The sequence below is a fragment of the Beta vulgaris genome, chromosome 6 (assembly GCF_026745355.1).
Source record: "Beta vulgaris subsp. vulgaris cultivar EL10 chromosome 6, EL10.2, whole genome shotgun sequence".
NCBI classification, from domain to species: domain Eukaryota; kingdom Viridiplantae; phylum Streptophyta; class Magnoliopsida; order Caryophyllales; family Amaranthaceae; genus Beta; species Beta vulgaris.
The window spans coordinates 6714207-6858385 of NC_079207.1; the positions used below are offsets into that span (position 1 = coordinate 6714207).

At 35.4% G+C, this 144179-nt stretch overlaps 6 protein-coding genes across 7 annotated transcripts; 2 read left to right on the forward strand and 4 right to left on the reverse strand.

Annotated features, from left to right (window-relative positions):
- Positions 1-24147: 24147 nt before the first annotated feature.
- LOC104895328 (uncharacterized) lies at positions 24148-29276 on the forward strand. 2 transcript variants are annotated; one of them, XM_019250124.3, is made up of 5 exons: positions 24148-24522; positions 24675-24916; positions 25032-25137; positions 25891-26100; positions 28703-29276. In XM_019250124.3, the coding sequence occupies exons 1-5, from the start codon at positions 24432-24434 to the stop codon at positions 29002-29004; spliced, it is 951 nt and encodes a 316-aa protein (XP_019105669.1). In that variant the 5' UTR covers positions 24148-24431; the 3' UTR covers positions 29005-29276. The 2 variants fall into 2 exon arrangements, with proteins under 2 accessions (XP_019105669.1, XP_010680100.1); XM_010681798.4 differs by having other exon boundaries at positions 24149-24522; positions 24678-24916.
- A 141-nt stretch (positions 29277-29417) lies between these two features.
- LOC104895604 (uncharacterized) lies at positions 29418-33220 on the reverse strand. The gene is made up of 2 exons (XM_010682165.2): positions 32366-33220; positions 29418-29492 (listed from the first exon to the last, which is right to left on the reverse strand). Exons 1-2 carry the CDS (start codon positions 33218-33220, stop codon positions 29418-29420), a joined length of 930 nt encoding a protein of 309 aa, XP_010680467.2.
- A 13742-nt stretch (positions 33221-46962) lies between these two features.
- Positions 46963-48060, reverse strand: LOC104895329 (non-specific lipid transfer protein GPI-anchored 15). The gene is made up of 2 exons (XM_010681799.4): positions 47615-48060; positions 46963-47182 (listed from the first exon to the last, which is right to left on the reverse strand). Exons 1-2 carry the CDS (start codon positions 47946-47948, stop codon positions 47166-47168), a joined length of 351 nt encoding a protein of 116 aa, XP_010680101.2. The 5' UTR covers positions 47949-48060; the 3' UTR covers positions 46963-47165.
- A 629-nt stretch (positions 48061-48689) lies between these two features.
- Positions 48690-57399, reverse strand: LOC104895330 (probable potassium transporter 17). Its single transcript, XM_010681800.4, has 8 exons — positions 56950-57399; positions 53699-53918; positions 52048-52269; positions 51894-51944; positions 51168-51428; positions 50870-50922; positions 50157-50526; positions 48690-49874 (listed from the first exon to the last, which is right to left on the reverse strand). Exons 1-8 carry the CDS (start codon positions 57064-57066, stop codon positions 49021-49023), a joined length of 2148 nt encoding a protein of 715 aa, XP_010680102.1. The 5' UTR covers positions 57067-57399; the 3' UTR covers positions 48690-49020.
- A 4219-nt stretch (positions 57400-61618) lies between these two features.
- On the reverse strand, positions 61619-87361 carry LOC104895331 (sodium/hydrogen exchanger 8). Its single transcript, XM_010681801.4, is given in 24 exon segments — positions 61619-62251; positions 63307-63602; positions 63693-63957; positions 64789-64995; positions 65082-65300; positions 65388-65519; positions 65998-66095; positions 67214-67516; positions 68664-68904; positions 69640-69747; positions 69869-69916; positions 70169-70353; positions 73368-73423; positions 78873-78917; positions 80102-80167; positions 80243-80295; positions 80659-80776; positions 80863-80964; positions 81130-81251; positions 81253-81288; positions 81937-82014; positions 83020-83111; positions 83234-83284; positions 86906-87361. Coding segments are annotated over 24 exon segments (3489 nt in total). The 5' UTR covers positions 87153-87361; the 3' UTR covers positions 61619-61930.
- Positions 87362-111606: 24245 nt separating this feature from the next.
- LOC104895332 (uncharacterized) lies at positions 111607-121001 on the forward strand. Its single transcript, XM_010681802.4, has 7 exons — positions 111607-111866; positions 112707-112787; positions 113908-114026; positions 114308-114450; positions 117299-117446; positions 117560-117719; positions 120511-121001. The coding sequence occupies exons 2-7, from the start codon at positions 112775-112777 to the stop codon at positions 120600-120602; spliced, it is 675 nt and encodes a 224-aa protein (XP_010680104.1). The 5' UTR covers positions 111607-111866; positions 112707-112774; the 3' UTR covers positions 120603-121001.
- The last annotated feature ends 23178 nt before the right edge of the window (positions 121002-144179 follow it).

A 144179-nucleotide genomic window follows, 5' to 3' on the forward strand; every position in this document is an offset into this window, starting at 1 on the left:
CCAAACTAGATGTGTTGAATTTCCTTAAATATAATATTTAGATTTACAAAGTTATAATACAACAAGGATTGCAAAAAGTAAAAGGGTTAGTTCAACAACAATTAATTGTCGCACATATCTTTTACTTTAGATAACACGCGTGATGTTCAGTCAATGAAGTGTACACCAACATCAGATAGGTTAATTGATACTATATCACAAAAGAGAAGGGTTGAGCGAGCCTATGGAATTCGGGAGCGAAAATGATTACATGAAGGAGTGTCAGTATTAGTATAAATTGTTATTTTATCTGAACCTTTGAATGAAGCAATGGGTTAAGTGAATACGTTTTGATTAGATATATCGGTTGAACTATAGTGTTAGAGAATCTTATAAATGTTTCTACAATCTTAAATAAAATAACAACCAAAGTGATACATTACTATACGATACAATACTAATTTGTTTTTTGTTTAGTCCTTATTAAAAACAAAAAAGTTCAATAAATTCAGTCAAATTCATATAAGTTCACATAAAATCTAATAAAAATTAATATGCTCGGGTAAGTACAGATATAGTTAGTTCAGCAAAAATAAGAAGAAAATAAAGTTTGATTTACTCATAAAATAAGGTCTAACAAATTTAGATTTGTTCAAATACATTAGGTTGAGGTCTAATTTAATAATGATTAATAAGTCAAAAAGGTAGGTCTATTTCGAAATGTAAAAAAAACGATTGATTATATTATTTAGACATTCACGTAATCCTATTAATCATGCTATATAAGTTTAAACAATCATAAATCCAAACTTGATGTGTTGAATTTCCTTAAATATAATGTTTAGATTATAATAACAATAGTTCTAATACTCCCTTACTTTTTTTTTATTCTACACACTTTACTTTTTGATATCTTTCTTTTTAATATAACATTTTTGCATTTTTAATTCTTGAGAACATGTTTCATCAAACTTTCTCCTCTTTTGGGAGTTATAGGTAAGAAGATATATGAAAAAAATAAGAGGTAGTATTTGTAATTTTTGGTGTGTCATGATTACTTATAATAAAGAAATGTATCAAGTAAAGGAGACTAACATTATTGAAATTTGTAACAAATAAATGTCTCAAGGAATCCAAAAGCTATAAGTATTAGTTCAACAACAATTAATTGTCACAAATATCTTTTATTTTGGATAACATGCACGATGTTCAGTCAACGATGTGTACACCAACATCAAATGGATTAATTGATACTATATCGCAAAAGAGAGGGGTTAAGCACGACGAAGGAATTCGAGAGTGGTAATGCACGATGTGTACACCAACATCAAATGGATTAATTGATACTATATCGCAAAAGAGAGGGGTTAACCACAACGAAGGAATCGAGAGCGGTAATGATTGCATTAACGGGTGCCAGTAATACTGCAAATTGTCATGTTATCTTAACCTCTTAATGAAATAATGGGTTAAGCGAATATTTTTTCATTAGATAGGTTGAACTAGAGTGTTAGAGAATCTAATAAATGTTTCGACAAACTTAAATAAAAGAACAACCAAAGTGGTACACAGTACGATACAGTACCATTCTGTTTTTTTTTCCGTATTAAAAACAAAAAAAATGAATAAATTCAGTCAAATTCATATAAGTTCACATAAAATCTAATAAAAATTATTAAGTCTGGGTAAGTTCAGAAAAGTTAGTTTAGCACAAATAAGTAAAAATTATAGTTCGACGTACTCATAAATTAAAATAAGGTTTTATCAATTCGGATAATTTTGTTCAAATAAATTCGATTAAGGTTTAATAATGATTAATAAGTTCACAAAGGTAGGTTTATTTCAAATGTAATAAAATCGATGATTATATTATTGAGACATTTAAGTAATTCTATTAATCATACTATATAAGTTAAAACATTCATAAATCCAAACGTGATTTGTAGAATTTTCTTAGATATAATATTTTGATTTACAAAGTTATAATACAACAAGGATTGCAAAAACTATAAGTGTTAGTTCAACAACAATTAATTGTCACGAATATTTTTTATTTTAGATATCATGCGCGATGTTCAGTCAATGAAGTGTACATGGACATCATATGGGTTGATTGATATTATGTCACAAAAGAAAGGGTTGAGAAAGACTACGAAATTCGAGAGCGGTAATGGTTGCATTAACGAGTCCAAGTAATAGTGCAGGTCGTCATTTTATCTGAACCAGAACTCTTAATGAAGCAATGGGTTAAGCCAATATTTTTCATTAGATAGGTTGAACTATAGTGTTAGAGAATCTAATAAATGGTTCGACATATTATCCATATATAAACTTTTCTCTTCTTGCAACATTATGTGGAATACTAAATGAGCTATTGTTAAAATAAATATCTTAACGTCATACTAGGAAAAAAGGAACTTATATTGACAAAATAACGTGAAAGGTTTTCAAATTCCTTTGATAGCTAGCAAGGAAGGAACAATTTATCACATATATGTCAGTTTTCCTACATATATTCTATATGTTTCGTATAATTATAGAGATTGGCAGAAACTGTAGATAAAGTAGGAGAGACATAAGGAGATCATTTGGGTAAATTATTTGTATTACATATGAACTCAAAATAATTATTTTGAAGTCATGGTAGAATAATGTCAAAACAATCGAGTATAATTTAATCGGTACATTCTATATGATATTCTATGATATTTATCATTTTTTCATAAATAAAATATGATAAAATTTTAAAATTAGGAGAAAAATTGATAATAAATTGGTCTTTATTTGTATGAGGCATTAGGAAAGCATATAGCTTCCTACTTATGTGATATTAAACTAATCAAACAAATATAAATTTTAATTATATTATCATACACGTGATCTTGCCTTTTTACTACAAAGAATTTTATATTATCCAAAATTATGTTATAATTTATATGATGATTGGGACGTAGCATATTAGTTAATAATAAATTATACTATAATGTTCGAAAATCAAAATGTATTACTTAATGGGAGAATTCATTTCTGGAAGGATGTGTATACGAAGTTCAATCGATAAGATATAATGAGCAAATCTAGGGAAGGATGTATCATCATATAGATTGAACTTCGTTTATTGAGCAAAGCCAAATTCCAAATTATGCAAAAAAAAAAAAAAAAATCATAACTTGCTTATGTAGCTTCCATCAATCAAGGAAATAATTTGCATATATGATATAATTGACGTATTGCTTATGGACTAAAAAGGAAACAACTAGTGAGATAATATAATTTGTGTATGTGTTTTAGGGAGTTGGGGTTTACATATCAACATTTATTTTTGAAAATTTAACTTTTTTTTCTGAATAATTTATTTACCGAAATTAAAAAATTATACAAGGATCTATCATATGTTAATGCGTGATCACGGACCATTTTGCAAAAAAAAAAAAATGACATTTTTCATGCAGCTTGATTTATGTGCCACATATATGCCATGTCAGTTAAACAATATTACTAGGGAACTCTTTGAGTCTCAACAAGAGAAAAAATAGGCAACTATTAAGTTAAATAAAGCTAGGAGTTAATTAGGTGACCAGTCAAATAATGAAGTATGTATTAAGAAAATAATATGAGAGAGTATTATACTTATTATTCGAAATAAGTCATAAGTCAAAATCGTATAACGCATTTAGTGGCGGATCCAGGATTTTACAATTGATGAGTCACCATCGTCTACAACAAAATGTCAATCAATTATCAATGCATGAATTTAAAACTTCATAAAAAGTTTAATTTCACTCTAGAAGTAATACTCCGATCCAATTTTTCGAGATTTAAACCATATTCAAAAAATGTATTTTCACTAAAAGAAACATAATAAAATTAAAGACGAACTAATACAAGATCCTCAAAACATGAGTTTTCAAAATATAAAACTAAAGATTATCTTATTTCAAGCCAATGGGTACATTAGTACCACAACTTGAAGTTATTTACCGCACCCATCTAAAATTCTAATTTTATCAATTAAAACTCATTAGGATATACCTCCTTGCAAATTAACAAAAACCCATCAACAAATTACAAATTTAAAAAAAAAAATTTATGCAAAGTGAATGGCAAAAAAAAGGTACATATAAATTATCGCAAACAATGGTGTTCACTGGGTGGCCTAATGCAATGGTAGTGCAAGGCAGCAAGATAGGTAGGTGAGAGGGATTGTAGTTAGCGGGAACAAGAGTGTCTCAATGACTGAGTACGAGATGTGGTCAAAATGTATGATCTAATCTAATCCTTTAAATTAAATGAAGTAGCAGGCAAAGCGCAAAAAATCAATTTTTCAAAAAAGATTAATAATGGGTCACGTGATCCACAATGATATTAACTACATCAACTGCTAAACACAAGGGTCATAAGCAATTCTCTAAGTAAATAAATACATGATTATAAAACTTTAAATTAGAAGATACTACTTATACAATAATTTAAGAAAAACAACATAAAATCTTAAATTTATGGAACAAATTTTTCCATGCAATTTGCACGGATCTAATAGCAAATCAAAATTTACATTTATGTATATACTTCTTTTTTTATTCCTAACTTTTATATCATTTATTTGATAGATGAACATGTTTAATAGTTTCACCCCCTGATTTTAGGGGAAATAACATAAAATCTTAAATTTATAAAAGAAAAAACTCCCCATGCAGTTGTACCAGTGTAAAATGAAAATCATGACTAAGTAGGCAGCTACCACTAGGTGGCCAAATATGATGCATCGATGGTGCAAGAAGGTAGAATATGACTTCCATAAGTGGTTGTTGAAACCGGCGTATGGTTGAGTGTTATTGGTGGTGCGAATTGTGATTTTATCTGAAACTCTATGAGAAGCAATAGACAGAGCAAATACTATTTTTTATCAATTTTTTAAAAAAATATAGGTGGGTCATGTGATCCACCATGGCATTAACTACATCATCTACTGAACACACGGGTTATAAGTCAGTTTCTAAAAATAATCTCAATATATGACTATGAAATCTTAAATCACAAGTTAATATTCACTACCATGATTTTTAGCAAAAAACTTCTTAAAATCTTCAATTTAATAAGACAAAACATTTACCGTGCAATATGCACGATGCACGAGAAGTTACTATTATTTTCGAAAGCAATGTTGGAGAAAAAAAAATGTACTCCAAGAATGACATTAACCCTGTTTGACTTCACTAAATTTCCTATCAGATTCAGAGACGATAATTTACTTTAATTAATGATTTGTTTTGCTGTGACTTTAAATAAAAGTGAAGGACAAACTCTATATCATGTAGGTAGTATCTTCAATACATGTTTTTAGAGGACAATTTTATGTTGTCGTTTCCAGAGTTACGAGCAAAAAAGGTCTCAAGATCTTTGTTGGATGAAGAAAATTGTTTGCGTGCAAATACGCCAAATGTAATTTACAAGGAAGCGTTCGCAAACATATAAATTGATTTGGAAATTGCATTTGTAATTTTTTTTCATCACCACTCATACTTTTATGTTTTATGATTTTGTGTAATATGGGAAGTTAAGTCAATGTTATTATGTGACTTCTTTTATATATGTAATAAAACAATAAATACTCCCGTGCATTATGCACGGGTCTTAATACTAGTATAGATTACTGAATCAATTATATGCGTGATTAAGGGAAGGATATGCGTGATTATGGAAATTTCACACTCTTTGATTACCTCGCCACGTGGACACTCTCATTGAGCTTCGAAAAAATACTGATCAACGGAGCATGCCACATCATGCCACGTGGGATTGAAAGCTCTAACTTTGCGACACGTGGCCTGAAGGATTCTTCTTTAAATATATATATAGATAGATGTCTTTAGTAGGCGCATGACCGTTTTTCGCGTCCAAGCTTTGACTTTTAGGCAAATTTTCTAGTATCAGTATGGTTTCCGATATTTTCCATTGTTATGTTTTTTTTATTACGAGGAGTTTCACATCGCTTTCGATGAGTGGACTAATTTCTTATGTGAGTTTGCATGGGTACCTCAAAGGCAGCCTCCCTCCTGATTGGGATTTTTTCCATACCCAATGCTTGAACTCAAAACCTTAGATGAGGATAGAGATTCCCTTAACCACTCACTCCAACCCCAATTAATGTTGGTTATATTGATTGTTATAAGTTTATGATATTTTTACTATTAGAGGGGTCTTAGACACATGAGCAGAGAGAGTGAGCGATTGCTCAGGCCCCCAATGTTAAGGGGCTCTACCTGTATTTTATTTTAATTACTTATTAGCTTATATGAGTTTAGATGGAAAATACATTTGATAATCCAAAATTTTTACTCCTAATCTATATACTTTTTTTTCATATTTGATAGCTTATTTTAGTTTAATCTTTGATATGTCTTTACTATTATGTTAAATTCAAGGTGTCTCCTTGCTAAAAATGAAGTAACATTGAAGTACTTTAGAAAGTTGATCACTTTTACAATCATTTTTAATAAAAAAAATATTAAATTAGGTATTAGTAATATGGGATTATGGATCTATTTCAATAGCCTTATAGGATCCATGTTTAATATCCCGAAATTGTCTGAGACGTCTCTGTTTACTGTTCTCCAACCTTGAATATAGTAATTTTTCTCCAACACCAAAATTTTCTTTTGAATGGTGTGTGTTTTTTTTCCGACAAAGTCTTCAAGATTTTCAGCAGGGTGGCCAACAATGGCGATCTTAGACGACCGTAGTTTGGTGGAAGCACCATGGTGGAAAGAAAAGAGGGAAAGAGGAGAAAAAGGGGAAAGACTAGAGAGAGTGAATGACATGATCAGAAAGAGATATAGAAGTGTATAAAAGTACGTGTGATAGTAAAAAAAAAAATAGGGCGGAAAGTAGCAATACCCTAAAAAAGAGGTGGTGGGGTAGTAGCATCGCTTCCCACCTCATATCTCTGAGATCCAGATATCAAACCTTATAGGATTTATTTGAGCATTTTCTCTTATTCTCCTTAAGTGAGTCTCCTTCATCTTATCTTAAAAATAAATAACCATACCCTTGATAAAAACATAGCATGTTACTAAATGACGATTTTTTAGTGGTCAAATTACGAGCGTCACATTCCATGACTTAAATTTCGTTTGGTACTCACTATGGTATATAATGATCACTTCTCTAGAGCTTCCTCAAATTGCCCGACAAATGTTCTCACTAGTTTGTCCTTAAGCATATCCCACATGGTCCCAAGGTCAACAAATCTCCTCACACTTAATTCAAACATCTCTATGCTAGTACGTTTTCAATTCTATATAATTTGTCACTTCTCTATTTCAAGTATTATCAAAATAATATGGTCATCACAATATTAATAATTAAGCTATACTTCGAAATAAACAGATTGCTTTTAATAAGAATCTAACTAGAAGTTTCTAAACAAATCTATCTAAATATATTAAAAATTGAATTACGATAACAATTACGTTATTGTAACTTAATACTTTGAAATCGATATTGTAAAATGTCAAGTGTTTGGGCTTATTTCCTGAGTTAGGCCTACCAGGGATAATTAAGCCCAATAAAGGCCTTAAACCTCCAGAGGGCCCCACCTGTGATGGTGCATCCCAGCTGTCAGTGCCCCCAGCTGGCCTACAGTTGGGATATCCCAGCACTATAAATACTCAACCCCCTCATCAATGAGAAGGTATTGAATTCTTACCTAACAAACCAGAGCATCTCTCTCTAGACTTTATCTCTCTAAGCTTGATCACTGACTTGAGCGTCGGAGAGGCGATCCCGGAACAACCCCCGGGGCAGTCTAACCGTTACTTTTGCAGGATTCCGGCGTACGGACTTTGAACTCAGGACATTCGAATCTGACCCGGTACTCCCTAAGCAAAGGAATCAGAACCCTTAATTTCTAGACAGAAACAGTTTGGCGCCGTCTGTGGGGATAGTACAAAAAGTTACTTCGCCACCACTCACTCAGATTTATTCACTCAGCTACTCAGCTCAGAACGCCAATTGACATGGCACCAACCAAAAACACTCGCGGCAAGCCAGCCTCGACAGGTCTCGGCCAGAGAGAGGCCACTCGCCCGCGACATAATCGGGATCCCCCAATCCCCGACCGGAGCGAGGTCATTCGCCTGCGCATAACCGGAGGCCGAGCGGACTCCCTCACCGGCTCGGAGGTCACCTACCGTCCAAACTCGGACCCTCGGTCAGTATCCCAGCATATTCAGCATGTGGAGCCTCAGCCGCTCTTTGCGTCTGACCTGGCCCTTATCACGGCTCAGCTCCAGGAAACTTCCAAAAGGGTATGATGGACATGATGGCCATGCTCAGCAGAGGCAGCCACAACAAGTCGTCCCGCTCAATCAGCATGACCCAGGGAGCGCACGGTCGTCCGCTCTCAGAGGGACAACTCTCGTTCTAATCGAGACCGCAGCCTAGCCGGCCACGGTCCGATGCGAGAGACCCGAGCCACCGGGAAAGAGAAAGTCAGCGCGACAGGGGTCGGCCCGTCAGCATGCAGAGACCCATGTATCTAAATCCCCAAGGGGGGGTGCGGGTCGGAAACCCCAAGATGCCCGAGATTTCCTTAACAACAAGAAGCACCTCAGCCAAGGCTATGACGCTCGGGAGTTCCTCAGGAAGAAAGCAAATGACCGAGAGGGCCAAGGGGACTCGGCTCATTCTCAGCCCCTAGGCTAGCTGGAGGAGGGCTCAAGTTCCTGATCCCCTTCAGTCAGGAAATCCTAGGGACCAACCCCGGGTAAAATTAAAACCCCCCTGATCGAGCCATTTGCGGGCCTAACCGACCCAGATGATCATATGGCTAGTTACAAGGCTCAAATGAGCGTGCAGACAAGCTGCGAGGCCACTTGGTGCGCTTCTTCCCTACCACCCTCAAGGGTTGGCTCTGAATTGGTTCCAAGAACTGCCGGCGGGGGTCATCACTGACTTCGCCATATTGGAGCACCTCTTCATCCATCAGTTCGTAGCGGAAAGAGGCAAAGAAAAACCAGCCTTCACCTCATGGGGGTGAAGCAAGACAAGAATGAATCCTTGTCGGACTACATAAGAGGTTCAACGAAGAGTCTCTCAAAATAACCGACCTACAGGACGCTGTAGCCTTCGCTGCCCTCATGTCCGGCCTCCAACCGGGTCGGCTCAGATGGTCATTGGCCGAGAATGAAGTCAAAACTTACTCGGAAGCCATGGCTCGGGCCAAAGATTCATCCAAGCAACGGATATCTGCCGTTACTCGGACGAGGGTGGCAAGAAAAGGAAGGATGAAGGGAATCACGCGGGTCAGCCTAAGCATCAAAGAACGGGGGGCCGAGGGGATCGGCTCACCGATAATGGCAACGACCCCCGATTCAATAAAAACCGGAAGGAAATCTACTTTGACATCCGGAATAAAATTGGCTTCCCAGGCCAACGCCCATCCGGACATCATCGTCTCGGAGGGAAAGAGTTTTGGTGTGACTACCACAAGGAATGTGGACACACCACCAACGACTGTCGGGAGCTCAAGAAATCCTTGAACGGTTGGCCGACCAGGGCAAACTCAACCACTACCTAAAGCGTCGAGCGAAGAAAAGGGAAAGCAAAAGGTGGGTCAGTCGAACAGGGGACACGAAGGTTCATTGGTGTCATCGCTGGAGGATTTGCGTCGGGAGGCCTAACCGGCCGAGCGCGCAAGGCTCACCTCCAGAACCTTAAACATCAGGTCTTGATGTTCAGCTCCCCGAGCAGCTGCCCCGTCATGACATTTGGGGAACCTAGTCGGACGTTGCGTGTTCCGCACGACGACCCCTTGTCATTGAACTCAAGGTAGCGAATACAAAGGTGAAGAGGGTATTGGTGGATAGTGGGTCATCCGCTGATATAATCACCCTTGACTGCCTCAAAAAGCTGAAGTACACCGAACGGGATGTTACCCCCATGGCTCAGCCGCTCATAGGCTTCGGGGGCAACTCTGTCCACCCGGTCGGATCAATAAAATTACCCACTCGGATGGGTGAAAAGGGTAAGGGGAGAAGCCTACCGATCGACTTCTTGGTGGTAGACATCCCTTTGCCTTACAACATAATAATGGGGAGGCCCATGCTAAACAAGGCCAAGGCCGCCATCTCCACCTACCAGCTCCTCTTGCAGTTTGAGACTGATGACGGGAAGGTAGGAAAAATTCAAGGCGACCAACAGGCCGCAAGAGAGTGCTATGTGAATAGCCTCAAAAATACGACGTCCAAAAGGACTCGGACAACGACGTCCAAAAGGACTCGAAAAAAGAAAATAGAAGGGGGTCAGCCCTCAACAGCCTCGGGGTGTACATAACTGAAAACCCCAAGCAATACGAGCGTCCTCAGCCAGCCGAGGATGACGAAGAAGTCGCGATCGGCCAGGACCCCGGTCGGACTGTCAGGGTAGGCAAGGCCATGGACCCAAACAAGGCAAGATATCATCCAAGTGCTCACGGAGTACCAAGATGTCTTTGCCTATGAGGCCACAGAAATGCCGGGGCTCGACCCGAAAATCATGTGCCATGAGCTTAACATCAAAGAGGGGTTCAGACCATCAAGCAGAAGCTCAGGCACCAAGGTCCCGAAAGAAATGCCGCGGCAGCAGCAGAAGTCAAGAAGCTGCTCGAAGCGGGTTTCATAGAAGAGTGTCAATACTCGGATGGCTGGCCAACGTGGTCTTGGTCAAAAAGCCGAGTGGGGCATGGCGAATGTGTGTCGACTTCACCGACTTAAACAAAGCCTGCCCAAAAGACAATCACCCTCTGCCAAAGATCGATAGGCTGGTCGATTCAACGGCAGGGCACGCCCTTCTCAGCTTCATGGATGCAAATGCCGGCTATCATCAAATTCCCATGGCCGAGAAGGATAGGGTTCATAGCATTCATCACTCCTCAGGGTGTCTACTGCTACAAAATGATGCCTTCGGCCTCAAAAATGCCGGGGCGACATATCAGCGAACCGTCAACAAAATCTTCAGCGACCAATTGGGTCGGAACATTGAGGTATACGTTGACGATATGATAGTAAAAGCAAGGCCCAGTCGGATCACCCTGCAGATCTGAAAGAAACGCTGAGCACCCTAAGGAAATACCGAATGATGCTCAACCCTAAAAAATGCGTCTTCGGAGTTAAAGGGGGAAAGTGCCTCGGATTTCTAGTAGATGAGAGAGGTATAGAGGCCAACCCGGACAAAATCAAAGCGGTCTTAGAAATGAAATCGCCTCGGAATGTTCGGGAAGTACAGCGCCTAACCGGCTGCTTAGCGGCACTCGGTCGGTTCCTCTCCCGGTCGGCCGATAAAAGCTTGTTGTTCTTCAAGGCCCTGAAGCGAAAAGAGTTCGCATGGGATGACGAAGCCGAGCAAGCCTTCGCTGACCTCAAGAATCACTTGGCATCTTTGCCCAAACTGATCTCCCCCTTGCCGGGGGAACCCCTGTTTATCTACTTGGCTGTCTCGGACTACGCTCTTAGCGCCGTCCTGATAGCCGAGCGAGAAGGAAAGCAACATCCTGTTTACTTCATCAGCCACGCCTATAGGGGGGCCGAGGCAAAGTACAGCGATGTTGAGAAAATGGTCTTTGCCTTGGTGATGGCGAGCCGGAAGCTCAAGTCCTATTTTCAAGCACACCCCATCAAAGTCCTAACCGGACAACCCGTCCGGAAGCTTATTGAGAATAGAAATCACTCGAGTCGGATGAGTGATTGGGCAGACCAGTTAGCAGATTTTGGGCTCGAGTTCGAACCCCGAAGAGCCATCAAGGCCCAAGCACTCGCTGACTTCATCACTGAATGCGCAACTCGACCCCCGGTCGGTTCGCAAGAGGAGTGGGAGTTGCTTGTTGATGGATCATCCACAAAGAGTGGTTGTGGAGCCGGATTGGTCATCAAACCCCAGGTCGGAGAAAAAATTGAATATGCTGTTAAGTTCGAATTTCTCGGATCTAACAATGAAGCCGAGTATGAGGCTCTATCCTCGGAATACAGCTATGCATCCTAGCTGGGGCAACTCAATCATAGCCAAGTCCGACTCACAACTCATAGTGGGTCAGATTTCCGGAGACTATGAGGCCAAGGAGGACAACATGAGGATGTACTTGGCCAAAGCCCGAGCTGTCATTGCAAGGTTGTCCGGATTCCGGATTACCACATTCCTCGCTCGGAAAATCAGCAAGCGATGCACTGGCTCGGATGGCTAGTTCTGCTGAGGGTCGGCCCCCAGAACCATAACTTGGGAAGTGTTGAAGGAGCCTAGCATAAATGCCAAAGAGCAGCTCGTACTCAATCGATCCTCAAACTGGATGGGTGAAATTGTGGAGTACTTGCGAGACGGGACCTTACCCAGGATCCTAAAGAAGCCGACCGGTTAAGCATAAGTCAGGTTGGTTCCTTTGGCATGAAAGGCAGCTCTATAAAAAGTCTTTCACTCATCCCCTCCTCAAATGTATAACTCCCGAGGAAGGAAATTATGTCCTCCGGGAAATACACCAAGGAGCCTGCGGAAGCCATCAAGGGGGTCGAACTATAGCCGGAAAGGCGCTAAGAGCAGGTACTATTGGCCTACTTGAAAGCTGATGCCTCGGACTTAGTCCGCGGTGTCCCTCCTGCCAGATTCACTCGGAATCCAAGGGCGCCTGCCACCCCCTCACCACCATTCAAGCAGTCCTGCCCTTCGACAAGTGGGGCATGGACCTGCTCGGACCTTTTCCCCCGGCTTCTGGGCAAAGGAAGTTCCTAATTGTGGCTATTGATTACTTCACCAAGTGGACCGAAGCCGAGCCACTGGCGTCAATTACTGACAAGCAGGTTCAGTTGTTCATATGGAGGAATATCATTACCCGGTTCGGAATTCCAAGAGCCTTGGTATCAGACAATGGCCGACAGTTCAACAGCGGGCCGACTCGAGAGTATTGTGCCCGGTTCGGCATTCAAACAAGGTTCTCGGCGGTCTCCCGCCCTCAGACCAACGGTCAAGCCGAGTCGGCTAATAAAATTGTCCTAAAGGGTATCAAGAAATCCCTTGATGCAGCTAAAGGGGCATGGGTAGACGACCTACCTGGAGTACTCTGGTCGGCTCGAACAACGGTGAAAGAAGCCACGGGGCACTCTCCTTTCGGCTTGGTCTATGGAAGCGAGCTGTCCTTCCGGTCGAGGTGGGAATCCCTCCCCTCGGATGACATTCTATGAGTTCGACCAAAATGAAGAAGAAAAGCCCGTCAACTTAGACCTATTGCCAGAAACCCGAGGCAATGCTTTGCTACAAGCCATCCGGTACAAGCAAAGAATCACAAGGCACTTTAACCGGCGAGTAAAGCCTCGGCCAATCAGTCTAGGCGACTGGGTCGTCCGAAAGGTCGAAGCCACCGGACTTTCCCATCTCAAAGGGAAGTTGGGGGCAAATTGGGACGGCCCTTACAAGGTTACAGAAATCATCAAGCCAGGGACATTCCGACTCGAATCTCCCGAAGGGGTCCCCCTGGCTCGGCCTTGGAACCTAGACAATCTCAAAAGATTCTATGTGAACTTCTTTTTCGTTACTTGCACTAGGGGCATGATGTAAGGCCAGCACTACCTGGTCGGTTTAGCAAGCAATCAATTGTAACTCGGACTTAACCATCCATGTACTCGACTTAACCAGTCTGTACAAGTCGGTTCTACCCCAGAAATAAAAAGACTTAGCCAGTCTCATTTTTTGATCAAAAAAGCAAAACTTAACCAGTTTATCTATTATAATGTGTAATATTGCAAATAACGAAAAATATGCGACAAATGACAAGTTGCAAAATAGTAGTTGTATTCCAATTGATCAAAAGTTGTAAAATACAACCAAAAGTTTACAAAAACAACAGGGTCGAAAGCAGAAAAGCTAAAAGGCCGACAAGGCCAAAGCTAAAAAAAAAATCCTAAAGCAGCTAAGTAGAAGGACCGTGCAGGTTGCTCAGCAGCAGGTTGCTCTGGTGGAGGTGGCTCGGTGCTACCAGCATCTTCTTCTCATCATCAGATCGCTGTCCGAGCTCATCTCCTCAGCCATTTGGCTTTAATCTCAGCTCGGCCTCGGACCAACTCCTGGTAGCGAGACCAGACTGAATTCCAGTCGGCCTCGGGACAGGAATCAGCCAAGGCTACCTTAAGCCTAGAAGCGCCTCGTCCTCGCCCATCTTATGGGAGATTGGCCCACGTCGGCGCAGAAATCGGTACAGTCATCCGACTTCTCAGGCGTTGAACCATTCCTCCTGAGACGAGAAACGGCCGCTTGAGCTTCCTTCAGTTGGCCTCGGCCGCCGCAGAGTTTGAGCTTGACCTCCTCCAGTTCCTTCTCGGCCTGAGCTGCTTGGTTTCGGCCGACCTTGGCCGACTCAGCATTCTCCTTAGCCAAGGAGAGGTTGGCCTCTCTTCCTTCCACTCCTCTGCTCCTTCTGCCAGGCCTCCTCGCCCTTCCGATTTTCTCTCCGCCTCTTCCTTGCCAGCTCGGCCAATCTTTTGTCCTCTTGGCTGTATAGCTCGTCAAAATGTGACCGAGCCGCGTCCTTCAGCTCCTGGACTTCTTGTACAAAGCGAGCCGGTCCTCGGCCACTTTAGTCATCCGGATGGAAAACTGCAAAACAAGACCAGTTAAAAGGGCAATAAGAGTAAAAAGAGGAGTAAGGCAAAAACTTACGTCCATCCAGGAGCGAAAGAGTTCGCTCGATTCGTTTCTCCCATTACCGCGTTGATGTATCTCGGTCGGTTGGGTAACCAGTATCTCCAAGGCACTGGCAATCCTTCTCTCTTGTCCGTCTTGGACATTTGAGTAAAGGGGACCGGCGCCTCGGATAAGGTCTGCTCGGTATGCGAGGTCCCCTGTGCATGGCTCGGACTGCGCACAGGCTCGAAAGTCCTCCGGATGAAGGGAGAATGTGGTATTTCATCCCCAGAAGCCTGGCAGGGCTGTTCACTCCCCGAAAGGCTCTTGCCTCGCCTTCTTGGCCGAGGCCTCCGTTTCGGCTCGGGCCTTCGCCAAGGCCTTCTCCGTCATCTCCACCCTCTCCTCAGTGCGCTCCTTGCGCTTCCTCGGCTTAGGGTTGGAAGGATCCTCAAAACACATTAAAAGTTGGTGAGAAATAGAAAATCTAAAGCTAAACCGGGTCGGATGAAAAGGGGGCTCACCTTTGGCTTGGAAGGCTTGTTAATCTTGTTGGCCTTCATCTCGGCCCTAATCCGAGCCCTTCAGAGCAGCGGAGGTCATCGTTCGGCCATCTCTTGGTCGGTCTCTTTAAGGAAGGCTAGGAGGCTTCTGCAAAAGGAAAAAAGAGTTAACAAATATGTCAAAACAAGCATAAAATAAGTCAACCGGACCCCCTCTTGCCGAATTACCCTTAGGAAAGGCCGGACTCAAGCCGAAGGCCGCCAAGAAATGCTCGTTCTTGAACAGTTTGCAGCTCGGGAGCCAGTTCCCCGCTACAAAACACTCGCCACCTCGACTATCTTAGCCTCCACTAAAGTAAATAGCGGCCACAGCTTCCTCGTCGGATAGCTCAGGCACCTTGAAATTCAAGCAGTGGTTTGGCTCGGCTGACGAGGGCACGATGGGGATGCCCCATTCCCCACCATGGTACACAAAAGCGAACCCTCGGCGGAACCCCTTCTGAGAAGTGGGGAGATCAAGGACTGTACGGTAGCCCCGCCGAGCCTGAAAGCACCACCAGCCCGGACCATGATCCCCGGCTGGCATTTCGAACAACTTGTACATATGCCGCCAAAGGGTAAGGGTCGGCTTGACACCGATGATGTCACAGATCACCTGAACCGCTAAGATGCCGCCCCAAGAATTTGGGGAGAGCTGACCCAAGCACAAGTTGTAGGCGTTCAGAATGTCTTTCTCAAATTGGGTCAGCGGGAATCTTAAGCCTAGTTCCATTGCCTTATAATAAAATGCCGTGCAACCGGCGGGTGGAGACAAGATGGTATGGCTGGCATCGGGTCGGACCAACAGATAGGGGTCCTTTATTTGGAACTTTGCCGCTTGGCCTCGGGCATCCTCCATCAAGGCCTTTATTAGAGAGGGAAGTGGAAATTTTGCGTCCCGGACCGCCTTTGGGGTCGATCTGGATACGCGAGCCGACCGGATGTAGAAGCTTCGCCTTCTTCTCCCGGCATAGCTATCCAACTACACCATCAGACATATTTGTCTAAGTAACTCCTCGAAGAGGATAGGCCAGGGACACCTCCCAGGGTAGGGGGATGGCACCCTCGGCTCCTCCTCCTCGGCTTGCGAAGGAGTACTCGGGAGGGAAAGCGCCTCAGGCACAGCCGAGGGATCCGGGCAACTTATTAAAGTTGACACCAATACCATTCCCATACCCCTCACTTCCTCGGCTAAATTATAAGGAGGTGAGGAGGGGTGTCACTGACTCGGACGAGCTCCCCATTATTTATCAACAGAAGGGGGTCGGCCGATTTTATTAAAAGAAAGAGAAGAAAAACTTAGCGAAAAAACAAAACAATGGCGTACCTGGTCGGACGAAGAAGATGAAGCCCGGACTTAGAGAGAGAAAGCGCTCTAAAGTAGAGAGAGAGAGCAGAAAACTCAAATTTAGAGAGAGAGAGAGAATCGTAAAGTGACAAAAATCTCTCCCCTCTCTCCTACTTATAGGCAGATTCCTCGGTCTCCGTGTCCCGCGTCACATCTTGGACCGGGCTCCGTGCTTCCACCACCTTAATGGGCCTCCCAAATGCCCAAAACTGTTCAAAAGACACAACTCCCGGAATATCAATCGTCACAAAAGCCATAAATGTCCAGAAGTTGAATCGCCACCATGTTTTCAAGCACCCCAATAATCCACCGTTGCCACGTGGCATTTGGTGTTTCAAGAAGCTATTAAGTTCACCAGCTCAAGATTGCCAGTTCATCAGCTCAAGGTTACCCACTCGGTCACCTCAACCAGTGGTCCAAAACCTTAGGCACCGGCTCGGATAAGCATGGGGCTCATTGGCCCCTCATCCGAGCCGCGTCCAACTAGCTCAGCCCAGGAGGCACTCCTCCTTGGTTGAGTAAGTCTCCTAAGTCCCAGATTGACTTAGCGAGAGCAGGCACCGGCTCGGACAAGCATGGGGCTCATTGGCCCCTCATCCGAGCCGCGTCCAACTAGCTCAGCCCAAGGAGGCACTCCTCCTTGGTTGAGTAAGTCTCCTAAGTCCCAGATTGACTTAGCGAGAGCAGGCACCGGCTCGGACAAGCATGGGGCTCATTGGCCCCTCATCCGAGCCGCGTCCAACTAGCTCAGCCCAAGGAGGCACTCCTCCTTGGTTGAGTAAGTCTCCTAAGTCCCAGATTGACTTAGCGAGAGCAGGCACCGGCTCGGACAAGCATGGGGCTCATTGGCCCCTCATCCGAGCCGCGTCCAACTAGCTCGGCCCAAGGAGGCATCCTCCTTGGTTGAGTAAGTCTCCTAAGTCCCAGATTGACTTAGCGAGAGCAGGCACCGGCTCGGACAAGCATGGGGCTCATTGGCCCCTCATCCGAGCCGCGTCCAACTAGCTCGGCCCAGGAGGCACTCCTCCTTGGTTGAGTAAGTCCTAAGTCCAGATTGACTTAGCGAGAGCAGGCACCGGCTCGGACAAGCATGGGGCTCATTGGCCCCTCATCCGAGCCGCGTCCAACCAGCTCGGCTTAAGGAGGCTCTGCTCCTTGGTCAAGTGAGCTTCCTAAGTCCTAGTTTGACTTAGCGAATGTGGATACCGGCTCGGACAAGCATGGGGCTCATTGGCCCCCGGTCCGAGCCGTAAACTAACCACACACTTCCATATCTTTATGAGACTAGGTCGGCACTAGCCACCCCTCTCCTCGAGGAGACCGGGTCGGCACATGCCACCCTCTCCTGAGGAGACCGGGTCGCACTGCCCCTTCTCTCCCAGGAGACTGGGTCGGCACTAGCCACCCCTCTCCTCGAGGAGACCGGGTCGGCACATGCCACCCTTCTCTCCCAGGAGACCGGGTCGGCACATGCCACCCCTCTCCTTGAGGAGACCGGGTCGGCACATGCCACCCCTCTCCTTGAGGAGACCGGGTCGGCACAAGCCACCCTTCTCTCCTTGGAGACCGGGTCGGCACTAGCCACCCCTCTCCTTGAGGAGACTGGGTCGGCGCGTGCCCTCCTTGTTTGCATAAAAAGCAGATCAGCCTGGGTTCAAAATTGTCTAGGTTCCGCCACGAACGGGAGACACTTCAGCAAGGCATCGATGTTTCCCATTCCTGGCGTGGGGCTAATTGTTTGGGCTTATTTCCTGGGTTAGGCTACCAGGGATAATTAAGCCCAATAAAGGCCTTAAACCTCCAGAGGCCCCACCTGTGATGGTGCATCCCAGCTGTCAGTGCCCCCCTGCTGGCCTACAGTTGGGATATCCCCAGCACTATAAATACTCAACCCCCTCATCAATGAGAAGGTATTGAATTCTTACCTAACAAACCAGAGCATCTCTCTCTAGACTTTATCTCTCTAAGCTTGATTACTGACTTGAGCGTCGGAGAGGCAATCCCGGAACAACCCCCGGGGCAGTCTAACCGTTACTTTTGCAGGATTCCGGCGTACGGACTTTGAACTCAGGACATTCGAATCTGACCCGGTACTCCCTAAGCAAAGGAATCAGAACCCTTAATTTCTAGACAGAAACATCAAGTATAACCGGAGGATCTTAAGAAGGTTCGACTTGTTGGCCAAATTCTGAGTTATAGACGTGTGTCTAAATTAGATTTCTAATAGATCATACTTGCTTCTAAGGATTTCCATTTACTCCTTAGAGTGCGCCCCTTAATCTTACGTAGTAGGTCGATATTATATAGTCATGTACTTTATTATTTTTACCAACAATGCTATTTACCCTTTTTTAAGTGGAACATAGAGAACGTAATTGAAAACAAGGTTTTTAGGGAGAGAAATTGGGAATGTTTTAAGAAGATATTGGATGAGTTAAGTAAAAGATGGTGGTCTCTTTGTCATGTTTAAGAAAGTTAGAAAGTTGAAACAACATGTTTAAAAAGATAAGGTAGATTTTTTTTGATATATTCGGTCATGTGTCACTTATTACGATATTTCCAAATGAAAAGGGTACTCCCTCTATTTATTGTGAAATTCTACTCACTATCCTTTCAGTTTGCTCTGTGAAGTTTTACTCACTTTACTTTATTCCTAAATTGACATAAGAATTATTCTTAGTTACTTACCTTATGATCCACTTTTGTTTGCTATTTATATTGATTTAATACAAGTGAACTGAAAAAGTTGTTCCAATGTTCTTTCACCTAAAATATTCTTACTTCCTTCGAATCTTTGCAACACTTTCCATTCAGGGGTGTTTCAAAATAAATGCAACACTTTTTTTTTGTTTCCTTATTTAGTAAGTTTTAGGGGGTGAAATGACCATATTACCCACACTTAAAAAATAAAAACTCATTTGTGAACCTAATTTAATCCTTAAACACAATAGCCTTATTTAATTATTTGGACACCAGCCACCACCACAATACCATTTCTAATATGGTCCTTCCTCCCTTCCTCCCTCTCTCCCTAGCCAACCACCACCTCCCTCTTTCCCTCGCCAACCACCAACCTACCCTCATACTCCCTTTCTCCTTCGCCGACGGTTGATCTCCTTCTTTCTCCCTCTTTTGTTCTCCTTCTTTATTGCTCCTTTGATCTGCTTCTTACTCTCTCTTTCGTTCACCTCTCCTTCGATCTCCTTCTTCTTTATCTGCAATTTCAGTAGTTTCACGGAGCTTCGGGTGGAAAGACGTGCGCTCGGAGTCAGGGACAACTGCGATCATCTCGACGAGCTTTGGTGCACGGATGAGGCTGTATTTGCAGCACACGGTGGATTTGATGAAAAATGCTGCGGGAGAATCTGGGGTGTGGTTAGATATGGGGTTTTGTTTAGGGTTAACGGTAGAATCATTGGAGAATATGAGATTTTGTTTTGCGATGTTGTGGGAGGAAGATCAAAGATGGGGTATGGCTAGACCTGTTTTTTTTAATAATTTGGTCACATACAAAATGAAGATCTTGGTGAATTTTCGTGAAATGGAAGATGGTGGTGGCAGGGTGGTTGTGGTGGTGGTTCTGTTGGTGGTGGCGGGATGGTTGTGGTGGTGGTGTTGGCGGGGTGGTTCTGGTGGTGGTCGCGACTGGTGGTGATAAGGTGGTTATGGTGGATCCTAATTCCTAGGTGTTGATATAATGTACTTGAAATATTATTAGTGGTCTAATTACATATCTCTTTCTATCTAATTGTATATTAAGAAAAATTATCTCGAAAAAGTGTTGCAAATATTATGATACGGAGGAAATATATGTTTGATGAGAGTGGACCCAAAATGTATACTCTATCTCTTATTGTCTAAAATACCGTGTCTATAGTAAGTGAGTAAAACTTCAATAAACGAAAAGAGTATTATTAGAAAAAGACAGAGCAAGTACATCCTTCATCATGGATGCCATATGGCATATGTGCACTACTAGTCAATCAATAAATACTTGTATAAGGTAACATAAAAGTAAAATCTACAAGCATTAAGCATAAAATATAGTCAAAAGGAGTAGCAAGTTGAATGATATATAAAGGTGTCCCCACTTCATCATGCCAAATTGCCAATACAATGGTGTCACCTTTTTTTGTACGCACAAAATAGTGTGAGAGAAAAAGTGAAGAAAGACATAAAAAGGTTCCTGAATTACCCCGAACCATAAAATAAAACAAAATTTGGTTGGTAACCAAATTCATCTCAAATATTTTTGGGAAATTTCATGAAATATCTGTAGATTTGACTTAATTTTCAAAATATTTTTATTAGATTTTGAAGTTCAAAATTTAAGTTTTAGGATATCTTAAGAAATTATGTAGTTGAATTTCGATGTATGATAAGAGTATTTTGAGTTCAAATACAAAAGTTTAGGAATATCTGAAAAACTCTCCAAATTTGAGAATCACGTCAAACCTCAAAATACCTGCGGAAATTTTTCAATATTTTTTTAACTTTTTTTTTTAAAGAAAGGGCATTAGAATTTAGAAAGCAAAAGCCGAAATTTGAATTGTCTTTCACTGTCTATCACTCAGTCCCTTGGTTCTTGCTGTCTAGTCTAACAACCTAAAGCATGTTCTCTTGTCCTTGATGATTTTTTTACCTTTTGCCTGCCTTGGCATACCAAAACATGATATTATTAGCCCCTCGTCAATTATTTTAGTCCCCCACAGGCCCACATCATATCTCATTCATTAGTCACACGACACCCTTGACTAAATTTACCAAATCATTAGTAGAAATTAAAGAAGCACAATAAAGTTTTTTATTTGCTAATTAATTAAGAGAGTAGGCCATGAAACATTTCAAATTTGAATGGTTTAATTATTAATTTACACAATTTTTATTTTTTAAATTGTGAAGTACCTGCTTAATTATTGATTTTTTATAAGTTGGTAAGATAAAAGATCCTACTAAAATGACACATTGCACAAATACAACCAGCCATGTTTGCAGGTTAGATTCCTTGGAGGGAGGGAGGTGGTAAGGGAAACCTCACCCCCAAAGAGTCCCTAATGGGATTTTGATCTCATTATCTTGAAGTCATGAGGCCAAATCTTTACGACTAGGTCAAGCCTTGATTGGTTCTAATTATTGAATTACATAGGTTATATTTTTAAATTATGAAGTACTTCTCAACATTTTTTATTATCTTTCCTACTCTAACGGTATGTTTTTGTCAATATACTTCGTTAACCTTATATATCTTTCATCACATATAGCAACGACCCTTGAATCCAATGACATGACTTCCTATTTTACACATGGGAGACCAAGGTTTAAATCTTGGTGGAGGAAAAAAAAACTAATATTGTTGGGGGGTTGGGGCCTGTAAAGGTGAGACCATGTGCGATAGCAGCGTAGAGGAAATTCATCTTACCACGGCCCACGGGGTTCTTGAAAGAGGCCCTGAATAAAAAATCTTTCATCACATATTAGTAAAAATTATAAAAATAGAAGATTAATAAAGTACTAATAGGGATGAAATATATAAAACCCTACATGACTACTCCCTCCGTCCCAATTTATTTGCTATATTTTGCCATTTAGGTGTTTCCCAATTTATTTGCTACATTTGCAAATATTTCCATATATAGTCCATAGGTCCCATACTTTATTTACATTTGCCATCACTCCCTCCTTGTTTTTGTAAATATTTTCATATATAGTACATAGGTCCCACAATTTACCTATTTGCTTTTTTATTAATTCTTGTTATGGCAATTGTCCCCACTTCCTCCTTGGTCTTTGTGATAAAGCAAATGTAGCAAATAAATTGGGACGGAGGGAGTATATATTTTCTTACATATTGAAAAAAATTTAGAAAATTTTACGTAACTGTGAATAGTATCAAGATTTCAAGTGATAAAGATAAAAGACTTCTAGAGAAAACTATTTTGAATTACAAAATAAAGTATTGTGCCAAGAAAAATAGCAAAGTAAAGTATATAATTACCTTTTTTTTTTCATTTACAAACTACAAGAGATTTTACTAAATTTTAAGAGCACAAAAATTGAAAATTCCTAACATCTCATAGTACCAAAAAGGCAAAAAGGAGTATGTGGATTCATTATGCCTTAGGACACCAAAGTGATTTTTTTTCAAAAACATTTAGAAGAGTATTAGACAAGGCAAGTTGCAAACCAATTCTCTTCTAAATCAGAACCAAAATCCAAATGTAGTATTTTTTCTGTTTTTTTTTGTCGTTCTCATTTAGAATCTTGACACTATTTATATTTAAAGATAATCTTCTCAATTTTTTTCAATTTATAAGGAAAAATATACTCATGTAGTTTGATTCATCTCAATTAGTACATCATTAATCTTCAATTGTTATAATTTTTACTAATATATAATGAAAGATATTTAAGTTCAAATATGTGTATTGGGAGATGCGCAGAGGAAAGTGAGAATTTTTTTAAAAAAAATCAGAGAGAATAGACTTTAACATAAATGTATCTAAAGTTATTCAAAGTGGATATATAAATAATTGAATAGTTAATAGTGGAACAATATACAGTATGTATAGGAGTATACCAAAATTTAAGTATAATTAAAAATGTGGCAATTTATTTTTTAATTTGGTTGTACTTTGATCTTTTGTACCTTCTTTTTATCCATCCAAATAATGTGAATACAATAAACCAAAGATTCAAGGAAGGAGAAATCAATCATGTAGTACTATGTTTTTTTTTAAGGAGAGATAGATATACAACTAATGAGTTTGAACGAGTTCCATGTAATGAGTCAAGAGCAGACAAAAGAGAAATACAAAGTTATGTTACAAGGTATAACTCGAAAATGGGTAGTTTAGTAACACATTACTCGTAATTCAATATCTCATTCTTTTTTTTCCGTCGTTTGTTTTCCATCGTTTTCAATGAAATTATTAACCACTTAAGTTTTACAATTGCATCCTAGTTAAATTATGAAGAGGTTGATATTTTTAAAACAAGAGTTGACACGATTGAAAAAATCAAATCTAAAAACACTCATAATCTATTGATGAGATTTTATATAATCAAGTCCAATTATGCAATTAAGATATTTCATTAAAAGAAAATAAATAGGGTTGCATGTAAAATATTGCTAGAGAAAAATTCAACATACTTCCTTCATTTTTATTCGTTACAATATTTGCCTTTAACGACTTATAAATGAGACACTTGACCATCTTTCATAATCACCTATGCAATTATTGATTTTGTGTCATTGTATATATTTTAAAGGTCAATATTTTATACATCTTTCATAATCACTTGTACAATTGTTGATCTTATAATTATATGTCATTGTATATATTCTAAAGGTCAATATTTTATATTTGTAAAGAAATTTATAGTCAAAATTTATGAGTTACAAATTGTGAAAAATCAATTCCAACTAAGGATGGAGTAAATAAAAAAAAAATAAAAAATTTTGACCTAAAAACCGATGTCCATTAACCTCAAAACTTACTATCCACTAGTGTAAAATGACATCATACTTATAACAAGATCTACCAAATCAACAATAAAAATAACAAAAAAAAAAAACTCTTCGTACAAGGACACACTAACGAATCCCAATAAAAACATGGCATGCTTTTTTCTTTTCTCTCTTTATAATTTTCTTCCAATTCTCTCTCTTTCTTTTCCTCTTTAATTTCTTATGGTTGACTGACCATTTATTAGCTAGACTATTACACTTGTTGAAAATATCATTCACATTTCTCCATTTTTCCTCCCCATCTATGTACTACATATTTTTTCCGTTGTAAAATAAGTGAAACACTTCCTTTTTTATGTGAGAGTTTTTTGCGACAACTATTTCACTTATATATATATCCCTCTATTTAAAAGAAACCGTTGCCTCTTTTTCTTCCTCAATATATTTTTCCAAAATGGCATACACTAACAGCCTCCATAGCTCTTCCCTAGGTTTCTGGGATCTACACAATCTTGGATTTCTCAACGCAGACATAACATCTTCTTGTACGTAATTTTTTTCTACTTAAATCTTCTTTTTCTTTTATCATTCTTTAACTTTCTCTTTTAATCTTCTTTTATTTCTTTTTCCTTCTTTTTTCCTACTATATATAGTGTTAACAATTTGCTATTTTTCTTTTCAAATAATCTAAATTAAGCAGATCATATGGAGAACAATGCAGCATCATTAATGTTACCAACTTCAGATTATAATTACTCTAATAATTTCCTCTCAACGGGTTACTTAGAAGATGCTTTGTTTGAGTTTAGTGTTCGTTTTAAAAGAAGACGAGTAATGCTTTCTTCAAATGTTTATGGTGATTATGATCAACATCATCAACATCATCATCATCATCATCATGATCATCATGATGATGAACATACTCACTTTGATGATCTTGTAAGTGCTAATAACTAAATTTCCAATTTCTACAAATTAAAGTTGTGATTTTTATTTTCTTTCTAGGAGAATATATATAACTAATGTTTGTTGTTTATTTTTGTTGTTCTTGTAGAGTTATTGGAGTAATTGGTTTGCAAACTATAGCATGCAAACAGAAGGTCAAGAATTCAGCCATGCAAGTTTGCTTACTCATCATGATGACATGCATTACTCCTTAGGTAATTATTTTGATTTTTTTAGTCATAATTCCTCGTACTAATAAGAAAATGTACTTCTATTAGATAATCATTCTCTTATGTATAAATTACTCTTTCCTGTCTTTATTAATTTATCCCTTTATTTTGTATAGAGTTATAGGAGAAATAATGTTGTAAGTTATAGAAAGAAAGGAAATTATAATTTTATATTAAAGTTGAATGTACGTGTAATTAAAAGTTAGTGGCCCTATTCCAAAAATAGAAACAAAAAAAGGGGTAAACTAATAAGAAACATCCCAAAAAAGAATACGGATAAACTAATAAAGATGTCAAAAATTATGTTAAAAATTCTCCGTACTAAAAGTTTATGATTTTGATTTTTTTTTTATCCATATGAGCCACGAAGGCGGTACAAAGTACAAAGAAGGGGAGGGGGGATTCGAACCTGTGACCTATCGTTCACAGCACCTCAATCTTAACCACTAGGCCAAGACATCCTTGGTTTATGATTTAGATTATTGATAGAGTATAAAACCCTTTATGGGCCGAGTCTCAACAATCAGATTAAATTTTTGGCTGAGTTGATCATTTGATCATTATTATTACACAAACTATGTTTTTTCTTGTAGTACTATCCAGGACATTCATATATAATTATATATTTATTATTTATATATTCCTAGAATTACAACATTAGCAAGGCGTCATACTTAATTATACAGATTATGTGAAGAAGATGTATTTAACAAATTGAATTTTATGCATGGATTGCAGGGGAATTTGTGGAGAAACCAGTGAAGGGAATGTACGAGGAAGTAGTAAATTATCAAGAGACGAACACATTACTACTAGAGAAAGCAATTACGAGTTCTCCAAAGATTATGGACTTGTCTTCTTTCTCCAAAAGAACTTCTTTAAAATCAAAGTTCACAAACTTTGCTTACAATAGTGACACCAATTCTACTGATTCTTCTTCTATTTCTGGTACTTATCTTCTACTCTTCTTTCTCTTTCTATGATTTGTTCCTTTAATGTATTCTAATTTATGTCTTTGATCAATAAAATGATAATAATAGTACTATATATAAGACTCGATCCTATAATCTCTTCACTCGATGTATTTTACAAAGGGAGGGAGAGGGGAATTCCGAACTCGCCAACTCGGAATCCCTCTTACTAAGAATGAGAGTCGATCCTATAATCTTTTATATTATTGAAAATAATGTCAATACCCTATAATATCGTTTATTGCTCATAAAAACTAAATATTGCCACTAATAATATCGAGAGAAAAAACATGTCTTACGGTACTAGTGTTTTAAGTTTAGTGGTATATAATGTGGGGTTCTTTTAATGTGTGCTAAAAGATGGGCCTCTAATTCGGGCCTACTTTCCTTAATTATGGGTCGAAATCAGAAAAAAGTTATTTTCTAGATAAAGACTGCAGTTTGAATCAAGAATGTTTTGATCGACTTAGTGAGTAAGATTGAGGTACTGTGAATGATAGGTTATATGTTTGAATTCCTCATCCCCTTCCCAAATTCTCTCCAATTTACCATATAATTACTATAGTTAAGTTTTATAAAAAAAATCGCTATTATTTATTAATAAAGAACGGAAGAAGCATACTATCTTAATAGTACTTTTTATTAAGCACATGAACTATACTTCTAATAGTTTACTAGTTTATATGATGTCAGTCTACGTTGATTTATTATCAATTATAAAACTATAAATATGAAGAATAAATTGTACTATTGGCCAAAAGTTCTTCTGAAGTGAACTTGTACCAAATATTCAGTTTTGGTATCGACAAGTCCCGAATTTCTGCGAATATAGCCAAATTACATTTGAGAGTTGAGGCCTTTTCCCCTAGTAATTTCTTGTCAATTACCATAAATTACCACGCATGTGCTGTGACTATGTAATCTACTTACTCTATAGTGGTTCATCATGGAATAATAACAACTTTAGCACTAAGAGAAAAAGTGTGGTGAAGTAAGGCTTGGCCTTGTAGTAAAGGTTTGGTTTCATAATTTTAAGGTCATGGGATCAACTTCATTAGGAGTTCTTTGCGGGTGAGGTTTCTCTTACCATCTCCCTTCAGTCTAAGAATTTTGACCTGTAAATCTGGCTGGTTATACCTGAGCTAAGGTGTCAGTACGGTAAAGTCGTTCATCTTAACCTATTAAAAAAAGGAAAGTGTGGTACGTGTACCACTAACCATAAAAAGTAATAAAGAAAGTAAGAAACGTCCTAGTGTAGTTTTGCGGGTAAAACATACAGAGAGTTGAAGAATTTTCAAAAACACAGTCCAAATTCTTACATGCGTGTTTTTTTTTAACTAGGCATGCTGACATGTTTGATATCTACCATATATATCAACAAAACTATCCAGAGGCAGAATTCGAGTAAATTAAATTTGATACATGTGGAGTCAATTGGAGGATTGTGTGACTTGTGTCTCTTGAATATGATATGAGATATTTGGTAATAAAATAAATAGAAATAATAAATTAATAATGGTCATATATTCCGAATTAACAATTTTAGCACGATTTGGTTATAATAAGAATAAGTAATAAATTACTAGAATAAATTGAACATAAATAGCTTATCTCGTTTAGAATATGGTCAAAGTTATATTTTGAAAATCGTGTAAAAAAGAAACAAGTATTATATTATGGCACGGAAAGAGTAGTTCGCTAAACTACCCTCCAGATTAGCTAGCATTGAGCTGTTTCATCCAATTCCATTTTTGCCGACACCAAAGTATCAACTATTACAAAATATATAGAGGTCCCATGCAAATAATAATTAAAGAAAATACTCATCGGTCATCACCACCCAACTATATAGTGGTCGTTATAAATTGTAGACGTCTCATTATTCCTCACATATTTCAACTAAAGTACTAAGTGGAAAATTGGCTAACATGTCAAATCTGAAACCTGTCTAGGTATATAAACTAATATAATTACAAAACAAAATTATAGAACTAAAAAATGTCAATTGGCTCAATTAGATCGTTTTAAAAAGTCATTTCAATTTCAATAATCATCACGTATAGATTATATCATTAATTTTAGATTAGCAACTTATAGTGTCATCCAATCTTGTCATAATAGAGTAAAAAACATTGTGATATTATTTATTGGATTTGTGGGATTATTTTGGAACTTTTCTATGACTAACCAATATTAATTTTATTGTGTTTATTAACCATATGATAGAGAATATATGTAAAATATGTTATTATTCATTAACCTTTTACGTCAAATAATATTATGTTAGTTATCATATGTCCGGGTGTATTGTAATTACAGTACACTTAGGGTTATTGCTCATTGCTATTTGAAATCATCCAAATGAGCAAAATGTACTAAAACCTGAGAGTTTTGAATCAGCAAAAGTTAGTCTTGGATATGCATAGTAGACCCAGGTGTATGATGAATGAACTCGATAACTAACACTATATTAATTCTTTTATTACTAAACCAATGATGTTCAAAGTTATTGTTTGATCTTGTAAAATTTGCAACTTTTAATTTATCCAAAACTAATTAGTTGATACATGTTGCTCTAGTTGTTACAACAGATGATGAGAGGGAAAAGAGGAAAATGAAGGAGGTGAACACAACTAAGATGGTATACCCATTTGGTCTAGTAAAGCCAGGAGGAGAAGAAGGGGATATAACTCTCAAAGACATCAACAGAAGGATACTAATGCCTCCTACTAGACCACTTAAACACCCTGTGGGGGACTTTGCTTGCCGCCCCGCCGTGTCGCGCCACGGCCCTGGCTTATCCGGCAAGGCCGTGGTGGCCTTAACCAAAATTCACACCCAAGGTAGGGGTACCATTACCATCATTAGAACCAAGGGTTGACAAATTGTTAAGGGTGAGAAAAACAAAATGTAGATATAAGTATCATGTATACTATTAAATTCTATTGTACTATCATTAGTTGTCAAGAATGTCAATCTTCTTTTGACTTAGATAACTTAGTTTAAGATAATTAATCTCTAGAGTGTATATATAGGTTGGATAGCTTTAGTAACGAAGTACATCTCTCTTCTAATTTCTTAGCTATGAATATGATGTAATACATTATTTCTTTATTTATTATATATGGTACGTAACGAAATTCACATGACTAATATTTATAATCATCCGAAAAATTATTTTATAAACGTTTAATTACCATAAAGTTATAAGTATATAGGTATATAAGTAGCATGTGATAGCCTATTGATGTTTTGCATTATCTTCGATTCAAATGTCTTGGGGTCGATCGAGTATCATCCATTGTAATTTGCAAAAAGCTTCAGTAGAAGAGCAAAAGCTAGAAGAAGAGCGAATGAACCAAGGCCCGTCTACATATATAAGGGATTTCAAATATTCTAACAATTTTCAAAATATATTAGAATAGCAATCTCATTAGTATTTATACTTAATTATTAAAAAAGAAATTAACGCGAAGAAAGTAAATCATTTTGTTTTATATATATAAATGAAAAGGATATACTCCCTCTGTTTTTTTTATCTTTTTCACTTGGAATCTTGACACTATTCATGCATAGAGAGAATCTTCTCAAATGTTCTCAATTTATAAGAAAAAACATAGTCATGTGGGGTCTTGTTTGATTCGTCTCAATTAGTACTTTATTAATATTCAATCGTTATAATTTTTACTAATATATAATGAAAGATATTTAAGTTTTAAAATGCGCATTGGAAGACGCGCACAGAAAAGTAGGAATGATAAAAAAAACAGAGAGAGTACTTGTGAGATAATGTAAATTTTTACCAAATTATCAAAGAAAAAATAAAGTAAAAGTATGAAAATATTTAAAATTGAACTTCAACGGAAAATTAAAAAATCTTTAAAAGACGAAGGATAATATACATAAAATTAAAAAACATTTTTAGATGAAATTTTAATTTGGGAACATGCTTACATCATATATTGGGCTTATATTTGTATTTTTGTCAAAAGGAAAGGGATATATTTCATATAAGAAAAAAAATTCAAAAAGTAGTTATGGTTAGTTGGGTTTGAACAGGTGACATTCTTCTCTGGCAGTGGCAGAGAGATCTTTTAGGAAGTCCTGTGATTTTGACTTTGAAATAGCAATTAGTTATACACCACAAAGTCATGCACTAGTTACCCTCAGAAAAGAAGAGAAAAAAAGTCGTGCACTAGTTATCATTCATTTTCAGCATGGCGCATTTGGTCCATTAAGTTGTTGTCTTTCTTTTAGCATGTCGATATCGAAGGATACATAAAAGGTTATCTAGTTGGATTTTGAAAGATTAATGCTACTCCCACTATTGTTTGAAATTTTCTACCTGTTAATATACATTGTAGGAATGAAAATTGGTTACTAATTAAATTAACTTTTTTAACAACTGTGTTGTGAATGAAATACTGTTTTAAAATTGAATTTGTCCCTGACGGAAAAGCAGATTGAGACAGGCAGACAACTCTTTAATATTGCCCAGAAAGAGGAAATTGGAGAAGAGGAAGATGTGTTTGTTTTTTCAGTGTCCTCAAGGAATACCAGAAGTCCATAATAGTGGTATTTATAGGGAAAATGAGAAACCAAACATGATCAGGTCATGGCTGATAACGTTGGAAAAACGGTCAATGACAAAAGACGTGGAGAGTAATTAGGAAAACGTTAAGTTAATTCCATCCCCAAGGCCCATGGCTCAAAATGGGTGAACAATGCGCATGTGATAACTACACATCATCACATACCCACTAAAAGCCTCATTGTTACTCAACTCAAAGGGTAAAGGAATAGTAATGGTTATAAACCTTACTCTTCCCTTTAATTTTTTCAATGTGGGACAAAAAATAAAAAAACTCGTCATATTGTTTTGAACCAAACTTAGAGTTTCTACTACAAACTTCAACATACACTTCTTTGATTCCCTATTGTTTTAATTTGAATTGTATGTCTTGATAGTAGAACTAAAATTTCACCGAAAAACTTTTCACAATATAATAGTATAAGAAAATTTTAATTATATATAATCTTATTGAATTTGAAGTTTATATGAATTTATGATTATAGATATTAATAGTTAAATTAGAAACCATAAAAAAGTAACTAATAAGAACAAAGTAGATATCTAAATTTAAAGACATTATAAAGTGTTTTTTTTTGTCATTGAAACTCTTGTAAGAATTCCAAAGAAGGATTATATTAGTAATGTGAAGATATAAAATCTAATATTGTAGTCAGACTATACTCAAGTCCATATCGTGTATTGCCAATGATGAAGAAGCATTATTTAACTTTTTATATTGATGAGGTTGAGGAATCGTAGTAGTGACATCATTTTTCATCTTGTATTACTGAGGTATAAAGATCAAACCTAATAGGATTCCTTATCCAAGGTTTTCTCGACATGGAGGGTGAAAGGATAACATGCAGGCACCATCGAGGAGTTTGCAAAGATATAATTACTATTATATAGAGATATGTCAAGTTTATAATTTAACTCGATAATAAAAAGAATTCTAGGTATTTCAAATAGCTTAGTCAACACAAATTATCATAAATAAATGGTCATAATTCAATCACACTAGGAAATCAACTAACCAGATGAGATTATATTATAAGATTAACTATAATCCAATTTTTCTTAAATTTTAGAAGAACCAATCCAACATGTATCAGACTCGTGGTTACAAGTTAGATTCTTTAGATTGTCCTCTCTAACCTTAGATGCTGGCAAAGGGGTAGATGTGCGGGCGTGCAAAGAGCCCAATAGCACAGGGCCTCCTAAATTATAAGTGCCCCAAAATATATTATTTTAAAATTTTTACTTCATATTTGAAGAAATCGCCTTTATTTCCCATCCTTAATAAATTTGTCAATGATCTATCTTTAGATTTTCAACTTTCCATCTTTAGAACTCTAACCTTCCATGAGTTCCATCTTTATTTTCTATAAATTTAGGGGCCCAATTTTTATATTAGAATCGGGGCCCCAAATTTTCCAAGACGGCCCTGGATGCTGGATAGCAACCCATACAACAATGATTAATTTTGATGACACAACTTTTTAGAGATATAGTAAGAATTAAGAAACACTTTAGTGGCTTTATATTATTTTTTAAAGAAAAAAGAAAACTTAGGTGAAGATTGAAGTATTCGCTCCGGTCTTTTTTTTTTTTTTTTTTTTGAGGGGAAAGAGAAGTGCATTAATCAAAGGGATAAGGTGTCCATAAGTACATAAGGTGTTACAACACTAGGACAATGACGCTCCCAACATTGCTCAACACCAAACGGCACTACTCTAGCGAGGTTATGGGCAACAGAATTCCCATCCCTTCTAACATGAGAAAAAGAAACAGAAGAAAAGGCATTACACATAGAAAGAATGTCCCCAAGTATTGCATCCAAATCTGAGAAGAAAATTGCTGCTTTTGTTAATCTTTTGGTAGCTACTAGAGAGTCGGACTCGAAAATCACATCACCATACCCATGAGCTTTAGCCAAGCGGGTTGCCATATAAATAGCCTTACATTCAGCTACCTCGGGAGGCCAGAAGGCACGCACACGTTTAGTTGCAGCAAAACACACCTTACCTTCCGAATCGCGGGCTACCACACCAAGTCCCACCCAACCTTCATCGGCCAAGCTGGCATCCGTGTTCAATTTAATAACTCCAGCAGGGGGGGCATACCATCGGGGTGGGCTCGGAGCCGTGATGGATCGCATTCCACCATAAATCCTCACAGCATAACAATTAAAATCATCAACTTGTCTCATGATTCTCTGGCACACAACAGTGGCGGGGTGGCTAGTATTCTCAAACACTTTCTTGTTTCTTTCACCCCAAACATTCCAAAGGATATAACAACCCTTTTGAACCATATTTGCATCCATCTCACTCCATCTAACGAGCGTATCACACATGGCTTCATCTTCCACCCCTTGCAATAACACATAACAACCCAGCTCTTCCCACAACTTCAGCGACATCGAGCAGCTATAAAATAGATGTGATTGCGTCTCATCCTCTCTGGCACAACAGGGGCAAATAGCTTCTTCAACGAGATGACGTCGCTTAAGCACAACCCTCATCGGGAGTGAGTTCGTGCAAGCGCGCCACATGAAATGACGAACCTTAGGCGACACATTTAAGCTCCACAAAATGTTCCACACTCTATGAAAATCATCCAGGTTCCCACCTTACCCAACATGTAAGCGGTTTTCACCGAATAAGTGCCATCTTTAGAGTACGCCTAAGTTAATTCGTCTTGTAAACATCTAGCGCTTAGAGGGATCGCCATAATACAATGTTGGTCACGTTCATTGAAACATCTGTCAATAAGTTCTGTATTCCACTCCCTTCTGTCAACATCCATTAAATCCCCCACCACTTCTAGTCCCTCCACTCGAGCACTCTTGATAAATCTACCTTCTTCGTCCCCCACCCATGGATCGCTCCATATGTTAATTTTCATGCCATCTCCCACCCTCCAAATTAGACCCTCCATTACCAAGCTCTTCGCACCCCAAATACTCCGCCATGAATAGCTAGAAGAATATCCTAACCTTGCTTGACAAACATCACCATGAGGATAATACTTGGCACTCATTACTCTACTCAAAAGTGACTTCTTGTAATGTAATATTCGCTCCGGTCTTTATTACTTTATTTGTATTTCTTTTTGGAACTTCCCTTATTAGTTTACCCATTTCTTTTGTTTCTATTTTTGGAATGGGACCACTAACTTTCTATCATACATTCATTCAACTTTAATATAAAGTGATACTCCCTCCGTACCAAAATATAGTTTCCGTTTCTATTTTGGGAGTCAAATTTTAAAAACTTTGACCAATTATTCTTACTAATGTATACAAAAAAAAAATATTCACGAGGGGTCTTGTTAGATTCATCTCAATGTATAAATTCGTAATATCAACTTTTTATTTTTTTACTGATAAAAAAATAGAAGATATCGTAGGTCAAATGTATGTCTTGGAGACCGTGCAAAATGAAATGGGAACTATATTTTTGGGACGGAGGGAGTAGTTTCTCTTTCTTTCTATGTCGCACAACATTATTAAAACTCTATACGAAAGAAATGGATAAACTAATAAAAATGAATGGGGTATTAAAAAACAAAAGGCTGGTATGCTATTTGAGAAGTTCTATTTTGTTTTTTTTTTGTTTTCTTTCAATATTCTGTTTTACTTAAGAAAAAGATGGGCCCAACCAGTTTTAACTGGGCTCAATTATAAAAGGGCGATCGTAAAACCTTTAGAGGCCCACACCTTCAAGAGGATTTCAACCCACGTAGTGACATGGCCTAAGACTAGGGAGCAACATTTAAAAAGGAAGATTTACTTCCTTGTCTTGCCTACTGCGATCTTGTCGTATATAATAACATATGTCCAATGTTGGTTATTGAGTGTCCTTAATAATTGATATTCCTTTATATAAAGTGCTATGAAAATCATTACTTCCACAGTCAAAAGTTTCACTATTTCATAATGTTAGATAGTGGTGTCAAACCGGGTACTGGATGCGTTTTGGTTGACCCAACCTAGATCATAATGATTCGGGTCACAATAATCTAGGTGAGAGTGTGCCATGAGTCGGAACTGGGTGGATTTGGCTCGGGTTCAACTGGGTGAGTGAGCTGGGGCTGCGTCGGGTGAATTTGAATCGGAGTGAAATGAGGTAAATTCGGTCCAAATCGGCTTTCGAAATAACTTGGGTCGGAATAAATCGACTTCAGAATAACTTGGGCGGAAGAAATCGGCTTTCAAAATGACTTGGGTCGGAAGAAATCGGCTTTCGTACTAACTTAGGTCGGAACAAATCGATATTAGAATGACTTGGGTCGTAAGAAATCGACTTTCAGAATGACTTGGGTCGTAACAAATCGGCTTTCGGAATGACTTGGGTTGGAAAAAAATCGGTGTCGAAATGACTTGGGTTGGAAGAAATTGGCTTTTGGAATGACTTGTGTCGAAAGAAATTGGCTTTTAGAATGACTTGGGTCGGAATAAATCGGGTGTGATTGGGTCGGCTTAAGCTGGCTTTTAAAATAACTTAGGTGGAGTTTGTTTGTCTCTAGTTGTCTTTTAGGCGAACTTGCACTCTTGGAGAGTCTAAATTTTTAATTTGGGTCGAAATAATATATGAAAACGCCAAAATATATTATCACGACCAAAACCAAAATAACTATATTTTGGTATTAAAGTGGAAGTTTGATACCAAATGACTCTATTTTGTTACCATATTGACTTAACTTAGCTTTTGTACCAAAATTTTATGGAATGTCATTTTAGCATCTCACTATGAGTTATCAACACTTTCTCTACCGAGTCAAGAGTAGGGGTGTTCGCGGTTTGGGTTGGTGCGGTTTGGGATGTAACCCAACCCAAACCGCAAATATACGATTTGAAAATTTTCCAACCCAAACCGCACCGCAATTTTTTCCAAACAAACCCAACCCAAACCGCGCAAAACGGTTTGGTGTGGTTTGGGTTGCGGTTTAACCATTTTTTTTCTCCACGACATTACTTTTGTAATCTAAGATAAAAAAAAATTGTTAATAAGAGTCCAAATAGATATGAAGTTGAATTCATAATTAAACATATATAATGATTTATCAAAAGTGTTAGAGTTTTTTACCTCAAACTTCTTTTTTCAATTTTATACTTGTATGTCACCTTCATAAGTGTATTTAATTTTTTTTTTTTTTTAAATATGTAAAATTGCGGTTTGCGGTGCGGTTTTGGTTTACGAAAATTAAAAACCCAACCAAACGCAAACCGGGTTTGCTTGAAATCATAACCCGAACCGCAATTTTAAAACCGCAAACCAACCCAAACCGCGAAAAAACGGTTTGGGTTGCGGTTTGGTGCGGTCCAGACCGCACTTTGAACAGCCCTAGTCAAGAGTTGTGAGGAATAACAAGTACCGGGCCTATTTTGATCCAAACCAGTCAAACAGATATACTGAGATTTACTCTATGACATACTATTAGATATCTGAATTGATTTGTCTGGACAATAACATTCAATTATATTTTTTTTCTTGTACATTTGTACTAATATTAGCTTACCTTTGAAAATTCTCTCATGTATATACGGTTGCCAAATAAAAGAATTTGTTTTTATGTCGACTCTTAAACATAGAAAAAATTCAAGGGAACAACTTATTAATTGTTTGATAGAGGATTCAGGATATAGATCCTTTCTTGTACAATATAGAAAACTGGTGTCTACATTTATTTAAAATAGTTGAACTTTAGTCATTAAGATTTCACCAAATGTATTGCCAAGGAGTGAGGGTAATAATGAGCTTGGCATGTCCACGAATAAATCGGAATCGGCTCGATCAAAATTCATTTTTGATTCGGGACTCGGCTCGAGACTTGAACGAGTCGAGTAGAGCTAGGCAAAGCTCCGTTCAGGAAAGCTCGTAAACATACTCGATTATACTTTTATATAAAAGAATAATATATTTATATATATAAATAAATATATTACCTAGATATAACACAATAATAAGTTATTATTTTCATTGTCTAAAAGAATTAAAGAAAACCTATAAATCTCAAATATTTAAAAAAGAAAAAACGAATAAAACATGTAAAAACTAGGGTGATAATAAACAGCCTGTTCGTGAACAGTTCGAGCTCGGCTCATTTAAATTTGGTCAAAGCTCGGGTCTCAATTTTTTTTAGACCCAAACTTTGAAAATGGGTTGGGTCCAACTGAGTCTGGGTACTAGGTCCATGTCCATCCCTAGTTGTGGGCCAAGAAAAATAGCGTGAGAATGTAACGATAATAATAAACGATTAGTGGAACTGTAGTATTAGAGATGGCAATCCAGCCCGAATCCGACCCTACTCCGCTCCGATCTGAAAGAAAAAAACCCGAGTTGAGTCCGACAAAAAAGTAATTCGACTCCGTTTGAAAAGTCCGACCACGAGTCGGAGGAGGGTCGGAGTCGGAGGAGGGTCGGAGTCGGATCTTATAAAATAATCCGAGATCCGAATCCGACTCTGACTTTGAGTCAATCAATATTTTTTTCTTACTTATATTAATGTATTATTTATTTATAACCTAACTTTGACCAATTGTATTATATAGGATTTTCTCATTGAAGAAATGATTGTTAAAAATAATAGTAATATTTAGATTACGGTTATTTCACCAAATACCCCTGACAAATCAAAAAATTCACAATATACCCTCAATGTTTCAACAATTCACCATATACCCCTGACATTTCATTTTTGCGCACCAAATACCCTTTTTTTAACGTCCGTTATTTCTCCGTTAGCTTTATTTACGATTTTGCCATTATTAATCCTAAATCCTAATTCTAATCTAACCCTAATCTAACCCTTAAACCTAAGCCCTCACCCCAAACCCTAACCTACCCAGCCCACCACCCTCACCCTGCAGCCGCCACCCCTCTCCTGCAGCCGCCACCCTCTCCACCCCACCCTACTACGCCACCCCCGTAACCCACAGCTGCCCCTCATCCCCGCAACCACCCCCCTCACCCATCCCCGCAACCACCCACCCCTCCCCTCCCCACCCCCACGCAGCTTTCGCACCTTTCCCCCCACCCTGTAGGATTTCGCACCCCTTCCCCCACCCCCCGTCAGTTTTTCGCACCCTTTCCCCCCCCCGTCAATTTTCGAACCCATTCCCCTGCTCTCGTCGGTTTTCGCACCCCTTCCCCCCACCCCTGTCGGTTTTCGTACTCTTTCAGCCCACCCTTGTTGATTTTCGCGCAATTTGATCAGGAGAGAGAGATGCGCGTGGGTGGCGAGGGATTACTGTTGTGCGGGTAGTGGCAGGGTGCTTGGGGGATGGCGGCTGCGGGGGTGGGGGAGGGGGGAGCTGCTGAGGTTTAGGGGTAGGATTAGGGTTAGATTAGGTTAAATTAGGATTAGGGTTAGATTAGGTTAGATTTAATTAGGATTAGGGTTAATGATGGCAAAATTGTAAATAAAGCTAACTGTGGGTTAATGGCAGTTAGGCAAAAGGGTGTCTGGTGCACGTTTTCGAAAACTCAAGGGTATACGGTGCATTTCTGAAATATTGAGGGTATATTGTGAATTTTTTGATTTGTCGGGGGTATTTGGTGAAATAACCATTTAGATTATTTGTACTATATAAAATTTCCATATAATTATTAGATTAAATTGAAATGATTAGATTATTGTATTATAGAAGACTATTCTATTATAAAAAAATGGGCAGAAAAATAAGTCGGATCTGGTTCGGAGTCGGATGTTCAGATTTTAAGTCGGGACGGATTCGGATGTTCGGATCTTAAGTCGGGTCGGGGTTCATATATTCGGAGTCAGACACAGATTTAAAATCCGACTTCTTGGAGGGTCGAAGTCGGTTTATGCATAATCCGATCCAAGTCCGACCCGTTGCCATCCCTACGTAGGACAAAAAGAAGTAGGTAAACTTATAAGAGACAACCCAAAAAAGAGTAGATAAACTAATTAAAACTGGAGGGAGTATTAACTAGATAAAATAGAAATTGAAACTATATCTTATTATGGATGACAACGGGTCTAACATGGAGCGCATTGTGCATAATCCGATTTTGACTCTACAAGAAATTAGATTTTAAATCGGTCACAACTCCGAAAATCCAAATCTGACTCGACCTAAGATCCTAACACCAAACTTCGACTCGATCCAACTTTTTTCTCGCCAACTTTGTTTAATATAAAAAAAACCTATGTAATACAAATAATTTTATCATTACAATTTTTTTGAACAATCATATCAAAATCTTATATAATGCAAACAATCTAATCATTACCTTTTTCTATTGGAGAAATCTTATATATTATAATTGCCTCAACGTTGGAGTCAGAGTATATATACATCATACGTTGATATTTAAAAAAAGACTAATTGCCTCAATTTCAGAGTAAATTAGTTCGGATGAGTAGGTTTTTTTGGCAATCCGACTTCCCCCTGGCTTGGAGTAGGACCTTTTAGACGGAGTCAGATTCAAACTTTTTTATTTTTTCACTAGGTATTCATGTTGTATTTCAAAATTCATGGGGTACCCTTACTTTAAAAAAATGCACCAAATACCCTTACTATTTCGATAAAATGCATGAAATGCCCTCAATTACTATCAATGTCAAGTTTTCGTTAGCTTTATTTACCATTTTGCCATTGTTAACCCCTAACCTCACCCCTTAAACCCTAAATCCTTTCACGAGGACATTGTTAACCCCTTAAACCCCTTAAACTCCTGAGGTATTTAATGTCCACCTAAAATACTTTAAATGTTCTATTTTTATCAGTTGTATAATTTATAAATTAATTCGTGAGGTATAACTTTTTACTTCCTCTGTTTTTTTAGTTGACCTGTTTTTCTTGGAAACACATACCAATGCACTATTTTAAACCTCTACATCATATCACTAATTATCAATAAGCAAAAATTACAAAAATTATTGAATATTATGAAAATATATATATATTGAGACAAAACTAACAAGATCCCACATGAATATATTTTTCCTTAAGTACAAATCACGAAAGGTAGTCAAAGTTACGCATGTAAATAGTGTCAAAAGTCAAAATAGATCATCTAAAAAGATGGAGAAATCATAACTTAAAGTATACATTCTTGCATTTGAATCTAGTATGAAAAAATGCCAATAACGAGCTAGTTTTACAAGTTGTAGAAAACTAGACATTTTGCCAAACTTTAGTACTTCCTCTGTTTTATTTTAAATGCAAGAATGAAATATTTTATATCTTATAAAAGATACCACTTTGTTATATTCAAAACGAAACGGACAAAATATCTTTTTGTCCATATAAAAAGGAAAAGAAAATCAGAATTTAAAGTACTCCATACATTGCTCACCATGTTCATAGATTTTGAAGATTTTGCAATTTGCTCAAATTATGAAAAGCATTAAGAGTTAAATTGCTTAATTATATGATAAATTGCTTATTTCCATTACATTCAAAAGTAAAAGAACAAAAAAAGGGATTCAAGAGAGATGGTCCATTCATAGTGGGAGACAGTGATTAAACGGGCTTTGTCTCTTTAAGACAATGATTAGTTTGTGAGTGAAGGAAAAACCTTTATTGACCTTTCTCACTTTTTAGGGCATGTCCACAACCTACTAGCTTACCCCACGAAATCTTAAGTATGTCCGAAATGGATAAAAATTGCTCACGGTCTAAGTAGGTACAAACTACAATATTTGCTGCCCCACACTTTTCTCAACTTTAGCTAATCACATTTTGGCCAAAAGGTTATCAATTATTTCTAGGATTATTTCAAAATCTAAGTCTAAACTTATGTAAATGGAAAGGGTTACATTGAGAAATGAGAAGGTTAATCGTGGCAATGAGTTGCTATGTAGCTGTTTTGTACTTAATTTCGTTTAGTTGTGTGCGCGCCAAATTTTTTAACTTTGTGAAATTCGATTTATTTGAACTTATTAAGGCTATGTTTAGTTCACCTGAAATTTTCTGATATGAACTTATCTGATATGAACTTATTTTTTCTTATCTGATCTGATATGAACTGATCTGATCTGATCTGATTACAAGATCTTATCTTTTAGATTTTTCTCAATATATAAGAAAAAATATAGTCATATGAGGTCTTGTTTGGTTCGTTTCAATGAGTATTTTATTAATATTCAATTATTATAATTTTTACTAATATGTAATGAAAGATATCTAATAATATAATAATTTTTAAATATAAGCATGATCTGATCTGAACTTATTTTTTCTGATCTGAACTTATTTTTTCTGATCTGATCTGATATGATCTGATTAGATCTGTAATAAGCAAAAATAAGGTGAACTGAACATAGCCTAAATCTTATTAATCTTATTTTAACTTATATTATAACTTACTTTTTTTCTTATAAGGATTGAAAACAAGGTGAAAAGAACCGATTCATCGACTGGACAAACTTATTAACACACAAATTTAAGTATTAATAATTAGTATATAATGTAAAAAATATTTTTAAAAAAATATCCTGAAAAATGCAAATTATGAAAAAAGCCACCAGAGAATCAACCCTCTTGGTAAAAATAAACCCGAAGGCCATCGCTTTGTATTATGAAAAAAGAAAACATCCCTTACAAAACTAAAGAAGTGGAAGTAAGGTTGCGTAAATCAATAAACATCATAAAAAATCGAAAAATCTATTTAGGATGGAAACTCTCATGAAGATATCATGTTTCCCATTTCCGAAACTCGAGAGGACAATTTGAAAGACCAGCGACTTTCCTGCCTCAATGATATTCAGTCACAAAATGATATTTTTCCATCTAAAAAACTCAGCTACCTCTATAGTCTATGATGTATTATATACATCTTTTGTTGGTAATAAACAAAACTACAACAAAATTCTATATATGCAACAATAGTTATTTAATCCTGAATTTTGGATTTCAAGAGAAATGAACAAAAGGGGTATTCAGAGGCTTTTCGAGGCAACAAAAATGGTGCCAAGCACCCGCACAACGTTATAAGTCACTTCAGCTTTCCTAGGAACGTCTCGGGAGAAAATATGGCCAGGTTCGGAGAAGTCCAAACATGTCCCCAAAAAAGCCAAATTCAAGGTCATAACATACGCTTTCGGAATTTCCCCGGGCCCAAGCTACGGACGTCACGGGATGACTCCAAGGGGCATGGAAGGTCATTGCTTGGAAAAGAGTCATGTGACTTTGAACGAATATGTGGATGCCCTTACGTTCATTTCGAGACAATTTTGGGTACCACAAGAAACGAAGAAATGGGGTGTTCAGAGGCTTTTCGAGGCAATGCAAATTGTGCCACGCACCTGCGCAACGTTACAAGTCACCTCCGTATTCCTAGGAATGTTTCGGGAGAAAATATGATCAGGCTAGAGAAATCAAAAAATTTCCCAAAAACAGCCAAAATTGAAGGCTATAATACACGCTTTTAGACTTTCCTGGGGCTTGAGCTCCGAACGCCACGGGATGACTCTTAGGGCCATGGGAGGTAATTGGAAAGGAGTCAGGTGGCTTAGACGAATATATGGATGTCTTTACATTCATTTCGAGACAGTTTTAGGTTTCACGAGAAATGAGAAAATGAGGTGTTTAAAGGCTTTTCGAGTCAACAATATTGGTGCCAAGCACCCGCGCTATGTTACAAGTCACTTCGGCTAGCCTAGGAACATTTCGGGGGAAAATATGACCAAGCCCAGAGAACTAAAAAAACGTCCCAAAAATAGCCAAAATTGAAGGTTATAATACACGCTTTCGAACTTTCTCGGGGACCGAGCTCCGAATGCAACGAGATGACTCTTAGGGCCGTGAGAGGTAATTGGAAAGGAGTCAGGTGGCTTGGAACGAATATATGGATGCCTTTACGTTCATTTCGAGGCAGATTTAGGTTTCTCGAGAAATGAGCAAATGGGGTGTTTACAGGCTTTTCGAGTCAACACTAATGGTGCCAAGCGCCCGCGCAACGTTACAAGTCACTTCAGCTTTCCTAAGAAAGTTTCGGGAGAAAATATGAGTAGGCCGGGAAAAGTCCCAAAAACAACCAAATTTGATGGTTATAATACACATTTTCGGACTTTTCCGGGCATGAGATCCGAACGACCCGGGATGACTCTTAGGGCATGGGAGGTAATTTTAAAGGAGTTAGGTGGCTTAGAACGAATATATGGATGTCTTTACGTTTATTTAGAGGCAGTTTTAGGTTTCACGAGAAATGAGCAAATGGGGTGTTTAAAGGATTTTCGAGTCAACACTAATGGTGCCAAGCACCCACGCAACACTACAAGTCATTTCGGCTTTCCTAGGAATGTTTCAGGAGAAAAATATGACCAGGCCCGGAGAAGTCCAAAAATGTCCCAAAAATAACCAAAATTGAAGGTTATAATACACGCTTCGGACTTTCTCGAGGTTTGAACGTCGCGGGATGCCTCTTAGGGACATGGGAGGTCATTGGAAAGGAGTCATGTGGCTTGGAACGAATATGTGGATGCCTTTATGTTTATTTCGTGGCAATTTTAGGTTTCACGAGAAATGAACAAATGGGGTGTTTAGAAGCTTTTCGAGACGATGCAAATGGTGTTAAGCACTCGTGCAACATTACAAGTCACATCGATACTCCTGGGAATATTTCGGGAGAAAATATGACTAGGTCTGGAAAAGTACAAAAATGTCGAAAAAACAACCAAAATTGAAGGTTATAATACACGCTTTTGGACTTTCCTGGGGTTCGAGCTTCGAACGCCATGGGACGCCTCCAAGATAGAGACATGGAAGGTCATTGGAAATGAGTCATGTGGCTTGGAACGAAAATGTGGATGCCTTTACGTTTATTTCGAGGCAATTTTGGATATCACGAGAAATGAACAAATGGGTGTCCAGAGGCTTTTCGAGGCAATGCCAATTGTGTCAAGCCCCCGCGCAACGTTACAAGTCACGTCGGAACACATAGGAATGTTTCAGGAGAAAATATGACCAAGCTTGCAAAAGTCAAAATGTGTCCCAAAAACAGCCAAAATTGAAGGTTATAATACAAGCTTTTGGACTTTCCCGACAATCGATCTCCGAACACCATGGGATGCCTCTTAGGGACATGGGAGGTCATTGGAAAGGAATCATGTGGCTTGGAACGAATATTGTGGATGCCTTTATGTTCATTTCGAGACAATTTTGGGTTTCACGAGAAATGAACAAATTGGGTGTTCAAAGTTTTTTTGAGGCAACACAAATGGTGCCAAGCACCCCCGCAACGTTAGAAGTTACGTCGGCTTTGCTAGGAACGTTTCTGAAGAAAATATGACAAGGCCCGGAGAAGTCAAACATGTCCCAAAAAAGTTATAATACACGTTCTCGGACTTTTTCGGGGTCCGAGCTACGGACGCCACGGGATGCCTCCTAGGGACATGGGAGGTCACTGGAAAGGATTCATATGGCTTGAAACAAATATGTGGATGCATTTACATTCATTTTGAGACAATTTTGGGTTTCACGATAATGGACAAATGGGGTGTTCAAAGGCTTTTCGAGGCAATGCATATTGTGCCAAGCACCCGCGCGACGGTACAAGTCACGTCGGCACTCTTAAGAATGTTTCGCGAGAAAATATGACCAGGCCCGGCGAAGTCCAAAAATGTCCCAAAAACAGCCAAAATTAAAAGTTATATAATACACACTTCCAAACATTCCCGGGGGCTGAGCTCCGAACGCCACAAGATGCCTCCTAGGGGCATGGGAGATCATTGGAAAGGAGTAATGTGGATTATTGGAACAAATATGTGGATGCCTTTACATTCATTTCGAGAAAATTTTTAGGTTTCACGAGAAATGAACAAATCGGGTGTTTAGTGGTTTTTCGAGGCAATGCAAATTGTACCAAGTGCCCGCGCAACGTTGCAAGTCACGTCGGCACTCCTTGGAATGTTTTGGGAGAAAATATGACCAGGCTCGGAGAAGTCCAAAAATGTCTAAAAAATAGCAAAAATTGAAGGTTAATACACGCTTTCAGATTTTCCCCGTGTCCGAGTTCCGAACACCAAGGGATGCCTCCTAGGGACATGAGAGGTCATTGGAAAGGAGTCATGTGGCTAGGAACGAATATCTGAATGCCTTTACGTTCATTTCGAGGCAATTTTAGATTTCACGAGAAATGAATAAATGGGGTGTTCAGAAGCTTTTCGAGACAATGCAAATGGTGCCAAGCACCTGTGCAACGTCACAAGTCACGTCGGTACTGCTAAGATGTTTCGGAAGAAAATATGACCAGAACCAGAGAAGTCCAAAAATGTCGCAAAAACAACTAAAATCAAAAGTTATAATAACGGTTTCGGACTTTTTCGGGGTCCGAGCTCTGAACACCACGGTATGCTTCTTAGGGAAATAGGAGAACATTGGAATGGAGTCATGTGGTTTGGAACAAATCTGTGGATGTCTTTATGTTCATTTCGAGAAAATTTTGGATTTCACGAGAAATGAACAAATGGGGTGTTCAGTGGCTTTTCGAGGCAATGAAAATTGTACCAATCACCCGCGCAACGTTACAAGTTACGTCAGCACTCCTTGAAATGTTTTGGGAGAAAATACGACCAGGCCCGGAGAAGTCAAAAAATGTCCCAAAATGAGCCAAAATTGAAGGTTATAATACACCTTTTCGGACTTTCCCCGGGTCCGAGCTCCGAATGCCACAAGATGCCTCCTAGGGACATGGGAGGTCATTGGAAAGGAGTCATGTAACTTGAAACGAATATATGGATGCCTTTACGTTCATTGTGAGGTAATTTTGGGTTTCACGAGAAATGAACAAATGGGGTGTTCAGAGGCTTTTCGAGGCAACACAAATGGTGCCAAGCACCCGTGCAACATCACAAGTCACGTCGGCTTTCCTAGCAATGTTTCGGGAGAAAATATGACCAGGCCGGAGAAGTCCAAAAATGTCCCAAACAAGAGCCAAAATTGAAGGTTATAAATAGTAAAAATTAATCCGATTAAAATTTAGCCGAACTAATACTACTTCCGTTCTTTTCCCATTGCAATAATGTGTTTGGACACAATTTTTAAGGATTTGGAACAAATGAGTAGTTTAGCATAAAAGTAACTCTTTAATTAACTAGAGTAGGAGAGAAATCATCCTTAGAAAATAAAAGCAATTTTATAAGGCAAAGTGAGTAATTAATGATGGTTTTAATAAGATAAAGTAAGGGCAATATTTTCAATTAAAGTTGCTTTTTATACTAAAATTGGAATTGTTGCAATAGATGTGAATTAAACTACCCAAAATAGTAATTATTGTAATATAAAAAGAACGGAGGAAGTATATTGTAACCTCGTCTCATGTATAGATCTATAATATTTAAACTTTTGTGTATTATAGGAGCTTTAGTGCTTTACCATTTAATACTACCATACATCATCTATTCTAAAATAAGTAAGATGTTGATGGAGACCGTGGAATTAAAGAAAGCAAAGAGATAGAAACAAAAAAAATATGACCTATATGCAGCAAGAGTCGATCTTATAAGAGACCATCTAATTTTAATATAAAATAAATTAGGCTTTTTTTTTTTTTTTTTTTTTTAAGATGAAGGGGACTCACTTGAGAGGGCATATGGAAAATTACTCAAATGAGTCCTATGAGGTTTGATTCTTATACCTCAAGGATAACAGGTGGGAAGCGATACCACTACTCCACCACCTCAACATCAATTAGGCAACTATTCAAGTTTCATATTAAGAAGAGAATATATCACTTTTTAAATATAGTGAATAATTTAAGCTATGTCGATTAACAAAAGTAAAATTAGCTTGCAACAAGATTTGATCCCATGGCCTCTTGCTATTATAACATAACACAATTACGATCTCAACCAACTTTTAATCATGCTTTAATTATTCATATTATTATATTTGTATATTTTAGTGGGAATGGAAAAAAATGCATATCAAGTTCGGAAACACAATGTCAACCCGGGGCAACGCCCGGGTCCATATACTAGTACGTGACACTATCCTGAGGAGTATTTTACTTCATGTAATCCATGTACAGTAAAAAAAACTAGAAATTGCATAGTATAAGTTTTAATCTCATGACTCCAAGTTCATAAACTAAAGTCTAAGTTTTAATCCCATGACCCCAAGTTCATAAACTAAAGTTTTAACCACTAGACCAAGTGGTATTTAGTGTTATTATTCTAAACTATAACATAATAAATGAAATTTTTTTTTATTCGGAATATAGCCCGAGCCTAATAACTAGTTAATAATATAAAAAAGAACTAGTTAGAGGAAATAGGAATGGCAGAAGAATGTAAACAGAAAGAGAACATAATTAAATTATACCAGTCACTGGATTTCAACAAACTCTCTAGACATAGTAAATTTAAATAATTGATTACAAAGTTTGTTAAGTGGATATGACTTAACTTTGATAAATTGTTACAATTTTTCAGCTTTATTTAATTATAGTAATACATTTTCATATTCTCAGAAAAAGTTATCCTGTATATGATCTTCAAGGAACAGTATAACCTGCCAAAGTGATAACATAAACTATGGTAAGCTATTTAATGTAAATTCGTCAAAATATAGTCAAGCAAAAAAGGCTCGTAACAATAAAAAAGAATTAATGCCTATCAGGCTATCACACTGATAATAGTACACTGGTGCAATGGTTGTATCGTATGAGAAATCTTCTGTAGTTAGTGATGTTAATGTTGATTGTTTAGTGTGTTTTTCCCCCTTTTATTCTAATAGTGTAAGAAATTATTGAATAGATCATGTTTTTCGAGTGTTTTTGGTACCTTTTAACAAAACTTAAATTTAGGTTGGTATTTCCCCGCAAAAAAATAATTAATGAGATATGTCCCCACAAAATGCCCTATTACCTTAGTATATCCCGGCAAAAAACTCAATTTAACGTGACATAGAGAAAGGAGAAGAAATTTGGAGGTTAAAACTTACGTCCACATTTTTTTCCAATAGGTCGGTTTTTGATGCTACATCTCTTAGCAATAGTAATGGCAATACCAGGATTAATACCAGCCTGCCTAGCCAAAGGGGAGAGGAGGACAGCACACAAGCATCTAGGAGCGGTCTTTATTAAGGCCGCGACCTTCGAGCAACACGGAGGTGAAACTCTAGCCCTCACGTTTCGTGCTGCCGCCAAGCAAGCCGTCATGCTAGCCGTGGCTGAAGGTATAGGAGTCCTTCCACACTCTCCTGCAGCGTTGCCTTTCTTATACAATGCATTTGATGTTAACGTAAAACATAGTATAGCAATGTGAATAGCTCTCATGTTACGTTCTTAAAGACAATTTGATTTAAGTTGCTAAAACTTATGTAACTAAATGTCTAAATTAGTGTGTGGATTGATTATAATCTTGTGAATGTTCATATATAGATTTTAGTGGACGTGTGAAATAGACCTAGTTAGAAAGAGTGTAGTCTTTCTAGTACTATTATAGTTGAGTGGGGTGGTTGGGAGGTGTTTACGTGGTTGGATATTGGTTTGTGCACAAACTTCTGTCGTTCAATTTTCCGAGCACTAATGATTTTTGGGTTCATTCGAATGATGATGTTGATAACATATAAGATTATCTACCATTACAATTACTAATTTTCTTTCTCCTGCGGTTTAATAATTGTGAAGCAAGTATAAGTTTTCGCAATGTATTACTGGCCATGCTGATGATAACATCCATCCAGTTTTAATTTCGAGGTGTGACTCACCAAAAGAACTATTTATCAAGAATGACTACTTGGAGACTGTTAAACTAAAAATCCGACTAACTAATAACTGACCGAATCATCTAGTAAAAGGTTATTCTAACTTAACCAAAGGTCTCAAATTTGAACACCAATTAGAAATGCAGCGACACTTGTTTGAAGAATTTTATCCTAAGTTAGGTCTTCCAGCCTTGAACTGAAATTAATTGGAATCTAGTAGGCCCTGCATTACTGAGTGGTTTTCACCAAAATATCTCTAGCACAATAAAGATTATATTGCTATGTCTATAATTAATGGTTATCCCACCTAACAAGGGTAAATAGAGAGCAAAAAGTTAGATTTTCTTTACTACAGGGACAAAATTGTCATTCAGCTTACTCTTGAATAACTAACTATCTAGATCAATTACATGACCAGTGAGATGGCTAGGATACACATAAATGCCACCAAATTGGGGTGATCTTGATGGCTCAGTTAGCTGGATTAGATCAATTACATTTCACCTGAAGCATAATCCTATAATACACCATGTACTCAAATTTGCTTTCCAATTTATGTATTCAACTTTTGCAGTAATGTTTTTTGTATACTGCTCCTATATGAAAAGGTAGGAACAAAACTGTATCTTCTGCTTATGATATCAAGCCTCATAAAGCATACCGACTTCCATACGCTGAGTAAGTGGCACACCTAAAGCAGGTAGAGAAGACCGACAGTTGCTGTGCATGATTTCATAAAATGCAAGCATAGTTTTGTCAAACCAGCCACAATTCTGACCTATGTGAAACCTTGTTTTTCCTCGAACATGAACGACACCGACATTCTTAGCTTCCTCCAAGTTCAAAAGTTCCTCTTGGGTACCCATTTGATCAGATGGCGAACTCCCCGAGTGATGTGTTATATGATCCTGCAAACACGTGGTTACTTGATTCACAAGGTTTCCACCTTCTAGATGTAGTGAATCTGCATAACCATATTGGATTACGCACCCATATATCCCTTTCAGGCCGAGTTTGGTGATTAGAATTCTCTCGTGTGGTGCAACCTTCGGGACCAATAAGTAGCGAAGGGTCATGAAAACCGTGACCTTGTGGAGTGATTTCATATTCTTTATGTAATGTCCAAGGACGGGTGTTAGGCCGTCCTGAATGTTGGTGTAAAAGAAGCAGATTCCAGGAACCCTTTGGACACCAGGGTCAGATAACAGTATGCGGAGTCTGTCAATGTCTATCTTGTGTGTCAACTCGTAGTCCATCTTTCTTTGCCGTCCATAGTACCAACCGAACATGATGAATGCAAGGATGAAAGAAATCGCGAAAGGGATCCATCCACCCTCTGGAATTTTGGTTAATACAGCACTGACATATATGCCTTCCATTGTTATAAATGTACAACAAAAAAGAAACACTAATATGGGTGATGTTCTCCAGATTACAATCATGACTAGAGACAGAAGTATGGTAGTGATAAGCATGACCAGACTGACAACAACACCTGCAAACAATAATTTAGTGATTAGTATTAGCAGAGTAGCAGTGTAGCAGCAAATTGTCACAACGGTAATAAATTGTCACAATGGTAATAAAATATCATGATATGAAGAATATCACTCGAACGCCCCAAATAAGTTCGAACACTTGTCAAGACACAGTATCTGGAGTGCCAACAAAGGAACTTTCAAATTCTTGTAGGATGAAAACTCTTGAAACTATCAGGAGATGGAAATGGTTCACTTGGTTCTAAAATATTATTTATGAGCTTATGATGTTAACTTACCAAAGGCATTTCCAATGTCTTTTCCATCGCCAAAGATCAGTATGACAGCCACACATAGAATCATGAGGATATAGTTGATTTCTGGGGAGTAAACCTCGCCTTCTTTGCTAGAGGAAGTGTGCACCACCTTAACCCGAGGAAAATAATCCAGAACAACTGATTGCTTGACAAGTGAAAAGGTGGCTGATATCAATGATTGACTGGCAACAACAGCGGCAAGCGTGGAGACAATGAACATAGGCCAATAAACTTCAGTTGGTATGAACTTATAGAATCCATCCTCATGGTCATAAGGATGTCTGATGAGATAAGCTGTCTGCCCCGCATAAGTGAATACCAGGGACGGGTATATCATGAATAGAAATGCAATCTGAGGGAATAAAAACAGTCAGGCATCTATCAGGGAAACAAAAGGCCAACATGTAGAATGCTTACAAGAAAGAAATAGAAGAACGAGTTTATGTTACTCCAACACCTTCATTTAACTCGAAAATCGGGTGTCGTGTCGTGTCCGACATGATACTTCACTTGGATACTTCATTTAAAACTAAAAACTCTATTTTTTCTACAAAATTTGCCGAGTCGGACACTTAGACACCCGTATCCGAGTAGACACTTAATCCGTGTCTGAGTAACATAGAGAACGAGTATTAGGAGATTCTTAACTATGTTGAGAAAAAAGAGCAAAATAGTCCTTGTCAAGATTAACTGACCTGGATAGAACTTCTGCTAAAATGACCTAGATCAGCAAACAAGGCTTCAGAACCTGCAGCATAACATTTAGGCATTATCCAGTTATCAGTTATGTTGTAACTAGTTCCATAATATATGAATGCACACAGTGGCAAAGGAGTTTTGAGCCAGGTCCCAAATAGGCTCTCACTATAGTAGGAATATGTGAAAAGAATCCTTCAGTAGTATGCAAAACCTAACAAAACACACAGTTGATTAAATTGAAATAGAGAAATAACTGCGAGAAGAGATTAAGTTGGAATTGCTCTTGATGTTCACCTGTAATACAGAGAATTGTGCCTCCGAGAGACAGCCAACCTTCCTTCCCATTTCTCAAGAAGAATGTGACAATGTATTGCGGGGATAAAGCCTTGAATATGGCTGGGTAGTTCTTAATGATGCTGTAAATCCCAACCAATGGTGTAGACAACGTCCACATAACCATTATGGGGGAAAAAATAAAGCTCACTCGTGAAGTACCAAACTTTTGTAGTAGAAACAAAAGTATGAGAATTGTGGCCGAAAGAGCTTCAACTGCAGCTGCAAGATTGATATGAATATAATTTAACACCAAAGAAAACAGACACCATTATGACTGAAAAAGCACAATTCCAAAACTGAACTAGATCGAATCATTGAATAGAACCCATCTTTAGTTCAAGCTGAAGAATAGCTTACAAGGTGATATATTTTATTGCCCTACGCGTGAATGGACAGAAGTGAAATCAAGAGAAGGCCATGAGAGAGGGGTGCACGATGGAACAAAAAGGACCATTTAAAAAATCTTTCAGCCAAAAGAAATCCGTATTGAACTTCACAAATATATTCTCTTCCATAAAACCAAAGTTATACAAGGTTCTCAATAAGATCTACTGATCTATTCTATCCAATAGTTGCAATCGTTGTATCTATATACACTTCTATGACATGTATTCAGCCATATAATATGTTTGAATACTTGAGAAAGTTTGCTGCACAAGCAAAAAAAATTATATCCATGCTTACATTTGCCAACTTCAGGAAATGGGGCTCTTATGCCATCAATCGCAGACAACACTGATCCAGGGAACAAAAAAGTTTATTTAAGATGTGTAAGAAATATAGAGGTGAATGAATAACCCAATATAGCAGTAGTGAGAAATAAAACATTCTGCTAGACCTGAGATAGCAGGAGTAAGTATCCCATCACCAATCAACATGCACATGCCCAGAATTGAGATAAACAGTAATATCCTTCTAGCCACCACACTTTTTTCAAAAATTTTGCCAACCTTAACCTGCTGTTCTTGGTGCTCATAACGAGTAGAATCTGCATCTCTCGTAGAAAGAATTCCAATTTTCATATGCCTACAAAGTAATGAATACAGAGCAAATGTCCCACCTGTGCATATATTATGAAATCATTGATAAGAATGAGATTAGACAAGATAAAAAAGAATGTAAAACGAACCGAAACAGTAGATTAATAATCCAGGAACACACTTCTTTAATATAACATCACCAAGAGACAAAGGTCTTCATCAAATAACCAATAGAAAACATGCCACTCTGGATTGAACATCATCACAGCACTAGATGACATATGACAATTCATGTTATAAGAAATTTAAACTCATTCAAATATTCTAATTCAAAACATGCATGAAAAAAGGGTTCCATTATGCTCCAAAGTCGAATTTGTTACTTCACAACATCCAAGCCAGATGCACGCCCAATTGTTTGGGTATAATCTATGTTACTTGGACTCGGCTATTCATTTGGACACAATTCAGTGTCCAAGTTTCAGACTCCACAGTTATGAAAAGATTGCTGTGATTTTGGGCCAAAATGAAGTGTCAAAATGTGTATACCTATGTCAGAGTATTGAGGATCCAACAAGGATAAGTAGGTGAAATAGATAATCCATGTAAGGGTGAAAGTTCGGTGTGCGGTTTGGATTAGGGTCTAATCCAATCCGATCCGAATAAAATTTGGATTTCAATTTTTCAATCCGAATCCAAACCAATTAGAGTTTGAATCCGATGCAATCCAATCCGAATTTTCATACTCTAGATTGGATACGATCCAAAAATCCGATTTTTTTTAAAACTCTAGTTTTACGATGAAATGAATCAAGCACAACAGCAGCCTAGTATAGTTAGGAAATGAGGAATTAAGTGCTAGGGGAAGGGTTGAAGTGCTATGGAGTAGGTTTTTTATTGAAAAAAACCAGTTAAGCACTTAAGCCCAATCCAGATACATAATACAAGGCATATTACTATTAAGTTATATTGGATATTTGGATCAAATTACCCTCAATCCAATCCGATCCAAAAATCAAAATTTTTTGAAAAATCTCAATCCAAATCCAATCCGAACACAGTTCAAATCCGATCCGAATTACTAATTCGGATTGGATTGGATTGGATTTTATCCGAATAACTTTCACCCCTAATTCCATGTAACAAAGGTTATAATGTATGTAAAGTTGGAAAGTGCAACAAACATATCAGAGTGACTGTGTGAGTCTGTGTGATGACATATATCACTTCTCTTTTAAATAAGCTGCAATCACCAGGAAAGCAAACAGCTATGCACTAGAAGCTCTAAAGAATAATATTCACTGCAGGCCGTGCAGAATGACCCCTGAAACATATACACTGGGTCAGCAAAATTTTGCTATTTCCAACAACATTGCGAGCACATGTGATAATAGTGAGGATGGTACTTATAACTATAAAAGACCAGAGCAACATATAAAAAGAAAGGACATCAACAGCCAAAAGCCGGAGTTGAAAATTTTGCATCAAACAGATAAAAATAGCTAATACCTTCCCCTTGATCGTCAGCTCTCAGTGCAATTCCTGCATATTTGACAACCCCAATGAGACTAAGAGTCCAAAACATAATGCTAAAAATTCCCAAGTAGTCTTCTTCTGTGGGAGACTTCAAGTGCATCGAAGGAAAAACATAAAGTGGGGATGTCACTAGTCCTCCAAAGACCACTCCTAATGTCTTGTATGCAAGGAACAATGTATGCCATTGACTCGACTGTACATTAATCATACAAAAGATAAAGTATTAGTTGAAAGAGATTATACTAATGCAAAATTTGCCAGATAAAGAGAAATGCCACATCAAAATCTCATAAAAAGACATGATGAAGAGGAAGAAGATCAAAGTGAAAATGTGTGCATGAAAAGACAAAAGTTGATATAAACTTACAAGTAGCATAACCAAGGAACATCACTAGTAATTAGTAAACAATAAATTACAAGATCATGGCTGCGTAAAGAATTAAAAAGAAGGCCACATCACATTTTGATGCATAAAGACACTTCTATTACTTAAGTGAGAGATTTTTCATAGTAAAACATAAACCATTTTCGAGATTGTAACATCTCAAACAAAGCCATCTACACATATCATATGACATCATGGCACTTGGGCATATTTGCAAAGTCAATCAGTATCCTCTCTATTTTCTGACTACCTTTTGCATACTTCTAAATCTGTAGGTTTGATTTCACAAAACTAAAATATAAAGGCCAAAGCTACTAAAATTTCTCAAAAACCATTCGCACCTTATAAGACTTCACAGATTTCTAAATTTATTCAAACCAAACAAAACTGCTAAAGCAGACACCAGCAGAAGGTGCACCTTGGAGATATGAAAAGCAAACATGAAAAAGCATATTCTGTGACAGAAAGTAAAATTTATACTATTCATCTCATAGAGGTTCAAAGAAGTAGTAGCAAAATAGCAATGAATGCCCATACAATAGAAAGTGACCATGACCAGGAAGTCTGATAGGTCTCCTAATTTCTAAGCATTTGAGATTTGAGAAGCACTCTTGTCCATTGATATTGATGAATTACACAGCAACTTAGTGCAGAGTCCTGCCATAATCTGTATGTTTATAATATACTGTGATGTACTTTAATAGGTAACCAAGAATGTAACTTGTAATTTTTGTGAAACTCTGCATGTGTAGAATTTCATTAGTTCTTTTAAATGTGTGATTTGGAGTTCTATTTACCAAATAGCTAAGCTAGCATATGGGAACATGTAGCATTTACATGGTTTTTAATGGAAAGCTTCCAACAATTAATATGCACATTAGGACAAAACATTACAATTAAAACTTGAAAAAGTATAAAGATTAGGCCCTAGTTAGAATGAAGTTCTGGCTTCTATGTGCAAGGTTGCATATATAGCCCACTCAGCAGTCAACATTTATGATCCAAATGGCCATTGACCATTCTCCGAAGAGCAAAGGTTATCTATTAGTCGAATGAGAAATAAGTGTCATGTATAACAGGAAAGACAGCTTTCTCCTAGCTCGCACAAGTTTGGGCTTGATGTGATGGAGATTATTATGACTTAAGATTTATGACAAGGCTGAAGGCCCACGGGAGATGAAAACTTGAGGCTATGCGTCTCTCACGTGCCACTGCATTTTTTTGTACCTAATGTCGCTAACGTCTTTTATATACCGAAATGGTTGAGGGCTGCATTGTTTTATACCAATCTCGCTAATTGGCCTCCCATAACCATTCAAAGCTAATTGTTGCCCAGGAAAAAAAGAAAACACTCTTGCTCGAGTTGTTGGCGAGCAGAGTTGAGGTACTAAGAAACTCAAAAACACAATTATTAAGTACTATCGAAAGCAAAATGGCTAAATCCAACATATTCTCTACCTTAGGAGTGCTAAATGCTAATGAGACAAGAGTCCAAGACAACTTGCCAGGTACATAGGATTGACTCGTTCAAAATTCGACCGAGTAAAATTCCGGTCAAAATTCTACTCAGTCAAAGCTTGGTCAAAATTCAGTCACTACTCAACTCGAGTGAGGATTGACTAGTCGTGTGGAGGGATTATTATATATTTACTCCCTAAGTTTTTTGACCTTAAATATCTTTCATCACTTATTAGTAAAAAAAATTATAACGACTGAACATTAATAAAATACTCATTCAGACGAATCAAACAAGACCACACATGACTATAGTTTTTCTTGTATACTCCCTCCTTCCTGAAGATCCTTCCACTTTCACTTTTCACGCATGTCAACGCAAAACTATACACACTAATATCTCTAATTATGTATTTGTAAAAATTATAAAAAGTATATATTTATAAAATACATAGTAAAACGAATCTAACAAGATCTCACATGACTATACTTTTTCTTACACATAAATCACAAACAACGATCAAAGTGAAGTTTGTGAATAGTAAAATATGTCAAAGAAGGAGGATCTTTCCGAACCGGAGGTATTATATATTAAGAAGAATTTACAAGATTCTCTCTAAAAATACAGAGCGAGTACTCCTCAAACTTAAACCTGGCTTATGATTCATATATAATTCAAATTAACTTAAGCCACACCCCTTTTTTTTCTTCCCCACCCGTTTGACAAGCAATATTACACCTTATTTTTTCTTCCCCACCCATCAACTTTATACAATAAAACCAGCCACAGCGAAACCAAAAAAAACACAAAAACTTTCAGCAAAAGTGACTCTACAGTAGAAACTATAAAGAATTAAAGACACATAACTTTATTAAGGCATTGTTCTTTTGTACCGAGAAAAACTGAACCTAATTAAGCTTAACTGAACTAAGAGAAACTGAATGGTAGAGAGAAACTGAACTGAACCGAAATTAAGTCCAAATGAACAGGGTCTAAGAGAGACAAGAAACATGCAATACATTAAACAATACCCTTGCAAATTCCCCCACCTAATAAATAGGAATGAAACAGCAACAACTAAATCAGCAACAAAAATTGGGAATTTACATAGAGAAAAATAAAAGAACATATTTTTTATGTTAACAAATAAAGTATCCACCGCCGATAACAATGACTAATCCCCTCGCCCGAGTGCTCCACTTAAGGCCTAAGGGTAAATGACTAGCCAAGAATCTCTTTCCATTCCCAAAAATTAGGATGGAACCTCTCAACTAATTGGTTAACGGACAAAGTGAGCAAGTCCACCATGCAAAAAGCACATTATATAACATAGCTTCTCTTGCAAGATAAAATGCAGTAAAAACAGGAATAATGCAGAAATACCTTATGAAAGTGGGTTATAGGAGGGACGTGACCGTTAGTATCTGAATTGACAACAATGGCGGAGAGGGTAATTGGTGTTGATGATGCTGGAACTTGCTCATCTATAGTCGACACCATCACAATTCACACAAATAGATGCAGAAAAAGACCAAGTCTTTTACTGTTTTACACACACACGCACAGAAAAAACAAGAGAAAAAGACAGTGAAGTGAAGTTATGACTTCTGTTATGTGCCACTTTCTAATGAATTTTTTATGTGGGTGATCACCAAAAAAGTATGTTCAGAAAAAAGGGCAAAAAAGTAGTTCTTTGTTGAGGAAAAACGAGTAATATGACAACAAATTGACAAAGAACTAGGGAGGAAGGAAGTCTCTCTAATCTCTAATCTCTAATCTCTAATCTCTAATCTCTATGAGTTCTAATGTTAATCTTTTTAGAAGAAGAAAAAGGGTATAAGGAGTCACATGAAGTCATGACTCATGAACCCCGCTCATTAATAGCAGCGAACTTTGCCAAGTTTATAGTTAAATTTTGTTATACAAATTATTAAAATAGGCAGTCTCATTTTAGCATAAAATTAGACGAATTTAATATTGGATTTTTTTTAATAAGTTTGTTTTATTTCACTCTAATCCAACACTATTCTAATCATCATTTCTCTTCTCCTTCTTATGTTTTCTTTTCTTGATTCTCGAACTACAACAGACAATTTCAAAAAATAACTTGTTAGTCTTGCGAAACGGATTAAATTAGTCACTAGATGGATTAAACTAGACACTGAATGAGTTAAAGAATATCATTACTGGATAGATTACACTGGTCACGAAATAAATTAAGTTGGTCCCTAAATAGATTAAATTGGTCACAATGTTTCAAAAAGGTGGCATGTTCTCTTCTTAATATTGGATTTGGGCCGAGCTTAATTTTAAATTAAAAGTAGGCAGTCTCTTACAAAATCAACTGATTTTGTTAATACTCTCTCCGTCCCATTTTATAGTTCTCGTATTTCATTTTGCATGTTCCAAAATGTTGTTCTCATTTTCCTTTTTCCATTTTTGAACACCACTTTTCAATCTCTCTCTACTCCTTTTTACATGGGTTTGTTCTTCAATCTCATTGGTTAGGTATAAGAAAAAAATATTGTTTACTTTCTCTCTCCTCTTTTCACATGCTCACGGCTCACCCATAGAGGTTCTGATTCATTTACATTTTTTATGACAATAATTCCAAAAAAACATAACAACTCTCAATCCAAATACATACTCATGGTTTCCTTAATTCATGTGTTCAAAGTAAAACGGGAATCATAAAATGAGACGAAAGAAATACTTAATAGTGATAATCTCTCCGTCCTTGTAATATTTAAGAATGTAAATAAATAAGAGAATATTACTTATTATGTTGTTTTCTATTTATATAGTGTTTATAATAGCTACGTGCCGAATATTTATCGGTAATCAAGATTAGAGTAGTGCATCCCTTCAAAAAAAATATGATTAGAATTGTGCTTATTCAGTTATTTCTTTCCTTTTCTATTTCCTCTCACATTTTTAAGTAGATGTTATGCAATTCGACTTGTGTGGACCTAGTTCACTGTAAAATTATTGTGTACCAGGCTCACATCCGTGAATCGGACATACACTAATATAATACATATTGTATCCCAAACATATACACTATATCACAAACAAATACACTCTAACATAGAAACACTATCACAAATAAATATTATAGCTCTTGCCAAAAAAAACACTAGCATAGAGAAACACATTATACCACATACAAACACACTATATCGAAACTGACAATATTATCCTAATCTTCTAGAACATGTTGAATTATACAATCAACTATAATACACATAAACAAACTATGTCACAGACAGATCCACTATATCAGAAAGAAATACTATATATCACAAACAAACAAACTATATCACAGACATCCACTATATCAGAAAGAAATACGATATATCACAAACAAACACAGTATAGCACAAAGAAACACAATCACAAACAAACACACTATAGCACAATGAAATACGTTATGCCACACACAACACACTATATCGAAACTGACAATATAATCATAATATTTTATAACAGGTTCAATTGTACAAACAACTATATCACGAAAACTGAAAAACAGAGTAAAAGCTTAAAGAGAGAGAAAATAAAGCAATTACTCCCTCCGTCCCATAATATAGTGCTTGTTTCTTTTTTACACGGTCTCCAAAATGTAACTTTGACCTTTAATATCTTCAATTCCGTATTAATAAAAAATATAAAAAGTTGATATTATGAAACTACACATTGAGACGAATCTAACAAGATCCCACATGAATATGTTTTTTTATATATACAAATGAGAATATTCGGTCAAAAATTTTAAAGTTTGACCCATCAAAAATGAAGTAAGCACTATATTATGGGACGGAGGGAGTATAAAAGAGAAACTGGAAATGCAAGGAAATCCGAGGAGAGAGAAAGACAAAATAGTAGAAGTTGTAATCATTACAACATACATAACTCTATCTGCACACTAATTAATGTGCATCGTGTTCATACGAGATTTTTAGAATTTTAATTAATAAGAGTCATCGAATTGCTAACCGTATGTTGCCTTTATTACTACTCTCATATTCTATTAGGGGGCGTTTGGTTGTCATGGGGTAAAGGGAATGGAATCAAGAAAGGGGTAGAGAGGGAAAGGAAAGCAAAACCCTTAGATGTTAATTGTTGTTTGGTTGGTATAAATTTTTTTTCTTCCTCCTACCTCTCTTCCACCATAGCACCACCAGTTCCTCCTCCCTTGTAGTTCTGCCGCCACCCTCTCCCCATCTAGTAGCGTCGCGAGCCGCCGCACCCCCTCCCCTGCGTCGCATCCGCCCGCCCGCCACCCTCTCCCCTGCGTCGCGTCTTCTCGCACCCCCTCCACTGCGTCGCATCCGCCCGCCCGCCACCCTCTCCCCTGCGTCGCGTCTTCTCGCTCCCCCTCCCCTGCGTCGCATCCGCCCGCCCGCCACCCTCGTACTCTTCTCCACTCTCCTCCCCTGTTGTCGCGTCCGCCCGCCACCCTCTCCCATGCGTCGCGTCCTCTCGCTCCCCCTCCCCTGCGTCGCGTCCGCCCGCCACCCTCTCCCCATCCAGTAGCGTCGCGAGTTAGGGTTCCGCCAGCATGTCTGTAAAAACAGAGCTTCAAACGGTGGTTGGGTTAGGGTTTCGGTGGTCGGGTTACGGTTTCGGTGATCGGGTTAGGGTTTCGGTGGTTGGGTTAGGGTTGCCGGCGGTGGGTGGTCAAGGAAGTGGTTGGATGGTGGCAGTTGGTGGTGGCCGGTTAGTGTGGTAATGATTGGGTTAGGTTGTGGTGGTTTGGTGGTGGTTGGATGGTCAAGGAGGTGGGCTATGGTGAGTCAAAGAAAGGGAATGTGAAACCTTGGGGGGTGTGGGAATCAAATTAGAGGGATTTGGGGGTAAAGAGGGAAGGAGAAAAGAAACCCCTAAAACAAACAACATAAAAGGGAATCAAGAGGTTCTATTCCCTTTCCTTTCCAGTTTCCCCCAAACCAAACGCCCCCTTAGAGTTTTAGTTTCAATATATTTGTTTTGTCTTCATTTACTTGTTACGTTTGCTTTTATACATGAATTTAGCAAAAGGAGAAAGAAATATGGTTATGATCATAAAAGAAACAAATATTTGGAAGTGAAAAGTAAGGACTTAGGAGAGAACAAAAATAAAGGAGAATATTGGTATTTATTTGGATCATAATTACTGAATAAGAAAATAGTAAGTAAAAAAGAAATATTCATTGATAAAAAATGTAGCAAGTAAAAAGAAATGCATAGAGTAAAAAAAATCTTAGTAATATTGAAAGAAAAATTGACGTTATGATTCTCAACTATGACATCACACTTTGAAAAGGTTTCATCGACCAATGTGGACTAAACATTGAAAGATAATGGTTTTGAGTGGACCTAAATGACTTGTAAAGGGTTGAACTAGTAAAATAATTTAAGTGTGGGGACAATTCTCTCAAAAAATTTATCCTTTGACAATTATTTTTTTGATTCGGTAATTTACTGGACCAAGCAGGCCCAACCCTCCTAAGTTAGGGAGTAAGAAGAAGATCCCAACCCATAAAGAAACTTCCAGTGAAAACTGGAGATTTATACCCAGAAACAAATATCCACACAAACTCCCCAATGGTCAATGGGTTTGATAAGGATCAAACTCCCGACTATGAAGTTGGGAGATGGAAGCTCCAACCATTAGACTGCTACATTATTCTCTATCCTTTGATAAAATTAACCAAACGTATCTGTTTATTACATGGTCAAAAAAAATAAAAAGGAAAGATTGACTTTAAAGTTCTTACTACCAATGGTACACACCATCTTTCCTCGAAATTGCACACAATTCTCCGACCACCAAAAACCAGAATACAAGTGTCCTATCTAAGCAAACACCGATGAAGAAATGAGGCAAGTTTGAAGATAGTTAATCTATGGGTACTAATCCTACCACTATATGACTTTACCATTTATCAAGTATATTAGCTGATGATGATTCATATATACTTCTAATTTTATAGGTGTACTTCAGTACTTATACAACGGTTACATTAGGGTAGTAAACAACCATCTTACAACCTATATAATTACGAGGATATTGGATAATTAAATTAAATACTTTCCTTATTAGTTGGAAAATCACTGCTTACACTATTCACAAACATACATATTTACAAGCCAAAATTGGTAACTTATCTGATTAATCTCGATATTATTTATTGGATACAAAGTGGCAAACAATCGCCCGTGCTACAAACTTCAACAGTTTGTTTAACCAAGTGGAAATTACCACTCTTTTTCCCCAAATACATAACAAATGATACAAATTACCAGAATAAAGAATACAAGATCAGAAAGAGGAGATGAGTAAATTACTTCACAAAGGAGTGGAATTCCGAACGAGCTCTCATCAAGGTGCTTGCCGGAAAGAGAGTTTACTTGGCGAATCAATTCTCACAATAACATCATCTTCACCACCAGAATCGGAGCTCGAATCATCTACCGCACGACTTGGGTGCCTACTATGTGATGGTCCTGATGGAGGTAGAAGCCCTTGCCTCATTACATCATCTTCAAGTCTTTTCCTAACAGTATTTGATCCTTCTGATTTTACTGTAGTGAGAGGTCGTTGTTCCGGACCGACAGGAACATGATGATATGAACGGAAGTGTGATGGATTTCCCAAGTTATCCCCTTGAAAACTGAACCCTCGCGTGGGAGCGTCTTTGACCTACAACATTCGAAAAAAATGGTTAAAGATCACAGACATAAAGGCATCGGTAAGAAGTTCTCTCTTATAGTTTTAAGAGAAACATATCAAAGTAATTACTTGAGAGTTTGACCTCCAAGAATATTAGAGGTGGAATATCAAGGAGAGCCAAGTAAAAGAAGCAGCCAAAGACATGGAAGGGCATATAAAAGAGCTGTGTCTTCCACCATAATGATACAGCCTAACTAGTAGCTACCTAATTAAGCTAGAAAGAGTCTTTCTTCCCTACAAACTAAAACATACCCATTTGCAATATACAAACATCTCCAATCAAGATGATACAAAGTGAACATACTAAAGACTGTCCTTTTCCAACAAAAATTTAGTGGCAACAGCGGGAGGGGGTTTCTGGTTAAAGCAGGCCTCAAATATTTTGGCATTTGCAAACTGCAATTTTTCCTACTTATATAGCCTCAATAAACAAGGATAACAAGGGAAGGCTAGCTGTTAGGAAAAAAAAAAAAAACACTTGCCTGAAATCCTCCAAGAAGAGAAGGGTAAAATCTGAAAAAGAGAGAAGCTCTTTCTTTTCTTTTTTTGTTAAAATGGAGAAAAGAAAAAAATAGGGAGATGAAAAGGAGAAGAGGGGTAAAGCCATATATGGGGCGCCATTTTCCAAGAGTAGGAAGGACGAGGAAAGAGAAGGCAAGATAATTAGCACTCTTGCCCTTTTGTCATTATTATGGTTAATTTCTGAGAATGTAATTTAAAGGTTACCTCAGGTATTCGCCAAAACACAGGGTCAGTGTCAGTATTTTGCTTACCCTCAGAATAACCTTCGAAATTTTCTTTAATTACTAAGATGAAAAGTTTGACAGGTACAGGAACATATGAACAAAGAGGCTCAATCGGCATTGTCAATAATGTGGATTGTGAAAGATTCAGTAGATAAAATATATATAAAAGCTCTTACTAGATCAGAATTGAAAGCTCAACTTTTTCTTTGCACAAAAGGCATTTTTATGGCTAAAGATAAGGCTTCTTTCTGACATCTCATAAAACAGAAAGAACGTTACCGTGCTGCCATAGATGCTCAACTGCATTGCTTTGGCTGACAAGCTTTGATTGTCATCTATTTCTTTGCCATCTGGCAGCTGCTGATGTGACTTGTAGTGATTCTCTGGCCAACTCACAAGACCAGCATGATCTCTAATCAGAGATCTTGAGGACTGATCGCGGAGCAAGATGGACGACTTCCGCCTCTGGAGAGTACTATCAGCTGGCGTTGCAGCCATGTCAATCAAAAGGACTCTAGCTCTTGTCTCTACATAGTACGACGTTCCTTGATGTAAAAAGCTGGTTGATTTATAACCTGAACAGATCCAAAGTTCGGCACAGTGAGCCACAAATATGAGGAAGAAGAGGGAAAAGAACAGAATATGCAAAAACAGAAATGACTGACCAGAACCGTCTTGGCAGAGGAAGCTCGAATTTCCTTGCGCAGGCCACAACGCTGCTGGTGATGTTATCAGTTCCTCAACAAGAGAATGACTTTTTATAAAGCCTTCCAATAGAAACCCAATAGAATGTGGTGGGACTTCTATATTTTCACCCCTCAGGTATGTATTCAATGTTGACCTCTCAGCTGTCAGCATCCTCATATCTTGCATTGACATATTCTCATAAACTCGAGGAAGGAGGACTTTGGCAAGCACAATAACACTTTCCTGAAAAAGAGGCAACACTGTATTAACTAGTATTTTAGCATAGAGAAGAATAGAGTTTTCTTGATCTCTCACATTAGCTAAAGCATACAGCTAGACAAGAAAGACCCTTAACAACATCCATTTCAAGTAAAAGTGACAGCATGAGATCACCATCCCCTGCATATTTCTAAAGCACTATGACAGAGACTTGACTTTTAGGAAGGACATGTTTTAGTAAATAAAAGACTCCATAGTACATATAGTGGTCCCTTTACTTAGAAGAAGGTTTTCCTTCCCTTTTATCACTATAGAGAAGCAGCCACATAATTCTTTCCATATTGTGTGTCTGTTTTCGTATTGAACTGAAAGAACCAGAAATGCAAATGATTTTCAGCTTCAACTACAAAAAGTTGTAGCAAATTTCTCATCCAGATATTCAAAGTTTTATTTCCTTTAATTCCAATAATGTACTTCAATCATATATATATATTATATATATATAACCTCCCGACAAAAATCAATGTCCATATCAGATATCCTCCTTTTTCTGTCTTCTTTCTGATCACTCATACAACAAAAAGTATACAGAAATAATCTCTCTGCAAAACTACAACCATGCACGAATTGACAGTGCGGTATAAGATAGCATATTTGCTCCTGAAAACAGAGTTCACACTTCACCCTCAACTACCTCCTCCCCACCCCCATGCCACTCCCCTTCCTCTGCTTAGAAAAGGAAAGAGAGGGTTAGGCAGGCAGACAGGGTACTCTTAGTTTTTCAACTTGCTGCTAATACTGGAGTTTAGCAAGATAAGAATAGAGTCGTAAACTAAATCTCCGAATTGAACATACCTTCCAGAAGAAATGCTCCACTGCAGGATCGGATCCCAGAACTGCGAGAATCTTCTCTGTTTCGACAAAGAAGCAAACTACAACAGAATCTGTAATCATATCACAAAAATAAGGCTTCCCGATCATCACTTCATATAGCCCCAAAGTACTTCCATGGGTAAACGTCCGATGCAAGGCATGCTTATTAGTCCTGTTCTTGCTGGCCCACTACAAAATAGAAGCCTCCATCAATGTAAAATTTTAAGATAACATGTTTGGTTTAATTCTTTTCCAAAAGACACATTCTCATTTACCTTCACCACCCCATTTGCTATAAGCCAGATCCCATTGGGCTTACCACCCTCCTTGTATAGCGCCATACCGCGTACTTTAACTTCTTCTTTTGTAGAACCAACCAGCAGATCACGGAGATTTGAAGGAAGGGCCCCCAGAAAAGGATGTGTGGTGATTAGATCCCCAACCTTTGGAATCTTAACAGTAGGAGGATTACGTTGAAGTCTTTTCAAGTCAGTCTGCAAGAAAGAATATTTGTGAATTGATAAAGAAGCCATGATATATGAATAAGTTATAAATCACATAATGAGGAGGTAATTAATAACCTCGACGGCATCATGAAGATGAACCATCTCTTTCTCTTCCAGTATTCCAGCCTTCTCCAGACTTTGAATGTAATGAAGTAAGTGTTGCAATACAGCATATGTTACTTGCCTTGTCTTTACAACTCGCAAAACCTGAATTTTCAAGACACTAAGGTCAATGACATAATTAAGCAAGAGACTAAATATTTCACGTGGTAAGAGGTGATAAATGGCAACACCGATAACGAGTTTATATGTACTTTTTTGCAAAGCAAAGTCTCATGTGAAAATATCAATGCTAAACTTGTCCTCCCCAAATATCATTTTGTCTTCATAAATTTTCATTTCCACTTAATACCACCTCTAAAATGACAATTGTCAATTTGTCGGTGATGAATTTATGAATAGAGACACGTGTTTGGAAATGCAGTCGCATTATCACAAACATCAACAAAGAAATTCCCAACCAAAAATACATATTAAAATCATTACCATTGCCGCAAATTTTAGAACCTACCAAACTGGCCGTCAGGTAGTAAAATATATACAGTCAATTGAATGATTGAGATTGACACCATGGTGATGACATAAGATGAAGACTGTTAAAAATGGTGAACAAGAGACAACAAACCTCTGGAAAGGTAATGCGGACATCTTCCAAAAAATTTCTTGCTTCCTCTCCTTCTGCCTCACTTTCATTGATGATAGCAGAAGATATCTCACTGTCACCTGCATCAGCAAAGGTTCATTAGGGAATTTTTTTTTAAAAAAAAAAGAAAAAATCATGCAATGGTTGTTCACACATGATTGAAAATTTTGATACATGCACCCTTTCAGGATTTATCTTGCTGATTCACACGGGGTTCCACGTGCCCCATGCTACTTGGGTCAGAGCGTAAGCCAGTGATGCTTTCGGCTACTGGGCTTTCATATCTAGGGTACCTCACTCCAAATAAAAGATCTCCACTGCTTTAATGACGGATTTGCTAAGATCAATTCATGCAATGGTTGTCCACAGATGATTGAAAATCTTGATACATGCACCCTTTCAGGATTTATTACTTCAATATAAGATCTCCACTAGTGCTTTAATGACGGATTTGCTAAGGCAACTTGTCCTCCATATGAATCTACATAAATGGCTTGACATCTAGTTGATTTGTTCTCTACATTCTACGTACTGCTTACGACATATCACCACAACTGGTTCGCAAGCCTAAACATATTTCCCTAAGTTTCTCCACATATAGATATCACATAGGGATTCATCATTGTGCAGGCAAAGAAAACAAAGAGGAAAGCTAACATCATAACTACTAGTGGAAACTGCTCTTTGCTACTATAGGGTTTCTTATTTCTCCTACTTCCTTCTCAGCATTTCAACTTCCCCAAGTTAACCTGAGAATAACTTGTCAAACAGACACTTCACCATCAGATCCCTATACTTGGGTTCAAACGACCAGTCAATTATCCAATATATGTGTGAGACTTTTGTAAGAGCTAACCGAATCAAACCTTTCCATGACATTTTCAGAGGGAGGCAAGGGAGGAAAAAGAAAAGCAACAGAAAACAAATGATTGCTATGCAAAAGAAGATTAACAAGAAAAGAAAAACAATTACAAGGATATTATGCAGCCAATATCCCTACAGATAAGTTTCCCGTCCCGAGAAAACAATAGGAAATGTACAAACCTTGCAAATTTCAATATACATATTGATCAAAGGATTTGTCATACCATTTTGACTATTAAATAAGGAGAATTATCAATGGTCTGGAAAAGAACATATATATCATAAAGCTACAAACAGCAGATCAGCGATCTACCGTTTTATAAGGGGCACTCACCAATGAAATCATGTAGTTGGCCGCGAGCAATTCTATGGGCCCGCAAAAACGCAGCGCATATATAACACGCAGATTCTAATCTCTCGACTGTAAAAAATGTCACCAGCTTTTTTGGGTACATGCTGCCTTGAAGGAAGCGATAGTAATTTGGAAAGTGAACATTACTTTTTAACCCTTTCCAATCACATAATGGCTCATGATGTACCACGTCAAGTGCTTCATCAACTGATTGCATTAATATATTAGCAGTAGTTTGTGTTATCCTTCCTTCATCGAGCATCACCCAGTAAGCAGCTTGAACACCTGGTTTTGAGATATGTTAGTCTAACACTAATGATGACGATTAAACAGGAAGCAAATTAACAAGCTGATATTATACTTAAATCCGACAACCATAAATTTACAATACAATTAAAACAAAAAAAAGCCTTGCTATAGCATGTATGTGGTGGTTCGACATGATGTATGCTAGTCCCTGTTAGCAACATGCAGGTGACTAGGGCTTTGTTCTTCTCAACTTAGCAAAGTGAATTTCAACAAAAATAAGTTGAGTTCAGATAACATAAGTTTTGCAAAATAAGATTAAGATTAGCAAAAACAAGCCAAGTTCAGCAAATATAAGTTAAATGCAACAAAAATAGGTCCATTTAAGAAAAAAATATTATTAACTTCAGCAAATATAAGTTCACAAAGACAGAGCCTAAGAAGGATCTCTTGATGGTCAAGAAACGAACTGTCCTACAAGGTACACCCTTTCAAATGGAAAAGCAAATTTACAGCATGAGTGCCTGCATCAGCCAGCTAGACGACCTTCCAACTGAGGAAACATCAGTAAGCAAGAATTTTACTGTTAATATTACCAAGTTACCGCTACAGGAAGAAAGATGGAAGGTCATGTAACACATCTGCAAATCTAACCTATTGACTTACTTAATAAGAAAATATGAATGGTACAGCATCATAATGGTGAATTTGACAGCCATATTTTGTTACTTAAAAGATGAGAGTCTCAAGAATCACACTTCATCAAGGGAGGTAATCTAGTCTAGGTATATCATCACATATTTTCTTCAGAGAAGTGAACCTCTTATAAAGCATCAGTGATAAATTCTATTTGCACCTATATAGGAAATTAGACAGGAAACATCAATGGACGCAACTGTATGATGTCAGTTCAAAAAGTGTGTCAAAATGATTACCATCCTCCTGTATTTGATCCATATATACCCTATATGATATAATATTATTTAAGTTCGCATACAGATTTTCCACTATTGCAATTTTTGAATAGGGGAGCAACTATGCAAGACTCCTATTCTTTGCCATGGAATTCCCTAAATAGTAAAAATTCCTTTTGAGATAAAGACTAATATGACTGCTAGAATAGTACAAATTGGGGGATTCATGACATCTTGTAATACAAGCAAGGGACTTCAGAATATTTTAGTACCATTTAAGAGTCGTACACGCATATCTTTCAAGTTCATAGGATCCAGAAAACCCCCATTATCAGGAGCATCAGAAGCATCATGGGGGTGGATGCGATCCCCATCAATGCTGTTTAAGCTCTTAATATATCTTTTGACAGTGTTCCAGTCAGCAGGTCCTAGTTCTTCATCTTCACCAAGATCCCCAAATGCCTCTAATGCTTTCTTTTCCATTTCATATTTTGTAAAATCCAATATGCGTCTCTGGAAAAAGGATAATAATACTACATTTATATGACAGGAAAATAATTACAATAACGAAAAGGAGGAGAACATATTACAATAACAACAGCAACATTTAGCCACACATAATAGTACAATACCAATGTACCAATTTAGCATTACATTGGACTATGCTTTCCATATACACACGCACGCACCCGCAAATTCAAAGTTATTGTCGGGGAACCAGATCTTCAAGTTCAAATTTGGCCTCTGTAGCCCCCAGTCTGAGCATTTAAGATGAGGGGGTTACTTTTTAGAATTGGTATGCTATCTAGAGGCAGTTGCAGTAGTCATTAATGGTTCAAGAGTAGTTAGGAATTGGTCAATGCCATATTTTTCAAAAAACTTCATTAGATTGTCTTGAAATTTCTTATATATAGCAAGACAGAGACTTCAAAGTTTGAATACATTTGATCGTTCAGAGAAAACTCAATATGATAAATTGAAAGCAATCCCCAAATCCAAAGTAAAATGGATGCTTCTGGAAGCCCCATACTCCATAACAAGGTTAGATACTAGAAATTGACCAAGACTTGTAGAAACATAGATTATTTGGCTATAGTGAAGGACTGGTCAGACCAATAAGAATGTAATTGAACTGCATTACCACTCTGAAGAGCCTATCACAGTGGCAGTCTGAAATCTGAAACTCTAAATTACCAGACATGGAGGTCAGATAATCATTGCACCAAAGTAAACCAGATAAATGATTACCTTTTCTTTTGATAGTTTCTGCATCCCTAAATAGCGCAGCACAAATTGTGTGGTTGATCCGTTAATGATTAGTGTCAAAAATACAATTCCGCCAGTGAAGAAAACAAACTGCATCCACAATATAGTCAAAGCAGTAAGTATCAAGAGTTAATATAAATCTCTGCTCCTTAAAATTCACAGGATACTCGCTGCATATCATGTATATCATCTAGCTTTATCAGGTCCATACCAGTGTTCCGGTCTGCGTACTGAGAAGAGCTGGGTCACCACTTGAACGCTGAAACAGGCATAATAAATAGAGTTGGCATTCGGTGAAAGAGAACAGAAAGCACAGCACACATACACACACTCAACAAACAAACACATAGACATATGCATGCACGGGGAAGGGAGAGGAAGACTTGGGAAATAGAGGAGGGCGATGGGATTATCAAGTCATAAATTGCCAGATTTATAATAGTTTGCGATGCACCATATCTATAGAGTGTACATATGCTTAATGGAAGCAACAAGGCTGCTGCCAACTTGCCTTGACAGACAGTGAAAGAGACAATGCTACAGCTCCCCTCAAGCCTGACCATACTAATATAATGGCTTCTTTCCAATCCAAGCCATAACCAAAATATCGTAAAAATGGGAACAAAGCTCCAACAACCAGTCCTCGAGCAACTAGGACGTACACATAAAGAAGGATCAGATAGCCCCATGAAATACCTGAAAGAAACAAAGTGTCAAGATCTCGCAGAAATTATGAAATCATGAATAAAGTGGACAGGAGGAGTTTCTGCAGACTAAAACCATTAACTTTCATAGTTTGAAGTCCCCTACATTTATAAGATCACTTTTGATACTAATCTCCCTGACGTTTCGTGTACAATGAAATCACCTATATACTTTTCACAAGGATAGCACCTAGAAATACCTCAGATATGACTCATGCCAACTGGAAAATCTTCTATTACCTTCTGTATTAATAAGGTACAAACAATAAAATGTCACCTTGGAAATAATCCTTAGTTTGAAAAGAATTAACCTACAAGTCCTCAAAAAGCTTCCCCACAACGTGTGAAGGAAGAATGATACAATCTAAGCCAAACAGAAAGCGATCCCACTCTTTGTCCCAAGAACATGACCAGAGAGACACCTGGCCACAAGAACCAAATACTCAAAATGGCACATTTGCCGATAAGAGTATCTCATTAGGAAGTTTTTGGTGCATGTGCCAACTAAAGTATCTTCTCATTCCTTCTCCGAGATGGTTAAATTGTATCCCATGTTAATAAGACAAAAACAATGGAACATCACCTTCGAAGAGCAGTCCCTTGAACAAATGAACCAAAGCCCACGAATAACCACCAAAAAGAAATTCCTTCAGCTGCTTGAGTGCAATTTGTAAAGAGCAGAAACAATCTCACTCAAGCAAAGACCAAAACCCACTCTTTGTCTCAAAGATACAACCTCTCCTCTTTGGCCCACAAGATTAAATATTGGAAAAGGAGACGCTCCACAACATTGTCCTCTTTGCATCAGGAGGATTGTTCTACAGTCTATACAATAGAAGCAACACAACAAGCATGAAGCGATCACTCCCCCCCCCCCCCCCTCGTTTCTCGTACATGACAAACATGTTCCGAAAAGTAGTGCTAATAGGCATACAGCTTACAGGTATACAGCCTATAATCAATGTTGCTTTTGACCACAATCATGGCAACTCATGTATCATGATTATTTAAATAAAGTCTTGAAACACAGATGGTATATGTTCGCAAAGCTCTCAGAAATTTTCAGCAAAAGGGTCACAAGAGAAACTTCAATGGACCCCCTTTTAGGAAGATATGGGTGAAATTATGATTCTGAATTTTACTGCAAAATCATAATTTCATCCACTTTCCAATCACGAAGAATTCTCCTCTAATGAAGATACCAAGAATTTTATGGGCCTCCTTTTAAAAAATAATTTGGAAACTTTATTATGTCAAAATGAACAGGAAAGTTAATTTAGAAAGGATTCCTTCAGCCCATGAATCTAGCCAAAAATAGAGCTTATCCTCTTCACCCACTGTATACATCATGCGAAAAGTTGGGAACAGGTTGGCAAACCCCCCCCCCCCAACTAGTAGAATAATTGCTTATTGCTGTGGTTTTTTAATGGCCTATTGCTGCAGTTTTCGCACCACCGCAAATCACGGCGCAGCAATAGGGTAAAACCTATATCTGCGGTTATAGAACCGCTGCCAATAGGTTAGTCTATTACTGCAGTTTCTACAAAAAAACGCAGCAATAAATCGCATAGTAATAGGTTAATCTAATGTCGAAGTCGACTTTGGCCCCCTTCTGATCCAAAGGTTGTGGGATCAAATACATATGGAGTATGGCTGAAGAGATTAAATCCTGTGGTCTATGGCCTAAAATGTGAGATATACGGGACAAAGAGGACCCAATCTTTACCCCAAAGAAAAACGAAAGCAAACAACATGGAGATGTCTTTAAATTAAAGATTCTTAGGGGACAAGCCTAGTAGGTGTTTTGACCTGAAGGCATTCCATCTATTCCATTGGAGATCATAATTAAAAGTTCATATGACTCACTTTCAAAAGGAGTTAGGTCCTAACAGAAACCTTCGAAGTCGTTCAATCTAAGAGACTATTTTTAGATACCAATTTACCAAAAATCAGCACCTGACCCCCACGTCTCCAAAAACCAAATCTAGTAATTGATCCTGAAGCCGATTCTCAGTTCCCTCACCAGCACATGAACAGCAAAGTCCTTATAATTCTATAAAATCCACTAGCCTCTCCTTACTCCTACAAGAATCTTACACAGGGACAAAACATAAAGGGTGTACGGTGTACCAGAAAATCTGGATTGGAAAAGGCTGATTTTAACACATTAAAGACATCATTTCATTGTGTTTTGGGTAGCGAGACTGCCAGTTTAAATGTCATATTCGGCTTCTCTTTGTTCAAGAGGCTCTGATAGTCTTCTGAACTTCTATTGTTACTATGGATAATCATAGCTACTTAGAGTGTTAACAACATGCCACTTCATTCAAGTCCTTTCTCATCTCTTCTCATAGAGACTTAATCATATCATGCTTAAAAGCAAAACTAGCAAGGTGGATCATAATATTATATATATATATATATATATATAATATATATATATATATATATATATATATATATATATATATATATATTATATATATATATTTCCTCCATTCTTCTATGATTGCAACGTCTTGAAATATTTACACTTGAAAACACGTAACTAAGACCATCAACATGCTTAATATTCAATGATTAAGCAAGTTGAGCAATATATTACTTTATATAAACTTTATAATACTATATATTAGCAAAAGATATGGTCAAAGTTAATATAAAATAGCGAAAAAGTCAAGATATTGCAATTGTAAGAAAAACGGAGGAAGTATTGAAATATTTTACAATTATGCAATAGCTACTCTTTCTGTTTGTGCGTGTGTGATTAGGTGCATGTGTTGTGCGCAAGGTTGACAGTGATAAATGTCACCCATGAAACCATGGAAAGAACTTTTCATCATCCCAAATACCACTGGATCTCTTCAAAGACATTGTCTAAATAGAGAACGCCAAAACTCCAACATATAACATTAGGAGAGAGGAGCAGGGAACACAAGAACACTCAATGCAGATGTAAGCAGCATGAACATAGAATCTGATTCAAGTTATAATTATAAATATTACCATGGTTCTGAAAAATGCTATCACTGCTGAGAACACCTTGTGCTATGACGGTACCACTGCAAATCCGTAAGAGTAAAGTAAAGTGATTATTATATGTATATGCATGACAGGTCTACTATTTGTAATATAAAGTAGTGTATGATAACCAACAAGCATGTCATGTTAGAAAAGACACGTAAAGGGGGGGGGGGGGGGTGTTGAACAAGCTAAGTCTGCTTGTTGAGAGTTCCAGTTACCCACATGAGAACTTACTATACCATTGATCTCCAACTCAAAACTCCCTCCATAAGCAAGTCCAAAATAGTCAAAACAACACACAATATATTATATACATATATATATATATATATATATATATATATATATATATATATATATATATATATATATATATAATATATATAATATATATATATAATATATATATAGAGAGAGAGAGAGAGAGAGAGAGAGAGGAGGGTTCTTGTGAGAGCACTTGATATGTGAGAATAGATTTTGGATGTTCTAAAAATTCTACAGCACGTTCTGATATCTAAAGTGTGTTGTCCTAAATATTCTTTCAGACATATCTCTTCTTAAGAATACTCAAATTGAACCAATTTGTTCACAAATTCAACAAGATTGTTCATCAAAGTTTCCGTATTTTGACTTATTTTGTTTGAATTCACTAGGTATGAATTCTATTATGTTTCTCTCTCCTCTAACAAACTCATTCTCTCTCCTCAAGAATACCCAATCTCTCCTTCAACAATCTTATCTTCTTCAACTAGACTTTTCCCCCAAAACCTTCAAATTTTAATCCTAACTTAAATTCCCTGCTCCATGTATCCTCATTGCCAAGGTACTCGCGGAGTAGATGACCCAAAAGTGCAGTAATTCAGGTTCTTCGTGTCCCACAAACTCACTTGGATTCTCTCTCCTCTTCGTCTTCTTCTTCTAGGGTGGCCGCACATGACTTTCTCCGGCGACTCTGTCTCCCGTACACCTCTCTATTCTTCCATTACTCACATCATCATTGACTATTTATCAATGGCGGACATTTTCAAAATAAAATAATGTAGAACATGTTCTAAAACAATGTATATCATGTCCTAGAACAACATATAACATGTTATAAAACAATATAAATTATGTTCAAAAACAATGTACAACAAGTTCTAAAACAACATACAACATGTAGGGATGGCAGTGGGGCGGGTCAAGTAGGAGACCCGCCCCATCCTTGCCCAAGTGGGGCAGGGATGGGGATTAAAATCCTACCAGCAATGGATGGTGGAGCGGGTATGAATTTTATGCTATCCCCACCCCATCCCCGTCCGCCCCGTCCCACCCCACATATATATGATTAAAATTCTATTTATATACTTGTATTACTAATAATTTTATCTTGCAAAATATAAATATGTGGGTATGACGCAGGTACAAAGGGGGTGTGGATACATATGCGGGTGGTGGGATGGGGATGAAGTGGATACGACGTGGATATGAAGCGGGTGCGGGTACCCATGCAGGTGGTGGGGCGGGGATGAGTCTGGAATTTTCCCCCGCAATGGGTGGTGGGGAGGGGATGGGGATTGGAATTTTATGCGGGTGCGAGTGCGGGTGTGGAAGTACCATCCTCCGCATCCGCCTCGCCCAATTTCCCTAACAACATGTTTTAACACAACATACATCATGTTCTAATTTACATAAGAAAGTCTATTTATTCACAATCTTGCCATTAAAGACACGCGGCCAATCTGGATCATCGGATCTGGCAAATTTAACAGCCTATATTTATTCTCATGTATGTATATATGTATGTATGTATATGTGTGTGTGTGTATATATACAGGGGAAAGATCACATGAGAATGCTCCTTACATGAGAAATGAGAATGAATCTCAACCACACGATTGGATTAGAGTTACAACACTTGTTCATTAGAGTTATACCCTCCTGAAAAAATTTGAGAAAAAAAAAAAATTGAATTTCTTTTTTCTAATATTCTTTTTTTGGAGTTACAACACTTTTTCATTACAGTTCCATCACTTATTCATAAGAGTTATAGCGCGTAAAATTCATTCTCATTTCTCATGTAAGTATGCATTCTCATATGAACTCAAGTCTATATATATATATATATATATATATATATATATATATATATATTCACATGGTAACGACACCATCAAAAGAAACATAAGTAGCTAGAAATATACAAGCCCCAAAATAAGAACCCACGAAAGCTTCCACAGTTCTACTAGAATCATTTAAGACTTTTTGTTGGATAACTTGGATATCCTGAAATGCTCTAGAAACAATCTTTGAGTTGTCAGATGGAGCCAAAACTGTCTGTGATGAATAATAGAGGTTATACCCCCCACCCCCCCCTTTGAAATTGCAAAAGGAATATTTCCCATCGTACACTTGACTGAAAGAGCAGCAATCAGCCTAATTAGTCAATAATATTACAGAAAGTTGGTAAGACATCTGATTCTGTCTGTTAAAGTTCTATATTATATCTTCCCTTGAAGAACTAATTACTCCCCATCTCCATGAATACTTTCTATTATTACCTTATGTACAGTTTCCAAGGAGGAAGTTCCCCCTCATTTTTAGTCATGTTCTTACCTTTCTGATCCTCCTTGTGAGGGGAGCAAGGGTTTTCAGATGTGCAAGCAAGAAAGCAAGCAAGCATAGTGGCAAACAAAAACACAAAATTTTAACATGAAGGAACAAATCATCCACCATGCAATGATACTTAATTAAAGGTAATACACAACACAAACTTGAAGACTCTTAGACATAGCTTCTCATACAATGAATTGTGCATACACATATACACACCCTACAATGAGCCTATACCTCTAATTATCAGACTCTATACTATCTAAACCTAGACCAATTAGGATTAGGAAATATGAAAACCTGCCGAGATCTAACTACTAGTTAAATGTTATCTAAATAGAGCTGGAAGATATTTCCCCATTTCCTAGATACAATCAATTAGTAAATAAAACTAAACTAGAACTAAGAAACACATAGCAAAGCCAAATTATTCAAACATCCACCCAATCTACACTAAATTCCGCAATGTCACATATTAGTGAGTCACGCTCAAGGACCAAAACATGGACCCCAAATGCAGACCAGACAAAGCAGGTTATAAAATTCTACTCCATACTTGATCAAAGACCATCAATGGACCACTATATTGGGCTCCATATCCCAACACTTGAAGGACCAAAGGGAGTAATGGGCTAGCCCTGAAATTCCGTCCACAAATTGTTCATTCTTCAATACACCCTCTGGTTTATAGTGAGTCGCGCTCAAGGACCACACCGTGGACCCCAAATGCAGACCAGACAAAGCATGTTATAAAATTCTACTCCGTACTTGTTCAAAGACCATCACAGACCACTATATTGGGCTGCGAATCCCAACACTTCTTCAGAGGTTATATCCTGAAATTCCCTCCACAAATTGTTCATTCTTCAATACACCCTCTGTTTTCTAGTGTTTTTCCTTAATCATAATTGATTTTTCACGCATTTAAGTGGGGGGGGGGGTCCAACAGGTACAAAATCACGATCAATTACTTTTTGAATACACACTAGCTCGCCTCGTGCTACATCATAAGCACGTTGAGAAGATAAATAATTGCAAGAAATAAAACCCGTGCTTTAGCGCCTAACGCGACGGCTGCGGTGCAACAAGCAGCTGTTCAGAAATAAAATTGTCATTTTATCCTTACCAACTTGATCTTGTAAAAAGTTTCAATAAGGCCTAATTTATGTCGAGTAGACCTCGTCGCTTTGTAGTAAAGATTGAAACACGAAGAAGTTAAAGAGTAGTGCATTAGATGCATAGAGAAAAATTAAGACAACCAATTAGTCATAATTAGGACAATCAAAATGTTATATCCCATAATGATAGGGATGATAACGATTGTTACACACAGTGCGTAGCAAACACCTACTCTACTATCAGCATCAACAATTAAGCTCCGAGCAGGCGAGCACAATGAGAAGATCAAGTTGTAGACCAATTTAGAAGCTAAACCTTAAAAGTGATTATGTCGTGCAAATATCATAATTATCTGGGAATATATCAAATACTTGACCCATAAAATTCCCAAAAAAGGTTGAGATTTTGAGATCATGACCAAACTCCAAAAGATGAAAAACGAGAAAGATAAGCTCAATAACTTGGACATTTCAAATTCCAATAAGCCATATTGTAGGTAATAAAAAATATATATTCTGTCCCAAAATAATACTTCCTCTGTTATTCTATAGTTGTATCTAAAGGACTTGGCATTCCAACATACAACTTCAAACAATTATATCTCTAATCATGCGTATGTAAAAATTATATAAAGTTGATATATTGAAAATACATATGAGACGAATCTAACAAGATCTTACATAACTATGATTTTCCCTATGGATAAGTATTACAAGAAGGTCAAAATGGAGTATGTGAACAATGTCAAAAAAATATTTTGTACAACTAAAAGAAAGACGGAGGAAGTAAGACATATTTGACTTTTATGATAAAACCTTGTCAAAATGGTGATCATCACCAATAAGTAAAACATATAAAAAGATTTTCTTCTAAATATTGGTTGACAAATCTAACAAGAATGTGTCTGCATCATAAATCAATCTAATGTTTGAGTAATTAGTGGTCATCTGGTCAAATTTAACAAAAATTGACCCCAAAAGTCAGATATGCCGGATCATTTCGAGATGGAGGAAGTATATTAATAAGACACTAACGGGGTTATCACTCGTGCATCATCACAATCTTGGACTATCATGTATGTATCTAAGCACAAACCATGAAACAGCAAGTCTTGTTTCAGTCAAAGTATTTTTGCCAACAAGTAATCAAGTATACAAGAACCAATAAAGGAGACCTTCAGACTTCACTTATAAGGAGAAAAAGTTTTGGCCTCAAAGAGCTGCCTGCTATCTTTGCCTCCATGTATAGCACCAACTGTGCTATTTCCAACAACCAGACATAAAACGTAATAGCTGAATCACCACGTTATTTAGGGGGTAAAGTCATAAAACAGATTAATCCATCTCATAGACCAATTTTTATTTCATAAACCTTTCTAAAGATCGACCCCATTTACATCCCATAAACCTTTATCTAAACCCGGTTTCTTCTCTCTGTCAGCCACAAATAAGCAAGAAAGCTGTTTGCTGAAAAATCAACTCTATTGAATCTAATCACCCAAAAAGATAAAAGCAAAGACAAGTACATCAAATTTGTTAATATAATGAACTGAAAAAGGGCATGCCCAAATTTATAACGAATATAAAGAACCGCACAAAAAGATATAAGCTTTTGGATATCACCACAGGGTAATGTGACGATTATGTCCAGAAAACCTGCTACAGCTATAAGGATTGTAGTACACAATAGTGCACTCAAGCCTCATGAATAGCCCCATTTTCTTTTCTTATGAGCATATCTAACATAAAAATTGACAGACGATGCGACAAATTGTACCTCAAAATAAAGATCAGTGTATTGGCGATGTATGCCACCATCTCCCTGCATCAACGGACATTAAGCTTATATATTAGGATAATTAATAATGCAAGATAAGCTTATAGTTCAATCATTTCAATGATGCAGGATACAGAGCTTCTAGTTTAATATACCAAAAAATAATTCAGAAGTCAAGCCTTGGGGGAAAGAATAAATCTGAAGCAGCCCCTAATGTAAAAAGAAGGCCAAATTGATGAGCTGACGGTAGTTACTTACTCATCTTAATGTTTTCTCCAAAACTAGATACACATATTTCCTCATATAAACTTGTGTGTGCCTATTCAGATCTTCCACAAAGACTATTGACAATCATTTCACCATCGACATAAGTGATGTTCCAAGTGGTGGTGGATTCAAAATGCAAAACCTTCCCCCAACTTCAACCTAAAAAAGGAGAGGGATAAAAAAGGAATAACTCCCTTATCTTCATTTCTCTATTTTGACCCCATTTGTTAAAATTGAAGGCAGAAAGGCCATGTTGTTACCCCACAACAATCAGCTCTTTCATATATGCCAATTATAAAACATTTCTCAGAGAAGTTTAACATTGAAACTAATAAAACAGGTATGAAATCTCTTTATCAGAATCTTCCCTGGGACTCGGATGCTGCAAAAGGAGCCTGCCAGTGATGGTTTCTCTTAAAACAATACAGTAATCAGAACAGGGATTTGGACATGCTGCACAAAATTGCATATATTTGAACATGCTATTACATGAATGATAGACTTGTTTTGCAGAAACAGAAATTTTCAGGTCAGAAGCAGCTAGTACTGGACCTTAGTGAAGATGTATGAAACATAAAAATTACCAAAACTTAGTGAGGATCATGCCACAAGCAAGAAAATGTCAATATGTGCTTATCTTATATAACCATCTAGGGATAGCAGAGAGGTCAATCACAACAAACCCAAATTGAAACACATTTTCCAGACAGAGTTAGTACTATAGGTGTAAATTACTAATATAAGTAGAGGGGAAAAATACGAGTACCACTACTCTTTAAGGTTACAATTAATAGTAAATACAAAGAACAGAAAAAAAAAATAGAGCAAAGGAAACCAAAAAGACAATGGATATAGGGGGAAAAATAGCACATCATGCAGAGAAGTAACACACATAAGTTGATCACAGCAGATCTAAGCTAAACATCAAATATTACTTCTAAAATATAAGGGAAAACACATACCAAAAGTGATGCAAACTCTGTTGACTTTCACCTTTGAATGCTGTCCTAGCAGCTGCTGCATAAAACCTGCCAACCAATTGATAAAAATTAAAAACATTCCTTATTGCAACTGAAAAATGGTTCAATGAAGATTGCACTTACATTCCTAAGGTCATCACTGTCAGGACACCAGACACAGCAGCTCCCTCTTGAGCCTATCACATTGTAAAACATATAAAGATGCAGCAGATGGTGGAAATGATTGGTAGTACATGGTACACCACTAGTCCACTACCATGAATCGGCAAGAATCCTTAATGGAACTTCCAGATTTTGTTGATTTTCATAGTTGATAGCTTAGAAAAGGTATTAGCTCGATTTCATCATAGCAGCCACAGCACTTTTTTTCACCCAATCAATATTTATAAGAGCTTCTATACAAGAAGCCTAGGAAACAACCAAACACCCAGGAGAAACAGCAAATTGAACTAAAAAACTAACACCAATATACCAAGTATTGGAAAAGATGCCAAAGAAAGAGCAGAAAGACTGTCCATACGAAAAAAGAAGCAACTTACAGTAAAATAGGCAACATAGCTCACAGCAAGTGTCAAAGTAATCTCTATTACAGTGTCATTGAATATAAAACCGAGCCACAACACTGATGCTGCACCAAATGCAATGCCCATTCCCACACTGTCCAGGAGGAAATATATACTGATAGTGGGAAACAATATCTCATTTAGAGTAAGCCAGAAGATGAACTGATAAATAGGACTTACGCTCCAAGTGCGACTTGAACCAAAAATTTCACAATCGATGCCCAATTAAAGGTTCGACCAAGGACCATTTGAAAAAAGAGCTGATATACCACAATCGCAGTCCTGAAAGTCAATACCAAGAATTTCTTTCAGTTTAGATGTATCTGTAAGCATTCCACCACTAGTAGGGGCTTGGGAGGGGGGGGGGGGGGACCAGGTTACATATAATATTTTAACATAGCACATGTTCTGCATATAAAATACAAATGTAAGGGTGCAAAGACGCACCCATCATTCATCAAGGACTCCCCCTCAATTATAGTACTCAGTTTTTTGCTTGCACCAAGTTCTTTTAAGAGAGCTACAACAGCTACAGGATCAGTTGCACTTAGAAGTCCACCGAGCAACAAGACATGTTTTCCAGTTCCAGTCATAGGGAAACGACAGCTGCAACAGAAAATGCAGCTCAAAGGTCAAGTTGAAGGTTCCATAAGTTAAAATTCAGAAACAAACACACACATACACACACATTATATATATTTCGGGATTTTTCTAGAATGAGAAATGATAGTATGAGAAAAAGAATCACAAGCTGCCACATGGCTTTTGCATATATTCCGAAACCCCATTATTACAGTTATAAACAATGACCGTATCGGCTTATGATTCGTTTTCTCATTTCTCTAATCCTTGATAGTGTGGCTCTTCCATGTGAGAAATGAGAAGTGTTGTGACTCTAAGAAGTACTGTGACACTAATGACTAACCTCAAGCGAGGCAAAGTAAATGAAAAATAAAATTAGAGTTCTGTTGTGACTCTAACTCCTCCTCCCGCTAAGACTCTTTCTCACCAGATCTTGACTCTCTCTATATGTATGTATTGCAAACTTGTTATATGATAAGACACCAACAACTAAACAACAAGAGCTATCACAATGTGCAACATTGCGACAGTGCTTCATAAATGACATTCGTACATGTCAACTACTGTGTACACCCAGCTTAAGGTCAAAATAAGCAGGCGCCTCTCCTCTCAAGGATCTTCCGTCCAAAAAGACATAAAAAAATGAATGAGTCCCCAATAATAACATCCTACCTTCAATGCTGCTCCAAGAGTAAAAGTTGAAATCAGAACACCTGGCCCAGCAAGTAAAACCATTTGTGCTATACACCTCTGCACAGAAAATGTGGAACTGTTTAAAGCACTTGCACTCCGAGAATTTCCAAAAAAAAAATTATCAAGCACAACAAAGGATTGTAAATTTTAGAATCCAAATGAAATCATAAATGAATTCCTTAGAAACAGAAATAGAGAACCAAAAGAGAAATGACAAATATCAGAAATTAAAGGAAAACAGAAAGATTGCAAAAGAATTTAAGCCTATTTAGAAACTGAACTATTCGAGTACGCAAACGAGATCCTATTGCTCTTAAATGATACAAATGGTTGCAACTTGAAAAGGTGCTTCAAGTGCTTTTTTCCCGTGCAAATGACAAAAGAAAGGAGACCAATAACACAACAAGTATACTGACACAGACCAACAAAAAAAGATTATAGGTAGCAATTGTATGTCCGCATGTATACGGGTGCGCACAGAGCATCTACCAATTTGTGTGTGTGTGTGTTTGTCTGTGTCTGTGTGTGTGTCTGTGTGTGTGTGTGTGTGTGTGTGTGTGTGTTTTCTAGACAGACAGACATAATTGTACATTAAATAAAGAAAGAAAGACAGACGTCTAATGTCAATTAGGCAATCAACTATACATCAAATTTTTTGTGACCAACATCAAACATCCAAGATCTTCAACAACATATAAAATATAGATAGTAGATACCCAAGTTAAACTAATCCACTTCCATATACTAAGTTACTGAACGAAACAATCTCAACCTGAAAATTAAACTAATAAAGAGTTCACTATAATATGTTCACAGTGTAGCTTACTGTCGCAGACTCACAAATAAAAAAGAAGCACCAACATGTTTCATCAACTAAAGTTCATAGCTACCACAATTCAGATTATATACCACAAAAACAGCTTCCTATTAATCTATTATATGACCATTTAGTCTAACTGTAAAAGGGCACAAAGGAATAGTTTATACTCAGGCCACAAAACACAAGACATGCAAATTTAGAAATACTTAATTGACATAAACCGGAAAAAAGTGGATAAGAACCTTTATTTGGTGAACTTCCATTGAAAAGGAACTTTCAAACAGAAGGGCAGGGAGAAATACAGCCAATAGGAGATCTGGATCAATATTTTCCCCTGTGACATAGCAACGTCCACATCAGGAAAAAAGAAAGAAAAAGAAGAAAAAAGAAACATTAACTATAAATTAACCAAGATTTCCTAAGGCAAATGATTAAATGAACAACGGAAGGACTTACAAATGCGAATACCATCCCCAAACCTTCCGACGCCATGTTTTGTACCATATTCTGCAAAACTTACAGCATTAAACTTGGAGATATACACAGCTTTGTTAGACACTTACAAAAATCATGAGAACTAGTACAAATTGCTAGAAGCAGCACCACATGCAATCACTGTCTACAATTTTAGCCACCACATTATAATTCATACACAACTACCAATGATACATCATGAAGAGAACAGAAAGAGGACAGTGCAAGATTTGACGCTAAACCAATCATCTAAAACACTTACAAGGTGTACACTGTTCATTATTGAGCTAAAATAGTTTCCAACACCTTTCTAGGGAAAACACAGACACACATAAATGCACACATGCAGTGAGAAAGAGAGAGACAGACAGACATGCACAAAGATGCATGCACACACCAAACACTTGCACATGAAGACGCATGATTGCGCAAGATTTTAAATTTGGGGATGTAAACACTATAGTGAAAAGGAAAAACAAAACTATTTAGATTGTTTCGATGAGTTTCTAGAGAAGGAAATGATTCATGATAGGATTGTTATCAGCATTCTAAAAACAAAAACAAAACAGAAATTTACTCCATGGTAAGAGACAAAGAAACAGTGGAATTTTAGAATTGTAGATACACAATTTGTTTCCAAAACTCCCAACAAAACATACTTGGATCTTTTGATAACTACTACCTCCGTTTCATTTTAAACTACACACTTACACTTTTCACGTATGCCAATGCAAAACTTTGAGGACATATATCTTTAGTTTTGTATTTGTAAAAATTATAAAAAGTACATATTAATAAAAATACATGTTATGATGAATCTAACAAGATCCCACATGACTATATTTTCATCCGCGTATAAATCACAAATGATGGTCAAAGTGAAATTTGTGAATAGTATAATATATCAAAGTGTAACAATTAAAATGAAACGGAGGGAGTAGTTCTTTAACCCGTGCAACGTACGGGCTAAGAAATGAACTACACAGATGAACTTTTATCAAAAATACTGTACTTCAATTCTAAATGTAATTCATATTAAATTTCATAATAATATACTTCCTCCATATTAAAATCCTTCACACGGTTTAACTTTTTCACTATTCCCACCCTCCTTTGACCGTGTTTTGTGAATTTTATGTAAGGAAAAATATAGTCACATGGGATTTAGTTAGACTCGTCTCAACATAAACTATTGAAATGTCAATTTTATAATTTTTACTCATAGGGTAGAGTTATTAATAGTTAAAAATATGCATTGGCAAGCATGCCGAGACAAGTGTCGAGTATTTTGTAACAGAGGAATTATTACTAATCTGGTTACATACTTCCTCCATTTCTAAATACATACAACATTTTCTGCCTACATGGCACACGCTATGCAATCCACTACTTTTTTCTTTAATAACTGAAATTATATATAAGTAAAAGTTATAGTATGAAAGTATGCATTAAGACGAATCAAATAAGATCACACTTAACTATAATTATCTTATACATTTGTAGAGAATATGGGATAAGGTTGGTAGATGAATAGTGGTTACTATGCAAATGTTGCATGTATATAGAAATGGAAGAAGTATATCTTTTACTCTTTAAGAAAAGAACAAAATATATTTGGTAGGTTGTATTATACGATAAATGAATCTTATTTCAAAGCATATTTCAAGCACTCTCTAATGGTATATAATCGTACAATTTTAGGACCTTTTCGAACTTTTCCTTAGTCGTTTCCATGCTAATAAATCTCGAAAATGGCTAGAACTTAGGGTTTTCCCATTCATGAAACGTATCAGTTTCCATGCTAATAAATACTAGCCTAGACGTGATTTCCTTGGATTGGAGTAAGATTATTTGCATATAATTGTGGAAGTGTGATCATTATTTGCACTAATACAGTAATACTTCTTAATTTGTAGTTTCCATTTATAAACTTTTCATTTTTTTACACTAATACTTAATTGGATTTAGTAATGTCAAAGTGGTGCATGGGAGACCATGAGCATTCGCTTTGGGAAGAAAATTATAGGATGGAGGTAATATTATTTAACCTACATTACCAATCAACAAATTGATGGCCCAATAATGCTCTAAAGTATCCCCAAATTTTCTAATTTACCTTTAAACATATAAATCCTAAGCACCCCTTTAGAAGTTTATAATCTTGTTGTGATCTACTATTTTCGTTTCCTCCAACGATGTTACCCCATCAATTTCCAGCCGAAACTACAAATTGGCTTCCTACAACTAAGAATTTTAGTATTAGCATGATGGAGTCCAACTCCAGCCTTTCAATCATACTCTATCAACAAGCCCAGACATGTATTGACCTTTAGTTCAAACCATCTGTGTCCACTCTGGCAGATACAGCCCCTTTTTCCTATCATTTTTTTTCGAATGTAGCCGCAAAAGCAATTAAGTTATCCTTTAATTCACCTGTTTCGGTGTGCTCGCTTATAGATAGCTTTCCTTGTGCATATAAGGACAATGAAGCATCATCAAGCAACAATCTTAATCAGATCGCCAAATTCAACTAGGAGCAAATTTGATCACTTAAATTTCTTTATACACTATAACACGATTAAGTACTCCACGAAGAATTCAATAAGAAATTGCACACTTCACGAATCAAACAGCTGTCTAAAGAGCTTAACCACATCAAAACAAGTAAACCATGAAAGTCGTGAATCACAAAATTCACGCATAAAACAACTACCAAGATAGACCAACTCCATCGAAAAGCATACATAAATTTCCACCACTATTAATCAATCACTCAATCAAACTAATTAAACCTGCTTATAACCAATCAAAAAAATCACAATCCAGAAACTGACGAAATTCAACGAAAAATTTCAGTCAATTAAACCAATTGTATCCGGAAACGAAATCGCTTATTACCAAATTCATGCATTAAGCAACCGCTGAGTGAGTTCACTCCATCAACAAATAATACAACTCCACTATTTTATCAAACTGTAAAACTAGTATAATCGATCTTTAAAAAAATTTAAATCACAATCCAGAAACTGTCAACAATTTAACGAAAAATTCAGTAAATTAAATCCAATTGTATCCGAAAACGAAATTACTTGTTACAAAATTCACACATTAAGTAATTGCTGAATAATCAATCAACTCGACTATTTCTCCTCAAAAAAAAAAAAAATCAACTCGACTATCTATCAAACTGTATAAGTTATAACCAGTGTGATTGATCTTTCAAAAATAGAAATCACAATCCAGAAACTAACAAAAATTCAACGAAAAATTTAGTAAAATAATACCAATTTCATCCGAAATCAAAATCACTTACTACAAAATTCACGCATTAAACAACTGCTTAGTGACTACAACTCATCAGAAAAAACAACTCCACTACTCATCAAACTGTATAACCAGCATGATTGATCTTTCAAAAATAGAAATCACAATCCAGAAACTAACATAAATTCAACGAAAATTTCAGTAAATCAAAAACACTTACTACAAAATTCACGCATTAAACAACTTCTCATAAAAAAAAAAAAAAAAAAAGCTCCACTAGTTATCAAACTGTATAACCAGTATGATTGATCTTTGATTCAAAAAAACAGCGAAAATCCAGCAAAATTGATACCAAAATGATCGAAAAAAAAGCAATTGCATAAAACATACCTAACGATCCAAGGCCAATGCCGATGACGAGCAAAGCAACAGTGTAAGGAATGCGAGTACCTCGAAGAAAATGGCGACAAGCAATACCTAAAATAAGACTAACACCAAAGAAGATAACAGCATCAGTAGGATTTGATTCTTCTTCAACCAAAGCAGCAACAACAGCAGAATTCGTAGTATTTGTAGTTCCAGTTTCAGCCTCCGCTAACATAAACGGAAGCGGTACAGCAATCCGATAAGCTGCCATAGCTTGCCTTTAATGGCGGAACAAAAATGGAGGAGAGAGAAAAAAAAGAGAGAGAGAAAGAAAGAGATGAAGTGAGAGATGATGATGAGTTGCAAAAATAAGGGGAAAGGTAGAAGGAGGGAGTCAACAAGATTTTGAGTAAGAGGCGCTCATCATCACCCCATCATCGCATGTCGTTTGTGTTTGTGTTGTGTTGTGTTTGTTAATGTAGAGATAGAGGCAACAAAAGATTAAAGTAAAGGAGTATTTTGGTGCTCGTTACTTATTAGTACTACTCAAAAGCTACACGTAATGTCGTAGCTGTGACTTTTTCTATATGTTGATAGTGAATTGATTCGGGAGATTTAGGTAGAGTAGAGCATTTGTTTTTACTACAATGGTGGAGAGAATATGTACGCATCAGATAAAACGTTTCTCTCTTCTATCATTTTCGAGAGGGGCGAGGTAGGTTATGGAGGAAGGTCAGTCTAATAGAAAATTTTAAACATGGTTGTTGATGGAGATCAATTTACCTATAAAACAAGATCTAACCATTGATTTTCTTCAAAGCTATATTAAGGCTGCAGGGGGCATGGCCCTCTTAGGCCCCAACATAGCTTCGCCCCTGGTTTTCGGAGTTGTCAGAGAAATTATTGACTCGATTTAACTTACTTTTTCTTCGTTTCAATTTAGTTGTGACACTTTTTTATTTTATGAAGTTTCGGTTTAGTTGTGATGCTTTTATTTTGGGTAATATTTTCTCTCTATCTCTCTTCTATCGCATGTGATCTTTTTTTTCTTTCTATATCTCTCTCCTCTCCAAAAATTGCATAGGAGTTCGTGATTTTAAAAGTGTCACAACTAAACAGAAACAGAGGAAGTAATATAAAGAGAGCTTTTAAGGTTTTTTAGGTTTCATCGTATTGATATTTACTCGGCGAATATTGTGATACTAGTTACTAGGGAAGGTTTTCTAGTTTAGTATGAAACAAGTAGTGTTTTCTTATTTGGTGTTAAGTGAAAATTAGTTTCATAACATGCTGTTTTGGTTTTTTGTTAAATGTTTTAAGTTTGATTTTTAGCTTTTGATGAAAATTTGTGTTAGATTGACGTTCTTGAGATTTTAAGCTTTAGAAAGATTCGATTTCTCTCAAAAAATACAAAGAAAATTAATAGAACTTCGCTAATCAAAAGCTCTAATGCCATGATAAAAGTATCAATCGATTTGATACAAAAAGCAAAGAAAACAATCTAAAAAAAGCAAAATATTGAGAAATCTTATTGCTAAAAAATAAAGAACTTACGCGTGTATATATATTCCTAAGAATTTCTAACCTAACAATTATCCTAGGTTCACTTCACCGATGACCAATATGAGGAAACCTACATCAAGAGATAAACCTACACCAATGCACAAGCACACGTACACGGACACATACGCATACACACATAGACACATATATATCCTCCATCCCAAATTATTTACCCCGTTTCTTTTTTTTACTTCTTAAAAATAATTATGTTGTGTTATATAGGTAGTTTTTTTGTGTGTGTGTTTGGTAGGAAAAGATAGTGACAACCATGTCATTAAAGTATAAAATGATGTAATCTGTTACGAATAAACTAAAAAGGAAAAGTTATCAACTAGTCCAGTCCATATATTATTAAGAACAAAATATAATAATGCATATTTTTACATAGAGAGAGAGATGATGCATGATAGAACTATATACATAAAACTAGCTTTTAACCCGTGCAAAAATGCACGGGAAGTTTATTTTTTGAGATAATTGTGTACATCAAATGTAATATCTGTAAATATTGTTGCAACATATTTTGAAGCACTTAAAGTTCGCATGCAATATAAATCATGAAAATCTGAGGTAAAAAAAATACACGTCAACAAAGTGGATGAAAATAAAAATTAATTATTGAGTAACATTAATAATAAGAGTATTTAACCAACATTCTGAAATACTTCTTTGTACACTACGTTCGTGGTAACATTTGATGTTCCACGTTCTTTATCAACTATTAAAATTTTCAAACCTTTCTTGCTAGTAACTCTTGATACGGCCACATAAAATTGTCTGTAGCTGAAAACAGACCGAGGAAGATATAGGCCAACATGCGAAAGTGATTGTCCTTGACTTTTATTGGTTGTCATTAAGCACACAACCAAAGGGAATTGTCTCTGTTGGAACTTGATGGGAAATTTCGTTGAGTCTGACGAAGTCAGCGTCATTCGTGGAATGAAGACGTTATTGTCCAAATTACTACCAGATACCACAATAGCCTCTATAATGTGATCGCCTAAGTGTTTAACGACCAATCTTGTGCCATTACATAGCCCAGAACTTTGATCAATATTCCTTAGGAGCATCACTGGTGCTCCAACCTTCAGTCATATACTATGGTTTGGTAATCCTCCGCATTTAATTGTATTTAGGAACTCTGTTGAATACATCTCATGAATTCCAAAATTTCCTTCCTCCACTGAAATTGCATCTGAACTCAAGTAAGTTCTTTCTTCACCTGGCATTTAACCGTCTCAGCAATTTCATTGGTTGGAGCAAGAATAGCTCTTTCTTGAAAATAACTTGGTTCCCAAATGTGATCCGCTATGTCAGGATATGTGCTTTCTACTATTGTCGCAAAGGGTCATGTCCCCCATCTACCAACATTTCATGGGGTATTTCAATATCGGCCTCACCATCATTTGGCCCTCCAACTTAGCCATCTCCAACATTGAGTATCCATTATGAAATTCTTAAATTTCATCAACATTTTAATTACTTGAACCTGTTGTGAGGCGCATGTTCTTTGTCAGCCTAAGTACTCGGCAAAAGTCCCATAAGTAAGAACTATTTATTGCTGAGAAGACAATGTCTTGTCTGCTTCCTTTAGGCACCACGGGTAAATTTTTCTTAAATCACCAGCAAAAACTACAACCTTGCCACCAAATGTGATATCTTGATTTGCAGGATTCACAAACTGCATAACATCCTTTAAACTCCTATCTAGAGCTTCAAAGCAGTATTTATGCATCATGGGAGCTTCATCCCATATGATTAACTTTGTCTTCATAAGGAGTCCGGTTAAGTCCGAGCCTGGCTTAATGCCAACACATGTTGAGTTCTCAGCAACATTATTAACGGGAGTCCAAACCTAGAATGAGTAGTTCTTCCTCGCGCGCAGAAGCAATAAAGAAGCTATTCCGCTTGATGCGACTGGCAAAACGGTATCTCCTTTACGCCTTAATGAGGCACACAACAATCTCCAAAGATACGTCTTACCTGTTCCTCCGTATCCATATACAAAGAACACCCCTCCTTTTCCTCGTGATACAGCTGACATAATTTCATTGTAAATTCCACGTTGCTCAGTTGTTAATCCTTGAAACAGTCGCTGGAACTCCTCTTTTAACTTCCCTCGGTCATAGGAAAGCTCGTCCATTATCATTTTGTTTTGCCCGTCTTCTATGATCAGATCATTAGGATATGGCATTTCGCTGAATTTACGTAATGTGCTGCCATTACTTTGTAGCTTAGCTTCAATGTCTGCTAGCGCAAAGTTTGCAGTTTTTTTTCCACGTCATCAAACTTTACAATATATATTTACTCAGATATTATATCTATTTTTTAAATAGTGATTTTTTTTTAATAAATAACATGAATTAGCATAGATCCATACGATTTTAGTGTGGGCCAAGTCCATATATATAATTTTTTTACACATTTGAATATATGAAGTGGTAAGTTCTTTCCTTTAGTGAAAAAGAGTGAAATGGAAGCTAGTAAAATAGTGTTTATTTAAAGATTAACTTTGATTGTAAAAGTTATTTTTCTTATATTTGGACACAATCAAAATGGCTCAAATTTTGTATTCTCCATAAATGAGCATACCACTTTACTATAATGATGCTTCAAACAATTTGGCCCTTGGTTATAAAATAATGCTCCAAGTCCACTATGTGTTCTAACTTAATAAAAAATATCATACAATCTCTCTTATTACAACTACATACATCATCTTCTCCATAAATTGATTCTAAATCTCTCTCTACATACAATCTCTATCTTATTACAACCCACGCCTAGATGATTCTAAAACTTATTACAACCAAACCTATCTTATTACCGATTATTGCATACAACTTATCTACGTTTTTTTAGCAAATCTCTCTTAGCTACATTTTTTTTATACTTTAAAGCTACAAATTATCCATCAAAATTTCTCCAAGTCATCGATTTTTGCATCAACAACAAATATAAAACTCATGCATGTGGGTTTTATGAAGAAATTAAGCCTTTGATCTCCATGTTCTTTGCATTTGAAGCATGGTTATTATAATTCCTTGATACAAACAAGGTGTAGAATCATTCGATCTACAAAGTGAAGAAGATTTAAAGACCGCATGCAAAACCGCAAATATATGGAGTTGGATTTTTTTTTTTTTTTTGAAGGGAATATATGGAGTTGGATTGATATGGAGTTTGAAGAAATTTTCTAAATGGGTCAATATAGGTTGAAATTATTTGGTAAGTTCATTTAATTTTTTATTTTATTTTGACTAATTATGATGAAATTGAACTGATTTTATGTTTTCATGTAGTTTTTAGCATATATATATATATATATATATATATATATAATACTAAAATGAGTCATATAATTCTTAAAATTGATAATAGTGAGTGAGAAAAATCAATAATATAAGCTAAGGTTGGAATGAAATAGTCAATATGCCAATGTATTGAAAATTTTGTAATTTATTACAGTTAGTGAGTGAGAAATTTATTGAAAAAATTAAGATTCTAAGTTTTAACAGTTAGTGAAAATTAATTCAATATATTAGTAGTATAACTGTCAATTAGGAATTTAAATATTACCCATCAAATAAAAAAATTTAGAATTAAGATTATTTAAATAAGGATGATTTCTACCGGTGAGTGACACAATAATTTTAAAGTTAGTAAAAAATAAATAGACAATATAAGTTTGTTCCATTGTTAAATATTTAGGGTTTTATGAATTTAAATTTTTTGTAGTAAACTTCATCTTTTTTGTTTTTGTTTACGGTAACGCCATTTTTTTTTGTGCTAATATGGTAGTTTTATTTTTTTTATTTGAGATTCATTTGATTTTTTTTTTTATTTTTCATGTAAAGAAAGAAGTGGAAGAAAATCAGTTTATATTAGGGTGTGATTACATGATCTTATATAATAACATTTATTTTTTTGATAAGTTACACAAATGGTAATGTAAAATGGTAAGTTTTATCAATATTAATATTGTTTACTATTAGTTAGCAACTGTGCCGTAAATAATATGATTGTAAAGCAATTCCATTTGTTGAGTTAAACTTACCAAATTTATAAGATTGTAATTGATCCATTGTACACGTGGCACTAAAAGAATAAGAATAAGTATAGTGATGACATGTGGCAAAATGAGCATTAGCTTGACACATAAGCCAATTGGACCTTGTTTTATATATATACTAGCTTTCCACCCGTGCAAAAATGCACGGGAGGTTTTATGTAGAAATGGTTTGGAGCTGTATATAACGTACGACAACATTATTTTGTATATTAAGTAGTTGTTTTAATTTGAAATATATTGAATCCGTGATTATTTAGAATTCATGTATTTAAGATCAAAAGAATATAAAATGTAAAATTATATTTAATATACATAAAAATCCTTTGTTATAACATTTTAAACTTTAAAAATATTGTGATCGTGATATATACATTTATAATTACGTAAATGAAACAAAAAAAACACATTAAACTGTGGGGGAATACTTTGTTTATAAATTTAAGATTTTAGGATGTTTCTCCTAAAATCATGATTTGAATAGTAGCTGATTGATTTCAAGTTTTCATAATCATATTGTGTATTAAAAATAAATTTTAAAACCGGCTTATGACCCGTATGTTTAGTGATTGATGTAGCTAATATCATGATAAAACATGTGACCAACCAACTTTTTTTTTTTTTTTTGCTAAGCAAAGGTTTGCTTTCTCTTAGTTGGTTTTAGGTTGTAACTGTTTGCTCTAATTAATATAATTACTTGCTTAGTAAAAAAAAACTTTCTTAAAACAAAATAAGTTGAATGAAGAAGCTTTTGTTCTACCTATCGCTTTATACAGAGGCTCATATAAAAAGCACAATACGCAGCACTACTGTCACTCAATCATGCAACAACTTTCACTCCTTTGTTATAACATGTTAAACTTTAAAAATATTGTGATCCTGATATATACATTTATAATTACGTAAATGAAACAAAAAAACACATTAAATTATGGGGGAATACTTTGTTTATAAATTTAAGATTTTAGGATGTTTCTCCTAAAATCATGTTTGAATAGTAGCTGATTGATTTCAAGTTTTCATAATCATATTGTGTATTAAAAATAAATTTTAAAACCGGCTCATGACCCGTATGTTTAGTGATTGATGTAGCTAATGTCATGATAAAACATGTGACCAACCAACTTTTTTTTTTTTTTGCTAAGCAAAGGTTTGCTTTCTCTTAGTTGGTTTTAGGTTGTAACTGTTTGCTCTAATTAATATAATTACTTGCTTAGTAAAAAAAACTTTCTTAAAACAAAATAAGTTGAATGAAGAAGCTTTTGTTCTCCTATCGTTTTATACAGAGGCTCATATAAAAATACAATACGCAGCACTACTGTCACTCGATCATGCAACAACTTTCACTCCTTGCTTTCTACGTCCCGCTCAACTCCTCTCTCTATTAAACTATCTTATTACAAATTTTTATTTTTTTTATGATATGATTATCCAAATTGTATTAAAAAACAATCTCAAAGTTTTATATAGCATGATTTTCATCAAAATGAATGGGGTTATCTCTAAATTTCTAAGTGAAAAAGTTAATTTAAATAGACAATCACTCAAGAAAATTATACAAATATGGCATATTTTTGTCTTGATTTGCCTTTTATTTCTTAATCACCATATGACCGGCCTGTTCTTTTCCATATTCTTTTCGATTTTTAGAATTGTATTGTAGAACAATTTCAAACTTCTATATTTACATTCCAACATACTCGTGAAAGAGGTGTATCTCGTAATTTTAGGTTGAAATATTTATTATGGCCTTGTGATTAAAAAATTTAGAATCTTGTAATGAGAATAGTTTAAAACTGGCTTACGACCCTTATGCTGCAATATTATGACTTGTGAATTATCTATAATTAGTAGTATGATTGTTCTTATTTTATTAGAACGGCCTTTAAAAATATATTCTAAGTTTTAATTAGAGAGAAAAGAAAATTAGAGAGAAAACTTCAGCCTACGTGGCAAGACATGAAGCTTCCTCTGCTCTCCTTCATCCTAATTTTTCCGGTCACCTCTTTGCTTTTGCCACGTGTCATCTTCATTTGAACCTATTGCTTTGCTTTACCACATGGTAATTTTAATGTAAGGACAATAATATTACTTTAGGAAAGAATATGATGATATTACTTTAGGAAAGAATATCACTTCGGCCATCAATTCAAGCAAATCGGTTTTATATAATATTACTTTATTTAATTAGAATATTTACTTTAGAAAAGAATATGATGATGAAGCAATAATCTATGCAAGCAAATCGATTTTTTCAAGCAAATCAATTTATACACTATGTAGACCATGATGAGGCAATAATCCCATTATTTTATTCAAGCAAATCGGTTTTTTTTAATATTATTCTAAAAAAAACACAATCGATTATGGGTCCTATATAATACCGATATCAATTCTTTAATGGTCACTACAATACAATACATAAATCATCTCATTACTTAATAAGATTAATTTTTTTTTGTAATAATAAGATTTTAAAATATAAAATTCTGAAAAATAAGTAAAATTATAATAAATCAGATTTTTTTTTTTGTGAAACATGTTTTTATTTATTAAATCAGATTTTTATCTTTTAAAAAATCAAATTTTCAAAATCAAATTTTTTTTTTGTAAATCAGTTTTTCGTCCAAAAAGAAAATTAGAGAGAAAAGAACATTCCGAAATTATAACTTGAGTTGGTTTTGGGAAAGGATTAGATTTATTACAGTTAGTGAGTGAGAAATATATTGAAAAAATCAAAATTGTAAGTTTTAACAGTTAGTGAAAATTAATTTAATATATTAGTAGTATAACTGTCATTTAGGAATTTATAATTGAGATTGAAATATGGATAAATGAACATTTTTATTTTTTGGACAATCAGTTTATATTAGGGTGTGATTACATGAACATCTTATATAATAACATTTTTTACCTTTATTTTCCCGCAACTATAATAACAATTCTTGGTGGGTGAATTTTGAATTTTAAATAAAAAACATTTAATTATATTTGACCGGTAGCTATAATTTAGGCAATTTGTTTAAAACTTCCCACACTAATATCATTGTTTTATTTCAAGGTAGTTTTTTTTGGAAGGAAATTATCACGCCATGTGATATCAGATTTTTTGGATGTGAACACGTTATATAATTAATAGAGTGTCGAATTTGGCGATGACACGTGGCAGATGTAGTAGTAGCATGACACGTAGGCGAAGTGAACATTGAATAATGCTGGCTTGACACGTAAGCAAAATGAACCTTGTTTTATATATATATAGATACTAGCTTTTGGACCCGTGCAAAAATGCACGGGAACTTTTTTGTTTAATAAGCGTGTTTATATACCAACTACAGTAAAACATATAAAAGATTCTCTACGTCTACTCGATTTAATATAAGCTTATGTACTGCTCGAAACTCAAATGAGTTTAACCTCTATACCATATTAAATTAATAAACTTTGAATGACGTATTGAAATACAGAATAATCCAATACATATTTAACCAAAAACAAAGCATTTTTGATGCACTTTACACAGAAAGAACAAAAAATGTTCCTTTATGTTAATTATGAAGTTTTTTTGTAAATACATGACACTCTTAGGTTGGAGAAGACTTATTTATATATGTCATTAGCTGTAATATTAGACATATCATGTTCTTTCTCACAAATCAGTATTATTATACACTTTGTACCCGTGACTTTAGAAATGACCACATGAAATTGGCTATGGTTGAAAACCGAACTTGAAGATACAAACCCATATGTGATAGGGATATCTTTGACTTTTATGTATAGTCATTGCAAAACACAATTCAAGGGAAATTTTGTTCCATTTGACATAATGAGTGTCATACGGGGTATAAATCCATATTACTCCCTTTCCTTGACATACTCAGGCCCCTTTAAATAATTCTCTAGAAAATACCAAATATATTTCTACTATATATAGTTGATACAGGATAATTTCCCTTTCCCCATCTAAAAAAGTAACGTGATTGGTTTTTTCTTGTTGCTGGCTCCTTCAGCCACCCCGTGTCCTTGTCACCGCCTGATTGGTTATTTTTTCATCTTTTTTTATTCTCATTTTAGTAGTGTAGTCTCCTTTTATTTGGAGCCCCTTAGCTTGAACATGTCTATGACCTCGAAGATGAATGTTCGATTATCCATGTACCACAATTAACCAAATTTAGTAGAAGAAATACGCTACCCATTGTAGAAAAATGATTTGTTTTTGTAGAAAATTAAATAATTCATAATTTACGTTTAATAAAAATGCACGGGATGAGATACCCCGTGCAATAAAAAAAACTCAAACGGCATGAGATAAATACATCACGTTGATGTCATTATTTATATAATCCATGTTATTTTAAAGTCATTAATTTTACTAAACAAAATTATGATTTTTCTTTAAAGAATTATAAGCGAATAACATAAAGAATTATGATTACCATAATTATCATAACTTACTAATAGAAAGTGGTCATATTCGACCTAAATGCACACTAAATTAAACCACACCTCTATTATGCAACTTAGTAAAATCAGAATTTAGCATATACTATTTTTCATATTGTTTTGCCTACTCAATGTAAACCAACCTTAAATATAAACCACCCTCATCCATTTAATTTTATTCCCATAGTCACCCCACTAATCATACAATTAACTTCAAATTGAACAAAAATATTGACTTCAATTTATACTTGACATTCACCTATCGCCTATCTCTAGAACAAAGGGTATTATAGACATTTATTTAATTCCACTATAAAAATCATGTATTGTTTGATATAGGTGTTAAAGAAATTTAACACGCCAAGTTTGGATTTGTCAATATTTAAACTTATAGTATGATTAAACGATTCGATAAGTGTTTCAATAAAATAACCAACCCATTTCTTTACATTTGAAAATTTCATGTGATAGAATAGATCTAGTTCGATCTTGGTTATGCATTAGTTCTAGGTGATTATGCTCCACTTATGATGAAACTAATTTTAATTATGTTATAATCTTAACATATATTTATTGAGATATAAAGAGTTTCCTAACTTTCTTCCTTCGTTAATATATCATAATTGCATAAATGAAATCTCTTAATCATCTACAAACTTTATTTAAGTTATCAAATAGTTACCTATTTTTCTTTCCATTGAGATCTAAAGAATTCCTTAAATCTGAACCATAATATTATGATGTTGTCAACTGAACTTTCCTTTGATCTTTTTTGTTTTTTTGACTAAAATTATCTTCATAATCTTTTGTGTTCCTTCACCAAGTGATATCTACCATTTTGTTTGATGACTCAATTTTTTAGCTTCATTGAAAAATTCTCTAACTTCATACCATGTGGCTTCAAGGATTTTTTTTAGATATAGAGATATTATAATTCAAAAAAAAAAATTTAATGCATACTTTATTTAATGGTTGCGTACAAATTTAATAAATTTCAATAGTCATTATTAACATCCATTTCAACCAAAAATCACGATTTTCAAAATTATGAGTAGACAGCGGACCTTATGGCGCATCATGGACACTCTCACTCGGATCTCGTCTATAATTATCCTCCTTATGATATTGATTTTTCTCTTTTCGTCCGCAAGGATGTTTTAAGTTGGCCCCTGATTGAAGGGTTTTCCTAAGCTTTCTTTCCTTATAAAAAAAAACGTACAATTCAAAGAAGTTACAACATAAAAATAAGAATTTGCAGTGACCTGTCCCAAAAGTCTCATCATATTATTTTCGTTATATACATTTGTTATATAGTCTTGTATCATTGTATGTTACATTGAAAATTAATTTAAATTAATTTTTAATACCCTTTGCTCTAGAGTAATATATACTATCACTTTTTTTTTTTTGTCTCATAATACGATTTACATTTTTTATTGTGGGGAAAACCGTTCTATTAAAAACAACTTTTTACTTTTCATCAGGTTTCTAATCATCTTGCATTTTGCGATTTTTCCTTTTTTATAAATTATGTTATCTTGTTGTAGATTTTAATTATTATTTTATTATTTTTCATTACTTATGTTTGTTAGAAAGCAGCAAACGTGTTGCTTTCTATACCTTAATATTTTATAACTATTCTAATGTTTAACGTTGTACTGAAAAATCTAATGAATAAATTCAACACTATTTGTGACCATAAATATTCTAAAAGCGTTAAAATTTTTTATTGTTTTCTTTTCATATATGTAACATATTTTTTGTTTCTATTTTTATTTTCTAGTCATGAATGTTTTTATGTTGAAAATAAAGTAAATTAATTTGTAATACTCTCTTTGTTCTATAGTAATCCTTGTAAATTTCTTGTTAAATTTGTAATCGTCCTTGCAAAATGGACATACCCTCTCTTGTAATAATGACTATACTTGAGTTACAAATACCAAGTACATTGGTAGCTTAGTCTACACTATATATAAAAAAGTGAAAACATAAGCATATATGCATTATAGAAACGTGAAAGCTCATTAGTACTCCTTTTCAATTAAAAATATTGAAAATATCCAAGTTCTCTTATCTTCTTTACATGGCAAAAATAAATTAATAACAGAATTTGATTTATACATTCAATCTTCAGCCTTCGAAAGATATATAATCACAGATCAAATCTCACTATCAATAAGTGTTATTGGTTTATGATGCAAAAGCGTTCTTATAAAAATAATAATCGATTTTGATGAATACTATTTATTCATGTCCACTGCTGGAAATAGGTTGAAAGTTAAAAGCGACTACAATTTTTAATGGTTATAAAATTAAGCAATGTGTTGACACTAACATAACGTGTATTTGTGAGCAAGACTTCTGGTTGGAAATTGAAGTGGCTAATGTTTTACGCGTCGATTAGATAAATAAAAGTTGTTTTATCTTTTTTTTTGTTATATCATCGTAAAAAGTCCTTCAACATTGAAGGAACTTTTATGTTCTTTAGAGTATAATAAGCGTACTAAATCAAGGGACAGATTTCTTCCATTAAATTGTTAATGCTCTTTATAGTATACGATATACAATTTCTTTTATGTTCTTTATATTATACTTCACCTTCATGCAATAATCTATATACTAAAATTTATTAAACCTTAACAATTTTGTATTATTAGAATTATTTGATCTCACCTTAATTTAACTTGTTCTATTTGATAGCATCTATTTTATAGTATTCGAACTTACATATCTAAATAGAGCTCACCTTAAATATATATCATATGAAGTTATTTTTTTACTTGAAATACTTAGAATAACGTGAACTAAACAGACCACTACTTAAACAATACTCTTATACTACTATGTCTTGTTTCAAGTAAGATTTCTTTATCTTTTGACAAAAAACAATCAAACAGAGTTAACATAGTACACAATTTTTTACATGCTAACCCCCTAAAAAAAGAAGATCTTGAAAATAGGTTAATTTGATATCTCGTTCAAAATATAACTCTTCATATTCAATTTTATTTCTCCTTCTAAATCATCCACCATAATCCACTGTTTCTCTCTCAAACCTCCATATCACCTTCAAAACACAACTTATATATTCACATTTTCAAATTTCGAAATCTTTTTTAGATAAGTATTCAAGTCCTTATTCTTGTTACCAATTTCTTTAGAAGTTAAGATCTAGCTAATTAATTATGTTCATATAAAATATTATGATTCTACGCATAATTGCCTTATCTAAATGTTTTTTTCTGTTAAAATTAATTCATTATTCATATATCCATATATACGCAATATTTTAGGTTCACATGATACTATTTTGTTGGTTATCCAAACAAATTATATATTTTTTTGCATACAAATTTCCTTTTTTTTTATACGGAGTATGTGAATCAAATTTCATGAATATGTTTAATCCAAATTTATGTTATAATTAATTTGATAAATTATATGATTAGATATATACGAAATGTACAATATACTTGTAAGATTGACTTTCACAATATAAAGAAACGAAATGTTTCATCCTCTTCCACTAACCTTAAATGCATAGGAGGTTTGGTTTATAATTAATACTGGCTAAAAAAGTTGACTTATTTACCTGTTTGTGTATTATAATTATAATAGCAAAGATAATAGGTATTATTGACAGCATACAAATTATATCCATTGAAAGAATGTCAAACGTGTTTGTGTATCACCATTCCCATTACTCATTATTACTCTTATGGTGGAACCATTTATAGTTTAGCAAAATTAACAGTATGATACTGATGATTTGATGCAATAAAAGTACAAAAAGCTATCACATTTGTTAAAGTACAAAAGTTATCGCATGAACTGCAACAATTTCTTCGTCTTGCACTTGAGCCTCAGCTTCCTCCTGTTTTTTAAGCTCCTTCTCCAGCTGATACCACAGCTCACCTTCAGTCACAACCTCTATCGTTGATGTGGTTATATATATCTTTATCGACAGCTAGGAGTTGCTCTTCCTCCTCCTCTGTGTCATTATCATGTCCTAAACCTTCACTTAAAAAGTTGTACTCATCATCATGTATCTCAGTGTCTGTAGAAGCTGTTTCAGTCACAAGAACTTATGATGTACTCATGGTAGTGATTAATGAGGCTTCAGCCAGATGCTTCTCTTTAGGATTTATTGTTTGAGCCACATTCCGGCGGCGTGCTCCCATGCATGACCACGAGGACAGGGCTGGACGGGTACGAACAACTGCTTGCGCAACATCCTGGGCACGCCTCATCACAACCTATATATAAATAATGATGAATGAAATAAGCCAGAGATAAGTTCATTTTATTGAAATTGAATACAACCACTCAGTAGTCAGTAATTTAGTAAACCATCAGTCAGCCACCTATATCCTGAATTTTGCACTTTAGCACCCACATTTTGCTAAATATTTGCACATCACCGTCATTACCCCCAAGCCTCTAAAGAAGCTCCCACAGTCCTAACTATTATCCTAAGTCCTCCAGGGTCAAGTGTACACAATTAGGTTGAAATAAGTTTTCCATGCAGTCTTCCTCCACAAAGCCTTGGTTTTCACTTCTTCAAATAAAATAAAAATTAATGGAATACTCAAAACTCCAAATGCCATTAGTGCCCTGCAAAAAAAAAGCTACTCCAGTTGATCCAAGTAGGGCAGCACTGCAGCAAAAACGACTAAATCTATACATATCCAATTCAGCCAAAAGACATTGTACGCCAAACCATTTCCTTTAGAGATTGGTGGATTTTTTTTCTCAGAATTATTAATTGTGGCTTATGAAATCAACCAACATAATTCCTTAACATTAGCTTCAATATATATAGTGCAAGTTATAACTTATAATTCGAAGGGAATTGATTTTGATCCATAAAGTTTCCTAATTTTCATCCATTCTAGTATCAATCTATCGCATGATTGAGGCCATCGTAGAGATTGATTGACCAAATATTCTCAATTAGGTATTATATGTGGGAAACTTTATGTATTTTTCCTATAATTCAGCCATTCAAATTGATCCTAGTATCAATTAATACAGTAATTACATGATTGACATAACCGTTTCCTTAATTATATAAATTACCTATCAATTAAAATCCGTGATTGACATCAATTATATAGATTACGTAATCAATTATATGCGTGATTAAGGGAAGGGATATGCGTGATTATGGGAATTTCACACTCTTTGATTCGTGTGACACGTGGACACTCTCATTGAGCTTTGAAAAAATACTGATCAACGGAGCATGCCACATCATGCCACGTGGGCGTGAAAGCTCTAACTTTGCGACACGTGGCCTCAAGGATTCTACTTTAAATATATATATATATAGATAGATTTGATAAAGAATGGCAATAAGGGTCTGTTCTCCCCAGCTTATTTTCAGTTCAGTTCAGTTCGGATCAGTTCGGATCAGGTCAGACCAGTTCAGTTCAGTTCAGCTCTTGACAATACTTTTACTCTCACATATCACTATTCATTTCAGTCCAGTTCAGTTCATTTCAATTCAGTTCAGTTCAGTTCAGTTCAGCTGTTTTATGCCGAAGAGAACAGGCCCTAAGTCTAGACGAACTCACGCTAGTTGATAATTATGAGAATGGGGGAGGTGTATTGCAATCTAGAAATATGGATCCCATTACCCAAAAAAAATAGCTCCCTTTACAAGAAATGAAGAAATCCATCAAAATTAAGTCTTCCAGTAGAGATCGAAGTTTCAAAAACGAGTCCATTAATAAGGGCGTGTTCGGCGACAGTTTTTGGAGTAGCTTTTAGTGTTTTGACTAAGTCAAAACACTAATTATGTGTTTGGCATGCTAGAGGTTGAAATAGTGGTTAGTGTTACAAGCAATCTATAAATAATATGATGAAGTTTTAGTATATAAATTAAGTCCTTTAAGCAAACAATTTTAGTATTAAGCTCGTTCTCTTAGTATAGAAGGAATAAAATTGGTATTGATGTGATGTTTTTCATTCTATTTAGCGAATATATATAGTAAAAGAAAAATAAAAGTACGTTTAAATTATATAAATAACTTTACTAACTCTAACTGTTAAATTCGTGAGATTTGCAATAAAATCCCGGTCTAATTTCCCCTCAAAAAAAAACTGTTAAATTCGTGACATAATTTAATAGATTAAGTAATGACCAAATTTAGGATAGTTTTCTAGGACTAACAAGCTAGCTACAATAAATTAAGTAATGACCAAATTTAGAATAATTTTCTAGGATTAACAAGCTATCTACAATAAATTAAGTAATGACCAAATTTAGAATAGTTTTCTAGGACTAACAATCTAGCTACAATCAGGGTCGGCGTTTGGCAGGAGCGAAGTGATCAACCGCGCAGGGCCTCAGTTTGACAGGACCCCCAAAAGCTCTGTACTTATAATGTTTGTAACAATAATAAATCAAATAAAAGTGTATGGAGCAGTGGTGTGTTTTGGGCCTTAGTTATATGAGGTGAAGGGTTCGGATCCGTGTAACTACAATTAAAATTTTGCACCGGTGAGTCTTTCCATGCAGTACAGCTGTGTGCTTTGAACTTTTTTATTTTTTGCATTTACTTCCCAATTCCCACTTTACGAGCCTCTTCCATATTTTCATGCTTCATTTATCACTCCCTCTATCTCAAATTTCAACACATCCATTAAAACCAAACAATCTTTACAACTATCCGACTATCAATCTTTTAAAAATCTCTCTTAATCTTCATTAATTGATTCCTTTAATCTTTTAATTATCTAACATTCACACACTCCTTTTGCGATATAATTTTTGTAAATATGTATGACTATTAGAAATTTAGAATATGTATGAATTATTCATATTCTTATTATATATCATCTTTGTGAATTTTCTACATATACAAAATTTGTTTAGTTAATAATCATTTTTGGAAAAAAATTGAGATTTTAAAGCCTCTTTTTAAGAATCCGCACAGGGCCCCTAAAATTCTAGCCCCGACCGTGACTACAATAATCTTCGTACGGCTATCTCACATTGTTCGACCATTGTATTCACATTGACAATTTAACATCCTATAAATCAGTCAAGTAGCCACGTTTAAAAAAATGATACAAAATAATGTTATACAACTATGAACAATAAATTTAATTTCTTCACTAGGTCATCTACCTAGGTGAAATAGATTAAACATAGTAAAATACAACTAAATATTTAATTGTTTATTTCATGTAGTTAATCTATCCATTGAATTGATGTTAATACTTTTTAGGGTTTCCTTTTTCGAAATTTCGTGGTAAGAAGAATTTCCTTCGTACTGATGGTCTTGTCCACGACCACTCATCCACATGCTCAACAAGTCTCAATCCTTTCCCGGACATTGAAATTTTTGCTTTCACCAAAATTTGAACTATGATATTCCATATAGCGGATAAAAAACTATACCATTGAATTCAAGAGTCTTTGATTTGAATCGATGTTAATTATTATTTTTTTTGTAAGGGATGAGACTCAATCTCAGAATTTTTAAAAATTGAGAGTGATACTAACACGGAACACGATTAAGTTATCAATCTGACTTGCGTGGACCCGGTTCACACTAAAAATAGTGTGGACCAGTCCCATGCACGTGACCATAACACACCCTATATCACTTCAATATACACTATATCACTTTAACATACACTATATCATTGTAACGCACACTATATCATTTTAACATACACTATATCACTTTAACATACACTATATCATTTTAACATACACTATATCATTGTAACATACACTATATCATTTTAACACACACTATATCACTTTAACATACACTGTATCATTTTAACCTACACTATATCATTATAACATACACTATATCACTTTAACATACACTATATCACTTTAACATACATTATAACATACACTATATTATTTTAATATATACTATATCATTTTAACATACACTATATCATTTTAACATATACACTATATCATTTTAACATACACTATATCATTTTAACATACACTATATCATGAACTCACGTGATATTGATTGGGTGCACACTAATTAGTGTGCACCGGTTTCATATTAATTTTTTTTATTAAGTTATCACCTGCTGCTATGCTGCTCGTTAAAACAAGATTCTATGATATCTTCATGATGTACTTTTTAAAGATACCTAAATTGTTAAATAGTGTTCCTCATTAATATATTTGCGGCGTTAGATTATGAGACGAAAGAGTTGAGATCACATGCGTGCTCTACTTCGCTCGACCAGCTTAAACTGGGCCCATTATTTTTGGCTGATGACAGACTGTCTTCTTGTGATATTTTGTCTAGACCAGGAAAAAGCAGACAATTCAGGGTGTACTATGATCCAATTACCTTTTTTTCTTCCAATTAATCTAATTATTCTAATAACAAATCATTTTGGCTTTTAATAATTAGGTAAAGAGTAATAACATATAGTAGTAGTATGATGGTGAGATCCATATCACAGAACACTTGGACTTTTAAAAAGTTCTTTTTTTTGGTTGAAATAATGGTGAGATAATTAGGTAAGGTTTTTAAAAGGATATGTATTGCTTTTTTTTTCTCTTATCTTTTAAATAGGCAGAAAAAAAAATATATACTTTCATCGTGTTTTAAATCAAACGTTTACTTTTTTACGCAACCCAACCTGTTTCTTTAATTGTTAATATTTTTAGTTGTGCATACATAAAAAAATATAAAAAAAGTTATAATTTGATAGTATGCATTGATACGAATCTAATAAAACCCCACCTGACTATAATTTCTTTATATAATGGCGATAAATTCGAGTCAAAATTGATCAATAAATAGTGTCAGTTCACCTAATATTTCATTTAAAATAAAATGGAGGAAGTATTTAATTGGTTAATCTTTGGATGCATTTATTGAACTCTAATTATATTCTGAATCCTTCCATCTTTCATGGCCTTTTGCTAACATCAAGTGACATGTTTACCAAGCCCAAAAAAAATATAGGAGCATAAATTTAATTAATGCATAAGGTCCACCATGACCTATTGACACTTGCATTCCATGAAAGAATGAGGACTCTTGTTGGTGTTTTATTTGTGTAAATCTAGTTTATTAAGGACCAAACGACAAAATAAATTGAAGATAAAATAATCTAAATCTTAAACTAATGTCTCCTTCTGAATAAAAAAAAATTGATTGAGAAAGATTTATTACTTCCATCGATGTATTAGTATCTTATAAGAAACTAATGTTCGAGGTTAAATTTTGGCTTTTTTTTTTAGTATTTTTTATATGTGAAAGTATTGGGTCAGACCGTCTGACCTAATATTCTCGTCAGACGGGCTGAGCCCAGTACTATAATATACAGCAACGACGGCGGTCGAAGGATTCTCCACCATTCCACGTAAAACCCACCACCACCACAACCACCACCACCATCTCGGATTTTGTCCATTGACTGTATATTTTCCAGTAGAGATGTCGAAGAAGGAATTATCAAAGATGTTATGGACTGATGCCGCCATTAAAGCTATTGAGAGTAAAGCTGGTTCAAGGAAGTATGAGAATTTATGGCCAAAAACTGTTTTGGAAGCCTATGCTCGAGGGTGATGCTCTCAATGAGTGATTGTTTAACGAGTTGACGTAGTTGAGGACAAAGCTTGGCCCAATGGCTAGTAATCTTCTTTCGCATCAAAACAACAGCAAGCTGACGAACATTAGGAGGTTTCTCCTCAACTACAAACAGCAGCAAGCTCCTAATGTTCAAAACAGCAGAGAGGAATGGTGTATAAGCTTGCCTTCGAGCATCATTGTCAGGCATTAAAAATTGTATCAGTAGCAGCTCAAGTGACTGACATTTTTCCTCTCTTTCTTTCTATTTGAGGTTAGTTTTCTTTTCAGTTGGACTTTGTTTTCTTTCAGTTGGACTTTGTTTTCTTTCAGTTGGACTTTGTTTTCTTTCAGTTGGACTTTGTTTTCTTTCAGTTAGACTTTGTGTTCTTTCAGTTAGACTTTGTGTTCTTTCAGTTGGACTTTCTTTTCTTTCAGTTGGACTTTCTTTTTCTTTCAGTTAGACTTTGTTTTCTTTCAGTTGGACTTTCTTTTCTTTCAGTTGGACCAACTGAAAGAAATAATGGACTAACTGAAACAAAATGAAGACTACCTGAAGAAAAATGTAGACTACCTGAAAAAGAATAAAGACCAACTGAAACCCAAGTAAGTCTAACTGAAGCACAAAAACCCACTGAAAAACAAAGAAGACTAACTGAAAACAAAATGAAGACTACCTGAAAAAAAATTGGAACCACCTGAAAAAAAATGAAGACTACCTGAAAAAAAATTGGAACCACCTGAAAGTCGTCCGACCAAGATTATGGTCGGATGAGTCCGACACAATACGTTCTCTTTTTATATTATATGTCAATTATAATATGAAAATCTTATAATGAGAGGAATCTCTAACTGCCCAATTGGTAGTCGTTAATAAATTACGGTAATGGGAATGAATTTTAAGTGTAATTTTATTAGGAAATCACCCTTAAAAAAACTCCATGGAGAGGCGTTTTTTCTCCATGGGCAAGCAATCTCACCCCTGAACTTGTGTTTTTGTCTTCAAGGAAAAGCAATTTTCATTACCACTCATTACCACCTACAAGGTGTTATTGGATTGGAATGAAAATTCAAGAAGGAAAGTGGGCACTTCAGGATAAAATAGTATTACCATGGGAATGGACAATGATATTTTCCGCAAATTTACACACAAATTCATTCCCATTAACACCATTTATGACCAACTATCAAAGTGGCCGTAAGTCTAATTTAATGATGGATATTTTTACTGCTTCAAAGAATAATGTATTATTATAATATTCACAACTAAAGTAAATTATTCGAAGATCGTATGATCCAAGAGAAATCAAATGAACAATTTTTCGTGAATACATAGTAGACAAAATTAAATAATTTCAAATCATGGGTTGACTAGTTATCAGATCACTTAAAGGCCTTACGAGTTACGTCATAAAAATCCTCCATCCATTTCTGAATACATGCAATATTTGCATAATAATCACTATCCATCAATCAACTTTATTCCATATTCTCTCATACTTGTATAGCACATATGGTCTTATCTAATTTGTGTTATTGCTCCCTTTTATTATTTCCATTTTTATTTTTACTTACACATAATTAAACAGATATACTAGCGTATTAGATAGCGTGCAGTAACAAATGTTGCATGAATTTGGAATCGGAAGAAGTAAATCTATATGAAACTTGCTTGCGCCTTCAGATTATAGGTGTAGTAATTATATTTGTATTGAAATAGACCTTTTTTTTCTTTTCCAACCAGAATTGTGAATAAACAAAAAAATATATTAATGTGCGATCTTGTTAGATTAGTCCTAATATATTATAGCTTTATAATATCAAATTGTTATAATATAATTAATATGTAACTAAAGACATTGATATTCAAATATACGTGTAGGAGACCATACAAAAAGAAACAAAAATCTAAATTGTATGATGGAGGAAGTACAAAGTAAGTGCAAAATACTTTTTTCCAAGGACATCGCTTTCTTGTTTCACATGAAACATCTAGTAGAAAGGTTGAAGGGGCGGAGTAGTGGCATCGCTTCCCACATCATATATATGAGGTCTACGGACCAAACCTCATGGGACTCATTTGAGGATTTCTCTTTATCCCCTCTCAAGTGATTCCCCTTCATCTTACCTTAAACAAAGTAAGGGTTTTTCTACGTTATATCGTTGTATTTATATGAATACCCCAACCTTTTTAAATTTTCACATGTTATCCTCAAACTTACGTTTTTCAATGCACAATACCCCCTACCGCTAATTATACATCATTTTTGTTTACTTTTTATAATCCAACGGAACTAATCTATTCTGTAAATCTTCCCTCAAGAGTTAAACTATGTATAAGTTAAATTAGCTCCACTAAATTAAAAAAAAATAAACAAAATTAACAACGTACGAAAGTGATAGGGTTACCTTGCATTAAAAATAGGGAAAAGCTAAATGCAGCCCTAAAGGCTACATATAAGAAGCTAAAAATGGGAAAAACGAGCATTAATTGATCATTTATTATATAAATTAATGCAAACTTTTGTCATAAATTGACAGCTAATTTCCATTTTAAGCAATGTATTTATGTCTTATATGTAGTCCTGGGTTAGGGCTGCATATAGCATAACCCTTAAAAAATTAAGTTTAAGGGTATTGTATAGATTTTAAAAAAGTTTAGAGTTATGTATAGATTTTTAGAAAAGATTGGATTACAATGTAAAAAATGATGAAAAAACACAAAAGTATAATGTAAAAAAAATCAAAAAATTAAACATCTTGTAGTACATCAATAAAGATATGCATATTGCATATGAACACTTCTAATAGGTTATTGGAATTTTTCTACACAAATGGATAAGGATACCCAAACCGATAGTGGACCTCAAGTATATAAGGGAAATTTATTTAAACCCCGTCTCAAACCGACCTAACAAAATCCAGATGTATGTGTTGAGGCCAAATTCAGTCCATATGAAGACTTGTTCAGCTGAAAGTCCAAACTAATAATGTAAGGGTGTTATTTCCTAATGGCCCATGAGACTTTTTTTTTCCCTAATAAAAACTAATATGTACATGATCTATAAAAGTATAAAACTACAAGTCTTAAAAATCAAATTTTCTCGTGTTAAAATTAATGAAGAAGAGGTGGTAGCTCAGTGGAGTACTATCTCAAATTTCATAACATTGTTTAGGATTTGAATTCTCATTCCAACAATCTGTTGGAGATTTGTGGCAGTTAACTCTTAGATATGTTATCTTTGGACTGTTTAGCTTTGTACTCAACATTTGAGTTGATGTACCCTACAGACTAGTAACATAATAGGGACTAGAGGTTGATATTCGGACCAATTATCATTCATAATAAAAAAATGTGTTAATTTAATTAATGCCTTAAAAATCAATATGAACATGTTACAAGCCTTATTTGATATTCAATAAAGATATATTTGAATACTGATCAATATCAACATGAACAAAATAGAAATTTTATTGAATTTATTTTGATTCTATATTATAATTTTTTAGTTGATTTTTGAATTAAGTACACTACTTCATAGATTGTGAAGAAAGTGCATACATTGATTTCAAGTCACATTTTTGTGTACTTTTTGTGAGTATGCATTGACGTTATAGTGTATTGGTTGTAGTTTGTAAGTGAATTTTTTACTTTTGTAAAGTTTTCTCATTTGAGTGATTTGTATAATGTAAATTATCCAATTCTATAATAATAGTTGATTTGTGAGGGATTGTTATAGTTATATTTCCAGTATTTTTGTTTCAAACCCCTTTTCGTTTATAAGTGAATTTGTAATTTAAAAAGGGAAGGGGGGTAAAATAGTCTCTTCATTTGAGGACAACATAGCTTCCCTTCCCTTATATGGGGTAGAGATTAAAACATAATTTTGGTTAAAATAGAAAAAAAATTGATAATCACAATGTAACATAAGGAGAAAGTTGAAAATTTTCGTAAAAAAAAAATGTTAAAGGTCAACAAATTAAGTTGTAAAGGTAAGAATAAAAGATAATTATGTGTAACGAAAGCTATATAAGTGTAAATAAACTATATATTTCAAAAGATAAATCAACATTAAATTAGTAAGAGTAAAAAATAAAATTTTACTGAAAATAGATATTATGATAAACGGGCCGGGTGGGCTAGCCCGCGATATATCCGAGGTTATCCATATCAGCACATTAATATTAGCCGGTCGGGCTTGGCCCGTCCATTTAAATTCTTTCTTCAAAATTTGTTGTCCAAGTCCGTAACTTTAACGGGCCGGTCTAGTTGAGCTTAGCAAGTCGTTTTGATCGTGAACAACTCTATTTCTAAATGCCACGATCTCTTTTTAGAGCGTAGAAAGGTTAGTTTTTTTTTTCAAAAGTAGAAATTCATACACCCTCACCTGTAATAGGATGGCTAGTTGGCCCCCCTTTTGGCGATATCCCTAGAAGATAATGCTTAACAACAAAATGTGAAAGTAAGGGCCCGTTCGGTATTACTGTGGTTTTCTGTTTTTTGATATTTTTGATTTTCAGAGTCATATGATATATGTTATATAATGAATAAAAAATTAGTCAAATTTATTGGGAATATGATGATTTTGAAAACTGACAACTAAGGGAATGTTCGGTATTATTGTGGTTTTCTGGTTTTTGGTTTTTTGATTTTCAAAGTTATATGATATATGTCCTATAATGAATAAAAAATTAGTCAAATTTATTGGGAACATGATGATTTTGAAAACTGACAACTAAAAAGTGAAAACTACTTTTTCTAATTTTCAGTTTTTGGTTTTTAGTTTTTAAAAAAACTGAAAACTGAAAACAAAGAACGATAACGAACGAGCTCTAAAAAGTGAAAACCACTTTTTTTCCTATTTTTGATTTTTAGTTTTAAAAAAAAACTAAAAACTGAAAACAAAAAACGATAATGAATGGACTCTAAGATAGTTTAGATAGTTTGAAATAAAAAATTTTATGAGATAATTTCTAAAAAAAAAAAAAACTTCAAAATTAAAAGACAGTTTGAGACAATAAATCCTAAAACACGTAAAACTCGTCCACCACGCGAACCACCACCATAAAGTCATAAACCCATCCAAAGACAGAGAGAGAAAGAGCACAACAACACATTGGAGAAAAAAAGAAAAGCTGGTAACTAGCATAAAGCCATTAATTCCATCTTTTTGAGTCGTATTTTTCTCAAACTCTCAACAGTCTTCTCTGATTCCCACCACTTTCTCTCTCCTCCATCCTCACATTATACCTTTCTATCTTCCATAGTTGATATTCCTTCCTCATATCTCTCTTTTGCGCTTGTAGTTACAACCAACTCGCTCGCCTTTCACAGGTCTCTTTCTCTCTCATCACTTTTGCTCTTTGTTTTTTTGTATTGTTATTACTATATTTTCAATTGATTCAGTTTTTTTGCGCCGGTCTATTGACTAGTGTCGATTTAGGGTTTTTTTTTTGTTTGCGGCTGTGATTTAGATATTTATTAATTGATTCACTGTGTTGATTGGATTTTTAGGGTTTTGTATCTGCTTAATTAGTTGAATTTTAAAGTAAGCTTATTGTTTTGGAATTCTAAGTAGTTCAGTTAAGAAGATTAGGAACTTGCCAATTTTTCAATCTGCTATCTGCCTTGTTTTCGATCGTCAAATGTTTGTAAAGTGCTTTGATTTGGGAAGATTTTGGTGGAGCACAGAGTAGAGGGTTGGCTCGATTTTCTATAATATGTTTCTTTTTGTGTCTGCTTATTGCCATTGAGACATAAGTAGGAAGCTTTCGTTACTGGAGGATCATCGTAATTCGTATTTATGAAAGTTTGAACCCTTGGTTGTAAGAAGTTTTCTCCTTTTCTTGCCAATTAAGCGTCTTTGACCTCTTGATTTGTCAGAGTAGGCGTAGTCCATTTGTTATCGCGTAAAACTCTCTTAGGCGATTCCCATAGTGTGTGTATTCTGTTTTATTCGTCTGTATGGATTATGACAGTTCATGTCTTTGGTGGAGAGGCAAGTTTTGCAAGATTACCTCGGGATAGAGTTTAGTTCAGTTCAAGGATTGGGTTTGGTTATTGATGTAAATGGCTACTCTTTGGATTATCTAGTATCAAATTGCATAGGTTTTTGGTTCTTTGCCTCAGTGTGGGGTCGCACTATATAGTAGCTGACTTCTTTCTGTTGTGCAGGGTGCAGCGTTATTTTAAGAAACTTTGATCTTTGGCGTGACTAAACTCCTTGTCAAGCATATACAGACATGGAGGACTGGGGTAAGATTTTGATGATAAACTTCTTATCCTCCTAGGGTTTGTAGATATTAAGCCTTGACTGTTTGGTCATCTTACTTTTCTTGCTTAAAAAAGAGAACGTGCTTTTCTTGTACTTCTATTGTTTTTCCGGGATCATAGACCGCCCCACCTAGTTGTGCCATTATGAAAATAAATAGCAAAATGTTGTCTTTGGCATCAAGTAGGAAATTGTTATTGTTACCGTTAGGAAATTACTTTATTCAATATCAAGTAGAGAACTGCGACAATTAGGAAGGTATTGTATATGATGTCAATTGGAAAGTATTTTTGATTGTGAGTCCTCAACTTCCTATTAAGTAGGGTATATACTACCTCCGTTTTCTTCTGAAGTTCTACATACTCTCATTTTACTCTATCTCTAATGCGCACCTTTGGCCATGGATGTCTTTCATCATGCATTATGAAAATTTGGTACTATGAAATTACACATCGAAACAAACTAACAAGGTCTCACATGATTATTTATTTTTGAAGAAAAAATAACAGATGTTCAAATTTTTTACTGAAGTGATATGACAAAATTTCCTCATTACACATAGTACTATTTCTTAATAAACAAACTACCATGACCAGAAAAAAAATCAATTCAATTGAATACTTGCACCAATATACTTTTCCCAGATTAACATCCTTCTATTATTAAGAAACTTAACATTGTTTTTGTATGGGTTTGAAGCTTGTGTGTCAAATAGTATGGAAGTAAAAAAGCTTGTGTGTCAAATAGTATGGAAGAGAAATTTCTGGATCTTGATGACATGATTCTATCATTGGTGATGATTAGTGATGATGCTGATCAAGTATGGCTACATTCAGCATGGGGGCTATGGGTAGTGGGGGCAACAGCTCGGAGCTTATTTATTTACCTAATGATTTGTTATTTTGCTCTGTAGCTTTATTTTGGTAAATGTTTCCATGAGATGTTGAGGGTATGATTTAGAATCTTTTTGCTTATGGTTTTTTGGGAATGTGATTGTCACAATTTGGATCTTCTTGTATGAAGAGATTACATTTATTCTGTTCTTGTGGATCTTGTTTCTGTCGGATTTATGGCAAAATATAATGAATGTATGCTGTTGGTCAGAGGATGATTCAGTACCACAACTTCTTAAAAAGGACCAGCCGAGAAGTAGCTGGGATGATGAAGATGCTGATGATGATGATGTGAAGGAATCCTGGGAAGATGAAGATGAACCCGAACCGGTATGTTTATCATGGTGCGGTGATTATTTGCTGTATTGATTTGAACAGTGTTTATAACACTGTCTCATGAGTTGCTCTTGTGAGCTTCTATAGCGTTTTCTAGGTTATGGGCTTTTCTCTTTTTAGTACCTCAAACTTTGAACTTCAGTTTTTTTCCAGCTTGGTTTACTCGTAATGTTAAAATAATATCATTATTCAGACAATAAAAATGAGTCTGTTCTTTGATGTCTCTTTCCATTCTCATGGTTCGGTTTCCTTCTCTCTCGTGTGATCTTCTCCAGGCACCTGCACCTTCACCAGCGAAAGCACCTGAGAAGCCCAGCAAGAAAGCTGGATCAAAGGAACCTGCGAAGAAAGGAAAAGAAGTAGAACCAGCTAATGAAACACCATTGGATCCTGTAGCAGAGAAACTGCGTCAGCAAAGGTTAGTTTCCGGATTATACTATGATATACAGTTAGTAAGAACTCAAGTAAATCATCAACTCATATTTTATTTGCCTCTGTTGATGGCCGGAATCTATATTGTAGACACGCTTAAGGATCCTACAGATGAGCAAACTTCAGACTAATTCAGTGTTGGGACGAGTATTGTTTTCATACTTATTTGTACTGTTATGTCATTTAGCTTAAGAATGCTTAGTTTACCATTTTGTCCTGATGGCTGCCACTATGTTTGTTCTCTCTGCTAATGGAGATCTTAATTTTAAAATATCGCACCCAAGGCCCGCCTAGGCGTGAGCAAAATCGCATCCAAAGACCTAGGCGAGGTGACCTACGACAGGGGCAAGGAAGCGCGCGCCTCCAGCCGCCTCCGGCGAGGCACCTGGCGCACTGTCTTGGCCGCTTACTGTGGAGATGCGAGAAAGATGGAGATATTTGAGCTCAGATCTACAAAAGAATCAAATTGACTGTAAATCAAAACTCACACAGGCTTTAAGCCATCAATTCGACCAAGATCCCTCATTTAATTGCATAGAATAACTTCAATTTGAATAAATCAAAATTCCCCAATTTGGTGAACCCTAATTCCCAAAATTTGGTCAAAGTTAACAATTACTCATGACAGAGAGTGCTGACTGAACTTTCTGCATAGTTACCGGTGCTTCAAGCCTCCGGTACCCGGCGCCGGTAAAGGTTTTGGCAGGCTCCTCGCGATCTACCATGCTTCTCTTGTGTCTGCCTCTGCCGATCTGGAATTCTGGATGCAGCCCTTATTTTGTCACGTTTCTCTTCTCTCTCTCTCTCTCTCTCTTTTACCCTTTGTGGTCCCCAGTGAGTCAGTGACAGTACAATCTCATCTTTTCACGTGAAAGGTTGGAAGTAAATATCCCTCTTTTTAAATTTTCCTTTTCCTTCTTTTTTAGCTTTTTTATCCCCTTATTTTGGAAGTCTTCTTTTGTCTATATTAAAAGTAGACTACTAGACTCTAATAGTAATGGGTCATCTCCCCGCCCCAATTTTTTTTTTAATCAATAGCCATGCTGACTGTGTGGGCCATCGGCCATCTGATCAGATTTTTTTTGTAAATTAAGTAATCTATAATTAAATGTTCTTTTATGCATCTTTAATGTAATTATTATCTTATGAGTATAAATATGTTGCATAGTTGATTTTAAAGGTTTTTTAGCACTAAAGGTGATCCTCGCCTATGGGATGCGTGCTCCTTCGCCTTGCGCCTTCTAAAACTAAGATGGAGAATCATCATGTACCCTAAAGATAATCTTGTTGCAGCCTGAAAGAGAATGGTTATCCTAGCAGAAAATTGAAGGTCCAATGTGTTGTTTATATCCTTATAAGATCACAATATATATATATATACACACACACACACACACACACACACACACACACACAATGTAGTGTAGTATAGAACTTAATATTTGTTAGATCTTCGATCTCGTCAAGTTGATTTATTGTGTCAATATCAATTTTGTTGTGTGTAATAATGTTACATAATTCGCAATATGAGAATGGGGCAGAAATGCAATTCCTACAGGGTTTTGTTAAATTAGCCTAAAAGTCTTACCAGTTGCATGTACAAATTCGCTTTATCGGATCATATATCACGAGGGGTTTACTGGTGTGTAACCTAGGATGTTGATATTCGATTGGGCTTACTGAACCAGCACAGTGTAAGCAATTTACATGGTCAACTTAGTAAAATTCTGGTAAAATTCCTATCTATCCACCCTATAATTCGAGAAGATATAATTGTTTTTGGAGTGCCTTTCTGTTAGAGGTTTCGTGGAAAGGAATGATCAGATGTTTCGGCGTTAGCAACAATGGCTCCTTTTTGGTCAAGAGCTTTTTTTCTCCTCGAAAAAGTTTACCCATGAACTTCCATGCTATAAAAAATTGGCAAGAGAAGCTGCTTGTAAAGCCCCCTTTTTTTTAACTTAGGCAACAATCAAAGATAAGATTTTTACTGAGGATGTCTTAAGAGAAGGAGTTTCTTCATTACTAGTCATTGCACTTTATGCCTTGAGGAGGAGGAATCTGTTAATCATCTCTCCTCTTTTGTCCTTGGGTTCTTTCTGTTTGGCACTTATCTTTTACCTTGTTTGGTTGAGCTGGGTCCAACCTTGCTATGTGAAGGATGCTCTTTTTGTGTTGAAAAGGATGTAAAAAGGTTGGCTTGCCAAGGTCTGGAAGATGATTACATTGGCAATCTGGTGGTGCACTTGGAAGGAAAGAAACCAACAGTTCTCTGAGGAATTAGGTTTCTCTTGTGAAGAGTTGAAGTTCCATTTTTTTTAAATCTTGTGTATAGCTGGAAGTCAAGTTAAAGTATTTGACTTTCCTTGATTTTGTAGATAAAATGCTCTATGAGAGCATGAGGGCTTGAGCCTTTTGTCATAACCTTTTTTTTTTTAAAAAATTGGTGACACCCCCTTTGTCCTTTTATAATCTAATCCTATCTTACTTGCCAATAAAAAAAAGGATATAGTTGTCTTTTGTGGCTGTTCAAACTTAGAGAGGGCTAGAGGTCTGGATTTTAGATCTAGGAGAAGCTCTTAGGCTTTTTTGCTTGGGGACCGTTGAGGTGCTTGTTTTCCAATTAGATTAGCATGTGTATGCTACTGTCATTCTTAGTGAATTTCCACTTCTGTTACTGCTGAGATAGAGAATTCCCCAGGTTTTTTTTAGCATTGTAAAAGTTCTTGTGTCCTCGTACAGCAATATTTTTTTTAGCACCTTAGCAGCCGAAGGTAGGAATAATGTTAGTCTTTTCACTTAAATGGTTGGTGTCATTTAGCTGATTTTTCTTGCAGGCTAGTGGAGGAAGCTGATTACAAGTCCACAACGGAGCTGTTTGCTAAAAAGGGTGATGACAAGACTCTGGACAATTTCATACCTAAATCTGAAAGTGACTTTGCAGAATATGCTGAACTGGTTTCTCATAAGCTTCGCGCATACGAGGTATGTTCTCATCAGCTCTCTTCCTTTCCTTTTCTTCATATCATTTGGTCATGTCTTCTCTTGTTATGACAATGCTGAAAGTCTTACTTAAATTGACCACTTTTTCAATCCAGAAAAGTTTTCATTATATTGGGTTACTGAAGGCAGTGATGAGGCTGTCAACGACTTCTTTAAAAGCCGCGGATGCAAAGGAAGTTGCCTCCTCGGTTACAGCAATTGCTAATGAAAAACTTAAGGCAGAAAAAGAGGCCAATGCTGGCAAAAAGAAAACAGGTATGGTTCATCTTTTACAAACAGTGTAACAAACTTCGTGGCCTATTGCTTCTAACCTGTTTCAAATAAATATGGCTTTCGACCTGTTTTGAAAAAATATTGCTTCTAACCTAATCTTTTGAGAAGGGAAAGTTTAAACCAGCACATATATTCTAAAAAGGCAATACCAACAACCATGAAGTGCTTGTGTGTGTCATGGAAATTTAAAATGAGTCAATGTGTATGAAGTTGGGTTTGATCGAGGTTCCTGATTGAGGGTGAGCTGGTGGTAGGAGTCTATGAGATGAGTGCTGTTACTGCTGAAAACTATTGACCAGCTGTGCTCTGTATAATCCATTAAACTAAATGGTCGATTGTAAAATTGTTCAGCGACTTTTTTGATTGTTTATCAGTTAGGAATTAGAGTGATGGGAGTGGTAGGCACCAGCTAAGACCCTGCTGTAAAAGTTGTATACTCGTATTCACTAAGATTTTGATACTATCACCTTCCAACGCATTTCCGATTTAATTATAGTGAAACATTCAACATTAGCTGTTGCTTCTTAGTATAGAGTTCCATTGAAACTTGACAGTGATGGACTCATCCTTGAACCTTAGTGACTGAGGACCCCATTGAGCATGAGATTAGTAAAGGTTGATATACATAATAATCTGATTTGTTATCTGTTTGCCTTAAGAAAATGAACACAACAAGTGGTGAGATTTTGTACAATTTTCTTTTGTGTCTGACTTTTTACCTTGTGGAATGTTCCAGGGCTATTAGTATAGTTATTTTGTATGTCATTTTGAAACTGATACAAAACATTAAGTTTGATGGGGAGAAGAATATTATGCTGGATAACATCAAAAAAGGAGTTGAGTGGAAAAGATGGGAAAACGCTGTGTTCCTGGTTCCTGGCTATTCCTAGTTCCTTACAATTTACATCCCTAGAAAGAGGGATTTCGGAATCTCTTAACTTAGTTGCCATACCTTTCAGACGTACTTTACTTAGTTACTCCAATAGCAAACATAATATCTAATTCCTATGTCATCCTTCATCAAAGTGGATTCCATTTTACTGGTGTTCACCCTGAAAATTATGAGTCTTTTGACAAGTAGGGGTTTGAAACTCTTTGTATTAGATCTCCTTAGGCATTTGGTTGGAGGCAAATGATGCTTTTCTTGAAAATTGCAATAAAGTAATGCCTTTTCTTTGTCTGTGATCTTAGCTACAAAACTGGAATATTACAAGTGAATAATGAAAGCTGTATGACTCCAATTATTCATGTCTTAAAAAAAATCGATAAATGAATGCGTGAGCTAATTTTAAAAATTTGTTTCATTCCTTGCCAAGGTACAACAACAAATTGATAATTTAATCAGTGTACTCTCTTCAGCAATACATTTATCCCTTGACCTTCCCTTTCATGCTACAAATGCCTTTTCAATATAATCCAGCTGTGCCCTACCGAACCCAAATGACAATTGACTGAATCACTGAAATGCCAAGGAGAGCACCCTGTGACAAAGAAGTGTTGCTTTCTGTGTTAGTAATGTATTAGTGCCTTAGCCTTCGAGTCGGGACTTGCAATTCTTTGATTGATAGGACTTCATTTCCCTTCTTCAACAACCTCCATTTTTACTGATTCAGTGTCAGCAGTGTTGCTAAACTTGTCTGAACTCTGAACCACTAAATTTCGTTTCCATCTTAATTAATGGTCAAGAGCTTCTCTTGGACTAAATTCCCTTCTGAACAGAATTAATAGTTACGATGCTTCTGACTGAGCCAGGAATTTAGACTTCTGTTGCTACAATGCCTTTGATACATAATCAATGTTCTGTCAATTCTCTCGAGTAGTCCTTTGTAGCTTACTTCTATATGACAAGTTTTAACGAGTTTTGATTGGTCTGTAAGTACTCACCATTATGCTGGTTGGTTGAGTAATAGATGCAAGCAGTGGAACTATGAAGTTTACGTCTGGGGTTTAAGGATTGTTTATCCATGACATAGTGCTGAATCTTGCCGAATTTTTGATTTTTGTCTAATCTAAATAATTTATGCATTTGGTAGTCATCTTTGTAGTGCATATATCTTTAGTGAATGAACATAAAAGTTGTGCTAGCCCACTGTTAACAACTTGCAAGATATAATTGTGTTCATTAATGTGACTCTGGTCATTTTAGTTCATTAATATAGAGGAGGTTTCCTCCCCATTTGTTACAGTTACTGTTTTAGACTGCTTCACAATAAGTGTTACATTACTTTATTTGACATTGAATTCTCTCTCTTGATCGCATGAGTTCCTCTTTTTATTTCTCTCTATCTCCCTCCTCTTCTTAACGCTTGTGCCCAACTCCGAGGTAACACTTATAAGGGAATGGAGGAAGTATTCTTTTTAATAGCAACATTTTTGGTTGACTTTCATGCTCTCTGGCACACAACTTCAACCATCGGTACCTTTAGGAAGTATTCTTTTTAACAGCAACACTTTTAGTTGACTTTCATGCTCTCTGACGCACAACTTCAACCATCGGTACCTTTATCTGTTTATAGAAATTATAAACACTGTAGTTGAATTTCAGAAAAGTATACATTATGCAAATTCATCTTAAATAAAAACATTTATATTCGTATGTCTATAAATAAAGCATGGTTGATGTTAGTAAATAAACACTGCAAACGTCAAGTTATTTCAAAAAATATAGAAACGGAGGTAAATTTTTATACTAGTTGTTTACAGCATTTTTCAACATTTTAGAAATAGTTATATCTAGAACTCGTTTTATAAACATTCCATTCGTGTCATGCAGGCGTAAAGAAGAAGCAGCTTCATATTGGTAAGCCTGATGATGATTTGGCTGTTGCCGGCTATGATGATGCTGATGACTATGATTTTATGTGAGCTCAAAGAGATCCATAATTTCCAACACTGGAAATTTGGTGGTTTAATATGATGAAAAATCAAGTGTTCATTTCCTCTATGTGCAATCTATTGAATATATGGTTTGTGTCCAAGAGGAAGAGTTGTTCTTTAGGATAGAATCACATTGCTCAGTTGAACTTATTTGGTGCCAATTTCACCAGAGTCGGAAGTGATTTTTTTTGGTATGCTTGCATTATTTATCACAGAGCCCTAATTTTGAGATTTATGGACAGTAGAAACCAGTATATCACTGGATCTGAAAAGTGACTGCTACTTGTTTTTTACATTCTGGGTTTTAGGTTGATGATACTGCATTCCAGAATGATTTCGTCCGATCTTAAGTTATCCATAATTTCCTACACATTTTTCTTTGCTCTATATAGGCTATGCTCTCTCCACTTTATTTGTCACCTTATATAGGCTAACTAGATTTTTATTCCTGGTGATTCTCTGGGTTATTAACATTCTCATGTTAAACAATATCATCCAAGGTCGCAGAGCTTATTGGTTAGACCTTTACGGCCCGTTTGGTCTTTGTTAATAAATTGTTTAATTGGAATGAATTTTAAGTGTAATTTTATTAGAGAAGCACCCTTAAAATCTTCACGAGGAGATATTTTTTCTTCATGGGTAGGTAATTTCACCCTTAAACTTGTGTTTTTGTTTTCAAGGGAAAACAAATTTCATTACCACTCATTACCACATACAAGGTGGTATTGGATGGGATTGAAAATTCAAGAAAGAAAGTGGACACTTTAGGATAAATTAGCATTACTATGGGAATGGACAATGATATTTTTTACAAATTTACACACAAATTCATTTCGATTACAACAATTTATGACTAATTACCAACTGGGCCGTTTAGTATATTAACTTGAGGTAATGCAGTTGAATTTGACATGTTTTTAATTTTTTTTGAAGTGCATAATGATGATATGTAATGAGACAATTAAAGGGATAGTGTTACGTGACATGTAGACTCGCTTCTTTTTAATATATTAGTATAAGTTTAGATAAGCCATGTTAAAAAAGTTAATATAAGGGGCTAAGGGCTAATAACGGTTTCGTAAGTTCTTGGAAGCTATGTTATGTTTAGATGAATGAAGTTAGGTGAAACCCGAGCAATGATATTCCCATATTCGATATGGGTCAATATCATGATATTTATGTAATTTTTATGACAAAAATAATATTAAAAAATTATAAATTTTTTATTTTTCATATTTTTTTTTTTGGGCTTGTTAGTTGAAATCTTATATCATATCTCACTAATATCTTATCATATCAGTTAGCTATTAAATCATATCTGAGTTACATCTAATCATATCAAGTAAATGATATGGGAAAAGTTGCCCCATATCGGATATGGGCAAATACTTCCTCAGTGAAACCCTATAACATTTGTGATTTGAGGTTTTTTTTTTTTTTTTTTTTAAGTTGCAAGCTTTCAATATCTGTACCATTTACTATATAACTTGAACTGGTAATGTTGGAGTTATATGTAAAAACAAAAATTAGTACTCAAAATATTTATCATTAAGATATTGACTTCTTAAAAAATATTTACTAATAGATAATAAAAGATATCAACTCAAAGTTATGTTAATAAGTGTGAAAGTCGGAATATTATAATAAGTTTTTCATGAAATGTAACTTGTTATGAGATGTTCTTACAAACTGAATTTTTATTCATCACTTCCAAATTACTTTAAATTGACCCAAAAAAATTGTCATTATATTTATAATCTTTTCTTTATTTTTTCCTAAATCACCACTCCTTACCACCATTCACTTCCTGCCACCACCCTCATTGCCACAACCACCCACCGGCAGCCCCACCTTCTCCTACCCCACAACCCCACACCTCACAAGCCCCACGAGCAAGCCGCAGAAACCAACAATTTTTTTTGCATTTAACATTACACTTGATAAAATTGGAAAAAAATGATCTTTAATTAGATTTAGGTTTTTTTACGTGGACAAGTAGAATTCAACCCTTATATTTTGGGGGCCCTGCAGTTACTCACATTGTATATGACCTTAGCCGCCTCGATCTTTCATTCCCTTGTTACTCACACTGTATAGTACAAGATTTTATTCGTTATGCAACATAGTATTCTCGTGTTTATTGTCTGTTAGTTGCAGAACTTTTGTTTTTCTCTAAATATTCCATTTTATTGTGTGATTTGTGTCGGTAAAAGGTCGGTTTCACACCTAATTCTAATGACTTAAATGAGTATTCTGTATTGACAAAGCTTATTGGTGCATCTTATAGAGTTCGCTAAAATTCTAGATAATCGGGACTCATTCCTCCTTGTTCTGATTCTTTCTATCTTCCAGATAGCTTGTGGTACTCTTTCATTTACTCAAGTTGATAACTGAGTATTTACATTCCAATATTTTATGATGTGTCAAAATAATGAGAATTAGCTTAATAAATTAGTGGATTTGGACATTTAAACCATACTCTATATTAGTCTTTTAGACCAACACTCAAGTTTTTTTTTTTTTTTTAGGGGTGACCAACACTCAAGTTCGAGTAACATAATCCTTTGATTCAAAAAAAATAATAATAGTAAGAAAATCATGTTCAACTTTTGTCAATGGTCTTCAATTGATCATTTTCTTGTAGTTGTACATTTGCAACATATAAATTGAATAGAGTAGAAGTTTTAATCATTTTTTTTGTAGGCAAAGTTCTTTCTATCAAAGTAGCTACTTCTTCAATTTCCTTCTAATCTCTAATTGGATTTTTTTTAGACAGAAAAAAAGTCAAATTAAAAACATTGAAAGAAAATGGAGGGAGTATTAGTAATAATAGAGAAGGGAATCTTAACTGGTTAATGCGTAAAAAGTACACAACTTTTTATCTATTTTGAACTCTAATAATGCCAATAATTTGACCTAGTTTTATAATATTATTTCTATAAAGTAATTTTTTTCCTCATAAATTACTATATGAAATTTAGTAAGCTTATCTCTTTGGCTTCGTATATTAATTCCATGTTTATTATTTTCATCTTTTCAATCTAAGCCGCTATTAGGACGATCGATGTGTCGAGTAATTTAATAAAACAACACAAAAGTATTGTTTTGGGGTTGATATTTTGTAACAAACATAGTCATAAACTCATAACTTGTCGTTGCTCGTTGGTGCGTGGATAATTATCTACAAAATGAGAGGTTAAGGCTTTGAGAATCAAGACCTCTTACAAACATTCTTCATTTTGTGAATAACAGAAGAGTACTCTAGAAATTTCATGCCATCTACTACCTCTGTTTCAAATTAATTGTTACACTTACATTTTTCACGCATGCCAATGCAGAACTTTGAGGACATATATCTTTGTGAAAGTATTGGGTCAGACCGTCTGACCCAATATTCTCGTCAGACGACATGGCCCTCAACTCAAATTAAGGCTTTGGCGCCACCTCTTCAGCTTCACCTTCACCTTCACCATCTCTCTCTTTCGGCGCCGCATCTTCACTTGCAAACCAGTAAGATTCTGAGCTGGAACATTTGAGTAAACAGTAGAAGCCCTAATTCCTAACCTAACACTAAGTCGATTCTTCAATCTTCCTGGTGGACAAGCTTTCAAGAACTCAAAGGCATTCACCATGATATTGAGCCGATTCTTTTCCTGGTGATCTCTATCAAGCAAAATCTCTCCAAAACAACCCCACGTCCAACAGAATAAGAAATCATCTGGAACCCACGGTTGCATTATAGGCCTTCTACTGTTGAATAAGAAATCATCTGGATCTTCTTTTACTGCTCCTTCCTTATAACAATGCCATGGTTGTTTTTATTAATTCCAGAAGTGGTGGAAGACATGGCCCTCAACTCAAATTAAGGCTTCTTTCAGTTGAGAAATCTCCTTCAACTACTTGAGAAATGCTTGGTATGAATGACATGGCCCTGAACTCGAGTTAGTTTGTTTTTCTTTTCAGTTGACTTTGTTTTGTTTCAGTTGGACTTTGTTTTCTTTCAGTTGGACTTTGTGTTTCTTTCAGTTGGACTTTGTTTTGTTTCAGTTGGACTTTTTTTTTTTTTTTTTTCAGTTGGACTACCTGAAAAAAATAAAGACTACCTGAAAAAGAATGAAGACTACCTGAAATTAGTTCTGGGTATAGGCGTATAGCAAAGTCTTTTTCTAAGTGTCACCAAATGAGCATTAGCTGAAAAAGTCTTTGGTGCACCTAGCTCTATGTATTGTATTTGGGAACGTTAACATAATGTACTGATGATCACATCAACCTTTTGCTTCATAGAAATCCTAACCTTTTTATAGTTTCTTTTTGTTCAAATTGATTTCAACACTTCCATTTATTAGAAAATTCAAAATAATTGCAAGATTACCTTATTTAGCTAGTTGATTTTTTTTCTCATAGCTCCTTAAATATTGAATCTTCATCATATGAGTTAACTATTATGAAACGTGCGCAAGAAGTATAATTCTTCTCTTCTTTACTTTCAACTTATTTTAGAGTTTTTTTTGTTAGAAAAAACTTTTTATAGTCACGTTTTTGCGAAAAAAAATCTTTTAAATTTTGTTTTTTTTGCAACTTACAACCTTAAAAAAAATATTGCGAGATAAAACCTTTTCTATTTTTCCGTCATTGACCGTTAACTTTTTGCGCTGACCGTGAGTTAGTTTACCTCCATCTCCTTAGAATTCATTTTCCTCCATTTTCTAGCTCTATTTCCCTCTCATTCTCTTATAAAACCCTTAGCTCCCCAATTCATTTTTGCTCACCAAATTGAAATCTATCTTTCCCTTCAATATATTTAGGGTTCTTGTTCACCAAATCTGAAATCTCTCTTCTCCTTCAACAATGGTGAAATGTGAATGCGTGGTGTGCGGTGACTACAAGGACTTCTTAGAGACATCATAATTCAAGGGGAAAGTTTGTGGCTTGCAAATTCTATAATCAATATAATGTTAGAAACGGTCAAAGGCAATAATGGCAAGGAAGAAACTGATTTCAAGGTTGTGTCGTGGTAGGAGACCACTAACTAGAAAGCAACTACGGCCCGACAACGGTGGTAACGACACTGGCCGAAAAGCTCCCCAAGGTTAACACATCAACCTAAACTGTCACAACTAACAAAGTAGGTCTATGGAGATTAGCACGTACCCAGGAAGAAGATCGAGTGAGAAAAGAATGATCTTATGTGTGTCTGAAGTGATAAGTGAGGCATTGATTTTATAGGAAGAAATCAGACTAAAAAACAGAAAAAAGTAAAATTCGAGGAAGATATTAAGGGATTGCCATAAATAATGTAACGTTAAATAACGTTACAGTCTACACATCTATTACACACACACACTCAGGCGCGGGTCCAAAAAGTTAGCTCCAGCTTAGCTTTATTCCCATAACCCATGCCCGATTTGGACGACGCGAGCGCGTGTTAGCAAGCCCAAGTCCAAACATGATAACCAACCACAAAAATATCTCAAGTATCCAACTCAATAAGAATAAGAAGGGAGGGAATATATAAAAAAAGGGAGTATCCCTCCCACAAGTGATGTGGGACTTTTAAAGTAAAGGAGGCTCGCTTTTCAAGCCTTGATTCCAACAACTAAACTGAACAAAAAGTTTGCAGCACCTTCAATGGCAACTGCAGAGGGAGATGATGATGCCCTACTCTTGCATAGGGTGGCATATTAGGGTGTTATGGAGAGAGATAATTGAGGGAGAGAGTAAGAATACAAAAAGGTTTTTTTGTTTAATTTAGGGTAGAAAAGGAAAGGAAATAAATTGTAAGAGAGATGGAAATAAATCAAATCACAATCAACGGCAAAAAATTAATTGTCAATGACTGAAAATGAAAAAAAGGTTTCATCTCGAAAAAAAATTGTTTAAGGTTGTAAGTTGCAAAAAAATATTTTACAGGTTATTTTTCGCAAAAATGTGATTATAAAAGGTTATTTCTAACAAAAAAAAACTCTTTATTTTATTCAACTTTATCCACAATATACAGATAACACCTTTATATTTTGTGTGTGTTTAGAGAGCCGCCACAAGGGCAAATAATGAGAATTTATCGATCTCAAAATCTCCTGAAATCAGAAGGAAAACTTTAACCAACTGAGCTATTTAACTGAGCTAGTAATTTTCAAAATAGCTGCTATATTACCTTCTTTCATCAGTGGATACTTCTCTCCTATCATCACATGAGCTCTTCAAATATTATGTTGCACTCATGTTGCAACTATTTTGAAATCAAGGAAATACCATGTTTGCTGACTTACCTACCTTTTTTTAAAAATCTTTATATACAATCTATGTAAAAAAAACCTAACTTCTTCTCAAACATTTATAAATGACTAGTTAGCAAACTTTAGTTACCTAAATTTTGTGTCATAACGGCACGTTTGGTAGTTGTTAATGAATTGCGGTAATGGGAATGAATTTTAAGTGTAATTTTGTTAGGGAAGGACCCTTAAAATCTCCATGGGGAAGCATTTTTTCTCAATGGGCAAGCAATCTCACCCATAAACTTGTGCTTTTGTCTCCAAGGAGAAGCAATTTTCATTCCACTCATTACCACCTACAAGGTGGTATTGGATGGGAATGAAAATTCAAGAAGAAAAATGGATACATTAGGATAAATTAGCATTACCATGGGAATGGACAATGATATTTTTCACAAATTTACACACAAATTCATTCCCATTACCATCATTTATGACCAGCTACTATGTGTAATGAGGAAATTTTGTCATATCACTTCAGTAAAAAAAAAAAAGTATGCAAAATTGACTTGTTTAGTCCCATGTGTATGTCTAACCCTAACAAGGAGGTAATTCGAAAATGGAGGAAGTTGTATGTTTAGTGATGATCATTCACATAAATTGTTTATGGAAATTGATATGACTGTACATAAGAAGAAAAAAGTGATAAGAAGAAGTGATAACAATTGATGCTTGATTTATTATAACTTACTAGATTTGTACGTAGCATTCTAGTAAATATACTTACCAAGAAGAAAATATTAAAATTGCATATATGAAAGTCGTTGTAAATCATTGGTATTATCTTGTACGTAATAAGATTAAGAACGAGTAACGACTATATAATGGAAGGTCAGTGCTTTATATATAATTATGCACGCATTCATTTAGCAGATAATATATTATAATCTTATCCACCCTAGCTAGAGATGATGTTAACATTACCAGTCAACTCAATGGTTAGTTTTCTAAGTCTATTTTATCCTGTTTCATATTATATTATGAATCATGACAGTTACCCACTGTTTTATAAAAGATAAAATTAGCCTCAATATCTTCAAGTATAGCAGGGGTGCACCAAACGACCCCAACTAAGACTTATATTCAGAACACCATAAAGTACGGACATGAGTGCAGTTCGTACCATAAATGAGGTCGGTGATCGAAATTCTCACCAGCTATTAGTCGAGTATTAGATATTGGACAATCATAGAAGCGTTTTCCTTGATTGTGGTTAAACTTCCAAGTTGTTTGGACTACTACAGACAATCAATGTCGACTAGTAAATCCTACCATCACCTAATTTGGTATTTGAATTCTTCTTGAAACTTCAAGATGAAGCTCAGCTCGTTGTTGTTATACAGATTTCACTTTGTTAGAGTTTAGGGTTCACTTGAAAACAAAGAGGAAATTTGGGGAAGAAAGTCTTTTTGTTTACTTGAGGAAGGGGAAAATGAATCAAGGTACACACCTTTTTTGTTTTAAGTAAAAAAATTAGGGTTAAAAAAGAAGAAAATAAGAAAGGGGAGGGAATCTAACCGACATCATTTATGGTACAGAATACACCCACGTCCGTACTTTGGGGTGTTCTAGCTACAAGCTGTAGTTGGGGCTGTTTGGTGCACTCGCGCTATAGTTCAGGGTGTTGTGACCAATTTTGCCTTTATACAATGCTTTTCATTTGCAATTTCAACACGGATTACAGGGAATATTCTAATTTCTTTGCAATATATAAAAATATAGTCATTTTGGGTTTTGTTTTGTTCGTTTCAATGAGTACATTATTAGTATCAAAGTCTTGGCCGAGACTGTAACACCCCGATAATTCTCTCTTTCTAGAAAATACTTTTATAACAAATCTAGAGAATTACCCAGGCATTATCGCCCGTGTGAAAACGTTTCGGCTTACTCAGAATTTTGCAGCGGAAAACAATTACTAAAATAAAATCAACTTTATTAAACTTATGAAATAAATGACAACTGTTTCGACTAAAGCACACCAACTAAAACCTCAAACTTAGTAAAGATGTCCCTACGAAAACAACTTCAACTATATTAAATATAAGCCTCTCCATTCCAGATTCCCAATGCAATGCATCTGCAAACCTGTAATGTCAATGCAATACTGACTCTGCTCACCAGAAGGATCATCACAGGATCAATAGGCAAAGCCATGATCACACACACAAACACGCACGTAATCAGCAAAGCTGAGTACTACATATCAGCATAAATAATCCTAAACATGATACTACAACAATAAATAATAATAAGCATATAACAAACTGCAGATGACTCTTACTGAACTAGACTCTAAACTTTTATTTCTTCTTTAAATGGAATAGTTATGGGACGAGTTGTCTATACTGAAGTAGGAATATGGAGCTACCACATATTCCAATTGACCTGCGATATCGAGGAACCTTTGAGCTAAAAAGGAAAGGTGATCAATCCAATCCTAGGAAAATACATATCACGGCGGACTATGTATCCCAACCCTTAGTGTCCAACTCTAGACGTGCACCAGTCTAAAGTCTATAACCTATCTCGTTTCACTTTACGTTGCATTCATTTTTATACTTGTGTTGACACCAACCAAGCACACAACACATAAACTAAAATCACATAAATCACAAAACTCCTTTTTATCTTAGAATCAACAAGTTCACAACTTATCATTCAAGACTCTTTTAACTTCTTTTATTCTTTCTAACTTGCCTGTTGAACCTAGCCAACAGTAAACTGTACCTTTATATAGGTATAACTCAAATTACCAAATAAGATCCACGGTTCTTATAAGATAAATAAATAATCTCAAAGAATCTATGTAACACATGATTCCAACTTACTTACATTAATTCACTCACGAATTAATACCAAAACTAAACTTATCTGCTTGCATCAAACTTCCATACAAACAATCTTACTCATACATATTCTTAGTTTACATGTAGCACACAGGCAAGTAACATGTAAAGCAATTTCAGTAAATCATATATATGAACAACAAGGTCCTATACATGATACTACAAAATAAAAACATCCCAAGCATGTTTCTAACCATATAGCACGTAGACTATGTACGTACCTTGTATAAACGCAACGGTAGGCCACTTTTATGTTCTAAAAGTCCCCTACTATAAATTCTCCGCCTAAACAATAAAATAATCAAGTAAATACTTGAACTAAAAAAAATACAGCAACTTTAAAACGTCCCAAACCTTTTAAACGTCTTTAAAAATCGTTTTTATAATTTAAATCTCGTTATTTTTAATCCCTAGTATAGTACAACTATTCTAGTGATTAAAAATCATTAAAACCTTAAAATATAACTTTCTGAATTTCCAGCATTTATAAAATTTTCTAAACTTCTGAAAATATTTTAAATGCATATAAAAATCGTATTCCAATCAAAATTCATATTCATACTTTAAATATACGGTTTCTAGTGATTTAAAACCCTAAAAACATTCTTTCATGATTAAAACTAAAAATAATAAATCTGAAATTTTTTCTTTTATACATATGAGAACCGAAAACTAAATTCTTCATAATAAATAATAACTCAAATCATAATCATGTAAATAGTAATAAAATAACAATAAAAATTAGGACTTTAATGGAATCTTAAGGGAGAAGTAAAGAAACAACCGAAATGGAGGAGGAAGGCAGCCCGGACTGAGGGACGCAGCAAGGACGGCGGCAGCAGGTTTCGGCTTCAAGAAATATTTGTGACGTTTCTTGTTCAACAAGAAACGTTACTTAGCGAAGAAGAAACGATTTTTAGAGAAGAATATAATCACGCACAAAGAGAGAGGAGAGAGAAAATGTCGAGTGAGGGAAGAGAAAATTCAAAGTACGTGCAAGGGAGGAGAGAGAAAATAGAATGTAGGGCAAAATAATTGGTTTTTAGGATATTTAAATAGGCTAATCCTTTGGGCTTAGGAAAAGAAATTTCAATAATTAAAACTTTGATGACTAACAAGATGGGCTTATTAGGACTTTAGTCATCAAATTATCCTTTCCCTTTTTATTACTTTTGGGCTTTCCATTCCATTAAGTTTTCTTTTTAAATATGCTTTTAATAATTAACTTTTATTTAAAACATGCTTAATTAAAATATTACAAGTTTATTAAGCCATGCAAAATATTTTTAGTTGACTTTTAAAAATAGTCAACCCTTTTTAAAAGTCAAACCATTTCCAAACTCATTTGGATTTAAATATAACTACATAAATACCTTAATATATTTATGAAAATCTTTTAAAAATGTGGGGGATTACAGAGACCGTCTGATAAGTCAAGCAAAAAGTTGAAACATCTAAAGCAATATAATATACAATCAAAGTCTTGGGTTCTCTGTGGGAAGCAGCTGGAGTTCTGGCGTATATGAACCGCTACTCGAAGTAGCGATTTATATGCACACAAATAAACCCAAGTCAATGTTACTTTCCATAACCGGCCAGAATGCACAAAACCCCATCTCTTGTGGAGGATGGTTGTGCGGCGGACGGTGCGACGCGGTTGGCGGCAATCAGCGGCTACTCGTCGACAATACATAGCGTAGCAGCCCGACTGAGCTTCGATGTGAAGGTTGGAAGAGAGAGAGGGAGAATTTTTTTTTTTAGAGAATGAAATCGTGAAATGGGAGAAATTTAGGAATTTCAATAAACCGCTATTTAGAGTAGCGGTCTTATTAATGAACCGCTACTCGAAGTAGCGATTTACATTTATTGAGTGTTGGCCTTGAAGGTGGAAGGCTTCAGTACTAAACCGCGACTTTAAGAAGCGGTCAATTAAACATAACCGCTTCTTCAAGTAGCGGGTTTATTTTTCTCATAACAGCTACTTCAAGCAGTGGCTTATAAGAGGAAACCACTACTCGAAGTAGCGGTTTTACTTAAGTACAAAAAAAATTCTCGCGTGCTGTCCTACATGGACGGTACCTATGGAATTAATTTGAACTTTGGCGCATGTGAGGAATTAATACCCATTTTAACATTAGTCAAGGAAACATTCCAAGTCTATAACAAATTTGTTTTTTTGAAAGAAATCCAAAGGACACTATATTTCATCAATTAAAGCCATACGACATCTACAATTAACGATATTGAAAATATATTGAACAAAATAAAACAAGAATTAACCGGTGAATGGTTGAGAATCCAAATACTTAGATATAACAATTAGGCATATCCTCGTTTTGTTGTATCATACAACTTTTTAAGTGGATCCGTCGTCGCTTCATAATTTTGTGGGGAAGAAAATTATTGTGTTGATTTTGTAATCCGAATCCAATCAATAAATTAATTACAGCCCTGCATAACTGGAGACCCTATTAAACGCAAATAAAACTTTATCTCTCGAAAGAGTTCGAAAAGTCCTGTCATTCGAAGGAAATTGAAAATTCTTGTCTTTCGAATGCGAATAACCTTTTCTTTCGAGGGAGACATTATTATAACCTAACAAACAAAAATACTCAAAAGGAAAAAGATTTGGGGCTTTTCACGGGTAAGATCCGATGGAAGCCCCTTTAAAATTGACAATGAAGGCTAGGGTTTAGGAGAGAAGAGATGAAGAAGGCCTTGTATTTTTTAGTCTATAACAAGATTGTTATAGCTCCGTATATATTTTTTCTACTAATACTTGATAAAAATATACTATCATATGAGATTTTATTAATATATCAATGTGTAATTTCAAATTATTAGTTTCTTTTAATTTTACTTATATTAGTTATATATAATTGATCATGAAGATCTTAACAAATCAAAATTATGAGTCGGAAACATATAATTATCATGCATTTTGATGCTAGTGTGGAATTACAATTGGACCAATCGTAGCTAGCTGATAGCCTACTACATGTAAATGAAAGGGAAACAACACGTTACATCAAGTCAAAAAAATAAAGGAAAAACAATCTTTGCTCATTATTAACATCATTTTTTTTACATATATGGCAGAATTTAGAGCTTTGGCAGCGAAATTAAAAGAAATTGACATATGTTATGATAGATTTAAGAATATTTCCTAAATTTATCTATGTAGAAGTGTTTATTTAGATATGCATATATATATATGTAAACAATATATCATGCATGATTGATATTGCTGGAGATTGACGTTAGCTATCTTAAGCACAAACTCCCAGACCCTCATGGTGAAGATGACAAGAAATATGTTCACAACATGGGTCATTGACGGAACATAATTCCCCTAGAACTCTGCATCCATCTGTAAAAAGTCGCAATCGGAAAAAAATCATACTATTAGGTTAAGAAGACAAGAAATATGTTTACAACATGAGTCAAAGTTATGTATCGACAAGTATAGAAGTTAAAATGTTGTAATTATAAAAGAATGGAGGAAATATAACTTATATATGAAATTCATAAGTCAACTTATAAAATTACAATATATATCTATGTATATATTGATAGGTTTGATGGACGAGATGACTTTGTATGTTTGGTTAAGAAACTCGTGCTATATTTTATCAAGAATGACTTGATTAAATAATAATATAATAACATGTTTGCTCTACACAATAATGTTTTATATTATGTAATGTGTAGTTAGAAGAGAAGCCAATTGAACCGTCAAATATTGCAAGAGAAGGGGAAATAAAAACTAAAAAAGATTTTTTGTGTAGGGCAAATGCTTGGAAATCTTTTGTGTATATAATTTGGAAGAGTTTTTAGAAGATGACATGTGTATTTTAGTATATTAATTTTTTTGTGAGATTCTTGATAACCACTTAAAATGAGCAAAAACATAAAATGAGTAGAAAACATTAAATGAGAAAACATAAAAGTGAAATGAGCATCAAAAGTCAAATGAATAAATGTAAAATTAGCAAAAACGTTGCAAACTAAGCATAAAAATCTTAAAGGATCAAAAGTACTTCCTCCGTTTCTAAATAAGTGCAATACTTCTTTTTTTACGTTTGTCAATGCATTATTTTAACCATTAATATCTTCAATTATCAATAAGTAAAAGTTATAAAAGTTGATATTAAAAAAATTCACATTCAGACGAATCTAACAAGATCCCACATGACTATGTTTTTCCTAAAATGTAAATCACCAAAGCTAATTAAAGTTTAAATTGTGAATAGTAAATACTATGCAAATGTTGCACTTATTTAGACACATAAGAAATATAAAATAAGTAAAACATAGAATGAGAAAAAAAAAACTTGTGAGATGAGCAAAATAAGAAAACGAAATTATTACAATAAGGAAACAAAATAATTACATTTTCTCTTACTTTGAAACAATATCCTCTTTCTCTTATGGTAACTTATGTAATATGATTTGGATTACCTGTATACATACACCTCCGAGACTGAATTGGTACAATGAAAGCCGTCACAACACCAGTTAAAAGCGCCACAACCTGCACCATTGCATCCTAGCACTTGCCCACCCAACATTAATGGCACTGCAAATGTAAGGTTTTAGTATTTAGCTAATTAAAACAATTACTCCCTCCGTTTAAAATATAAGACAAGTATGATGTCTGAGGTCGAATTTTGAGCGTTAATTACTCTCAATTTACGTGGATAAAAAATTTAAAATATTAATGTTATTATGCTATTTTTCAGGACGAATCCAACGGTATAATTTTTTATAGCTTTTCCCATTATATTATGAGAGATTTTTGTGGACTGTGGTCATTGGCGGATAATATTCAAACAATTAAATGCCTATATATTTATGAATTTAATATTTTTTTGAGGATTCAGAAAAGAAGAAAAAATACATTTACCTAATGCGAGAAAAACCAAGACTGCTAATACATTGATCTTTTGGGCTTGCCTCCCATTTTTTTATAGTATGAATTTTTATATATTTTGTAGAGTAATTGTATTACTGATTGTAAATTTGTAATGAATTAAGATAAGAGATGTCCTTTACCCACATATTCGTAACCCTACTTATACTAGTTTTCCTTCCACCCAAATGCCATATTTTAGTAATATATTATATTTACATATATACGTACTCAATTATATGCTTCTTACTCATATTAAATTATCTTCCATGTCAACTTTTTATATATTGATGTCAACTCCTAATCTACTATTCTATCCCTCTTGCATTATTTAGGAAGATTATCTAAGCCAACTATATTATATATAACTAGCTTTCCACCCGTGCAAAAATGCACGGGAGGTTTATGTAGAAATGATTTGGAGCCGTGTATAATGTACAACAATTGTTTTGTATATTATGTAGTTGTTTTTATTCGAAATATATTAAATCCGTAATTATTAGAATCTATTTATTTAAGATTAAAATAAATAAGATATGAAATTATATAATACATATAAAATCCTTCGTTACAACATTTTTAAACTTTTAAAATCTTGTAATCGTGATATATACAATTATAAATATGTAAACGAAACAAAAAACACATTAAAATGCGGGGGAATACTTTGTTTATAAATTTAAGATTTTAGGATGTTTCTCATAAAATCATGATTTGAATAGTAATGATTTATTTCAAGTTTTCATAATCATATGTGTATTAAAAATAAATTTCAAAATGACTTATGACCCGTATGTTCAGTGGTTGATGTAGCTAATGTCATGATAAAACATGTGACCAACCAACTCTTTTTTTTGTTCGCTTCCTCTTAGTTGGTTTTAGGTTGTAATGTTTGCTCTAATTAATATAATTACGTGCTTAGCAAAAAAAAGTATTTTTTTAAACAAAAATAGTTGAATGAAGAAGCTTTTGTTTTGCCCATTGTTTTATTCAGAGGCTCATATGTGCGCTACTTATGGTACTCAATCATGCAACAACTTTCACTCCTTGCTTTTTGCAGTCTCGCTCAACCCCTCTCTCTTATTACAGATTTTTTTTTTGTATGATATGATTATCCAAGTTGTATTAAAGAACAATCTCAAAGTTTTATATAGCATGATTTTCATCACAATGAATGAGGTTATCTCTAAATCTCTAAGTGAAAAAATTATTTTAAATATGGCATGTTTTTGTCTTGATTTGCCTTCTATTTCTTAATCACCATATGACTTGTTTTTTTCCATATTCTTTTCGATTTTTAGAATTGAATTGTAGACCAGTTTCAAACTTCTATATTTACATTTAACATACTCGTGAATGAGGTGTATCTCGGAATTTTAGGTTAAAATATTTATTATGGCCTTGAGATTAAAAAATTTAGAATCTTGTAATGAGAATTGTTTAAAACTGGCTTACGACCCTTGTGCTGCAAGATTATGACTTGTGAATTATCTATAATTAGTAGTAGGATTTTTCTTTTTTTTTTCTTAAAACCGGCCCTAAAAAAATGGACCTTCTTAGGGTCATTATTTAACTTTAACTAATTTTTCTTGTTTATTATAGCCTTACTCATTATTATTACTATTATCTATAATTAGTAGTAGGATTTTTCTTGTTTATTATAGCTTTACTCATTATTATTACTATTATTGTTAGGAGGAATATGGTTTAGGTCAAAAGCACAAATAAACTCACGTTTTTTAGCCCATAACCCAATCAAATTGCTTCAAAACGGGTTATGATGCAATTTTGCGTGGTCCGACCCAATCATTATATTTTATTACTAAATATTATTATATTATTAAATCTAATTATTAAAATAGTAATATTATTTTCTTCTTAGATATTATTGTTATTATATAATCATCATCAAGTATTAATACATTAATAAATAATATAAAATAATTTTATTAATTATCATTATTATCATTATTATTATTAATTTATGATTATTAATATTATTTATTTATAAATATCATTTAAAAATATCCGAAAATACTATTATTATTATTCATTATTAATTATTCATTATTATTACTTATCATTATATTATAATAATTATTTAATATTCATATTATTATTATTTAAAAATATTAATTATATATTTATTACATTCAATCTAATTTAATTCAGTTTAATTGAATTCAATTTAATTTAGTTCAATTCAGCTCAGTTCAATTCAGTTCAGCTCAGATTAGTTCCGTTCGGCTGTTTTATGCCGAAGTGAACAGGCCCTAAGGGCCTATTCTCCCAAGCTTATTTTCAGTTCAGTTCTGTTCAGCTCCATTCTTTTATAACCATTTTGTTAAATATTATTATTATGTTGGTCTAATTTATTTTACTAATTACTCTTATTATTATTATTTATTTTTATATCACTATTATTAAGTATTATTATTATTATTATTATTATTATTATTTTTTTTTTATTATTATAGATTTACTCATTATTATCTCTATTATATAAGGGAAGGAGGGGAGCAATGGTGTCCTCTTTTGAAATGCCTATTTTGCCCCCCTTCCCATTCTAAATCACATATTCACTTACAAATCAAAGGGGGCTTCAAACAAAAATACCAAAAATATAATTATAACAATCACTCACAAGTCAACTAAAATCATAAAATTGCATAATTTACGTTATGCAAATCACTAAAATGAGAAAACTTTATAAAAACTTGAAAATTCACTTACAAACTACAACCTATGAAAAAATTGACTTGAAATCAAAGTCTGCACTTTCTTTACAATTTATGAAGTATTGTATTTAATTCAAAAATCAACTAAAAAATTATAATATTAGAAATCATTAATAAATTCAATAAAATTTATATTTTGTTTATAGAATCTAACTTTGAAAAGTAAAAAAAAACAAAAAGAATGGTGAGAGACTTAAGTGATAGAAAGTAAACCAATTAAATTTTGCAACTAAAAACAATAAAACTTTGTATGTTTAATGTTCAAATTTTGACTCTTATGCAAAAGAAAATCAAGTTTCTGTTTCGAAAAAAATTCAAGCACGCATCGCGTGCAAAAAATTCTAGTTACTATTTATTAGAAGGAATTGATTTAGGTAAAAAAACAAATAAAGCCACGTTTTTTAGCACATAAACCAATCAAATTGCGTCAAAATGGTTTATGATGCAATTTTACGCGTCCAACTAAATCATTCTTTTTATTACTAAATATTATTATATTATTAAATCTAATTATTAAAATAGTAAGTTCAATTTACTTCTTATTTATTATTGTTATGATATAATCATCATCATTTATTAATATATTAATACAAATAATATAAAATAATAATTATTAATTATCATTAGTATATTTAATTATTATCATTAATTATTATTATTATTATTTTATGATTATTAATATTAGTTATTCATAACTATCATTTAAAAATATCCAAATACTATTATTATTACTTATCATTATAATTATTATTTAATATTCATATTATTATTGTTTAAGTATTATTTATATATTTATTACATTCAATTAAATTCAATTCAGTTTAATTAAATTCAGCTCAGTTCAGTTCAGTTCAGCTGTTTTATGCCAATGATAACATTCCCTAACTTGTCTTATTTATGGCGAAAATTCACAATGCTTAAGGTGGTTGATTGATTCAATATATGCTTGATTGATATAGTGTGAATGATTAAGTCAATAACTTATCCTCTAAAAATAAAAGTACGTAACTTATTAAGTTACAGGTCTACCATTTCTCATTTCATTTACCTCACTTTATCTGCGAAGATGAGTATCATTCCCAATATATCAATTAAGTATTTTATCTTCGTAGTTATTGGTGTACCTCAATAACATAAAATTTCTTTAATTATCCTAGCTTTGTATTATACTATCCTAGAAAAAGCTTTTTATTATAGTACTCAGTATTAGTATTACAAATATATAGTAAAACAATTTCTCCTTTCTCTCTCTATTCTTTAGAATGTTGTCCCGTTTTCTTTTCTCCATATAATATTTAGAAATCCATTTCCTATTTCTTCAATGAAGTTCACCAAATGATACGAACCTGATTTCAATCAATCCACCATCCTAGATCTTCCAGATTATTCACCAAAAAAATCTTTTTCTTAATATGTAAACCAATTTCTCAATTGGGACTCTCTTAAGTCCAACTCATTTTCATTTGCACAACTATATTTTTCTCAGCTTTTTTTGTCGAACTTGAAGCCACCGGTACTTCCACCAGAGTTCTGCCACCAGCGATCGGACAATGGTTAATTGTTGAGTGTTGCATGTTCTTTTTCGCTCCACTCTCTAGTTTTCTATCCTATTCTGTATCTATTGCTGGAATACCCTTATTTTGTGTGTGCAATGGTGCCTCGAAAATTTCTGCATAATAATATCGTATATATATAACTGCAGAAAGTTTTAAAATCTCTTGCATTTCTCTCGAGGAACACAATCTTGCCTCTTTTTTTTGGTGTTGAACAATCTTGTCCTTAATTAAGACATTTTATACAATCAATTGATTTGGCAAATGAAAAGGGAAGTTAAATATAATAATTTTTTTTCAACCAAATCAATCTTTCCTTGATTTAAGGAACCAAATTATTACCTTTTATAATCAATTTACTATAACTGATCCGATTACTTTTAATTTCCAAAACTTATATGACCATGGCACATGCATGGATTGATTCTGGAGTCTACCCATCAGCAAATTTAGAGATAGAGACGACACGTGGCATTGAAAATGTGAGGATAATTGTGGAGACGATATTTGGCGGAATTGATATTAGCTTGACAAATAAGCATTATGTACTTAGCTTTATATATATATAGATATAGATTATATCCCTCTTTTTCTTAATTACTACATTTTCTCCCTTCATTACACTTACATCAACTTTTTTTTTATCTAGCTCCCACAACTCACAAGTCACAATTCCTTACACTTTCAAATTATTACAACACTTCTCGAGTTCTCTATTACCTTATTTTATTAATGGATACTTCTCTCCTTTCATGAGCTCTTCAAATATTATGTTGCACGTATGTTGCGATTATTTTGAAATGAAGGAAATAGTATGTTTGATGTCTTGCTGATTTACCTACCTTTTTCTTAATCTTTATATCAATCTATGTAAAAAAAAAACTAATTTCTTCTCAAACATTTATAAATGACTAGTTAGCAAACTTTAGTTACCTAAATTTGGTGCCATAAATGTAATGATGAGAAAATTTTGCCATATCACTTCAGTTAAAAAAAAAGTATGCAAAATAGACTTGTTTAGTCCTTATGTATGTCTAACCCTAACAAGGAGGTAATTCGAAAATGGAGGAAGTTTTTTTTTTTTTTTTTTTGATAATTTGTATGTCATTCATAAATTCAAGGAGGAAAGACCTCATACAAACATCAAAATAGTTTTCAATCTACATAAATATTGCCAGAACAAACTGACATCATGGGCAGTAAATAAGACTTAGAACCAGGCTACAAATTCATCTTCTCTTAATATCCCTTTTCTGGCTAAAGCATCTGCAACAAAATTTGACTCCCTACCTTTTGAACAATGGATACATCAAGCCAACACCTTCTCGCGTTACGGATGACATTCAACTGAAAATTCAGATTCCATGGCCCCCCGGAATTCTCATTGCACCACCTTACTGCATTTGCGGAGTCTGACTCAATTATAAGCCTGGAAGATTTTAGAGATTCGGAACTCATGGAGAGTTGTATTGCTCTGAAGATAGCTAATATTTCGGCTGAGTTTATTTCAATAGGGGGAGTTGGGCATGAAAACACACACATGAAGATACCTTGGGAGTTCCGAAGGACACCCCCAATGGCCGATCTCGATTGATCTGAGTTAACCGACGCATCCACATTCCACTTTAGATGAGAGTCTCGTGGAGGGGACCAAATAGCTGGGAGTTTCGGCTGGCCCGGAACCATTTTTTGATTATTTTGGATCCTCCAATCAAGGCACAGAGGATTTCTGATGATGTCATCTACCGAATAATGAAAAGGGTCCCCCCACCCTTTAATCCACCAACTAAGACGAGTTAGAATAAGATCTTGAAGTTGAGCAATTGTACATGATTTGCTACAAAAGATCCTTGAGTTGCGTTCCTTCCAAATCGACCATATAATTATTGAGAACATTGCACACCAAACTTTTTTGAGGAAAGCGGATTTTCCGGGGATTGTCCATTGAAGGAACGCATCATATAATCTGCCAGGGAAAACCCACCTAATTCCCCATATATCCATCCACCAATTCCAAATTGAGGAAGAGAAAACACAATGCAACAATAGGTGATCCGAACATTCAATATGAGAGTGACATAGGATGCAGGTTGTGTCGCTTGCCGGGATAATGTTCATTGATGCTAATCTCGCCTTTGAGTTGATTCTCCCACGGATGGCGAGCCATGTGAAAATTTCATTTCGAGGGGGGATGAGCCCTCTCCATAAATTCTTCAGTGATGGGGGCCGGGATGAACCAGAAGGGAGGGATTTCGAGAGTTCCGTGGTAATGGATTTCACAGTGAATCCTCCGGATTTGGAGAGGCACCAACAGTATGAGTCATCCTCATCAAGAGATAAGTACACATTTTTTAGGATGGATTGGAGGAGGGAGAATTCCTCCTTATCACGAGGCCTTAGAGCCCGAGTCCACGAAAAGGACCAAGTCCAATTGTTTTCGGCCCAATACCCGAATGAGGAGATGCATGCTTTGGGTGCCGTGGAGATGGAAAATAAACGTGGGCAGACTTTTTTTAGCGGATCAGGGCAGGCCCAGTAGTCATGCCAGAAAAGAGCCGACCTTCCGTTCCCCACTTTCCTCTGAATTTTATTTTGCAATAAATTGTGGGCATCTGGGTACTTTAGGAGGACTGCACAAATTGCCCGCCACGGGCCTCCATGATTTGGGCTCACCAGGTCTTGTATTTGAAAACAAGGGGAGTAACCATATTTCTCATTCACCACCCTTCGCCAAAGGGCCTTTGGTTCCGTTAGGAATCTCCAAGCCCATTTAAAGAGAAGGCCCAAATTCCTAAAAAACAGGCTGCCACAGCCCAAGCCTCCCATTACCTTGGGAAGTTCCAAGGTCCTCCAAGCCACTAGGGCCATGGGCGATTTTTCCGGGCTCCCACTCCATAGGAATCTTCTTTGGAGTGCATTGATTTTCTCCACCACTCCCATTGGAATAGGAAAGATCGACATATAATAAAGAGGCAAACTAGATATTGATGCCTTGATAAGAGTCAAGCGCCCGGCTATTGAGAGAAATCTCCCTTTCCATGATGCAAGCTTCTTTTCAATACGAGAGATTATTGGGTTCCATGAATCTATCCTTGAGATGTTTCCCCCAATAGGTAGGCCGAGATATGTAAATGGGAGGGAGCCCACTTTACATAGAAGAAGATTTGCTGCATTCTTTAACCATACATCATCCACATTAATTCCAAGAAGCGAGCTCTTGTGAAAGTTTACCTTGAGACCTGAAGCAAGATGAAAGAGGATTAGCATCTTTTTGATGTTGAGAAGGTACTCCAGATTCGGGGGACAGAATATTATGGTGTCATCAGCGTATTGGAGGTGGGATATTATCAAACCACCTTTAGCTATCTCAATACCCTGCCATAATCTACAATCCGTAGCTTTTTGTATGAGCAAACTGAGTGCTTCGGCCACCAAATTGAAGAGAAAAGGGGAAAGGGGGTCACCCTGACGGAGCCCCCTGTGAAGTTTGAAGGGGATAGTGGGTGACCCATTGATGAGAATCGATGCCGCCGCACTTCTTACACATGATAGGATCCATGATTGCCAACGGGGAGGGAATCCCATTTGTGATAGCACCCATGCCAAGAAATCCCACGAAATACTATCAAAAGCTTTATGAAAGTCGAGCTTGAGAATAGTAGAGCTGATTTTTTTTCTTTTACATTGTTCAATGAGTTCTCCGGCTATCAAGGCCCCATCTAGAATTTGACGCCCTGCGATGAAGGAGGATTGGAATGGCCCAATTAGGGTGTCAATGACTCGCTGGAGCCTTTTTGCCAGCACTTTGGAGATGATCTTATATATGCACCCGACCATGCTGATTGGCCTGTAGTCCTTCAAACCCTCCGGATTATCAATCTTGGCAATCAGAGCAATAAAGGCTACATTCGAGCCTTTTGGGAGGCGGCTTGATGTCCAGAATTCCTCAAGTATACCATAGATATCTTCTTTGATTACATCCCATGCCTTCTTGATAGATAAGAAATTAAAGCCATCAGGTCCGGGGGCTTTCTGGGGATTGCAAGAGCTCACGGCATTATCAATTTCTTCCCTTGTGAATGGAGAGATGAGGGAGTCTGCCTGTTCGTCTGAGAGCTTTCTGAAATTAAGGCCATCAAAAGTTGGCCTATTTGCGAACTCTTCTTTAAAAATGTTCTTGAAAAAAGTCACAGCTTCATTATTGATACCTGCAGGATCACTTATAACACAGCCGTTAGTAAAAAGAGAGGTTATATAGTTTTTTCTCTTTCGGATGGAGGCTAAAGCATGGAAGTACTTCGTGTTTTTGTCACCCTCTTTCACCCATTTTGCCCTTGATTTCTGAGCCCATAGCAATTCCTTCCGTTTCATCCATCCCCATAGCTCCATCTGAGCGAGCCTTCTATCAGATATCTCGCTTTCGCTCAAGGGTCTGTCATTCGATAGAAGATCAAGGTGGTGTATTTTCTCTTCCAGTGAGGAGATATTCGAGTCAATATGGCCGAATTCAGATACATTCCAGGCTCTCAGCTTTTGTCTCGATAATTTCAGTTTTTCCCCGAGAGACAATGATGCGGAATTTTCCCAGACCTCACTTATTATCTTCATACAGCCCGGATGCGACAGCCAACAATTTTGGAATTTGAACGGCTTGGGACCCCAGTTGTGGTCATTAGATTTGATCAAAAGAGGGCAATGGTCAGAAATGCTCCGCTTTAGCAGTATGACATAGAGAGAGGGTAGGATAGAGATCCATTCTGGATTGAGAAATAGTCTGTCAAGCTTGCTCCTGGCATTACCCTTGAACCACGTATACCAACCATTGGATGCAGGGATTTCAGTCAGAAGAGTTTCTTGAATGAACTGTTTGAAATCCGCAACTCCCGCCTGGGAGATGTAGTTACTGCCTCTGTCCTGGGGGTCCAAGACCTCATTAAAGTCTCCAAGGAAGAGTGAGGGAACATTTTGGGAAGTCCAGTGGTCTATAAGTGCATTCCATGTAAGTGCCCTACAATCCTTATCACAATGGAGGAAGTTGTATGTTTAGTGATGATCATTCACATAAATTGTTTATGGAAATTAATATGACGGTACATAAGAAGAAAAAAGTGAAAAGAAGAAGTGATAACAATTGATACTTGATTTATTATAACTTACTAAATTTGTAACATTCTACTAAGGGCCTGTTCTCCCCAACTTATTTTCAGTTCAGCTCCCATCAGTTCGGTTCAGTTCAGTTTAGCT

What these genes read in the sequence shown, in the direction of transcription:
- LOC104895328 (XM_019250124.3), top strand. Translation starts at nt 24,432, where the DNA reads ATGGCATACACTAACAGCCTCCATAGCTCTTCCCTAGGTTTCTGGGAT. An exon ending in ATACTCACTTTGATGATCTT is followed by an intron (nt 24,917 to 25,031) that starts GTAAGTGCTAAT and finishes TTGTTCTTGTAG; the next exon opens with AGTTATTGGAGTAATTGGTT. An exon ending in TGATTCTTCTTCTATTTCTG is followed by an intron (nt 26,101 to 28,702) that starts GTACTTATCTTC and finishes ATGTTGCTCTAG; the next exon opens with TTGTTACAACAGATGATGAG.
- LOC104895604 (XM_010682165.2), bottom strand. Translation starts at nt 33,220, where the DNA reads ATGAGGGTTGTGCTTAAGCGACGTCATCTCGTTGAAGAAGCTATTTGC. An exon ending in CTAGTGTTGTAACACCTTAT is followed by an intron (nt 29,493 to 32,365) that starts GTACTTATGGAC and finishes TTATATATGTAG; the next exon opens with ACGGGCCTTGGTTCATTCGC.
- LOC104895329 (XM_010681799.4), bottom strand. Translation starts at nt 47,948, where the DNA reads ATGAGAGCTATTCACATTGCTATACTATGTTTTACGTTAACATCAAAT.
- LOC104895330 (XM_010681800.4), bottom strand. Translation starts at nt 57,066, where the DNA reads ATGGTGTCGACTATAGATGAGCAAGTTCCAGCATCATCAACACCAATT. An exon ending in AGCTGACGATCAAGGGGAAG is followed by an intron (nt 52,270 to 53,698) that starts GTATTAGCTATT and finishes ATATATGCACAG; the next exon opens with GTGGGACATTTGCTCTGTAT. An exon ending in ATTTCCTGAAGTTGGCAAAT is followed by an intron (nt 51,429 to 51,893) that starts GTAAGCATGGAT and finishes TCAATCTTGCAG; the next exon opens with CTGCAGTTGAAGCTCTTTCG.
- LOC104895332 (XM_010681802.4), top strand. An exon ending in ATAAGCTTCGCGCATACGAG is followed by an intron (nt 117,447 to 117,559) that starts GTATGTTCTCAT and finishes TTTTCAATCCAG; the next exon opens with AAAAGTTTTCATTATATTGG. An exon ending in TGCTGGCAAAAAGAAAACAG is followed by an intron (nt 117,720 to 120,510) that starts GTATGGTTCATC and finishes CGTGTCATGCAG; the next exon opens with GCGTAAAGAAGAAGCAGCTT.